This window comes from Bidens hawaiensis, unplaced genomic scaffold, assembly GCF_021521415.1.
Source record: "Bidens hawaiensis isolate Kalapana, Puna unplaced genomic scaffold, B.hawaiensis_p1.1 tig00038474_1, whole genome shotgun sequence".
NCBI classification, from domain to species: Eukaryota; Viridiplantae; Streptophyta; class Magnoliopsida; order Asterales; family Asteraceae; genus Bidens; species Bidens hawaiensis.
Window position 1 is genome coordinate 1 of NW_027496742.1, and position 127,177 is coordinate 127,177.

A 127,177-nucleotide genomic window follows, 5' to 3' on the forward strand; every position below is an offset into this window, starting at 1 on the left:
GAGCACTATATCATTACTCATCCTGTATGTGGATGATATACTGATCATTGGAAACAACATTCCTATGCTTAAGGAAGTTAAGCACTGGTTGGGATCCTGTTTCACAATGAAAGATCTTGGTGAAGCTGCTTATATTATGAGAATCAAGATCTACCGAGATAGGTCTAAGCGGCTGATGGTCGGGTATTTTGTATATATATTAGTGTATTAATTATGTAGTTTTGTTGAGTATATTGTTATAACTTTGGTACTTCATACATGCTTTTGTATTTCAGGTCATTGATCGTTAAAGATGCTAAATTTGAGACTTGTACGAGCATGGAATGATATCTCGGAAAGACCGGAGCATGATTTAATATCTTGGGAAGTGTTACAAGGATTCTGGAAGAGTATGGATGAGAAATCATAAGCCGATGCTAAAACTGAACAAGACGGGTTGACAAAACGCGACCAAGAAGTAAAACGGGCATATCCTGGGCTAGAAAATGAGTTATGGGAGCCATAATATATGAATTTTGGGTTTCTCGACGGGAGGAATCTGAATATGAGGTTTTATTAGGTCACGATACGCGATGGGCATAAAAACGGGAAAAAACGGGTTTTGACTTATATGTTCTATTTTACGAACCCTAATCAGGATATTCACTTCCAGCCGTATGGGGGACAACAAGGGGCGATTCCAGGAGCCCTGGGTCACCTTCAATCACCTCAGGGTTCATAGTTCATCATCCTAAATCAATAGCAGAAGACTAATCGAAGATCATGTGCGGCTGATTCGTCACGAGTCATTCCCGGGATGTAGAGTATTGTGACTTTTCAGTATTTTCTCATGTTTTAAAGAACAAACTAATTGTAATTGTTTATGATTAATCTATGAGTATTGATGTTTGGTATTGCTGTGCACTCAATCGGTTTAGGTTTATTTCGATCAGAACGATTAGTTTGTCAGTTGCTATGATAATTGATTATAGGGTTGTTTTGACTAGTTTGGATATGATGAAGCATACAATTGCCCTTAGTTGAGTCACACTGGTAGGGACTGTTTGATAACCAGTGCCGTGTGTTAGCGATTGTTGATGCCTAAGGTTTGCCTAGTTAGTCAATCTGATTTGATCTTTGACAATTAATCTGTTAAGTTAACATGAGATTACTGTTTTAGTTGCATGCTTGAACCCTAGGTGTGATTCTGTTCTCGTTAATTGTTAAACTCGTTTAAGTGTTTGTTGCTTCCAAACAAAACCTGCTAGTGTGATCAGCACTCGACAAAACTTCATAATTGTTTCTTTATAATTGTTTTGTAAATATATTTAGATAAACGAACACACGTATGATATTGACCACATGCTCCTCTGGATTCGATACCTGACTTGCCCTGTCTAAAGGTAAAATTATGTTTTTGCATGATCGGTACGACACGATCATCAGCGGCTTCTAGGGCTAAGTCAAAGTACATACACAGACATGGTTATGGCACGCTTCTTAATGGACAACTCCAAGAAAGGAGCTGTTCCCATTGCTAAAGGAACCGTGTTAAGCAAATCGCAATCTCCGACAACGGACATTGAGACAAAGCACATGCATGAAATTCCATATGCTTCAGCGATTCGCTCTATCATGTACGCTATGTTATGCACTAGACCTGATGTCTCGTATGCTTTAAGCATGAGTAGCAGTTTTCAGCAAAGTCTTGGCGTTGCCCATTGGACTGCAGTAAAGAACATTCTAAGGTACCTGAAAAGGGCCAAAGATATGTTCTTGGTGTTTGGAAAAGTGGAAGAGGAGCTCACTGTAAGGTGTTACACTGATGCTAGCTTCCAGACTGATCGAGATGATTCTTATTCACATTCAGGATTTGTATTCACTCTCAATGGAGGAACTATTTACTGGAAAAGCTCCAAGTAGAGTGTGGTGGCGGATTCCACCACTGAATCTGAATATATAGTTGCATCAGATGCTGCTAAGGAGGCTTCTTGGATGAAGAAGTTCATCTCTGACCTTGATGTGGTTCCGAGTATTCATATACCAATCGAAGTGTTTTGTGATAACACAGGTGCTATTGCTCAGGCCAAGGAGCCCAGATCTCATCACAGAGCCAAGCACATTCTAAGGAAGTTCCACCTCATACGGGAGATACTGGAACGAGGTGACATCATAATAAGCAAAGTAGACACAGATCAAAACCTAGCAGACCCGTTCACTAAGCCGATGGCTCACGACAAGCATGACCAACACATGAATGCTATCGGTCTTAGATTAGCAAGACATTTGTTTTGATTTAGTGTTTGGATGTATGAACAGTTAAACAGTTATACTTTTGAGGTCACTTTTGATTTAATGGTTAAATGCAAACATTGAATATTATAATTGTGTTCTTTTTAAATACGTTTAATCCATGAATATTGTATTCTAAATTATCCGTAGTCGGTCAGACTAGTGGGAACGATTCTGAATTAAGACTATTATGACTTTGGACTCAAGGAGTTGACTTTCAAAGTCACAGACCTCATTTTGAATGATGTCGGATGTAACTCGTATCAAATCATCTTCATGGATCTTAATCATAAGATGTTTTGATATTGGTATACTCATTTAGTATCCTTAGACCTGAGATACATATTAGAACTTTCGTTTACTAAGGCTATTCTTTGATCAGTGTCAACCGTTGTCGCGTAACTGCCAGTCATAAAGGCATTGGTTGGGAATATTCTGAAGTTCAGTGGGAGTTGTATGTAATCAAGATGGGATTCTGTACTCTGACATGATATGTAGCAGTTAGACATCTTGGCGACTTCGTTGATTCAAACTAGTAAAGAGTGAGGCCTCACCCAAACTTACCGTGTGTTTGATTGGACCACTTTGACTCGAGAACGAAAACGATAATTATTGAACGCCATATGAGATTGATCTTATCCATGTCTCTTTGTTCAATTGGTGTCTTATACGGAAATGATATATGACAACGATTACTATAGGTTCATTATCTTGCAATAGTGTATTCAAGATGTTTTTGGTTAATGAATTTAAAATGCCATAACCTGTTGGGGGGGGGGGGGCAGCCATGTGTAGCTAGAGCACCGCTGGCTGTTAGCGTTAAGCAACTTAACCAGGGACCGTACAAGTGGGAGACTGTTGGAATTATGGACCGGTTCGGTTAAGTCAACGCGGCCGACTAGGTTGTGACCCGTGAGAGTTACACCTTGGGCAACAAACTAAAATCCGCTTAAATGGTTTAATCGGTAATGACGAACAATAAACGAGATTAATTATTTACACTAAATAATTAATCACTTTATGGTTTAGTTAATTAAACGAGATTGCGACTTTTATGCAATATGGGCTTAGGGCATGTTTCACGTTTTAGGTTGTTTTTATTATTGTATAATGATTCGATTAATCATTATGAAGGCATAATAATAAATAAAAAACACTACGTGAAAGGCTTGGGGAATACTCCAAAGGAGCAGCCGCCGCCTCTTCTGTTGCAGAGCCATAACCGCTAAATGGCTGCTACCACTAACGGACGCCGCACCAGCCAACGCCGTCCTCCACTGCCGCTGTCGTAGTGCACCGCCACAGCTCCGCTTCGTTACAGTTCGTCACCTAGCATCGTTCATTGAACCTCGGAGTCTCAACCGGTTATTCATTAACCGAGGTAAACTTAAATATTGTCGGTTAATATTTATGTTTCTTTGGTTGTTTCGTATCGTACTCGTATTGTATGCAACCGGATCCTGTACTGTTCCGTTAAATGGTGATTACTCATTTTGTTTTCCGCTGCGTATTCTATTATTATTAATATGATTAATAATATGAAACCTATTTCATTAAACCGGGTTTAAAATTTATACCATTGACTGATCACCACTGGAACCCAACAACTAAAGCCCTAGCTTTAGGCCCCCAAAACTTGAGGCCCATTTTTGAAAAAAAAAACTATACATTTGAGATTCATATTAATATATAGTTTGCAGTTTTAAGGAGCAAATAATATGCACTGTAGCGCTAAGCTTGCTGCATTTTTTTCCATGGAGGCATGGGTTTGAATCTATCTTACTGGCCATCCATTTTATCTTATCTTCTTCGTAATCAATTTCCCTTGTATTTTTTATTTTCTTTGTTTTTAAATACCCTGTTATACATATTTCTAGCATGTGTTCCCTATTTGATTAGAATACTTAATTTGATTTAAGAGAAAGACTTTATCATGTTGGTTAGTTTGATTGTTTCTTTTTAAAAGTGTTTATTTTTTTTTATGATATACATCTTCAACCCTCACAACTCACAATCAACGGATATTCATGGGTCAAGGTTTCAAAAGTTTGATTGTTTACATCTGTCTTTTACGATTCAAGATTTCAATTTCATGATTCAAGATTTTTGCTTAGTTGATGTTACACCCCAACCTACGACGAAAATGTCGGGGCGCGAACAGATTGATCACAGCTTTTCAAAGGTTACTATCATGCATTATTAAAATGAAAATATTTATTAATTAAATTAAGTTTTCAAATAAATCAATTACAAACAAGCACATAATCCATAATCATACAACATTACAACTTATATCACAAATGATCTTGCTTAATTATTTTCTAACTTAAATTCTTCACTAAGTCTTCACCAACCTGCATTAAATTTCTACGATAACCTACGTATGCTTTTAAAATAGAATTTTGTCAAAAACACATGTTGAGTGAGCAACACACCAGTTTAAATGTACATATAGTATATATATAAAAAAAAGTATTGCAATAAGTCATATGAGAATAACAAATTAACCAAATGAGCAAGTATAACTGAGATGTCGAGAAGCACAAAGGCTAACGACTGGAGTATGATCATACTATTATGAGATTATGTTGGACCTCTTTGAATGCGGAAGCATATAAAGCAAGTAAGCACATAAACAAGTAAGGTATAAGTTGTTAACATAAGACAATAGTTACAGTTTTGAGTATAAGTATATATAAGAAATATAATTTACGCATATGTCCCCAAAACGTGGAAAACAAGTAAAAAATGGGAGTGTGGTACTCACCTCAATAGACGAGCAAAAGATAAACGAATACGGTAAGAACGGTAGTAAACAAGAGTCACGCTATTCGGAAGTTATCAACGAGAAATCGTAAGTAACAATAGTTGTGGAATAAATACAAATTGAATAACGAGTCTAAAACTAAATAGAGGTTCGGAATTTGATGATCGAGTGTAATCTTACAAAGGCTATTTATTTCATTATTTTATTATAAATTTCATCATCAAGTTTTATCGCAATAAACATGATTTAATTATACAAAATACATAAAGATACTTGAATAAATATTTATAAAATTGTTGGATAAATTATATAAAGAGATTCTTTTAAAATTTTTGTTTTAAACTCGAAATATGTCTAATGTGTTTATTATATATTTGTTATTAATAAAGATTTCTTTTAAGTTAAATAGTGTAAATAAAAATTATAGATGTTAAATAATTTATATAAAATAAAACTTTTTATAAATACTTGGCCAGAAGATTATGTAAAAATAATAAGGTATAATATATATTTTGATATATTAATTAACAAGATTATATATATATATAGGGTTAGTATCATTTAAGAACTCTAAAAAAGTTAAGACCTATTACGAACTCTATACAACCAAACATTTTTTTAATTTTTTTTATATATTAACATTATTTAAGAGTAGTTTTATCATATTTTATATAAAAAAATTTTGATTACATATATTAATCACAAGTTTACATATGTGTAAAATTTATGTACTAAGAAATTTACATAAGTGTAAAACAAAACATAGATATGTATAAAAACTAATTTTCAAAAATGAACTCGTAAGTATAGATATAAAAAATGATAAAGCTACACTCAAATAACACTAACATACAGAATATTTTATAAAAAAGTTAATTTTCAAGGGCTCTTTCAAGTTCTTAAATAATTTAGCTGTTCTGTAATTATACTCATCCTATATATATATATATATATATATATATATATATATATGTGGTGGGGTTAGAATAAGAAGTGAGTTATTTGTAAGAAGTGTGAGAAGTAATAGCGAGCGTTGGATGTGATCATCTGATGGTGGATATTGTTAGTGTGTTTTATTTTTTTAAGGGTAAAAAACACTTCTTACACTTTTTAGGATAGTTTTACTTCTTATTTTAACCTTAATCTATATATATGTGTGTGTGTGTGTGTGTGTGTGTGTGATTTTTAACCAAGGTTCGAAAAAATAGCTAGGTAACATGTCGGTTTTGTAAATATAACGATTTATTAAAGTATATACAATATTTATTATATAGTTTAAATAGTTAAATTTATAAACATAAAGATTATATTACTAATTAACAAAAATAACATAAAAATCGGGAGTGGAGGGGCTCGAACATGCGCCCTCCAGAACCCCCAACCCTTAACACCCTCACCCTAGCCAACTAGGCTAGGGTGTTGGATGTTTATAATCTGAAACAGATTGTTTATGAACAAACAGCCTTGACAATCCATTTGATCATAAACCCTAGAATCATAAATCAATCAATCTGTTAACTTTTAGTGTAATTAATCTTAGGGTTAACGAATAGTGATACACGACGATCGAAACCATATATATATAATTACATGCAATGATGATGCGTAGAGGGTTAGTTTGATGTGATAGGGCCGGCCATAGGATGATTAAGAACGAGGTCTTGCAGTTCAAAGTAATCCAATTCGTTATGAGGGTTTGATTCCCGGCTGGTTAAGGGTTGATCATGCATCTTTAATTGAATTATGATGATGAATATCGTGTATGATTATAAGCGGGTTTTAGACGGATGTTAAATAAGTTAATACACATCGCACTTGATCTTGTTTCCTAATTCATTGAGTCGGTTAGGCTGAATTAAGCAAGGGAGGCAAGAAACATAAATCAATTCCAAGTTTACGCGAGAATTGTGGCTCAAGAAAAACCAACGGTTCTTCGGGTATGGGTTCGGGTCATGAATATGGGTTTGGATAATGGGTCTGGGTATGGGTTAAAAAGATAAGGAATATTATTATAACATGATTTGCAAAAAGGCCCATGGAGATTAGAGATGGAGATACTAGGAGGTTAAAGTTTATTGGAAGGGGGGTGGAAATTGAATATTTTCAAAGTTAGTGGTTATATGTTAAATAAATAATAAACAAGTATTAATAAAAAATATTACCTCGAATATCAATGAAATTTTGCGAATATAAAACGATTCGGGTAATATAGATTTGGAAAACCCGAGTTGTTACAGTTGATAGCATATTTTTTCTCTTTCGTTAGATCTACTAAGTTCATATTAGTTAGCTTATGTTCTTTTAATTTATTTATAGTGGTCGAATTTGACGAAGTAGCAAAAATGTCCCATATAAAATCTCATTACTTGATTTTACCATATTTCAACGTGTTATAATCGTAAGCAAAAAAATTATATACTTTAAAAAAAGCCCTATATATTTTAATTCGCTTTAGGCCACCAAAAATGTTGGGCTGCCACTGATGTCTACACAAATAAATTATTTTGAATGGTTGATTTTGATGCATGCATGTGTGTGTGTACAGATACGTGTATATATGTATAAGCATGTGTTTTTTTCATCTGTTAAAGACTCGTTTAAGAGCTAATATGTTAACGGGGAAATCTGATGATATGAATATAAAATTATGCTATTACTTCGGGAAATATAACTCAATATGTCTTGCATGCCAATACTATGATTGTTCACTTATGCATGCTTAAATTTCGGTAAAAATTCGATTAAAGTTTTTTTTGAAACAGCATGAATGCGCTCGTAAAGAGATTAGACGTTTTCACCTTTGTTTATGATGATCGGTACAATTGATATATGCTTGTGATTTACCTCGAAAATATAGTACGAGAATAACTTTGTTCAAATATTTAGACTTTTCTTGTGAATCTAGTTTTCAACGGGTATGACCTTTTTGTATTGGTTCTAAACATTGTTAAAATATTTAAGTTTTATTAATAGGTTCAAAACATAATTTCCATTAAAATAATAATTTTTGGTTTGATACAGGTCGTATAATGATGAGGCGGTCCGTATGAATTAGGGCTTGGCCCTTTGACTGAACATTTATTGTGACGAGGTTTCAAACTGTTTATGTAACATCCCAAAAGTTTCAGGCTAATTTTGTCAATGACACTAAATCCAAAAACTAAATAAGTAAATGCCCAAAATGGTATCGGAATATGTACAACTTATTATCAAAGCTACATGAATTCAGTTAGTATCGATTCGGTTCGTACGTTATGTTAAAATCTTTCGGATAACTATAAACCTTCGCTTATCACGACGAGGCTTATCTCTATCCGTCGCGTAGTGTGATGGGAATAAAAAAAAATTGTTTTCTTGTACAGAGTGCGCCACATTGTGCCTATCGAACTTCGCCCGTGCGCGTGCACATCGGGTGCTTTGCACCCTTGCCATACAGATAATTTCTCAAGGTGTTTAGGGCAAAATTATTGTTCAAAATTCTAAGTCATGTGTTGTGTAGTTATATTCATAATTCTTCAGTTGTCTGGATGCATAAGCAATTAATTTTTCACGTTGCATTATACACATCTCAATCCTGATTTGGAAGCATCACAACGAATTGTGAAGTCCTCAGTTCCTTCTGGTAATGCAAGTATTGGGACATTTGTTAACTTTTGTTTCAAAGTTATAGAAGCTTCTTCTTGCTTGGGTCCCCATTCAACTTAACATATTTACAAGTTAACTTTGTTAACGTAAGTGCTATTTGGGAAAATTCTTGAATGAAGAGTCTATGATTTCCTGCTAATCCTAAGAAACTTCGAATTTCTATAGGAGTTTTAGTACTTTCCCATTTAATGATAGCTTCTATTTTGGCAGGATCCACATGAATACCTTCATACTTAATCAAGTGTCCTAAGAATCATACTTCTTGTAACCAAAACTCAAGTTTAAAGAATTTAACATAAAGCTTCTCTTTTCTCAATAGTGTTAAGAGCACAAGAAGATGTTTGACATGATCATCACTAATTTTGTAATAAATAAGTATATCATCTATAAAAATGATTACAAATATCCAGATACTGTTTACATATCCGATTCATCGTATCCATAAATGCAGTTGGTGCATTGATTAGACCAAATGGCATAACTGTAAACTCGTAGTGACCATATCTTGTCTTGAATGCAGTCATAGAAATGTCTGTTTCCTGCACTTTCAGTTGATGGTATCCTGAGCGTAAATCGAATTTAGAAAAATATCGAGCTCCTTGAAGTTAATCAAATATATCATCAATTCTCGGTAGTGGATATTGATTCTTAATTGTGACCTTATTCAATTCTCTATAATCGATACACATGCGCATCAACCCATCTTTCTTTTTGACAAACATCATTGGTGCTCCCCACGGTGATGAGCTTGGTCGTATGAATCATTTTTCTAGCAATTCGTCTAATTGCTTCTTCAACTCTTACAGTTTTTTTGGGCTAATCGATATGGTGTTTTAGCAATTCGCGTTGTTCCGGGTATTAGATGAATTCTAAATTCTCCTTCCCGGTCAAGTGGTTGTCCTCCTGAAAAGACGTCACGGTATTCTGATATTACCGGAATTTACTTTAGTTCCATTCATTTGACACTAATGATTATGGAAATCATATACACTACGCCATGCTTTCTTAAATAGTTTGCCGCTTTAATCACTAATATGAACTTTGTAGGTTTCAAATCTTTGTCTCCTTGAATTGTAATCATCTCTTCTGTTGGCGTACAAATCTCAACAGAACTCTTGTTACATAGTATTCGAGCATGATTGGTTGCTAACCAATCCATTCCTAATATGACATCGAATTCAACCGGATTCATTGGAAGTAAAATCGCCATAAACTTAAGACCTAATAAGTCTATGTTTCTCTCTTGAAGAATTTCACTAATATGATTTATTGTGTAGACTTGATTAAGTTTGGGTAGTGGTTGATTGATGGTTTGACGAAAAGTCATATTTATGAAACTATGATTTGCGCCGAAATCAAACAATACTTTAGCGTAAGCGTTATTAATAAAAAATGTATCCACAGTTACATCCGGAAATCATTGTTGCTTCTCGTGCAGTAAGCTGAAAGGCGTGTGCATTCTTATTAGATCTTTTGGCATTCCTTGCTTTGTTGTTTGGCGTTGTTGCCAAATTTGGGCATTCTGAACGAATGTGACCAGGGACTCTATAGTTGTAGCAAACACGGGTTTATTTTCTTTTACATTCTTCATCCGTATGACCAGCCTATTTTGCAAAATTTGCAATACCGAGTCTTATTAAAAGTACATCTCCATGAATGCCTCTTTTTGCAGATTTTATAGAAGTTGAACATGGGATTGACCTGCTCCTCTCTTTCTAGTATCCGAACAAAGTTTTTGGGTAATTTTTCGGGTGTTAGCGATCTCAACTATTTCCTCAATAGTCTAAGGTCTAGCCGACTTTGCCAGATCACGTATTTCACTTACTAGTTGATGTACATAAAATTATACATCTTTTTAGCATCAAATAATCTCTAAGAACTGCAACTTCTATCAAATAACATAGCACAGAAGGCTACTTATCATAATAAAATACAATTTCAGGTAAACCCAAGCCCCAAACGAAGAAACAAGCGAAAAGACGAAGAAAAACGAAAGAAAACACAAGAAAAGCAAGAAACACACCCCCATGTCTCAAGAAACACGCCCCCATGCTTCTGAACACAAGAAAAGACAAAAATCTACAAGAAAAGATAAATACTGAGAACAAAAGCACGGGGCCGTGCCTCTTGACCACGGAGCCATGGTCACCCTTAGCAAAAAGACAAAACAATTGTAGCACATGTCAATAAAAGCACGGGGGCGTTCCTACCTAAGCATAGGGTCATGCTTCATCCTCCAAACTGCCTATAAATAGTAGCTCATGTTCTATTTATCAAGTGTTCCTTGAAAAGAATTTTATACGGTTTTCACTTATAAAAACACCCACTAACACTCATATTGAAGATCTAGTTAAGAGTTTGAAGGCTTAGAGGTCACGTCATAAACCATCATCATCATCATCAAGAAGGAAGATTCATCCACATTTGGTTATATTGTTCTAGTTTAATCATGTGTTTGTTATCATCATCCATTCTAATATTCATAACCATGCTCACGATGAGCTAAACTCCATTTACCATCTAAAATCTATGAAGAAGCTTTGTTTTACTTGATGATTATAAAAAACATGTGATTTAGTTTAGTAAAGTACATGGTTATTTTGCATTATCTTTTGATGAGAAATGTTTCACTATCTTAATTCAACAATTCAAAGTTGGTGATTGACAATCATATTGACAATTCATGATCGATTCATGTTCTTGAAAGATAGAATACTTTGATAATTTATCGAAACATGGATCCTTAAATTGTACTTAGAAATGATGAGATATAAGTTATGATCTATTTTTCTAGTTTTGGTAATTCTGAAATAACATCGTTAACACAATTGCTTAGGTTATCATACTAGTTAAAGAAATCATATGTCAACGGAATGTGTAATTAATAACCTATTTAAATCAACCAAGGGGGGGTTGTGTGACTAAACTATAACCACCCAAAGTTGTTAGAATTGGTATTTGTGAAATTGAAGTCAATCCTAATCTTTCTACTTTACTAAACTACTTGCCAACTCAAATTGACATTCTCGTGGTAGAATGACATTAGGAAAGGGTTGACTTTAAAATGCGCATGCTACTTTCTTTTATGTCAAATGATATGCTCACTTAGAAATGAGGGGCTATTCTACCATATATTATTACGGCAAGTTTATAACATGTTTACTTTATAATCATCAATGATAAATGTGTAATTAATAACCTATTTAAATCAACCAAGGGGAGGTTGTGTGACTAAACTATAACCACCCAAAGTTGTTAGAATTGGTATTTGTGAAATCGAAGTCAATCCTAATCTTTCTACTTTACTAAACTACTTGCCAACTCAAATTGACATTCTCGTGGTAGAATGACATTAGGAAAGGGTTGACTTTAAAATGCGCATGCTACTTTCTTTTATGTCAAAGGATATGCTCACTTAGAAATGAGGGGCTATTCTACCATATATTATTACGACAAGTTTATAACATGTTTACTTTATAATCATCAATGATAAATGGAGTGGATTCTTGATATTAGATGGTAACCTTCATATAATTGAATTACTCTTTAGAATTTCTCGTCTTGGTCACCTATATATTATAAAAAAATTTAAAAATCAACCCCAAAATGATTAAAACTCTCAGATTAACCTAAAACAAGGATTCATTATTAGAAACATTTGTGTCCGCGGATCGATACTTGGTTCTTACCAATACTATTCAACATATACGATAGGTACACTTGCCTATTTTGTGTGTGTTTAGTCTTAGTAGAAATCACTTTTATAAATTTAAACCACGATCATGTGCAAAAGCTAAATATCCAATCGGTTACTATTTTACAAGCTACACCAAGCACGCATCAAGTTTTTGGCGTCGTTGCCGGGGATACGGTACGTTTCTAAGAACGATCTAATTTTTAATTTAATCATTGTCTATAATTGTACAAAATTTTTAACTTTTATTTTATTTTATTTTTACTAACTATTCAACTATATATTTTTAAGGCTAGCCTAAACTTTACTTTAGCTTAATTAACTTAGACTTTAGTTTAGTTTTAAAATAACTTAGCCTAACTCGTAGTTTAACTTTAACTAACTTTTACTTTAGTATAACTTTGATTTAGTCCCATGTATGTCCTCTACTTTCGAGCCTGAGCTTGTTTCTCCAATTATGAACCGGAACGACTCTTTCGTCGACAAGCACGTAAACGGACTACAGAAACCGCTGAAACAATCAAAGACGAATCAGTAGATTCCACCACATCGGGAGAAAGTCAAACAGAAGAAATGATGGCGGCCCAAAACAATGAGCCGAACATGATCCAGTATGCCAAGCCGACTCTCGAAGGCTACGGCAATGGAGTGGCTCCACCCTAAATCATCGAAAATTTCAAAATCAAATCAAGCACCATTCATATGGTGGAAAATTCAGTTCAATTTCATGGTCTCCTCGACAAAAACACTCTTTCTCATATATCTCGATTCTTACGAATCTGCGGAACCTTTAAAATATAAAACTGTTCAGAAGATCAAATCAAACTCAAACTCTTTACTTTCTCTCTAAGGGGACAACCCTGGAATGGATAGAATCTCTTTCCTCCGGCTCCATCACCACTTGGGACCAGATGGTTGAACAATTTCTCCTCAAATATTTTCCGCCTGATAAAACTGCCAAATACCGAGCCAGCATTACCGGATTCCGGACCGATGATGATGAGTCGTTACACGTAGCATGGGAAAGATACAAAAGACTCCTAAGAAGATGCCCACATCATGGATTGAGCACATGGCTGCAAGTACAAACTTTCTGTGACGCACAATCCAGTCAAAACAAACAAGCCATCGACCAAATCGCCAGCGGAGACCTGGGATCCAAATCACCTAATGAAGAATTTGAAGTCCTGGAAAAAGCAGCAAAGAAAAGTTTCGCTTACAACCCACCAAGATCTACACCAACCCATATAGGAATGCACAACGTCGATTCCAATACTCTTGTCACTGCACAGCTTGAAGCCATTTCTAAAAAATTCGAACAACTTCAAGCCGAGTTATCAAAAACAAGACTCACCTGCGACACGTGAGGAGGAAGTCATAAGACAAGTGACTGTAAACAAGTCATCATGGCTATGGAAGAGGTCGATTCATCGCTCGACATAACAATGCTTTCAACGATAACTACAATCCAAGATGGAGAAACCACCCGAATTTCAGCTGGAAAGACGTAGGTAACACTCAACCCTTACCCGGATTCGAAAAAAGACCGATAAATCAACCCTTCCAACCAAAACCCTAATTTCAAGATCAAAGTTTCAGTAGCCATCAAAACCCAAGCTACTCAAAAATCGAAGAGATGTTAATCCAAATCATAACCAAAACAAATGAAGCAGAAAAGAAGGACGACTCAATATCTGTTGATATCAGCGGAGTATTGTTAAAACATGAAGCCGACCTTAAAAGTCAACAAGCATCATTACAGAATCTAGAAACTCAGATCGAACAATTTGCCAGACAATTATCCGAAAGACCACCCGGCACTCTTTCAAGCAACACAATCACCAATCTGAATGCAACAGCTAACGCTGTTACACTAAGAAGCGATACAACCATTGTTGCCTCGCCAATTTCAAAACTAGTCATGGAGAAGGATGCCACTGATTCCAACAGGCACCATACAAACTAAGGAACCAGTCAAAACCTATACTCCGCCTATCCCATGCCCAGGAAGACTGAAACAGGAAAGATTGGAAACACAATACGAGAAGTTTTTAGAACTTTTCAAACAACCTCATATCAACATCCCTTTTATTGAGGCCATCGCTCAAATGCCAAAATATACCAAGTTCCTCAAAGAAGTGCTGACAAACAAAAGGAAACTTGAAGAATTATCACACGTCACTTTAAATGAAGAATGCTCTGCAGTCCTCCAGAACAAGCTACCAACAAAGATGACCGACCCAGGAAGTTTTACTATCCCTTGTCTCATAGGAAATTTGCCTGTAAGCAATGCCCTGGCTGACCTAGGAGCTAGTATTAACCTAACGCCATATGAGATTTTTGTAAAACTAGGGATAGGAGAACCAAAGCCCACCCGCATGAGCATTCAGTTAGCTAACCGATCCCTTAAATATCCTCGGGGCATTGTTGAAAACATGCTTGTCAAAATTGACAAGTTTGTTTTCCCAGTAGATTTTGTAATTCTAGACATGGAGGAAGACAATAGTGTACCTCTGATTTTAGGAAGACCCTTCTTAGCCACTGCAAAGGCTATTATTGATGTTTGCACCGGTAAACTCACTCTCAGGGTCAATGATGAGGCAATCACTTTTGACATAGGAAAATCTATGCAATATCCGCAACATCACGATGACACGTTATATTGTGTTGACATCATAGATTCGATCGTGAGTTGCTATGTGCGAGATTCCTCCATCACTAACCCACTAGAATCACAAGTCCTAACCGAAACCATCGCCATACCCAATTTAGAAAACGGAAATCTCAATGTTGACTATCACGAAGCATCAGAAGTAGTATGTGAGATCACCGAATGTAACGAAAAATCAAAACCTTCCATTGAAGAACCACCAACCTTAGAGTTAACAGGACTTCCAAACAACCTCGAATACGCATTTCTGGAAGAAGACTCTCAACTCCCAGTAATTATTTCATCTCACCTTTCTAAAGAAAAGAAAGATGAACTTATTCAGGTTCTTAAAAACCATAAGAAGGTTATCGCATGGAAGATCATGGATATCAAGGGCATCAGTCCTTCTTTATGCACTCACAAAGTCCTCATGGAGGAAGAGTACAAACCTGTGGTCCGACATCAAAGACGTCTCAATCCCAACATGCAAGATATGGTGAAGAAAGAAGTAATCAAACTCCTTAATGCCGGATTAATCTACCAAATCTCATATTCACCTTGGGTTAGTCCCGTTCAGGTAGTACCCAAGAAGGGAGGAATGACAGTTGTAATGAACGAAAAGGATGAGCTAATACCAATGAGAACCATCACAGGCTGGCGAGTTTGCATTGACTACCAGAAACTTTAAGACACCACAAGAAAATATCATTTCCACTTCCTTTCATCGATCAAATGCTTGAACGTTTATCTGGAAAAAATGTTCTACTGTTTTCTTGATGGATTTTCCGGATATTTCCAAATTCCCATTGCTCCTGAAGATCAGGAGAAAACCACTTTTACATGTCTGTACGGAACTTTTGCCTATCGAAGAATGCCGTTTGGACTATGAAATGCTGCAACCACTTTCCAACATTGCATGGTGGCCATCTTTCACGAAATAATCGAACACTCTATGGAAGTATTCATGGACGACTTCTCGGTCTTTGGAGACTATTTCAATCATTGCTAAAAAAACCTTGACAAAATGTTAGCCAGGTGTGAGGAAGTAAATCTAGTGCTTAACTGGGAGAAATGTCACTTTATGGTTAAAGAAGGCATCGTTCTCGGTCACAAGATTTCTCAAAAGGGATTAGAAGTTGATAAAGCAAAAATAGAAACTATCTCTAAGCTTCCGCACCCAACTTCAGTAAAGGCCATTAGAAGTTTTCTAGGTCACGCGGGATTTTATTGTCGTTTCATAAAAGACTTCTCCAAAATTTCTAGACCTATAACCAAACTTCTGGAGAAAGACGCACTCTTCATCTTCTCTGAAGAATGTGTTGAATCATTCAACATATTGAAAGACAAACTTCTCAACTCACTAATCATGACTACACCCGATTGGACCCTTCCATTCGAAATAATGTGTGATGTAGGTGACTTTGCAGTTGGAGCCGTACTCGGACAACGCAAAGAAAAACAATTCCACCCAATTTACTATGCCTATAAAACTCTTAAAGATGCGCAAGAAAATTACACCACAATAGAAAAAGAGTTACTAGCAGTAGTCTTTGCCTTTGAAAAATTTAGATCCTACCTAGTTCTTTCCAAAACCATAGTTTACACCGGCCATGCCGCCATACGTTGCCTCTTCAACAAGCAAGATGCCAAACCAGGACTCATCCGATTGATTCTCTTACTCCAGGAATTCGACATAGAGGTTAAGGACAAGAAAGGAGCAGAAAACGTAGCCGTTGACCACCTTCCACGCTTAGAATGCCCAGCCTCAGAAGAACATTTCACAGAAATTATCAATGATAATTTTCCACATGAAGTTCTCATGCATATCCAAGAAGTCATACAGGAGAAGGATGAAAGTCCTTGGTTTGCCGACTTCGCAAACTACTTAGCATGTAAAATCCTAAGAAAAGGGCTTACTCATCAACAGCGGAAGAAATTCTTCTCCGACCTTAAGTTCTACTTCTGGGAAGATCCATATTTGTTTAGAATAGGAGCCGATCTGGTGGTTCGTAGGTGTGTGTCTGGGAAAGAAGCTTTGGATATCCTTAAACACTGCCATGAAGGGCCAACTAGTGGACACCACAGTACCGCCACCATAGTCAGAAAAGTGTTTGAAGCAGGATTTTTCTGGCCACCATATATAAAGACACATATGCTTTGATCCAAGCATGCGATGCTTGTCAAAGAGCCGGAAACATCTCAGCCAAGAATGAGATGGTTCTAAAAGGCATTCAAATTTGTGAAGTCTTTGATGTATGGGGAATAGATTTTATGGGCCTATTTCCTAACTCCTTTGGAAACAAGTGCATCCTCGTTGCAGTCGACTACATGTCTAAATGGGTAGAAGCACAAACTTTTCCCACTAACGACGCTCGAGTAGTTGTACGATTCGGTACTCCAAAAGCCCTAATCAGCGACAGAGGTACTCACTTCTGCAATGTTTTAATGGACAAAGTCTTAGCGCGATATGGAATTCACCACAGACTGGCAACGCCATATCACCCTCAGACCAGTGGCAAGTAGAGGTCTCGAATCGAGGAATTAAAAGGATTTTAGAAAGAACCATAGGGATGAATCGCAAAAATTGGGCAGAAAAATTAGATGACGCTTTGTGGGCCCTCAGGACGGCCTACAAAACCCCCAAAGGAACAACACCATTCAAACTCGTTTATGGAAAAGCATGTCATCTACCCGTAGAACTTAAACATAAGGACTATTGGGCTTTAAGAGCCGTGAAATTTGATCTAATGTCCGCCGGCAAAAAACCGGGAAGATCAAATTCACGAACTCAAAGAACTAAGAACATTGGCCTATGAAAATTCCTGGTCTTACAAAGAAAAGACTAAACGTCTGCACGACGCCCATTTGAAAGGAATCAAAAAGTTTCAAGTTAGCGATCGAGTACTGTTATACAACACACGTTTATGTCTTTTCCCAGGGAAATTGAAATCACGATGGACATGTCCATACATAGTTGAATCAGTTTTCGACTATGGGACAGTCGAGATTTCAAATTCTAACGGCCACAAGTTCGAAGTTAATGGACATCGATTAAAAGCATATATCGATGGACCATTTAAAGAAATCTTGGAGGTAATAATCTTCCAACAAACTAAGTAGACATATAGAAAACAAGGTTTGGACAAGACCTTCATAAACTAGGTCTTGTAAATAAAAAAAATTAAAAAAAATAATTATAATAAAAACACGGGGCGTGCCTCAAAGAGCACGGTACCGTGCCACAATGTGCGGGCCGGAATCTCCGCTGCAAAAATCTCAGTCAGACTGGTTTGTAACAGAATTGTTAGAGCAAACACATGGGGTCGTGCTTCTAAAAGCACGGGTCATGCCTGGCATTGGTTGGCAATAAAAGACACCTCTTGCCAATTCATTCCTTGCACCAACCTAAAACCAAAACACTCTTATCTGAAAATTCGACATGCCTACTGAAATGAATTAAGCAATTCCCGTTCCTCGACAACCGAGAAACAATGCTCGACATGTTTCCAAAACCGAGATTCTCTTGAAACTTCAAGAACTCGTCAAGGAACTCACCGAAATGAATCTCCTTGCTGAAATGCGTCTCGTTCAACTCACTGAATCGGTGGAAAATATGAAAATGGAACTTCGAGATATTAACGAACAACTCCAGTTTCAAGTTCTCGGTTTCACGTACTATCCACCACCAGGACCATTCGGCGGCGGAGAAACCTTCGGAGAAATCTAGGAACCTTAATTTTCTGTTTTCATGTGTAAACAAGTGCACTAGGCAAATTGTGCTAGGATCTTCGGGCTTAACCCAAGTAATGTTTTAATTCTAGGAAAACTGGGCTTATCCCACACTTGTTTTAGGATTTTTAATTTTAATGAAAAGTAATTTTAGGATGATTAAATGCTTAAAATAACTTATTAAACATCATCCTAAAAATTCCAGTTCTCGCGTTTGGCTGAAAATTCAAAGAAACTTTCGGTAACCAAAAGCATGGTCACCTAAGAATCTTCAACATGATACGCGCTGACTCCGTACAATTCTCAGAGTCAGAAACATTTATTCCTATAGCAGCACGGGGCCGTGTTTCTAAAAACACGGGACCGTGGTCGACTTTCCAGTCTCTATATAATGCATGCAAAACTCACTATTCCATTCATACCAAAAACAAGTTTACTGAAATGGAAAGTAAGAAAATGGAATTAAAACCAGTGAGAAGGGGGAAGCATGGTGATTCTTCCTCAAACCATGAGGAAGAAATCATAAGGCTCCAATGCATTGTGAGAGACCAAGTCGAGAGTAACATCCAAACTAAGGCTCATCTAATCGAGCTGACCAACAAAGTCGAACTACTTCGGTTTGAGAATTTCCACATCATGGATAGCCACAACAAAGATGTGAATTTTAAACTCAACTATCTTAACTGAGAGATTGCAAAGCTTAACAAGAAGCTCTCCGAGCTCTTGGAAGCCAAACAAGCACCACCACACATTCAAGACCTGTTCGGGAATGGTGGATGTTAACAGTTCAACTTTGTCTTGTTAAGAAGTTACTCTTGCTAAGTGTTATGTTTTGTGATTCGAAATTGTTGTTGTGTTTTTCTTTCTACTATGTTTAACTATGTTTAATGTTTTAATGAAATTTAGGACTTTTAATTATTGTCTTAATTCTAACCCTCAAAGAAAAACAGTTAAAAATGAACCAGCTCGACAAATAAACAGCATAAACAAAAGAAACTGTCTGCCTCGTGCAGTACGGGCCGTGCTTTTGAGTCCACAGCATTTACGAGTTTAAACAAATAAAATAACTTTTCCACCCACTTAACCCTAGAAACAACTCCGTTCATCACCAGAAATCGCCGACCATTCATCAATTTCACTAATCTTTCCATTAATTCAAAGGTACGTTAAATTAACAAATCTATTGTTCGATTTCATCTTCTTATGTCTAGATTAACCCCCATTTCTCACCAATCGATTGAATCGGGTTTAAACCCGAAAAATTAGATGGGTTATTCATTTATATTTAAGATAATGAATTGATAGATAGGTTTTATACTAAGATTTGTTGGAAGAAATCATTCGGGTTTGGATCTTGGGTAAAATATATAACAAATGAAAACCCAATTGAAACAACCGGGTAGAAACGCAGGTTCGAGTCATGATGAGTTTGAAATTAGGATTAAAAACACGAACCGTGCTTTAAACAACACGAAACATGGTCACCTTTTGGTCAACAGAAAGTCAAAATTGGAAGAAACTGAAGAACAGCAGCAGCACGGGTCGTGCTTCTAAAAGCACGGCGCCGTGGTTTTCTCTTTGTTCCAGCATATTGATAATTTTCGATACATTTTGACTAATTTGAATACAAATTGCAGATGGCCGAGTATGGGGACGACGTTCATGCATTTCTGGTCTTTCCCGGGTGCGATGCAAGGAATAGAAGAGCCCAAACCAGATTAACCTACCTCAACCGACGGTTTCCAGAGGAAAACTTTTATGCCTGCGGGGACACATTAAGACGAGTCAATCAATGGAACCGGTACAAAACCCTTGTGAAAGGGCCGTGGAAGCGAGTTTTTGGTCAAACAGGTGAAGCACGGAACTAACAATGGAATTCTTAGCTTCTTTCTCTATAAAGACCAAAAACCCGGATGTGTAGAGATTTTGTGATGCTTATAACCAGGTTTGGGACCCTGAGGATCTGACATAGATGTTACTCCATGATGTGCCTGAGAGGAGAGGAGGATCACCGCCCAGACAGAGTCGTCATCATACCTACCATCAGCGATGAGGCACATTTTCATCAGGGGCCGGCCCCAGCTCGTCACCTGATAGCCGATTTCTTTCGAGGGCCTATACGGCCTAATTGATCAGTTCTCAGCAAGTACTACCACCTCGTTTGACAAGATCACAGAGAAGATGGCTGCCTCCGATGCACAGCGGGCAGCCGAGTATGCAAAAACAAGGCGAGAGATTGATCGTTTAGGATATCGCATGGACAGGCAGTGGGGACCGTTTGACCCGGACACGGGCAACTGAGGAGCAGCGGCAAAGGTAGGTCAGGGTATGGGCATGGATGGGTTGGTAGTATTTCATGACATTAATATGTTTGTTTGAACAATTTACTTTCTGTCTTTTGTTTGTTTGTTTGGTTGGTTGGATACTTTTTATGGCCATGGGAGCCAAGACATTCTACTAGTACTTATTTAGCCCGCTTGGGCAAGGGATGGATGATTCCATACCCAATTTTCAGAAATAATGCTCAGTTGCTTGTGGTTGTTTGCAGTTTTATATTATACAGGTACAAAATAGGAAAACGGACGATAAACAAGGGACGCTCTGTCGAAATTTCGTTAACCCGTAGGGAAGTACCTCTCCATTTTAACCCACCATACTTAATTAGAATTTTAATCTTTTCATGAATCTTTTCACATTGACGATAATGTGAGATTCAAGTGTGGGGAGGGAAATTACTTGACCAATTGCTTGCTCAAATAATTATAAAAATTCTCTAATAAACGAATTTTTTGTAGCAAACAAAGACTATTTTTATAACAAAACCAAAAGAAAAATCCAAGTAACTTTTTTGCAAATAACCAACTACTAATCTATTATAACCAAAAAAGTGAAAAAGTAAAAAGAAGTTTTTGTAATATTAAGAAGAAATTTATGTAGAAGATGGCGTGTATACCCAATTCCTCCGTTACCGTCAGATAAACCTAATGTCATATAAATATTTTTTCGAAAGAATTGAGTGATTCATATGTTTCGTGTGATTAGAACTTGTCGCAAATATTCATTTCAAGACCACACGAAGCGTTGTAAAAAGAAGAAGGTAATGTTGTCACTATTCCCTCAAACCATTCTCCAAATAAAAAAAACCAAAAACCTTATCCAAAAAAAATCTTACCACTTTATCCCTCTCACCGGTAAAATACAACATTAATCTTTTACCGGCAGACCCTAAAGAACTGGAAATGAATTTTTTTCGATTTCAATTTCCTTTGCTGCATACATTTAGCAAAACCTAGGTTGCCTCCAGAACTAAGGGAGAGAATTTTTTTTCTTTAGCAATGAGGTGAGGAAAAAGTGGCGCCAAGACGAACAAAGGCCACCATTTTGTGGAATTTCCAAAAACGCAATGAAGAGAAAGGCAAAAAGATACAAATGGTGCTTAGGTTGCAGAAACTGGTCCCACAAAGGAAGATGTAGAAAGGGTCAAACTCAGTCTCAGCATGAATATACCGAACTAATGAGGGTGGGGGCTATTAGGCTCAAAGCCGAACGATCCGCTAGAGTTGGAAGTTATGTTAAGAACAGGATTGAGGAAGAACTGATCCACATCCTCGACAAAACTGGTCTTGACAATCTGACCTTAAAAGAGTCACTAGGTTTATTTTAAAAAAAATTATATATATCGGGAGAAGAAAAGCTAACCGTTGAAGACATCTTAAGACTCCCGACAATTAGCAGAAGTTGTATTTACCGTCCTCATTAACCTAAACCCTTTAACCACCACAAAATACCCAATCCCGGTTCAGACAAAACCAACCCCAATTACCTTCTGATATATGCAACCCTTCACAAAGGTGTAGATTTGAACTTGTTACAAGCTTATTTATCACAGGTTACATATTGACTAAGAGTGTTCACATACATACATCACATGTATTATCAAATATATAAACCGAGCGTGAGTGAACATTTTGAGAACGTGACGTTTTGCATAAACAGAAGCTCATAAAAACAAAATTTCCTTTTTATTTATCACTACATATATTCCTATGATTTAAGGTTGGTTATTTTGTTCCCATTTTCTTGGAACTCTTTTGGGGATGTTTAATCTATGGTCCTAACTTGCTATTTTTAGAGAATATTTATAAGTAGATTGCTTGAGGACAAGCAATGCTCAAGTGTGGGGGTGTTTGATGTACATAAAATTATACATCTTTTTTGCATCAAATAATCTCTAAAAACTACAACTTCTATCAAATAACATAGCACAGAAGGCTACTTATCATAATAAAATACAATTTTAGGTAAACCCAAGCCCCAAACGAAGAAACAAGGGAAAAGACGAAGAAAAACGGAAGAAAACACAAGAAAAGAAAGAAACACACCCCCATGCCCCAAGAAACACACCCCCATGCTTCTTAATACAAGAAAAGACAAAAATCTATAAGAAAAGACAAATACTGAGAACAAAAGCACGTGGTCGTGCCTCTTGACCACGGGGCCGTGGTCACCCTCAGCAAAAAGACAAAAAAATTATAGCACATGTCAATAAAAACATGGGGGCGTGCCTACCTAAGAATGGGGTCGTGTTTCATCCTCCAGACTGCCTATAAATAGTAGCTAATGTTGCATTGATCAAGTGTGCCTTGAAGAGAATTCTATACGGTTTTAACTTATAAAATGTCACACCCCCATATTAGGCCTAGGAGTATGATCAATATTTGGTACCACATTTTTTTATAAATCAGAGTTATGGGTTATAGCGGAAGACTTTTATAAAACATAAGGATCAAACTTGTAAATATTTACATTACAAAAAGACGAGACGAAAGTTTCGTTTAGTATTTACTTGTTTATATGTTTTACAAAAACATCATATTTTAATATTCAAACAAAATTTTCCGAGCCATCGGATTATTGAGCCCTTCGTCCTTTAAGCTCTATTCTTGGTTACCTGCAAAATGTTATAAAATACGTCAGCAACGAATGCTGGTGAATATGCTGACGCTAAAAAAATTTTCTTTACTTAATCACCCCTCGAGACCACGTAAGTCTCGGCCCATCTTGGCATAGGAATAATTAAGTTAAAAAATCATTATAAACTCGAGTCTCTACACTAGGTCACCTCAGCAAAACACCGCAGCGTTTCGACATAACTTAGGTACCATAAATATACACATGGTCAGTCTCACTCGGACCTAACTTAGGTCCGGCCCATCATGGCTGGAGGTCGTGACCAAGCGTGGTGCGATATGTCCACCGCATTCCACATATGAAAGGATCCAGACTAACGTATACCACAGCCTGAGGGCTAGGCTTATACTCTTATTTACAATGTTTTAGAGACACTTAGTCTCATGTAAAGTTTTACACATAACACGTTTGATTGTTTGAAAACAAGTTTGTAAAAGTGGCGCGTATTCACCTTCTCAATGGGATCGGTTTCCAACTCCGTCCGTGAGTCTTTCCTTTGCTATCTCGCACCTATAGTACGAGTATAACCTTTGTTAGTCGGATATACAATCCGGCTTAAGCCCTTTAGTCTTATTTATCTCGATGAACTTTAGTTCAATTCCCTTTTACTTTAAAACCTTTAGTTAAAAAGTATTATTGTAAACCTTTAGTTTACTTATAAAAACCCTACGTTTCTTCTTCTTTAAGAAACGTATTCTTTTCTTTATTATTTAAGAATACTCATTAAACTTAAATAATATTTTATAACAAAGAATAATCATTCATATATATATATTCAAATATATATTTTACTTTTCTTTTCCTTCATTTTTTTTGTTATTTATTTCTTTGTTTATCGAGGCATCGAGTATAACCTCGACTTGCGGTATTAAGCCTTTATAATATTTTATTATTATTTTATTCGGGCATTATGCCTACCTTTGTCGGCTTATAAAACCCTATTTACTTGAGCAGCACTTCGACGCCTTTTTCTTTATCAACACACGCTTGGTCAATGCTTTGCATGAACACACGAATCGAACATCAACACGGCACGCACTTCTAGATGGTCGTCGGGACGTCACACCAATATTGTCTCCTTACTTATAACATCGTCGGAAGGTGGCACGATTATCAAGGTATTGAGTACGGAAAACGAGAAATCGGGGTATGGATTTCGAGGTGGATTGAGGGTACGCTTCCCAATGTGTAGAGAGAGTTTAGAGAGAGAGAGTAATGTGTATGAATTGAGGTGTGTTGGATCTGAACTCGTGGCCTTCTATTTATAGGCTGATTTTGGACCCCATCACGCTACGCGATGGGTTCCTTGGCAAGCCCATCGCGTAGCGCGATATAGGCTTGCTTAGTCACAGGGTAGACCTGCCACGTGGTGGCACGTGGCAGGCGTCGCGCCACGTGGCGGACGTGTTGCCACGTGGTGACACGTGGCGGCAGACGTTTCCACCGTGTGCCACGTGGCACACGTGTTACATGTGTCAGACAACCCTATCGCGGTACGCGACGGGTGTCCCCTCTGATCCATCGCGTATCGCGATAGTTCAGGAAAATCAGAATTTTCATATTAGCCCTTGCAGTTTGGAAATCAATAGTTTTGGTCCCTTGACTTTGATTCTTGACATTTTTGGCCCGATATTTTCCGTGATGTTACATCCTCCCACCTTGAATTAAATCTCGTCCTCGAGAATTCTTACGAGAACAAGTGGGGGTATTTCTTTCTCATTTCGGACTCGAGTTCCCATGTATACTCAGGTCCTCTTCGGGAATCCCATCTTACTTTCACAATTTTCAAAGTTCGTCTTTTAAGTTTCTTCGTTTTCGAATCTTCTATTTGTAATGGTCTTTCAATGAATTTTAAGTTTTCGTGAATTTCTACATCTTTTAATGGCATTGAAAGAGATTCGTCGACTAGACACTTACGCAGATTGGAAACATGGAATACGTCGTGTATCCCTTGCATTTCCTCAGGCAATCGCAAACGATATGCAACTTAACTTTCCTTTCTTGCTGAAGCGAACAATGCCTTTCCAAGGCGAGACTTTTAATAAAACTTTGTTACCAACATTAAATTCTAACGACTTACGACGGACATCAGCGTAACTCTTTTGGCGATCACGTGCCGTCTTAAGTTGTTCACGAATTTGAAGGACTTTGTTGGTGGTTTCTTGGACTATCTCGGGTCCAGACCATTGAATATCTCCAGTTTCAGACCAGCATACGGGCGTTCTACATTTTCGACCATATAACGCCTCGAATGGTGCGGCTTGAATACTCGTGTGATAAATATTATTATATGAAAATTCCATTAGAGGTAAGTGGTCATCCCAACTTCCACCTAAGTCTATCACACAAGCGTGGAGCATATCTTCCAACGTTTGAATTGTTCTTTCGCTTTGCCCATCGGTTTGTGGATGATAGGCAGTGCTAAAGTTTAGTTTCGTACCGAGTGCTTGTTGGAAGCTTTTCCAAAAGTGAGACATCAAGCGACTGTCTCGATCAGAGATTATAGATAGCGGTACTCCATGCAAAGCAACAATGTTGTTCACATATATACGCGCTAATTTATCCATTGAGTATGACTCATTGATTGGAATGAAGTGAGCGGATTTGGTTAATCTATCGACGATCACCTAAATAGCATTGTGTTGTCGAGTCGTCTTCGGGAGTTTGGTTATAAAATCCATGGTTATTAACTCCCATTTCCATACGGGAAGTTCGGGTTGCTGAAGCAGTCCTGAAGGCTTTTGGTGTTCAGCCTTGACTTTCAAACAAGTTAAGCATTTCGCCACATGCGAAGCGATGTCCCTTTTCATCCCATTCTACCAGTAGTTTGACTTGAGATTTTGATACATTTTGTCACTACCGGGGCGCATCATGTACTTGGACTTATGGGCTTCTTTCATAATCTTTTCACGCAAGTCCCCAATGATAGGTTCCCAAATTCGGTTTCCCATTCTAAGGATACCATCATCACGTTTGACTAACGAGTCAATGGTGTCGTTACGTTTTTCATCGGAGATCTTGTTTTCATTGATCGCTTGAGTTTGGGCAGATTTGATTTGGTCAATAAGATCGATTTGAAGTTCTAACCTTAATGCTCGGACTCTTTTTGGCTTTCCGTGCTCTTTACGACTCAAGGCATCAGCCACAAGGTTGGCTTTACCTTCGTGATAAACGATCTCACAGTCATAGTCGTTAAGAGTTTCCATCCAGCGTCGTTGGCGCATGTTAAGCTCTTTTTGATCGAAGATGTGTTTCAAGCTTTTATGATCAGTGTACACGATAAATCTTACTCCATAGAGATAATGCCTCCATATCTTCAATGCAAAGACTATGGCGCCTAACTCTAAATCGTGAGTTGTATAATTCTTTTCGTGCACTTTGAGTTGTCGAGAGGCGTAGGCGATTACTTTCTTTCGTTGCATTAGTACACATCCTAAGCCGGAATAAGATACATCACTAAAGACAACGAAATCTTCAGTACCTTCTGGCAAGGCCAGTATAGGTGCTTGGGTAAGCTTTTGTTTGAGTATATTGAATGCCTCTTGTTGTTTTGCTCCTCATTCATACTTGATGTTCTTGCGAGTTAAAGAAGTTAAGGGAACAGCAATTCGGGAAAAGTTTTCAATGAACCTACGATAGTAGCCGGCCAAACCTAAGAAACTTCGAATCTCGGTTGGCGACTTTGGGATCTCCCACTTAGAGATAGCTTCAATCTTAGCGGGGTCCACTTGAATACCATTGACGTTGATAATATGACCAAGAAATTGCACCTCGTGCAACCAGAACTCGCATTTCAAGACTTGGCGTACAACTTCTCGGTTCTAAGGATTTCAAGTAAGGTTTGAAGATGGACTTCATGATCGTCCTTAGACTTAGAATAAATGAGTATGTCGTCGATGAAGATGATAACAAATTTATCTAAGTAAGGCTTACAGATTCGGTTCATCATATCCATGAACGCGGCTGGCGCATTAGTAAGCCCAAATGGCATAATGGTGAACTCATAATGGCCATACCTTGTTCGAAAAGCTATTTTCGGGATATCTTCGGATTGAACTTTGAGTTGGTGATAGCCGGAAGGAAGATCGATTTTAGAAAAGAAGCTAGCACCTTGAAGTTGATCGAATAGGTCATCGATTCGAGGAAGTGGATAACGATTCTTGATTGTGACTTTCTTGAGAGCTCGATAGTCAATGCACATACGCATGGATCCATCCTTCTTCTTAACGAAAAGTATCGGCGCTCCCCATGGTGATGAACTTGGTCGTATGAAACCTTTCACGAGAAGCTCATCCAATTGTTTCTTCAGTTCTTTCATCTCAGTTGGCGCAAGACGATACGGAGCTTTGGCGATCGGAGCAGTACCGGGAATAAGATCAATTCTAAACTCTACTTCACGATCGGGAGGGATTCCAGGAAGTTCATCGGGAAATACTTCGGCATAATCGGAAACAACAGGAACGTCTTTGATTTCTATGGGCTTTGATTCTTCGGTGACGTAGGCCATGAATGCTAAGCATCCTTGATTTAAACATTTTTAGCCCTTATCATGGAGATTAGGCTAACTTGGCCAGCATCTTTATCCCCTTCAATTCGAATAGCTCGTATCAGGGGCTCGAAGTTCAACGGTCTTGCTATTGCAGAGGATACTAGCATGGTTTTTGGATAACCAATCCATACCCAATACAACATCAAAACCAGCAAGAGTCATAGGTAGCAATTGAATAGGCAAAACATAACCGGCTAATAAAATTTTTCCGTTTTCTAGGGCTTCGGAGATTTTAACGATTTCGTCATTAGCGGTCTCGACGCTTAGAGTTTAATTTAGTTTGATTAAAGGCTCGTTTAATAGACTACAGAATTTATAATCTATAAAACTTAAGTTGGCACCCGAATCAAACAAGACTCTAGCATAAGCATTGTTAACAAGGAACGTACCGGTAATGGTTTCCGGTGTGTCGGCCGCTTTCTTTGTATCAAGGACGAAGACTCTTGCATTTCCCTTATTGGGCTCATTCTTTTGACCGATACCACCCGCACCACCAGTCGCGGGTTGTTCTTTGGGCACTCAAAGCTCAATTGTCCCATCTCCTTACAGTTGTAGAAGGTCATATTTTTCTTCCAACAATCGGCCTTCGCATGGCCCGGTCTATTACACGACTCACATACTCGAGGAGCAAAGTTGCATCTGCCCCTATGATACTTTTTGCAAATTTTGCATTGTGGGATGCCGGGGTTGAAACCAGATCTTCGTTGGTCAATTCCCTTACCCTTGAAGCGGGTATCTCCTCCTTTCTTTGAGTCGTGTGTTGTTACGACCTTCTTATCCTCCTCCTTATTGCGGATCATTCCGCCGATCAAGTATCCAGCCAGCTCCATCGCTCAGCGGTTTGTGGCAAGTGTGACCTCACCATGTCACGAATCTCTCGTGGTAATCCCCAAATATAATGTGTGACTTTGCAGGATTCAGGGGTAACCAGCTGGGGAACCAAACGACAGTATTCATGGAATTTCGTGTTGTACTCACGAAGGCTCGTTCCAACAACCTTATGAGTCAAGAACTTGGTTTGAATTTGGTCTGTTTCATGCATCGGACAGAATTTCGACATTAACAACTCTTTGAACTCGTTCCAGGTTAAGTTATACATCACCTCCCTTCCTCTACTCATCATGAACGTGTTCCACCACTCTAGTTATTCGCCTTTGAACATCAAGGCAGAGTATTGAATCTTCTCTTCGTCTGAACACTTGCTTGTAATCACAATTGTCTCTATTTGTTCAAGCCACCTTACGGTTGTGATGGCTCCTTTGTCACCATGAAACTCTTTTGGCCCATAGTACTTAAAATCTTTAAATGAACATCCACCAATTTTTAGTTTCTTGAATTCTTGACGAACCCCACCATCGGCGTTCGATTCATACACACTTTCTTCCTTATTAGATGGTCTAGTACGGGGTTTGGAAATGGATTTTCGAGAAGGATTTTCATATTGTGAATGTTTTGTTTGTCTAGATTGGGATCTAAATTCAGATTCTTCCCTAACAGCCTTTTTTATTATTTATTGGATTTGATTCATATATTTATTGGGGATTGGTTCCTCTTGTTCTTTTTCAGGACCTTTCCCTTTTTCTTCACGTTTCTCGGCTTCTTTTCGTGAAATCTCTCGGTTATCACTTTGTCTAGACATTCTTTTATTCTTTATCTGAAATTTAACATATTTCTTTTCTTAATACTTAAATTTTATTTATTTCACATATATACATATCATAAAATGATATGTATATTATTTTACAACATACTTATATATCGTTTAAGCGATATATAAACTCCTATCCTTATTACATTGTATATTACACATAACATACAAACTATCTTAACATACAACTTCAACTCTTGAAAATATGCCATCAACACCATCATTCAATCCTTCACGAATTTCTTCACCACCTTGGTTAGCTTGTTGCACTTTCGAAGAAGCTTGTCTCCTATCTTCTTCTTTTTCTTCTCATCAAAAGCAATTTTCTTCCTAAGGTCATCAGTTTCGTGCAAGGCTCGGTCCAAATGCTCCTCTTGTGATTGCGGTATCTCATTCGGGTATCCATACTTTGGAGGTGGGTCACGGTAACCCATCATCACTATGTCATAATGATTCTTCGGGTTTGGATACGGAGACGTTGTCACATCGGAGGGATAATTGAAGAATGCATCGGCTGCTTCATTTTGCTCACGGATTTCATTGGCCTGTTCTTCAATGGATGGAATTTCACCTTGATATGGTGGAAAACTTGATGATGTCTTACCCTTGAGTTCATGGAGAAATTGCATATATGGATCGACAGAACCATAACTTGGAGTTGAGTGTTGTTCTTCATTTGATGTGGTTACTTCATTTGGATTGTCACGATATTCCTCTTCGGGGTCTGTTTTCTCTTCTGGTTCTTCTTCTGGTTCCTTCTCTGTCATTGCAGGCATGTGGATCTTCTCATATGGCATTGTCACTCTCATATTGGGCCTGTGAGATGGCCCTTCCTTGTTGATGCGGGAATTAGCAGAGTCCATAGTTGAAGTGCCGGTATGCCATCTTCGTTGATCAGAGTGGCATTGCATCCAGTCGGATGAAGAAGATTTTGGTTCCTCCATGATCGATATATTGGAGAGGAAAGCATACGAAGGATGAGGATTCGGTGGTAAGTGTGTTGATACTCCGGATGGGTAATACGGCGGAACTTCAGTTGGTTGATAAATCGGAATCTCGGAAGGATAATATGTTGGGACCTCGGACGGTTGATACATGGGTAGACTTGTTGGATGGTAGCTGGAATGCCTTTGTGCTTGGTACTCTTGATGTGGAGTGTTATCTAGGTGATAGATTGGACTTGGATTGGGGTTTTGGTTATATTTTTCGTTGGAATTGAAGAATGATTCAAAGTAATCCTTACTCATGATGTCTTTTGGATTTTTGTAATATTCCCTTGCCTTTCTTGCTTCATTATCATAATACTTCATTAATTTCTCGTAAGACATCTTGGATTAGGTGGTTTAGATTGAGGAAGACTTTTATAAAACATAAGGATCAAACTTGTAAATATTTACATTACAAAAAGACGAGACGAAAGTCTCATTTAGTATTTACTTGTTTATATGTTTTACAAAAACATCATATTTTAATATTCAAACAAAATTATCCGAGCCATCGGATTCTTGAGCCCTTCGTCCTTTAAGCTCTATTCTTGGTTACCTGCAAAATGTTATAAAATACGTCAGCAATGAATGCTGGTGAATATGCTGACGCTAAAAATATTTTCTTTACTTAATCACCCCTCGAGACCACGTAAGTCTCGGCCCATCTTGGCTTAGGAATAATTAAGTTAAACAATCATTATAAACTCAAGTCTCTACATTAGGTCACCTCAGCAAAACACCGCAGCGTTTCGACATAACTTAGGTACCATAAATATACACATGGTCAGTCTCACTCGGACGTAACTTAGGTCCGGCCCATCGTGGCTGGAGGTCGTGACCAAGCGTGGTGCGATGTGTCCACCGCATTCCACATATGTAAGGATCCAGACTAGCGTATACCACAGCCTGAGGGCTAGGCTTATACTCTTATTTACAATGTTTTTAGAGACACTTAGTCTCATGTAAAGTTTTACACATAACACGTTTGATTGTTTGAAAACAAGTTTGTAAAAGTGGGGCGTATTCACCTTCTCAATGGGATCGGTTTCCAACACCGTCCGTGAGTCTTTCCTTTGCTATCTCGCACCTATAGTACGAGTACAACCTTTGTTAGTAGGATATATAATCCGGCTTAAGCCCTTTAGTCTTATTTATCTCGATGAACCTTTAGTTCAATTCCCTTTTACTTTAAAACCTTTAGTTAAAAAGTATTATTGTAAACCTTTAGTTTACTTACAAAAACCCTACGTTTCTTTTTCTTTAAGAAACGTGTTCTTTTCTTTATTATTTAAAAATACTCATTAAACTTAAATAATATATTTTATAACAAAGAATAATCATTCATATATATATATTCAAATATATATTTTACTTTTCTTTTCCTTCATTTTCTTTGTTAATTATTTCTTTGTTTATCGAGGCATCGAGTATAACCTCGACTTGCGGTATTAAGCCTTTATAATATTTTATTATTATTTTATTCGGGCATTATGCCTACCTTTGTCGGCTTATAAAACCCTATTTACTTGAGCAGCACTTCGACGCCTTTTTCTTTATCAACACACGCTTGGTCAATCCTTTGCTTGAACACACGAATCGAACATCAACATGGCACGCACTTCGAGATGGTCGTCGGGACGTCACACCAATATTGTCTCCTTGCTTATATCATCGTCGTAAGGTGGCACTATTATCGAGGTATTGGGCACAGAAAACGAGGAATCGGGGTACGGATTTCGAGGTGGATTGAGGGTACGCTTCTCAATATGTAGAGAGAGTTTAGAGAGAGAGTAATTTGTGTGAATTGAGGTGTGATGGATCTGAACTCGTGGCCTTCTATTTATAGGCTGATTTTGGACACCATCGCGCTACGCGATGGGTTCCTTGGCAAGCCCATCGCGTAGCGCGATATAAGCTTGCTTAGTCTCAGGGTAGACCTGCCATGTGGTGACACGTGGCAGGCGCCGCGCCATGTGGCGACACGTGGCAGACGTGTTGCCACGTGGTGACACGTGGCGGCAGACGTTGCCACCGTGTGCCACGTAGCACACGTGTTACATGTGTCAGACAACCCTATCGCGGTACGCGATGGGTGTCCCCTCTGATACATCGCGTATCCCCATAGGTCAGGAAAATCAGAATTTTCATATTAGCCCTTGCAGTTTGGAAATCGATAGTTTTGGTCCCTTGACTTTGATTCTTGACATTTTTGGCCCGATATTTTCCGTGATTTTACATAAAAACACCCACTAACACTCATAGTGAAGATCTAGTGAAGAGTTTGAAGGCTTGGAGGTCATCGTCATCAACCATCATCATCATCATCAAGAAGGAAGATTCATCCACATTTGGTTAGATTGTTCTAGTTTAATCATGTCTTTGTTATCATCATCCATTCTAATGTTCATAACCATGATCACTATGAGCTAAACTCCATTTACCATCTAAAATCTATGAAGAAGCTTTGTTTTACTTGATGATTATAAAAAAACATGTGCTTTAGTTTAGTAAAGTACATGGTTATTTTGCATTATCTTTTGATGAGAAATGTTTCACTATCTTAATTCAACAATTCAAAGTTGGTGATTGACAATCATATTGACAATCATTCATGTTCTTGAAAGATAGAATACTTTGATAATTTATCGAAACATGGATCCTTATATTGTACTTAGAAATGATGAGATATAAGTTATGATATATTTTTCTAGTTTTGGTAATTCTGAAATAACATCGTTAACACGATTGCTTAGGTTATCATGCTAGTTAAAAAAATCATATGTTAATGGAATGTGTAATTATAACCTATTTAAATCAACCAAGTGGAGGTTGTGTGACTAAATTATAACAACCCAAAGTTGTTAGAATTGGTATTTGAGAAATCGAAGTCAATCCTAATCTTTCTACTTTACTAAACTACTTGTCAACTCAAATTGACATTCTCGTGGTAGCATGACATTAGGAAATGGTTGACTTTAAAATGCGCATGCTACTTTCTTTTATGTCATAGGATATGCTCACTTAGAAATGAGGGGCTATTCTACCATATATTATTACGGCAACTTTATAACATGTTTACTTTATAATCATCAAGGATAAATGGAGTGGATTCTTGATCTTAGATGGTAACCTTCATATAATGAATTACTCTTTAGAATTTCTCGTCTTGGTCACCTATATATTATAAAAAGTTAAAAATCAACCCCAAAATGATTAAAACTCTCAGATTAAGCTAAAACAAGGATTCATTATTAGAAACATTTGTGTCCACGGATCGACACTTGGTTCTTACCAATACTATTCTACATATACGATAGGTACACTTGCCTATTTTGTGTGTGTTTAGTCTTGGTAGAAATCACTTTTATAAATTTAAAACACGATCATGTGCAAAAGCTAAATATCCACTCGGTCACTATTTTACAAGCTACACCAAGCACGCATCACTAGTCCCCAAAGTGTGTCATCAAAGTGACACATTGCGCCCATCGCACTTCGATCGAGCCCAAGCCCATGCCTGTGCGCGTCAAATGTTTTTCACCCTCGCTAAGCCACTAAATGTGTCTTGTCATATAAGAATATTCTCATGTGAGCCCTCTTCCTTATGAGGAGCTTACAAGTTTTTCTTTCTAGCAATGTGTAGGGGTGTTCAAAGTCGGATATCCGAAGTTTCGGATACACAAACTTCGAATATCCAAACATTTCGGAGAATGGATTTTACTATCCGAATCCATATCCGAAATTTTTGATATCCGAAGTTTGGATAGTGAAACGAATATCTGAAATTTATAAAAAAACAAAAAAATATAATAAAACTAATTCATAAAAGTCCAAGAAATGTTTGTGTAGAGTATCATTTATACAACTGAGGCAAATAACCACCACTCATTCATAAAAGTACAAAACACAGCCGACCAAAGCTATGAACCACCGATCAGCTCGAACCAAAGTCGCTCATGAAGAACCTTTCCGCAACGAACCATCGCCAGCCACATATTACCGGAATCCACCAATCACCGTTGCTTTATCTCCATTTCAGATGGTCGAACATTAAATCTTCGTGTCGTCTTCCTATCTCTGGATCTGTTGTGGTGGATGGTTCTGGGCTTGGTGGTGATCAAATGTGGTGTCGTGGTGGTCGAAGAAGCATATGAGGACGATAATGACTGGATTTTTAACTTTAGGGTTTCTGAAACTATGGATGTAGTGGAGGAACGATGCTCAAAAGGGTTAAAAAAAGATTCTATTGTGAATTTCTTGTCGGATCCGCGTGAAAGAATGTCTACTCTCCAACCAACGGACATTCTTATGTTTGGATGGGCGGGGGTGAAGCATGCTTGTGTGGACCTTACTAGTGTGTTCCCTCTTGTGGGGCTTAGAGACACTGGGTTTGTTGCTAGACATGTTGTGTTAACAGCAAAATCAGGAAAATTACTAAGCACGAGAAGGCGTGTGTTGAGACTTGAGAATCAACACACCTTTATTCCTTTTGCTTTCGATACATTTGGGTCTCTTTCCTCCGATTATGTTACGTTTCTGATAAAAGTTCAGCGAATCGTGCACAATAACTCAACGAAGCCAAAGAACGATAACTTTCATTCAGATCGGTTTTTCCATTCAAAAGAGGGTGGCGGCGCAGCTTGTTGCCCGCTCACCTATCTTTCTATTGTAATTGGTCATTTTACTATAATATGAAGTGATATATTGAAGCCCAATAATAATAATAATAATAATGAAAATTAAAGCTTAGGATATCGGATATCTGAACTATCCAAAATAAACAATATTACTATCTGAATCCGAAGATTCGGATATCCGAGTCTTGGATATCCAAATTTTCGGATAATTCGGATTCGGATTTTTTTAACACCACTAGTGATGTGGGACAAGCCATTTTGCTATCTCTCCAATGTGGGATAACCCACTTTTTACATTGCATATTTGTGGATTGTTATAATTCATCATCTTGTTCATATTCAAAGTTTAGTCACAACCTTCATAATCTTCATCATCATTAATCGGTTCGATTCGGCTTCATAATCTTCAGTTTTTTTAAAGTAGAAAACTGAATCAAAACCAAAAGTTGGTTTAAAAAAATAACCGTCAGTTAATGCTTTGGTTAAGTTATTTTAATTAACTATGTTATTGACCCGAACAAAATGGATACCTTTTTATATTGACTCATTGACCATAACTTAACTGATAACCTTTTAAAATGACCCGTTGACCCGAGCCAAAAGAAATCGAAACATTTTTAAAATGACCCATTTTCATAAATGAAAAATTGAAATAACACACTTGAAGATTAAAAAGAAAAATAAAGGGTAACATATACGAAGTTCTTAGCTTTAGAAATCCTTTATACAAAATGCGAATTCATTATTACAGGTTGTGAGTATAAAAAAAATAAAGCTTCAATGACTTCTACTTACTTGAAAGTTGAAACTCGTGTGAACCTTTCACTTAATTTGTGAACCCTTAATATTTTTTCATCTTTCAGTAGATGCTAAAACCAAACACCAAACAAACTAAATAGAAATTGAAACGAAACTAAATTAGATACAACTAAAACAAAACCAAAACTGAAAACCTAAATAAAACCAAATACCAATAAAACTAAAACAGAAACCGAAATAAAACTAAAGCCTAAAACCAATAAATCTAAAACCGATCAAAACAAAAATTAAAAATATTGAACCGAAACAAAACAAATTTATAAAAGCTAAAACCGGAAAAAAACCAAAATAAAAAATAACTATCATGAAATTTCGAAAAGAAAATTCTAAAGTCACTAAGGAACACGTGTATTAACAGTATAGTACATAGAATATGTTGAATGTAATTATATTGAATTTAGGTTTATTTTAAATAATTGTATTAATTTTCTTTTACAAAAGTACATAATAACTATGAAAAGAGGTATTATTTTAATAGTATTGTTTAACCTAGTTAATTTGATGGGTAGAAAGGGTTACGTAATAATAAAAGTACTATGTAACCCTTGGGTGGTTCGAAACATGGAAATTGGAATACCGTCGTCCGTATATGAGACCACCAAAAGTCCAAAACACATTTGGTGGGTGCACGATTCAATGGCGTCCGCTGCTACGTATCATCCATCTGGTCTCAGTCCGAATACTAAGAGTCCAATTTCTCTCTCTCTCAGTCTGATTCTAACATTAATTCCAAATTCCAAACCATGCGTCAATGGGTCGTGGAGCACAAGCTTCGCGCTGTTGGTAATTGATTGTTCTTTCTCTATTTAATTTGTAATTGCAGATCTGATTATTATTATTATTATTATTATTAGGGTCTTTGTGGTTAAGTGGTATTGCTGGATCAATCGCTTACAACTGGTCTAAACCCGGCATGAAAACCAGTGTTCGGATCATTCACGCTAGGTATTATTTCTTTTTTTTTTTTGTCTTGATTGTTTTTCTACTTTGAAGATTTTACATCTCAAATTAATCAAAATATGTAAATACTAACCCTAAATCGATTTGGGGTTGAACGACAAAATAAAATTAGGCTTTTTTTTTAATTATTTTATATATTAACTTTTACAATTGATTGTATATATGTATTGAATCTTTAAATTACAATATAGTTATTTAACGAGTGTTTCTGATGAGAGGAAGCCAAATAGAGAATTGGAATTAGACAGTAAGTAAGGTCTCAACTTTGAATCCGATTCCAACCGGGTTTTATCACAATCTGCAGTTGCAGGTGTATGGGGTTGCCTTTTGTCATTCGGTTACCCCGGTAGCCGTTCTTTATTCGTTGGTTGTTCAAAAAGGGGGGGAAAACTAATGAATAATTTTACTTGGAAATTAAGAGGCAATAAAATTTCCTGACATAAAATTAAATTCATTTTATTGGATGGAAAACTAAGAATTAAATTATCAAACTTTTAAATTTTCAACAATGCTCTCTCTTAAATCTTAATGTGAACCTTGTAAAAAGTAAAAACCCTTGAGGCTTAAACATGTTGATAGGTAGACCGTAGAGGTGGCAAATGTGGGTTGGATTTGGGTGATGGGTTAGAATGGGTGTGGGTTAGGATCTATGTTGCACGAGAACTGGAACGGGAAACGGGCACGGCTACGGGAACGGGAAACGGCAAAACTCAAAAAATCAAGAAACGGGTACGGCAAGGGTACGGCAATAAATGCATATAAAAAATAAATATATATTATAAATTATGTACCACAAAGCCCAAAATATATTCATACGTTGATGTAAACTTCAAAATTCATACATCTTCTAATGATAATCAATCATAAGTCTTTCAAAATCAATCATAATCAATCATAGTAATAATAGAGAGGGTTAAATATTGAAATACACAAACTAATTTTTTACTTTTTATGTTAAAACTTATAAGTTTTGGGGACTAGATACAAACAATTGAAAGTTAAAGGGGTAAAATGTTAAAATATCTAAAGTTATTTAAACCTAAATAACCTAATTCGAAGTTATAGCCGCTATTCACAACCAGATACTCTTCTTCTTCCTTGTTTCCGGCAAATACTACAGCTCCAACGCCGGAATATGCCGCCGGAAACGTTTAAAAATCGTCCCCAAAGTTCTTGAAACGTATCGAAACACCATTTGAATTTTCGAAACGGTCAACGACCGTCCCCAACTTCAAGGAAACGGTCAAGAAACGTTTCCTGCCGTCCCCTTCGGCGTTTCCGTCCCCGGCGAGTTTCCGGGACGGGGTATGGCACCTTGGTCGCGTTTCCTTGCATCAGAGGTTAGGATGGATTTGGATTTTTAATATAGAGGGTTAGGATGGGTATGGCCCAAGTGAAGGTTAAAATACAAAGGGTTTCAAAAACCCCTCAAAAAAATTCAAAAAAAAATAAGAATAACTCAAAACATAAATAAAAAACGCAAAATGTAAAATAACTAAAATGTTTCCCTCGTCGTCCTCGTTCATTAAAAAATATGTTTGGTTTTACTTTTTTTCTTCTTTTAGTCGGTTTCGGTATATGTTCGGTTTCAATGATTTCTTGGCCGGTTTCGTGGGTTTTGTTTAAAATAAAATTGGATGAAGCTTGTTTTAGTTCATTCTAACCCATAACCAAAAGTCACTAGCATTTCCCCAACCCATCTTGACCTCCTTGGAAAATTCTTTTGATCCATCCTGACCCATTCCATTTATAAAAATTATCTGTATTTACCCCAAACAACCCATTTGGGTTTGTTTTGCCACCCCTATTGATAGGTTAACACATTTAGTAAACTGGTTGTGCTTTGGTAGACCTTTTTAATAAAAATGTTATATTAAGGCCGATTGTTGTGGGCGTTAAACCCACCTCAGCGTCGATGTGGCATCACTTTTGCAGGCAAAGAGGTTAAACACTGCACCAGAGGGGTTAACGGGGCGGTAAGGGGTGACCGACGTTGATGGTGGTGGGCCCCCAACGCTATTCCACAATGCTCGGCCTAACTGACCTAAAACCTGTTTATGTTCATATCGTATCACGGTGTGAAAGATGCATGAATTATACTTGTTCTTTTGCTTTTTACATATTGATATTAGTTGCATTCATTTTGTATTTCAAAATTTGGACCAGTTTTGGCTTATGATAACCTTCCAAGGCAACATGCAGGTTAATAGGGTTAAGTATGAAAGTTGGACCTTAGTGTGGTTTTAGGCTTACCCTAACTCGTGTTTACGTCCTATTTTATAGTGATCTTTTTATTTATCACAGATTTTGATAGTAACCATATGACATTGAATTTATGCTGTCATGTTGAATAATTTAGCATTGTTTTCTACAGTCTGTTTTACTACATTGATTTTGATTATAAAACACAAGTATAATGACAAGATGGCTTGTTTTGATGTAGGTTGCATGCGCAGGCGCTCACACTGGCTGCACTAGCAGGAGCTGCAGTTGTCGAGTACTATGATCACAATTCAGGTGCAAAGACCGAACGATATGCCAAGTTCCTTCCCCCGATTGATTCATACTCTCACAAAGACTGAAATGGAACCTAACGGGTGATCACATTTAATAAAAAAGTTGTAGATTTGTTTGCCATTTTGTTTCTTAGATGATGGTATATTCATTCTGGAGTTTTGATTTTACATCTTCATGATTCATATTGTGATCATGCTTGTTTATGATGTTCCAATTTGGCCTCCAATGTTCTTTTACAATGATTATATTGTATTTATTCAAAAAATAAAAGTTATGGGTTTTCATAATAATGTTGAGTTAAGTTCTAATCCAAGTAGGAAGCATTTTAAATCTATTACGAGAATGGTTTAATCCGTTTTCTAGACCCCTTAACGGTTTTTATGATGACTAAATTGTTTGTTTACCCGAATATTAAAACTAGTATTTTGATTTCACTATTAGGTTGTCTCGTCACGATCACTGTTATTTCGTTGACCCGCTCATTAGACAAAAAGGAATCACTGTTATTTCGTTGATCCACTCATTAGACAAACTGGGATCGTATTGCGGTTTTTATTGTTTAAACTAGTCAAAGCTTTCTAGACATGTAATGAAGATGCTTTATGTTTTCTTTTAGTAGGGTGACATTACAATAATCATGCTTCAAGTTGTACATGTGTGTAAGAATTGTCACGTATATAGTTCGAGCATGATAGATAAGAGAGCGATGGTTAAATGTTGAGAAGGAAAAGGCCTCTTTACCAATAGGGTGAAGTTACAATAATTTTATAGGGGAAATGTGGGCGACTCACCACTCGGTCGATTAGGTGTGGGCCGAAGCTTGAAACCCATTGGGTCATGGCCAAACTAAGGGTGCCGTCTACATACGCCTACAATAACTCGAAGAAAAGACAAACATTTCTTTTATAAATGGTATCGTCTCTAAACGCCTATACATCACATCCACTTCACGTGTACTATATGGTAACTTGTACTCTCATTGTACCCACTCGCTATCAAATCCTTACCAATGCCAACCAAGTTATACGACTCAGTCGACTAACATTTAACTAAGAGTTTGCCATGACCACACACTACAACTAATATTTTTGGGCGCGAACGGAAGGTGGGCGGCGAGGATCCGGTCTTTTGAACGGCCGGCGCGGTTGAACAAACTTGGTGGGCCCTCTCACTTTCCTCTCACACACACATACATATATATGTGTATATGTATATATATGTAAATATATGGGCGCCAATGGGCATTAAACCACAGCGGGGCATTATTGGTTGGGGGCTTCGAAGCCCCCGGTGATTACGTGGCGCTGAAGTGGCACTGTGGAGGGGCTTCGAAGCCCCTCACCATAGCGGATGGTCTTACAAACACTTACACTAATTACTTGTGTGTTGTAATATTATGCTATAGTTTAAAAGTGAAAGTTGTTATCGCAAGTGACATGATTGGTCCATTTGATGTCATGCATTTTTTTTTTTTAAATTTATCTTTTACATCTTTTTTTGTTTATTTTTATATGAAACAATTTTGTTACTTAAAACATTTTGTTTTTATTTAGTGCCAACACCATCGATTGTGGTCAAATTCTTGTTGGCTTGCCTTTTATGTGTTGAAGATTTTATTTTTGGTTTACCAACCAACTAAATGTTGTTTTAAGTATGTTATTTTAACATAACCTATACAAGTACAAATACTATCAGCCCTACACGACGCAAAGTAGGGGTGAGCAGAAAACCGAAAATACCGAACCGAAACCGAATTAACCGAAAAACCGAACAAAAAAAAACGAACCGAAGCATTAACCGACGGATTTTTTTTGTTTGTTTGAAAAACCGAAATTTCGGTTTCGGTTCGGTTACCCATTTCAAAAATACTGAAAAAACCGAACCGAACCGATTAACCGAACCGGCATATTAACCGAACTGATGTATAACCGAACCGTATTACTTCAGGACCAACTAGAATAATTTAATTGTTTCGTCCAACTTTGGGGTTCATAAGTCTTTGTTTTATATTACCAAGTGTGGCCCATTTAGCATACAATATTATTTGACTTAATCATTTTTAACTTAATAGTATTCAGTCGTCACTCTTAATTCTCATACCCTCACCCTCTCCAAATCTTCAAACCACTCAGCCACCAGCACCACCAGCCACTTACCTTGCCGCCTGCCGGAGAGGCGGAGAGAACCAACCCTGTACATCAGTTCCAGGTGAGTCACATGTATCACATGTGACCGAACCTCTTGCCCATGTTTTTAATGAAATTATTAGTACTCTAAACTTCTAAGTTTGTTAGGGTGTTAGCTGTAAGTTTGTAACGATTTCTAGGTAAGATCGCATATATATTCTGAAAGTGGTGTATGATTATTCTCAAAATCAGAAGTTAAGTACAAGTTTAATTTAACTTGGTATATTAAAATAAATAATTTAAATGATTGTTAAATGTCACACCCCGACCAAAGGCGGCGGAACATGCCGGGGTGCAACGATTGCTCATAAGCGCATGACACTATTTAAAACGACAATATTTAACAAACTCATTTCATTTCACAACATCGAAAATGTCACATAACCAAATATTCATACGTCAAATACAACAAAATATAACAAAATATAGCAAATCAAATATTGTTCATTTTTGCTAATATCCTAACGGTATTTGTGACGTTTTCTTCACCGAACTCCAAAATCAACCTAGATGCAAACCTGTAACATTTCATAAAATAAAGTTTATCAACACAAAGGTTGGTGAGCAATTCATAAGTTTGAACAATAGATATATAGTATGAAAAACCACAAAACTAGTATACAAAACCATAAATAATAGCTATAAACTTGGATAAATAGTTATCGCTAACAAGTTAGCGACACCCAACTATAAGGGGTTGCCAAATAGTTTGGGATTTTATGGTTATCGTTAATTGCATTACGTTAACGACACCTTGCCGTGAGGGGTTGCCAAATGGTCTAGGATTTATAGTTCCACCATCCAAAAGCGATAAACACATAGGCAAATAAGCATAGAACACCAAATCGAGCAATTATTCAAGTAAAGTATACAACAACATTTGTGGTTTAAGACCCAAGTATAAAACATTTAGTTTAGATAAGATGAAATGTCACCCCCCAAAATAAAAGATAGAAAACGGGGTATGAAATTACTCACGTTCAAGTATAAAACTTTGATCGGTAAAAGATGAATAACCGGATGGATGAAGTTTAAAGAGCAAGTCCTAAATGACAATAATATCTTGGATTTAAAATGGTTGTCTTGAAAATCTTTAAATAAAATAATTGTTGCAAAAAGTAAACAATTAAAGTTCAAGGTTTAAAATGTAACTATTTAAGAATTTATAATAACAATCCTTTAAAAATGTAAGTTTGCTCGAAACCGGGTTAAAGTATCTAACCTTAATATTTACTTAACTAATGTTAAGTAATAAGGTGGGAAAAATGCTAAAATGCAAGTTCCTTTGGGACAAAGATACTAAAACGGGTCTTTAACGAGTGTTCGGGTTGTCGGTTCGAGTCTTGACAAATGGTCAAACCCGAAGTCAACTTTCCAACATATTAATTGTTATGAGATAACTCATTAAAATATACTAACACTTAACCAAGTATGTAGATCTATTGTTTAGAACTAACAACGCACGTTAAGCGAGTGTTCGGTTTTGTCGGTCCAAACTATGTGATGAGATCACGTTGGATCCAACAATTCCAGGTACTTAAGAAAATAATTAAAATCAGTTTGTAAACTATTTTTAAAGAAATATACAAGTCTTGATAGCTAAAAACACACTTGTGTGTCTTAAGCGAGTAAAAGTCGGTATAGTTCGGTTTGGTTCGGTCTCCATCTCACAAATAGTTCATAGATGGTTTCTACATGCCCAAATATCATAGAACTTGTATATTGGTTTATAAATGAAGAAAACTTAAATTTTACAACTAAAAAGTTAACTACAAGTCTTTTAGGCAAAAGTTTCGGTTTAGTTTGGTTTCCATCTCCCAACGAGTTCATAGATGGATTCCATATGCTTAATATTAAAGAACTTGTAAAAATGATTTTTGAAACTCAAATCTAGCAATAAACATGTTTAAACAACTATTTTAACAAAACTAATAAACAAAAGTTCGGTTTCCGGTTTGGACTAGTTTCGGTTAAACCGAGGTTAGTCTTATACAAACCCACACCATGGAACTTGTAAATAAGATGAACAAACTAAAAAGGGTTAGAAGTTAGTAATAAGTTATATGTATAATAAGTTATGTGTTTGTAAATATATATCAAGAACACGAAGTCCTCCATGAAGCCTTGCCTTATGACATTCGAAACTTAACCAACCGGAGTCGGTGAAGTAACAAATAAAGGAAACAATGGGTGTGTATTATATATATGTTGTACCACCATATTCAAGTGTTAGTAATATTAGATGAACAAGTTAAAATGAAAGACTATAGTTAGTTGACCTTAAGAAATCAAAATAATAAAATGTTGAAGATGAATACTTGGATTTGAGAGAGATTTGGAGAAGATGAACAACCAAAATGGTGTATGGAGCCTTGCTTTTATAATGGTAAGAGTATGATTCATACAAATAGGGTAAAGATGCATGTGATGGTTGAAATGGTCAAACAAGTTTTTGGTAAATGGCAATAATAGTCCTCAAAGTTTGGTTTAAGTCATTTTTAAAGAGTTTTAAGACCAAAAAGAATGTTTTCAAGACCCAACAAGTGTAAAACAATATTGTAACATAAATTCCATCATTTTGGTTATATCATAAGCTTTGGTTTACAAAATGGGTCGGTTTACATTATAAACGAATACAAAAACGAATACAAACGAGACCCGAAATTGACGAATGTCACAGTATCTACTACTTTAGGAAATTTCGTGCCGAAATTAAGATGAAGATGATGATGATGCAAACAAATGTGGATACTTCTCTTTCATTGCGTCTTCTCGTTCCCAAGTAAACTCCGCGCCACGCCGTGATTCCCATCGAACTTTTACTAACCGAATATGACTACGCTTGGTTTTCTTCTCGTTGCGATCCAAAATCTCAACGGGTTGTTCAACCATAATCATAGACTTATCAACATGAACTTCGTCGAGAGGTATATGGAGATTACCCTCGGCTAGGCACTTTTTAAGATTCGAAACATGAAATGTCAGATGAACACCGGCAAGTTCTTGCGGTAGTTCAAGTCGATACGCTACTTTCCCAACAAGCTCAAGAATTTTGAAAGGACCAACGAAACGAGGAGCTAGTTTACCCTTCTTTCCAAAACGGACTACCCCCTTCCAAGGGGATACTTTTAGAAGGACAAGATCGTCAACATTAAATTCGATCGGTTTTCGTCGTTTGTCGGCGTAACTCTTCTGACGATCTCTAGCGGCTAGGAGATTCTTACGGATTTGATTAATGAAATCGGTGGCTTCTTGGACCATTTCGGGTCCCGTGATTTGAGCTTCACTGATTTCGTTCCAACAAATCGGGGAACGGCATTTATGACCGTAAATAGCTTGAAAAGGAGCCACATCAATGCTAGAGTGGTAGCTATTGTTGTAGGAGAACTCGATGAACGGAAGAAGAGAATACCAATTCCCACCGAAATCAAGAACACATGCTCGTAGCATATCCTCGAGTGTTTGGATTGTACGTTTGGATTGACCGTCCGTTTGAGGATGATAAGCAGTGCTAAGATCGAGACGTGTTCCCAAAGCTTCTTGAAGTGAACGCCAAAAATGAGATGTAAAACGGGCATCGCGATCGGAGATGATAGACAATGGCAAACCGTGTCAGCATAAGATTTCCCGAACATAGATTTGAGCAAGCTGGTCGACAGAATACTTCTCGCAGATCGGAATGAAATGAGCAGATTTGGTTAATCGATCGATGATCACCCAAATGCTATCGTTGCCTTTTTGGGTTTTGGGTAATTTGGTAATAAAGTCCATAGCAATGTCTTCCCATTTCCAAACGGGAATCGGTGGTTGCTCAAGTAGACCAAAAGGTCTTTGATACAAACAACGCTACGTCCTTTTTCATACCCGGCCACCAAAAGGTAGCACGAAGATCGAAATACATCTTATCCGCACCGGGATGAACGGAATAATGCGAATTATGAGCTTCGTCGAGAATACAAATACGAAGGTCATCGCGATCGAGAACCCACAAACGATTGAGAAAATACAAAAGGTCATCGGGTTTGGTTTCGAGTTGAAGTTCGGCTCCACATGAAATTTCGTCGTACATATTACCTTCTTCGACGGAGATGCGTTGAGCTTGAAAGATACGAATTTGAAGATCGGTTTGAACAATGACGCTTAGAAGTAGAACGGATTTAACATTAACCTTTCGACTTAGGGCGTCGGCGACAACATTCGCTTTACCGGGGTGGTAGAGAATCTCGCAATCGTAATCACTAAGTAATTCGGCCCATCGTCGTTGTCTCATGTTGAGATCTTTTTGGTTGAAAATGTGTTGAAGGCTTTTATGATCGGTAAAAACCACATATTTTGTACCATAAAGGTAATGTCTCCATATTTTGAGAGCGAAAACGATGGCACCAAGTTCGAGATCGTGAGTCGTATAGTTCTTCTCATTGACCTTAAGTTGCCTTGATGCGTATGCGATTACCTGACCTCGTTGCATGAGAACACAACCAAGGCCTTGATGGGAGGCATCGCAAAATACAACAAAATTGTCGTTTCAATCGGGAAGGGTTAGAACGGGAGCATTGCAAAGCATGTCCTTGAGAGTACAAAAGGCTTCCTCTTGCTTCGAACCCCAGTCGAAGGGTTGTCCCTTATGGGTGAGAGATGTAAGAGGCAAAGAGATTTTGGAAAATTTCCGAATGAAACGACGATAATATCCGGCCAAACCAAGGAAGGATCGAATTTCCGTGAGAGTCGTTGGAGTTTTCCAATCCTTAACGGCCTCAATTTTAGCGGGATCAACATGAATACCTTTGTCGTTTATGATGTCTTAAAAATTGAACTTCCTCGAGCCAAAATTCACATTTGGAGAATTTGGCATAGAGTTGTTCGTTTCTAAGGAGCTCGAGAATGGAACGTAAATGATGTTCATATTCGGCTTTGGATTTAGAAAAGATAAGGATGTCATCAATAAAGACAACAACGAATTTATCAAAGAATGGTTTGCAAACGCGGTTCATGAGGTCCATAAATACCGCAGGTGCATTTGTTAACCCGAAGGGCATAACCAAAAATTCGAAATGTCCATATCGAGTACGGAAAGCGGTTTTTGGAATGTCTTTTTCGCGAACACGCAATTGATGATAACCCGATCGAATATCAATTTTGGAGAAATAAGTTGCGCCTTGAAGTTGGTCGAATAAGTCGTCGATACGTGGCAATGGATAACGATTTTTAATAGTAAGCTTGTTAAGTTCACGATAATCAATGCACATACGAAACGAACCATCCTTCTTTTTCACGAAGAGAATGGGAGCGCCCCAAGGAGAAGAGCTTGGACGAATGAAGCCTTTATCGGAAAGTTCTTCGAGTTGGTTTGACAGTTCTTGCATTTCCGACGGGGCTAGACGATAAGGAGCCTTGGCCACGGGCATCGCGCCGGGCATAAGATAGATTTGGAATTCAATCGGACGAACGGGAGGAAGACCGGTAACATCATCGGGAAAGACATCAAGGAAATCACGAACAATAGAAATATCTTGAATCTTCCTTTCCTTTTTGTCTTTTGTCACCGAGAGAGCTAGAAACGAAACATACTTTTGGCGTAAGTACTTTTGCGATTGAGCACACGACATGAGATTTAGCCTTCGGGGCGTTGCGTTTCCAAAGACCTTAAGAATTTTACCGTTGACGAGCGGGATGCGAATGAATTTATCAAAACAAACGACTTCGGCACGGTGTAAAGATAACCAATCCATGCCTACTATGACATCGAAGCTACCCATTTTCATCGGGATGAGATCAATGGAGAATTTATGCTTAGAAAGAATAAGAGAACAATCGCGGACGACGGAACTGATGGTAATAGAATTTCCATTGGCGACTTCAACAGAGAACGGTCAGGAAAGTTTAGTTCGAGGCATCGCAAGTTTCGACTCAAATTTCAAAGAAATAAAACTTCTATCGGCACCGGTGTCAAATAAAATAGAAGCCAAATGATAGTTCACCAAAAACATACCGTTCACAACATCGTTTGCCACTTGAGCTTGACTTGCATTCATCATAAAAGCTCGCCCTTGATTACCATGGTTGACTTGAGGTGCTTGTTGTGGAGGTGGAGGTGGTGCTTGGATTGCTTGGATGGGTTGGATGAGTGATGCATTGAGTTGGGGAATTTGGGGTTGGTAGGTTTGAACTTGGTAAGCTTCGGTTTGGTAGTAAGGTACGGTCACGGTTTGGTTAGCAAAGGTGAGGCGAGGGCAATTGTTGCGGAAATGGTTTGGATCTCCACAATTGTAACAAGCTCGGGGTGGTTAGGGGTGGTTGGGGTTGGTTTGGTGGATAGGGTGCATATTGGTTTTGGGAATTTTGGGGAAAAGTTCTTGGTTGGTTTGGTTGGTTAGGTTGGTTGGGTTGGGTTCGTAGTGGGGATCGACATGTGGTGTTGAGATGGCCAAGTCGGTTACAAATGGTACATTGGCGACAAGGCGAGTTTGTTGGGTGGTGAAGTTGGCAAGTGTTACATAGCCGGGAGTTCCCAACATAAGGTTTTCGGTTTTGAGGGAGGGTTTGGGTTTGTTGTTGTGGTTGAGGTTGGGTGACGGCATAATTTCGGTAGTTGGTTTTGGGTTTCCTTTTGTTGTTGTTGTTGTGTCGGGAAAAGTTTAAGTAGTTAATGGCTTGTGGTGTGGGTTCAACCTTGGTTTGGGGAGCGGGCTCGGGCTTGTCTTTCTCACTTGCTTTCTTGAGGGTTAGGGTACCCGCCTTCACGTGATTTTCCGATAGCCAACCGGCTAATGTGATGGCTTCCTCAAGGTTCGCGGGTTTGCTACTCTTGACCGAGTCCCTGATTTTCATCGGTAAACCCCCAATATATTTATCAATTTCACGTTCGGTTGGGGTAAACAAATGGGGAACAAGGATGTTCAACTCATGGAAACGGAGTGAGTAAGCGGCGTTATCACCACTTTCTTGCTTTAGGTTCCAAAATTCTTTCTCAAGCTTTTGGAGCTCGTGTTTGGGACAGAATTTCTTCTTCATAAGCGCCTTGAGCTCGGCCCATGGAAGAGCCATGGCCACATCCGTTCCTTGGAGGTGCATAACACTACCCCACCATGTTAGGGCGGTTCCCCTAAACATGCTTGAAGCGAAGTTTGTCTTTTTCGCTTCGGGGCATTCGCTGTGTAAAAACACATTCTCCACAGATTCGAACCATTGAAACAAGGTAGTCGCACAGTTGGTTACAAAGAATTCGGCCGGGTTGGCACTAGTAAATTGTTTAAGCAGGTAGGATGCGGGGTTTGGGTTTAATAGGTGCAACAACGGGTGCGGGTTGGTTTGCTTGTATTTGGGTCATAAGTTCGGGAATCACAGCGGCCATTTGCTTGGAGACAAGAGCGGCCATACGTTGGGTGGAGTCCCATCACGGTTGGCGTCTTAGCGGAAGCATGCTAAAATTTATAAAGAAAATGGGATAAGTTTTGGGAAAAAGAAATGAATACCAAGGTGTATAAAATAAAATAAGATTTCAATTTTTTGATTTTTGTGAATCCTAGAGTTAGTATGGAGAAGATGTTAGTGTTAGATAAATTTAAAACTTTGTTTATAAATAACAAAACCGTAAACAAAACGTAAATGATTTTGAGATAGTTAAAGCTTGAAAATTTGAGATTTTTGAGATTTTATAGAGTCGGAAAAATCGCGCGTGAAATCACTACGACTTGATATTCCAACACTAAGTAAAAGGTTTTATAAAACACCACGTTGGAGTCTAAACATGTGCACGAGATCACCGCGACTTTTTCATGTTTTAGACTCAAATAACAATGATAACACAATAAATTGAGATACAACGTCATGTCAAAACACTAGCACACGAACCACCGTAGTACTATTGTTTTAACACTGAAAATTAGGATGGCGACCGGAACGCTCGCATTCGACTGCTTAAAGAATTGACATTTATAACACGGTTTATGGCCTAGAAAACGAGCATTATAACTCAACCATCCCAGGTAAGTAAATCGCCTTCGATCCTTGGAATCTTTTTATCAAATGGTCATTTTATAATGTCTCGTTTTCTATAATGGCTACAAACCCGATATAAACGCAACCTTTAAGTGATTTGAAACAACGGGATCCAAGTTAATCTTGTAATCCATAAAACACAATGAAAATCTACTTTTTGCGTTGTAAGGTAAGGATACCTTGGAAATACTATGAAAGTGTGTGTTTGTGAACATTTAGGATATTGGTGAATTTTAAACAAGTTTATAAATAAACATGTGATATGAACAATTAAATAGAGTAAACACGTATGAACACACGTATAGGACCCTAAGCATAACAATTCTAGGTCGTTACGTCTAACCACCTATCTTAATTGCCATGGCTCTGATACCAAACTGTCACACCCCGACTAAAGGCGGCGGAACATGCCGGGGTGCAACGATTGCTCATAAGCGCATGACACTATTTAAAGCAACAATATTTAACAAACTCATTTCATTTCACAACATCGAAAATGTCACATAACCAAATATTCATAAGTCAAATACAACAAAATATAACAAAATATAGCAAATCAAATATTGTTCATTTTTGCTAATATCCTAACGGTATTTGTGACGTTTCACCGAACTCCAAAATCAACCTAGATGTAAACCTGTAACATTTCATAAAATAAAGTTTATCAACACAAAGGTTGGTGAGCAATTCATAAGTTTGAACAATAGATATATAATATGAAAAGCCACAAAACTAGTATACAAAACCATAAATAATAGCTATAAACTTGGATAAATAGTTATCGCTAACAAGTTAGCGACACCCAACTATAAGGGGTTGCCAAATAGTTTAGGATTTTATAGTTATCGTTAATTGCATTACGTTAACGACACCTTGCCATGAGGGGTTGCCAAATGGTCTAGGATTTATAGTTCCACCATCCAAAAGCGATAAACACATAGGCAAATAAGCATAGAACACCAAATCGAGCAATTATTCAAGTAAAGTATACAACAACGTTTGTGGTTTAAGACCCAAGTATAAAACATTTAGTTTAGATAAGATGAAATGTCACCCCCAAAATAAAGATAGAAAACAGGGTATGAAGTTACTCACGTTCAAGTATAAAACTTGATCGGTAAAAGATGAATAACCGGATGGATGAAGTTTAACGAGCAAGGCCTAAATGACAATAAAATCTTGGATTTAGAATGGTTGTCTTGAAGATCTTTAAATAAAATAATTGTTGCAAAAAGTAAACAATTAAAGTTCAAGGTTTAAAATGTAACTATTTAAGAATTTATAATAACAATCCTTTAAAAATGTAGGTTTGCTCGAAACCGGGTTAAAGTATCTAACCTTAATATTTACTTAACCAATGTTAAGTAATAAGGTGGGAAAAATGCTAAAATGCAAGTTCCTTTGGGACAAAGATACTAAAACGGGTCTTTAACGAGTGTTCGGGTTGTCGGTTCGGGTCTTGACAAATGGTCAAACCCAAAGTCAACTTTCCAACATATTAATTGTTATGAGATAACTCATTAAAATATACTAACACTTAACCAAGTATGTAGATCTATTGTTTAGAACTAACAATGCACGTTAAGCGAGTGTTCGGTTTTGTCGGTCCAAACTATGTGATGAGATCACGTTGGATCCAACAATTCCAGGTACTTAAGAAAATAATTAAAATCAATTTGTAAACTATTTTTAAAGAAATATACAAGTCTTGATAGCTAAAAACACACTTGTGTGTCTTAAGCGAGTAAAAGTCGGTATAGTTCGGTTTGGTTCGGTCTCCATCTCACAAATAGTTCATAGATGGTTTCTACATGCCCAAATATCATAGAACTTGTATATTGGTTTATAAATGAAGAAAACTTAAATTTTACAACTAAAAAGTTAACTACAAGTCTTTTAGGCAAAAGTTTCGGTTTAGTTTGGTTTCCATCTCCCAACGAGTTCATAGATGGATTCCATATGCTTAATATTAAAGAACTTGTAAAAATGATTTTTGAAACTCAAATCTAGCAATAAACATGTTTAAACAACTATTTTAACAAAACTAATAAACAAAAGTTCGGTTTCCGGTTTGGACTAGTTTCGGTTAAACCGAGGTTAGTCTTATACAAACCCACACCATGGAACTTGTAAATAAGATGAACAAACTAAAAAGGGTTAGAAGTTAGTGATAAGTTATATGTATAATAAGTTATGTGTGTGTAAATATATATCAAGAACACGAAGTCCTCCATGAAGCCTTGCCTTATGACATTCGAAACTTAACCAACCGGAGTCGGTGAAGTAACAAATAAAGGAAACAATGGGTGTGTATTATATATATGTTGTACCACCATATTCAAGTGTTAGTAATATTAGATGAACAAGTTAAAATGAAAGACTATAGTTAGTTGACCTTAAGAATCAAAATAACAAAATGTTGAAGATGAATACTTGGATTTGAGAGAGATTTGGAGAAGATGAACAACCAAAATGGTGTATGGAGCCTTGCTTTTATAATGGTAAGAGTATGGTTCATACAAATAGGGTAAAGATGCATGTGATGGTTGAAATGGTCAAACAAGTTTTTGGTAAATGACAATAATAGTCCCCAAAGTTTGGTTTAAGTCATTTTTAAAGAGTTTTAAGGACCAAAAAGAATGTTTTCAAGACCCAACAAGTGTAAAACAATATTGTAACATAAAATCCATCATTTTGTTTATATCATAAGCTTTGGTTTACAAAATGGTTCGGTTTACATGATAAACGAATACAAACGAGACCCGAAATTGACGAATGTCACATTAAATATATTTATACTAAGCCATATGCGACAACAACCGAAACAAATTAGGAGTTTGTTGGTTCAGTAGATTTGTAAGAGAAATTAGAGTTTGTGAAAGGAATAGTAAATGTTAATATTTATTTTTGTACATAGGAACTAGTTGCATAAAACAATTAATAGAACAAAAAAAACAAGAAAAAAAAACCCGAATATAACCGAACCAAAAAACCGAAACCGATCGGTTTGTATATTTGAAAAACCGAAATTTCGGTTTCGGTTTCACCTAAAAACCGAACCAAACCGAACCGTGCTCGGCCCTAACACAAAGTGCCAAGTATGATTCCTATTTTGTTTATAAAACTAGAGTTTTACCCGGCGCATTGCGGCGGGCAGGTCGGTAAAACCGAGTGTTGGTAAAATCCAGCATTAAGGCGGTGAGTCAACACGAATTCAGTTGGCTCCGGTTACGTGCGTGATTGTACCGGAACAAAAATAAAAAAATAAGACAAAAAATAAGAATTGAGGTGGACCAATGAGGTAACGTTAGTTGGTAAAACTTGAGAGTTGGTAAAATTCGACTATTGTCGATCTCAAACGTTGTGGCGTTGAGTCTATGCAAATTCGACCGGTTTTCGTCACACTCATTACGGTACCGGAACTAAAAAATAAAACCAACATTCGATTGGTTAGTTACGTTCATTACGATATCAGAACTAAAACAAACGCGGTGAGACCATGCGAACTCGGTCAGTTTCCAACACATTTATTAAGGTACCGGAAATAAAACAAAGCAAAAAAAAAATACAGACAAAAACAAAATTAGCGTCTTTATTGGTTTTCTTTACATATGTTACATGTCAAAACTAAAACAAAACAAAAAATATTATGTTGCACCAATAAATTGTTGCGAAGAAGCCCAAAGACGTATTTGCGGCATCAAAAACTCTTATATATATCAACATATTTAAACAAAAAAAAACATATTGAATGTGACATTCGTCAAATTCGGGTCTCGAGTTGTATTAGTTTTGTAAACTTTTTATTTTGTAAAACCGACTTAACATTTTTAAAACCTTATTTAATTATTATAAAAAATTATTATAGACCTCAATCTTAAATAAATCGATGTTTGTCATAATATAGTGTTAAGAAAAACATAAGTTCAAACTGATTTTCGTAAACTCGTTATAAGCTTTGGAAACCTTTAAACTCGTATTAAACCATGATTGAAATTGGAGGGTTTTTATTGTAAATATGTGATATATATATAAACACAAATAAACCTAACCCTAACATCATCATCCCAGCCGCCATCCCCCCCCTCCCTTTGACGTTTTCCGGCGACCTCGGATTTCCGGCGAGACTCCGGCGACGCCGATTCCGGCCACTTCCCTCTCCCCCGTAACTCTGACACCACCACTCTCCTCCCCTATCTTGGTTCTCCGGTAACCCCGGCCCGCAGCCAAAACCCCCTTTTTCCCCACATTGGTTTCGTTTTTCCGCGCGACCGAAAAGCCGGCCGCCGTGCCACTTCATCGTGCCATCTCCGTGTCTCTCACTCAGCTCTCTCTATCTCTTCGTCTCTCTCTTTATCTCTATATCTCTCAGTCTCCCTCTTTATCTCTCTCACCTCTCTCTGCTCTCTCGGCTCTCTCACCTCTCTCGACTCTCTCTCTCTCTCTTTCTCTGATTTGATTTTCCGGCGCGCCTCCGGTGACAGGGTAGGAAGCCTAGTGGTGGTGACCCACCGCGTGTCCGGCAGCCTTCATCTCCGACGACCTCGTGAACAGCTAATAGTAAAATTAACATTTGCGGGTTTAATTATGAGTTTAATGAATAAATCGTTATCTTGGTTCGGTTGGTTTGTACGTTATTTTTCGAACTAGAGGTCTCGGGTTCGGGTCTCATCCTAGACCGGTTTTAATATTATTTTTATATTTAACAAATTTATTGTTACTATTAGTATTAATATCAATACATAAAGATTATTATTAGTATTATTACATATAACTTACTATTATATTTATTAATTGATAATATAATTATTATTATCATTATTATTATAAATATTAAAGTTATTAATATTATTAAAGATCATATCATAATTTATTAAAATCATATTTTTATCATTAATTATTAGCAATAATATTATTATAGTTATTTTGTGAACTCGTTTAGGAATCGAACCAACATCGAGTATGGTATCATTATTTACTATCAATAGTATCTATTATTGTTATTGTTTTTATCAACAACACTTTAATTAATACTAAGATCTTTATTCTTTAACTATTATTATTAGTATTATACTATATATTAATTATTAATAATAATTATTGTAATTTATTATTACCATCTTTTTCTTATATATCTATATATATATATATATAACATTTTTTTTGAATTATTATCACTACTATCATTATTAATTAATGATATTATTATAAGCTTTATTTTCAATTCATTTTTATAAAAACCGAACCCCTCGTTAAGGATTTCATTTACGATTTCAACTATAGTTTCATTATGGTTTCAAATTCATTAATATATATTACATTATTTATTTTAGCTAAGGTGTTTATCGATTCAAGTCGGATCTGTTCGTTTACCGTTCGAGCGTCATTTATTTATCAATTTATTTTCTCGGTCCATCAATCGAGGTGAGTACTTTCATACCCCATTTTCCATCTTTAGTTTTGGGGTGACATTTCATACTTATCAAACTAAATGCTTTATTTAATTGAATCTTAAATCCACATACGTGATTGTATACTTTACTTAAATAATTGCTCGATTTGGTGTTCTATGCTTATATGCCTATGTGTTTATCGCTTTCGGTTGGTGGAACCTATAAATTCGTGAAGTATCTGGTATTCTCCTATAGCACGGTGTCGTTAACGTAATGCAATTAACGATAACTACAAAATCCTAGACTACTTGGCAGCCCCTTGTAGCTAGGTGGCGCTAATGTGTTTAGCGATTGTCTGTTTATCCAAATCTAGTGCTTTTATCTATTGTTTTGTATACAAGTTTTGTGGCTTTTCTTACTATATACTATTGTTGCTCAAACTTATGAATTGCTCACCAACCTTTGTGTTGACAAACTTTATTTTATGAAATGTTACAGGTTTGACTTTTGTTGACTCGAGGACTTGACGAAAAACGTTACCAAGACCATTAGGATATTAGTAAAACGAACAATAAAAATGTTACTTGTATTCAATTTGTTCGTGTGAACGAGATGTGTTGATTATTGATTTATGAAATAAATGAGTTGATTAAATATTGTCACTTTAAATAGTGTCTTGTGTTTTTGGGCAATCCGTTGCACCCCGGCATGTTCCGCCTCCTTTGGTCGGGGTGTGACAGATTGGTATCAGAGTCACAAGACTATAGGATAGGTGGTTAGACGTAACGACCTAGTATAGTCTTTACTTTAGGGTCCTTATACGTGTTGCCTATACGTGTTTACTCTACTTGATTGTTCATTACACTTGTTTATTTATATACTTATTTATTTTATCAAATCATAAATATACACATACACACACTTTCATAGTACTCCAAGGTATCCTTACCTTAAAACGCAAAAACATTAGTTTTTATTGTTTTTTATGGATCACGAGCTTAACTTGGATACCGTTGTTTCAAATCTCCTTAAAGATTGTCTCACATGAGATGACCACTTTAAGTAGTCGAATGCGAGCGTTCCGCTCGCCATCCTAATTTTTCGGCGTTGAAACAATAGGACTGCGGTGGTTCGTGTACTAATGTTTTGACATGGCGTTGTATTCCGATTTATTATTTTTGTTACAATCGTTATTTGAGTTGAAAAAATGAAAAGACGTGGTGGTACGTGCACATGTTTAGACCCCAACACAGTAGTTTTGTAAAAAAGTTTATAGTGTCGGAATATCAAGTCATGGTGGTTCATGCGTGATTTTTCCACCTTTAAATCTTAAAACATTATTAATACGTTTCAAGAATTTAAACCATTTTTCCTTTATTTTGTTATAAATTCTTATCACAAGTCTTCATTTATAAATGTTATATTCTTCTTATTTTTAATAATTCTTTTATATCTCGATTTTATATGGTAAAGTTTTACACCAATTTTCTCATTTTGATTTCACAAGGATTTTTATTGCAAATTTCGTTCATTAAAATCTCTTCGTTATAAAAAAATAAATAAATAAATATATGTATATATAGAGTTTGATCTATTCATAATGATTTTTAATATGCCATTTATTTTCATTAAGACGATTTACAAACGAAAAAAATCTTATTATAAATTTCATCATATTGAGAAGGTTTTATGATAAATTTCACCTCAACTTTTCAAGTAAATTTCCTATTGTATAAACTTTAAATTGTCTTTAAAGTCCTCGTACAAAAATTTTTATAAAATTTTATTTTTATAACTATTCCGTTTATTTTGGACGATCACTTCAAAATTTTAATTATTTAAACTTCTTATGACAATTTTAATTATACTACATTATATAATACATGTGGTGGAATTTTCGTTACCCGAATTTATTTCCATAACAACTTTCATCATGCAATCTTTGGTCATTATAAATTTTCGCAAATAAAAATTTACATCGTACGATTTTCCGCGTTCTAAAATTCATTATGATAGTTTTGCCATGATTTTCAAGAAAGTCACAAACTTATATCTTGTAATCTTCTTGAAACCCTCATGCAAAACTTCATAAAATTTTACTTTAAAGACAAAATCGTTTGCTCGTGATATCTCGATTTACAATGCCGGTCATTTTAACTTACCATGATATTTTTGTCACACGATATTAAGTAACGAACTTGGTAAAAATAAAAAAGAATAAAAAAATTTTCATTACGCAACTTTGTATTCCCAAAAACGACACTCATCATTCAATGTTTGATACCTCCTAACAAATTTTAACATTCAATTTACTTATTTTAAATTCCTCATAATCAAAGTTTTAATTTGATCCTTAAAAAGAAATTATTTTACTTCCTCAAGGAAATCAACTTTTATTTTTACAATAAACCTTAAAATACAAACTTTATTATCTTAGTTTACCATGATGTCTCCCACTACTTAATTAATTTTAAGCATTTTCATGAACGATTTACGTTATGCGGGTTGATTTATTTCAGATTTTCTCGTAAATTATTTTACAACTTAAGCCGACCCGACGTATCTTAACAACTCTCATTTTAGTGGAAAACTTTTAGCAAAAAAAAATTTGTATGATTCACACGCTCGGATCTAAAAAAAAATTCTATTTATAAAATATATATATTAACATGTAATTTTAATTATCAAAATTTTCGTGAACATTCCAAACATTATTTATAAATTATGATATTTTCACTTAATACTTATTATAAGTCAAAAATCTCCCTAAACGCAACCACAAGTTTCCTGAACACCCGTATTCCCTCTCAAACTACCGTCCCAAATCAAATCATCCTTACACTACAAAAGTTTTCCCACACAATCAAATATTTCCCCAAGATGAACGAAACCTAACATACCAAAGTTATACCCTCACCAACTCCAACCCCACGTAAATCCAAGATGTACAAAATCAACCCAACAAAAAGCCATAAATACCGACACTTTTATGCCATAAAAACCTATCAAATTCATTATTCAAATACTTCAAATACACCGACAAACACACCCACAAAATGCCTTGAACATATAATAACCAAAGCTTACCCAACTATGACTCAAATCCTTCGACCCATGCTAGGTCAATTCACCAAACCATATCGTCACACCGTTTCCACCCAACCATAGAGTTTGATATCAAAATAGCAACCCAAACACTCCTTAAAAAATACATGTATAAACCAAATCACCACCCAAACTAGCCAAGATCAAATTATCCAACCCATCAACTTAACCCGAGCTCAAATAAGCCAAACCTCACCTATTAGCCCAACCACTACTCACAAAAATCAGCTAAGCCTAACCCATTCAAATGACCAAAACCCAACAAACCTCATCGATTCAACTCAAGAAAACTCAACTATCCAAGCCGACCTAAACACTCACACTTCCCACTAAACTTCCAAACCATTCACCGTACGAAGCCTAAAACCCCTCCATACACACACGAGCTTCACTTTTTCCAAAAAAATTTTAGGTATATATATATATACACACACACACAACTAGTGTACTTATAACAACCTCATGTGTTCAAATAATCACTTATAGGCTATAAACTCTTTCAAGATTAACGATTTACATATTATGTCCAAATCTTATAAATCATCTTTGAAAAATCTAAGATTGTCATGACAACAAAATTGTATTATGAGGATTTGTATTCAAGGACTATTAAACGATTATATGTATGATTTCAAGGCTTTAAATATTGTCACCTAAGGTGATAAATCTCTTAATAACTTTATAAATACGAGGTTTCATTCTGAATGTTGAATGTAAGTTTTATTCAATAACAAATTACAACTTTTATCATTTTGCATAAACTCAATGAATTTGGCTTTACGAAACTTTTTAGGACGCATTTATAAATACTTTATTCTTCATATTGTGACCTGAATTTTGTTCAATAACGATTTACGTGACTATTGCCTCTTATTATCGCAAGCATCATCACTTTATATAATTTATTTTCATCACAATAACTTTATGTATACAAACTCCTTTAACAATTTGGGTTACAAGAATTACATTCAATAATGATTTAAATATTTTCCCTAGCAATGCATTACCGCGATGCTTTGTTATTATGTACATTTCTTAGAAACAATAAAACGGCCTTACTTAAGACCTCATTTTCAGTTTTAGTCTATTATACGCTACGCGATTTACATATTTCGACATTAAATTCGAGTCTCACAATTATTTCGATTTTATTTTCATTTGATGAGATGTTTATATGACAATATTATGCACATGAGATTTCATATTTGTGTTTTGATTTTCGTGACCGAATGCAAACTATTCAATAACAATTTGTGTAATACTTTCAAAACCTTAACTTCGCCGAAATCTTGTTTATCTTTTAAACGATATTATCATGACTATGTTATTTATATTTGAGCATTTATGTAAACACGATTCTATACATTATTCTATATCATTTCATCTAATCTATTAACGGTCTATGTGTGGCTGTCTACAAGTTTTGGCGCTATTAGAAACCGTTATTATAATGACGATTATATAAATGGTTTCACAATAGTGGTTGTATTCATGTTTTATCACATTTCATTGATTGTTTTGGTTGTTAATCAAATACTATTTTATTTATATTGATACGCGTATGCATCACCCCAAAGAAACTCACCCCATTCTCGTGATTTCACGCGATCGTAATCCTAATTACTTATAACCTCAAGTTTGTTCATATATGAAACTCATCGTACGCTATTATTAATTGTAACGTTGTTTACCCCGACCTCATGTACTCGCCCTTGGGTTTCTCATTTACACCTATTGGATTTTTTTTTCATTTTTCACTCTTTGAATTCTCGTTTCCTTTATTGGATTTCTCATTTCCTTCTATCAGAATTCTCTTTATTAAAATTCAACAGATTTATGTACGTTTCAAATGTTTAAGATTTCAAAAAAAAATATATAAAGGGGTGTTTGGGATTCCTTATTTTCATTGACTTATAACTTATAAACTTTTTGAAAAGTTAATAAGGTGTATAAGGTGTTTGGCAAACCATAAGGCCTTATGGATTTTAACTTATGGTGAATGCAAAATAGAGGGGTTTTGAAAAGTTAGAAATATGTAACTTATTAACTTAATGAGTTTGATTTACCTATTACACCCCTCTCAGCCTTAAACCCCATTACATTTATTTTAAAAAAGAGTGTCCCTTTTGGTCATTTTGGTTTTCCCCAACACATAAGCTAATCCAAACATTTTTTTAAAAACTTCTTTTCAAAATTTCATAAGTTTATAAGTCCTTTTAACCAAAAGTCCCTTTTCACTTAAATAAGCAATCCCAAACATACCCTAAATATGTCTTTTTAAACCACACAATGGGACGAACCATGTGGACCATACGACGATCTAAATAATTATGGGTGCACACTTAATTATCGAAATCCCCGTATGAAAGCCATAGTAAGTACACATGTGTGCGATAACTCAGACACGAGGATGATGGCAGAAAAATGACGGAAATGTGAATCATGATAAAGGCATGGTGGATACGCCGCCGGTACATCCTATATATAAATGCATTTATTTTGTTTCTCATTTGTAGCGTTTTTCGAGTTATGCAAGGATTTGACGTTATTCTTTTACTAAAATTTTTCATGCAATTTTCTTACTAAAGACAATATTCGGGAATAATTATTTTTTTCTTTAAGTTTATTTTAATTTCGGGACGAAATATCTAAAAAGTTGGGGATACTGTGACATTCGTCAAATTCGGGCCTCGAGTTGTATTAGTTTTGTAAACTTTTATTTTGTAAAACCGACTTAACATTTTTAAAACCTTATTTAATTAGTATATAATATTATTATAGACCTCAATCTTAAATAAATCGATGTTTGTCATAATATAGTGTTAAGAAAAACATAAGGGATCAAACTGATTTTCGTAAACTCGTTATAAGCTTTGGAAACCTTTAAACTCGTATTAAACCATGATTGAAACTTGGAGGGTTTTTATTGTAAATATGTGATATATATATATAAACACAAAATAAACCTAACCCTAACATTATCATCCCAGCCGCCACACCCCCCCCCCCTTTTCCGTTTTCCGGCGACCTCGGATTTCCGGCGAGACTCCGGCGACACCGATTCTGGCAACTTCCCTCTCCCCCGTAACTCCAACACCACCACTCTCCTTCCCTCTCTTGGTTCTCAGGTAACCCCGGCCTGCACCCAAAACCCCTTTTTTCCCCTCATTGGTTTCGTTTTTCCGGCGACCGGAAACCCGGCCGCTGTGCCACTTCGCCGTGCCATCTCCGTCTCTCTCACCCAACTCTCTCTATCTCTCCGTCTCTCTCTTTATCTCTCTATATCTCCGTCTCCCTCTTTATCTCTCTCGGCTCTCTCACCTCTCTATGCTCTCTCACCTCTCTCTTTCTCTCTCTATTTCTCTGATTTGATTTTCCGGCGCGCCTCCGGCGGCCGGAATTGGCTCAGGCGACAGGGTAGGAAGCTTAGTGGTGGTGACCTACCGCGTCTCCGGCAGCCTTCATCTCCGACGACCTCGTGAACAACTAATAGGTAAAATTAACAGTTGCGGGTTTAATTATGAGTTTAATGAACAAATCGTTATCTTGGTTCGGTTGGTTTGTACGTTAGTTGTTGAACTAGAGGTCTCGGGTCCGGGTCTCATCCTAGACCGGTTTTAATATTATTTTTATATTTAACAAATTTATTGTTACTATTAGTATTAATATCAATACATAAAGATTATTATTAGTATTATTACATATAACTTACTATTATATTTATTAATTGATAATATAATTATTATTATCATTATTATTATAAATATTAAAGTTTTTATTAATATTATTAAAGATCATATCATAATTAATTAAAATCATATTTTTATCATAATTATTAGCAATAATATTATTATAGTTATTTTGTGAACTCGTTTAGGAATCGAACCAACATCGAGTATGGTATCATTATTTACTATCAATAGTATCTATTATTATTGTTTTTATCAACAACACTTTAATTAATACTAAGATTCTTTATTCTTTAACTATTATTATTATTAGTATTATACTATATATTAATTATTAATAATAATTATTGTTATTATTATTACCATCTTTATCTTATATATCTATATATATATATATATATAACATTTTTTTGAATTATTATTATTATTATCACTACTATCATTATTAATTAATAATATTATTATAAGCTTTATTTTCAATTCATTTTTATAAAAACCGAACCCCTCGTTAAGGATTTCATTTACGATTTCAACTATAGTTTCATTATGGTTCAAGTTCATTAATATATATTACATTATTTATTTTAGCTACGGTGTATATCGATTCAAGTCGGATCTGTTCGTTTACCGTTCAAGCTTCATTTATTTATCTATTTATTTTCTCGGTCCATCAATCGAGGTGAGTACTTTCATACCTCGTTTTCCATCTTTAGTTTTGGGGTGACATTTCATACTTATCAAACTAAATGATTTATTTACTTGAATCTTAAATCCACAAACGTGATTGTATACTTTACTTAAATAATTGCTCGATTTGGTGTTCTATATTTATATGCCTATGTGTTTATCGCTTTCGGTTGGTGGAATCTATAAATCCATGAACTATCTGGTATTCTCTTATAGCACGGTGTCGTTAATGTAATGCAATTAACGATAACTATAAAATCCTAGACTACTTGGAAACCCCTTGTAGCTAGGTGGCGCTAATGTGTTTTAGCGATTGTCTATTTATCCAAATCTAGTGCTTTTATCTGTGTTTTGTATACAAGTTTTGTGGCTTTTCTTACTATATACTATTGTTGCTCAAACTTATGAATTGCTAAACAACCTTTGTGTTGACAAACTTTATTTTATGAAATGTTACAGGTTTGACTTTTGTTGACTCGAGGACTTGACGAAAAATGTTACCAAGACCATTAATATATTAGTAAAACGAACAATATAAATGTTACTTGTATTCAATTTGTTCGTGTGAACGAGATGTGTTGATTATTGATTTATGAAATAAATGAGTTGATTAAATATTGTCACTTTAAATAGTGTCTTGTGTTTTTGGGCAATCCGTTGCACCCCGGCATGTTCCGCCGCCTTTAGTCGGGGTGTGACATTGAATAACTAAAAAAAACCAAAAAATATGAACGGAGAATGGAGTTTTCCACAACAAAAAAATAAATAAATACCAAGAAATTTGGCTTCTTGTGTGGCTTGAAATTGATTGGTTTTTCTAATTTTCAAAGTATTAAGAATCTTTTCAACAGCCAACACACCAAGGTATCATAATTGGTTAAGTGTTAAAATAATTTAAAAATAAAATAAAATAAAACAAATAAAATATTCTAAAAAAATCTTTTCTGACACCAAACTTGCTAATTATTATATAATATAATACAATTACAAAGTTTGGTGTCGCAAAATCCTGTCTGGGCAACTTTACGACACCTTATTGATCCTTTTTAATTTGTTTTAATTTTGGTCCGTAACAAACGTAACGAAAATTGATCGAACACTTATATCACACCCCCGACCAAAGGCGGTGGAACATGCCGGGGTGCAACGGATTGATCATGAACACAAGACACTATTAAAATGACAATATTTAATCAACTCATTAATTTCATTCAATCACAAAAGTAGCACATCTCGTTCATACAAATAAACCAAATACAATAAATAAATATTGTTCATTCTTCTAATAACCTAGCGGTATCAAATAGATTGGCGCATGTCAAATAATAATCAAACCTGTAACAATGCATAAAATAGTATTTGTCAACACGTATGTTGGTGAGCAATTTCATAGTTTTGAGTATATATATAATATGAGTGAAATCCACAAACGTATATGAGACTATAAATAAAAGCATCAATCGTGGTATATAAAACATATGTAAATGATGATCATTTCTAATCGGTAACAACCGACATACTTGGATAATGAAGCCCTATTCTACTAGCACAAAGCTAAAGTAGTTAGGGGAGCGTATGGTCATAGTTATTGAGGCTCAACAACAACATAAAAATAAACACTCGTGCACGTAAAGCATATGACACATATAACACACAATAGAGCAAGTATTCTAAGTATCATACACCCTAAAGTTTATGGTTTGAGGATCGAGTATATTAAATCATTCTTGTTTTGAATAAGTATGCATGTTACCACCAAAGTATAAAAGGGAAAACGGGGGATGAAATGTACTCATGTTAACTAAGTAACTTGAAAGACTGATTCGTGAATAATTGGAGATCGGTTTAACGAGCAAGACCTAGATTAAACGGGTCTTAAGTTAGTAGATGGTTTTGAAAGCTTTTAAAGTAAAATAACTTGAAAAGTAACATAAATAATTAAAGCTTGAAGGCTAAATGTAAACACATAAGGAATTAAAGTAATTATTTTGAAAAGTAAGTTTACTTAAAGTCGGGTCTTGGTATTCTATTTATTAGCTTTTACTTAACCTTTGTTAAGTGAATATTTGGGTAATATTTCAATATTGCAAAGTTAAGTAGATACCAAAACGAGACTTTACGAGTGTTCGGATTTGTCGGTTCGAGTCTTGATAATTTGTCAAGCTCGAAGCCGAGGTTCCAAAATGTTATGAGATAACTCAATGCAATGAAAATAAGCTTAGCCAAGTGTGTAGTTCTATTAAGAAGAACCTCGACGTCCGTTAAGCGAGTGTTTGGTTTTATCGGTCCAAACTTGTTATAAGATCAAGTTAGATTTAACATACCAAGTGTTTTGAGAAAACAATTTAAAATTAGTTTATAAAATAGTTTTAGAGAACATATGAGATTCGGTGGCTCAAAACACACTAGTGTATCTTAAGCGAGTGAACTCGGTTTAGCTTGGTCTTGGTTCGGTCCTTGACTCGGAATAAAACCGAGGATAGTTGTCACATACCCAATACCATAGAAGTTATTAAAATGAACGTAGAAATTATAATACACAATTCATACTTGTAACATATTAATAAACCCTTTTAAATATAAAGTATTAAACAAGAGTTCGGTTTGGGTTCGGCTCTTGACTCAGAATGAAACCGAAAATGGTGGCCACATATCCAATACCATAGAACTCATTAAAATAAACTTAAAAATAATAATACTCAAATCTTTCATACAATATGTTAATAATAAAGTATTTAAACAAAAGTTCAGTTTTTGTTAGACTCTTGACTCGGGATGAAACCGAAATTGGTGGCCACATACCCAATACCATTGAACTATTAGAAATGATTTGGAAACTAAAAGTAAGCAAGAACTAAACAATATTGATAAGCATAAACAAAATTAAAGTATAAACTAAAGCATAAGTTAAGTATATATCAAGGACTATAATAGTCCTCCATGTAGCCTTGCCTTGTAGCACAACACTTCAACCGACCGTGACCGGAGAAGTGAAAGCCGAAGGAAACAAGGGGTGTATATTATATATATGTTGCAACATCAAGCTTCAAGTAATAAGAACTAGTTAGAACAAGGTTAGCTTTAGTTTTACCTTAAGAGGTTGAAGATGAATACTTGGATTTGAGAGAGAGTTTGAAAGATGAACAACCAAAGTGGTGTATGGAACCTTGCTTTTATAATGGTAAGAGTATGGTTCATTCAAATAGGGTAAAAATGCATGTGATTGTTAAAATGGTTAAACAAGCTTTTGATAATTGACAATAACAGTCCCTAAAGTTTGTTTTAAGTATTTTTCATCATAAAGAGGTGTTTTAACGTACCGAAAATGATGTTTTCTTGACCCGACATTTGTGAAACATAAACGAACATAAAATCTAACATTTTATTAATAACGACGAATCCGAAAGATCAAAACGGGTCAGGTTTTTGATACAACTGCAAATGCAAGTTTAACCGAAAAATGAAAAATGTTAACTTATTGGTCCCTTTTGGTGTACACATGTAATAAAATAATAATAATAATAATAATAATAATAATTTGCATATAAAAATGTTGAAAAGTTGAAGGGATTAAATTGAAAAATTAAGTTAGGGCACCCAATAGTAATTCCAGGAACTAATAAAATCACCGTCTCGGCGTTTGATCTGCAAATTTAATTGATTTCAATTTCAAAACAATCATCGTTCATAGATCTGTATCTTCTTCATCTTTGTCTCTCGTTAACCCTCTGCTCTGCGTATTATTAAAAACAAAATGGTTACTTTCTTCTTCTTCTAGTGTTATTTAATAAATGGGTGGTTTTTGATGGATTAATTTTAGGGTTTTGGTTTTGACCCAATTGCATTGCATGTTGGTTTTTGTTTTTGATTTCAGCTTCCGCTATCTCTTCTCAAGACCTCTCAAGGCCATCCTATGGTAATTTATTGTTATTGTTAATGTGGTTATTATTATTATTGTTTTTAGATTTAATATCAATTTAAACAGCACTGCTTTTCGTTAGTTAGTAATTGAAAGAACTAGGAACAAGGAACTATTGGGTTTAGATTTTTTATTTTTATTGTCGGTTTTCGAAATTGAAAGTTGCACAAAAGGGGGTCATGAACCAACAATCTACGTGCTCAAGTTAGCAGTCTCGCAGAACTCGCTAGTCTGGCATTGGAGACAGACTAATTGTGTATATGTAATTTTTCAAAATATGTATAATGTTTTAAACATTTCGAAAATTTTGAACAATTTTATCTGATTTTTCTTTTATTATGACTGGTTCCGATTAGCGGCACCTAATCATGATTCTTGCAACACTGCAAATCAGCATAATTATGCTGACAACCAAGGTTTAAAAGTACGGAATCGCGCCTCGAGGCGTTTTCCCATAGCCTCACGAGGCGTAAGCCTCGAGGCGAACGAGGCGTAAGCTCGAGGCGGGATTTAAAAATAAATATTAAAATTATATATCTTATTAAAAAAATAGTTAACATCAAACAAAGAACTTTCCAAAATAATTTCATCATCAGATTCACTAGTCATGAAAAACACACAAAAGTCTAAACCATAATAAAAGACAAGTTTGAAACCCGACACAAAAGTTTAAAACATCAAAACACAAAAAGTTTTTAATGAAATTCAAACAGCATGAAACTGGTCATCCTCAATATCATCTTCCTCAACTGAAATTACTTCAATATCGTCCTCCTCATCAATCAAACTTTTTACCGCCAAAAAAAATAGGTTTTCCCGCCTCTTACGCCTCAGCCGTACTTTCCTCCTCGACTGTTTTTTTCCGCCTCAGCTATGAAGAGGCGTACGCTTATTTTTATCCCCTGAGGCGCCGCTTCAAATTCGTTTTGTTACCGCCTCGAGGCGCCGCCTCACGGCGTTTTTTAAAACCATGCTGACAACCATATGAATTGATTATAGTACATGTGATAATCTAAATATGATATTTGTGCTTCTGAATGAAGGAAACCTAGCTCGCAATTTTGGTCATTTGATTAAGTGTCATATAAATTATATACAATATATACTATGCATCGGATTAATCTCATATACACTGCTTTCATGATTTTCAATATGAAAGTTAGTACTTGCAGAAGGCATGATTATTATCTATTTTAAGTCTTTTTACAATTACAGTACTTGTAGTGTTCATCTTTGCAGAAAATGCCGTACGTTTTGTTTTGGATTTTTGCTTATTTTAAACAACTGTTTCTACCATTTTTAGATTAAAGGACACTTAATTTGTTAAAACACATTTTATCTTTATGTATTTTTTATATGTTTATTTTCCTTAAACTTGAGTGATACATTTTTTATGAACACCAAATATAGTTTTTTGATGACAAAAAGCCAAACGGGACAATATAATATGTTGACATTTTTAATATTTTTGGAGATTTTTATGTTTTGATCTTCTATCAATTTGCTTGTTTTGTTGTTACAGCTGGTGGAGCTTAAAAATGGTGAAACTTACAATGGGCATTTAGTGAACTGTGATACCTGGATGAACATCCATCTCCGTGAAGTGATTTGCACCTCAAAAGTAATTTTAATTATTACTATATATATATTTTTTTTCAAATTTAAACTTTATATAGTTCATATGCATCCTTATTGATGGAGTGCGAACTTTTTTGACAGGATGGCGACAAGTTCTGGAGAATGCCCGAATGTTACATCCGTGGAAACACAATAAAGTATCTTCGTGTACCAGATGAGGTATTTTTTTAATATTTTATGTTGGACAAAGGTCAAGTGTTTTGAGTTTTGACCCGTCGCACAAAAATTTGTATATGGCTCCGTCTGGTATGATGCAAATTAGCCAAATCAGACATTGCTGTGCTCCAAAAGTGGGTGTTTTTTGGTAACTTGTGCCTGCTTTCGTGTGGATGAATTATCTTTTAATCTTCTTCACGTATGTATGATTGTGCAAGTTACAATTAACAATCATTTCTTTTGTTGAAGCGCATCATCTTTCTGATGATAAAACAGAGATAGGTTTCTAGCTGACCAGATTTAGTCAGCCATATATGTTATTATATTTTTGTGACTGGATTTTCTTTCGTTGGTGATTATCAGTGTGTCTTTTGGTTATTAGGCCTTTAAACAAGCCGGGCATTCACAACTGTTCACCAGGAAGTTTAACATCGTTTCTTAATTTAGTTAAACGAACGAACATGACCACATGTCACTTTTGTTTGTCTATGTTTGTTCGTTTGTGCTCGTTTATGTTTGTTAGTTTACGTTCGTTTATATTTTTGCTCAAACTTTTAGTTCCGTTGCATTATAGTCTAGTTTTATAAAATTTATACATCATTGAGTTTTAATAACTTTTAGGCCTAACAGATTGATGCGCGTGTTAACTCTTAAATGGTTTTCGCCTGGTTATACTCGTCTGATTACGTGTGTGAACCATTCTTATATACTGTTAATGAATGGACATAAGCAAACCCGAACACATTCATTTTCTTCACGAACGAACACAAACAAGAAAACTCGTCTTGTTTAGTTGTTCGTGTTTGATCGTTTGTTTGGGTTAAATCAAATGAATGAACTTAAACACACCACGTTCGTGTTCTGTTTGGTTTGTTTACAGGCCTACTGGTTGTGTTTTTTTCTAGCTGACGAGACTTACTCAACCATCTCTACCTGTTTGATACATTTTTTTTTAATTATTTTTAATGATTCTATATTTGAAAAAGTAGAACTTTGTATACAATGTTTTTTAAGTTTTATTTGTCATGGTTCTGCTTTTTGTAGGTGATTGACAAGGTTCAAGAAGAAACCAAGAACCGCATGGGTATGATCTTTTGTTCCGAGTTTTTTATAATATTTTTATTCATTTTATTTTAAGTTTGTGAATCAATTTTTTCTTGATGATAGTCAAATACAAGTCTGCATAGATTTTTAACCTTTTAGGGGTTTTGCACGAAACCAAAATAACAGACGACTGAACATAATGAAAAATCGATTGTTTGGTTTTTATGCTTTTTAAAACCATTTTTTTTGTTTGGTTTATTTTTTTGCATCAACCAAAACTGAAAACATTGAGCTGATTGGAACCGAATCAAACCAAAAATCAATTTTAAGTAATTTATAAGAAATTAATATATTGCGCAGTCCAAAAGTTTTAGGTTCAAATGTGTAATATAGTCAGTTATCCATTAATTAGATAGCTCCACAGTTTTAGGCACAAACTCATTACAGTTGGGCTGTTATTTTGGCCCACAATTTGAAGTCCAAGCGGCAAAACCAAGAAAACCGAGACTTAAAAACTCATTGTGGAAACTGAAAAAATTGAAGTTTTAAAAGCCCAAAGCCAAAAAAGAAGTATTAAAAAGACGGGTCAAAAGTTGGGTAAAAGCGTATTTCTGATTTATACCAGCTGCTAAATCACTTTACTAAGAAATTAGATTAATAATATGACTAGTGTGTTTCATAGTCAAAATTCAGTAGAAATGCGCTTTTAACTTTTCTTTTACCTTGCAGATAGAAAGCCACCTGGTGTAGGACGTGGAAGGGGACGAGGCGGTAATGATGTTGGTGGCGGCAGAAGGCAAGGTAAAGGCGGTGGCATGGGAGGTCGTGGCGGCATGGATGATGGTGGTAGAGGCAGGGGCCAAGCTGTAGGAGGTTATCCTGGTGGTAACAGAGGTGGGTATCAAATAGGATTTGTTATTCAATTTAAATGTTCGTGATTATAGTTTAAGTAACTAATAAACGAATTGGTTTTTTATCGGATTTAGGTGGAGGCCGTGGTGGTCGTGGATGATGTCTCCGAGTCCTGTTTCTGTTTCGTTAAATTTAATTTTTGTTAGGGTGTATAATCTGAATGGATTGTGGATGATGAAGCCATTGGTGTAGTGTAAATTGGAGTTTAGTTGTGGTATTTGCTCTAACTATTAAATGTTTGGTGATGAACTAATCAACATTTGGTTCAAGGAACTTGTTAGGTACTTGTATCTAATTCTCCTTTAGAGGACAAATGCAGCTTAAGTTTTCATTTTGAGCATGTTTGCTTATTATATAAAGTTCTTCAAAAATTGTAATCATGTAGTATTATTCTATTCTCGATTTCATTTTTCATTTTTTCATAGCTAAATCATTTACCAGAGTATAAATATCTATCTTTAATAAAGATGACTCCATCCACGTCAACACACATAGATCCAACTTTGCATAAATAATACATCTTTTTGTATTCTTTTTTTTTTATTATTATTATTATTATTATTATTATTATTATTATTATTTAAACTAGCTTTAAAACCCAATACTTGAGATACTTAAAACAAATATCGTTAAGATTAATAAGTTAAATGATTAAATTATAAAAAAAAAATTATATTTTATTAATTAAATGGTTTTAAACATCAAATTATAATTTTTAATGTAATGGAATATTGATACAAATGTATAGTGTATTCTTAAGAAATTTCATCACAATCACGAAAAAGATACACAAAGTGGTTTTGTAAGATGTAACTATATATATATCGAATTCTAACGAAAAATGATATTTAGTTATAAATGACATAAAAAAGTAACAACATATTATAAAATATAAAACACGCTTTTGTATTATTGTTTTGAAAGAGATGGATAAAAACTCTATACATCCATAAAGGTTCAATGAATATATGAGAATAAAATTGCTATTCATTCAATTTTTAAAAGTTTTTATCATCTTAGAACTATAAATAGCATTCATTAAATTTACCACATTTATCTTTTATACTCAAAAGTGTTTCTAAATTGATTTAACAAAAAAGATAGATTTGATTAAATTAAAAGTATAAATATTTTGATTATATTAACATAAATACCTGCATATTTTTAGTTATTTGATTAAAAGATAGATTACAATATTTTGGTTACATTGATATAATATAAATATGTTTTCATTAAAAATAAAAGCATGATTTAAGCGAAAAATTTAAGCTAGGAATGTATCTCCAAGTAGGGATGAGATTGAGACCGTACCGGTACCGACTGGTCCCGGTCTTGAAAATCCCGGTCCCGAAAATCGCGGATTCTTGGTACTGGTACCGAAATATTCGGTTCGGTACCGGTACCGAAATATTCGGTACGGGACCGGGACGGTACCGGTATTTAAGGTAAAATTTTGGGAAATACCGGTCCCGTACCGTACCGTACCGGTACCAACCGGTACCAGTCCCGAATTTGCCCATCCCTATCTCCAAGTGAGATGTGTCCCTGTTATTTTTTATTAGAATATATATGTAGATATTATTTAATTGAATAGAAATAAACATGAAGAATCAGATTGTCAAATATCTTTTAAGATACATATTTTTTTTTTCTTTTGTTAAATTATAGAGTATTTAAACTCAAACCAGTAACACAAAATACTGGTTTGACACAAACTGATTCCAAACTCAACAGTTTGGATAGTGATTCCTCTCTCATGGCCCAAACCAGGTCGTAACATGGCCGGATAACATAAAAACAAGTTTCAAACCAATCAAATTACCCGTTTGTATACACGCATTAACTGGTTTCTAACTACCCAAATTTGATTTGTATGGGTTCACATATTCTCTAACCAAGACAGTTTTATGACCTGAACCGACTTTGACGAAATTTTACCAAACAGATTCGGTTTACAACTCAAACTGGTTTGTTCATAACCCAATTTACAGGGGTGCAAACAAGCTGAGCTATTTGCAAGCTACTCGAGACGTGAAAAAAACCCGATTGTCTGAGCTTAAACGAGTCTGTCATTATATAATTGTTTATCAAAAGTTGAGCTTGAGTTTTAGAAATAGAGATCGAATTAAGTCAAACTCGGCTCAGCTTGTTTCGTACTTTGTACATGTACCGTTTTGTACACCTCTCTCTTTGAAGTTTGAAGTATGAATCTAATTTGCCATGTTAGGCCCAGCCAAGAACACATGCCCACGATAACCATATATTAAGCAGAGGAAAAAAAAGAACGAAAACCAAGAAACCTTAATCTTCTGTTTTCATGTCCCGTCTCCTTGGCTTCACATCTGTATCTACCGCCACCGCACTCTCTGTCTCTGTTCTGCCTACCGACGGACGGTGGTAGAGACAGATTTGAAGCGAAAGAGGTGTCAGATGGATGGTTAGTTTTTATCACAAGCAAATTATTAAAAAAGTTTACTAAATGTCATGTCCAATGCTGAAACCAGCTTTACAAAACTCATGTAATGGATCTTAGTTTCATCATTTTTGAAAGTCACAAAGTCATAATATTGAGCTTATAGGTGCTATAACTTTATAAGCTAAATATTATGACTTTATAAAACTCTTATTTATGTTTGCTTCTAACATATCAACCAATTTTTGGTTAATTTCTGCAAAATAATTCTAGTTCGCTAAAGATGTATATATCGTCAATGGGTATTTTCAAAACTTTTTAGCTTGTGATGAATGAAGGGAAGGGAAAGAGTAGTATGAGATCAAGATTTGGATATAAAGTCTGCCATATAATCGTCCTCGTCATATCTCATTTATGCTATAGATGCTTTTTTACTTGTTATCTAAATGTGAAGGTAACCTATGTGTATTGTGTAATGGTTATAAATGTTTACGATCTTGTATGGTAAAAGTTCTTGTTTAGATGTGTAATACACGGAATCTGATTTTCAAGTCCTAAAGTATCAGCTTTAATGATCATGATCAAATACATAATTATGCTTGAAGTGCAGCACGTTTTGGGGTCTAGAAAAGCGGTTAGAAATTCCTAGGTTTGCTGGTGATTATGTTGGTGGCGATGCGGAGAATTCAAGGTCAAAGATGGTGGTGTTGGTGGTGGATATGCTGCAAGCAATGCAGAGATGACATGGTCGGTGGTGATTTTTAAAAACTAGTTATAACATCATTTGATTCTTAAAGCTGGTCCAATCAGTGAACTGTTAGAGTCTCCTATTTGATTTTAAAAACATTGGTTGTGTTACTCGACATTCAAAGATAGTTAAACTCAAATATATTACTTTTATTTTCTTAGGTGTATATTTTATATTTAGAAATTCTGATTCTAAAACTTGAAACAAATGTTTCAAATTTACACTAACTTAAAGTAGGGGCTTTACATATTGTGTTCGTCGGTTCATAAATCAGACTCGACTATTAGACACAAACACGTCCTTTATGTCAAAATCTTAACCCAATATTAACAAACCCAATACAATATAACATAAAACCATAATAAAAAAACAAGTGAAAGTGATAATATTAACAAGTGAATGATAACTCTTTGAAATCAATGGTCCAAAAACAATATATCAACATCAATATAAATTCTCATACAATCATATATATATATACTATAAAAAATGGGCTTTAATATATAGATGTATCACTACACTCCCAAAGAAAAAAACAACCATATAATAAAAATAAAAAATAAAAATGAGAATATTGAATAATAATAATATATCATCAAATCCAGTATCCATCTTGTTCTTCACCATAATAACCCCCAGACCTAATTCTTCTTCAATTCTTTCTCCTGCTTCCGTCTTTAACATCCAGCCGCCGGTCAAATCCATCACCGCCGCCGTCCGACGCCGGAGATCACCGCCGGAAAACGACATGTCAGTCACCGTTCCGATTCCGTATGAGGATGAGCAGCCGTTTGTTAGCTCTAAAGCTCGTAAGAACTAATTCCTTTGCTGTTATGTGGTTTAATTCTGTATTTGATGAGTTTGAAGTGAGTAGGATTTGGTTAAATTATGTAATTTAGAATCAGTTAGGTTTAGGATTAATCTGTTCCTGTAGTTTTGATTTGTTACCTTTTGATCTAGACTCGATATTAGGTTTATTTTTTATAATCTTTAGTAAAATTTACAACTGTAAGCACCTTTGGATATTGGTTTCATCTGTTTTGGAATCAAACATTCATTTAATTATCTACCTGATATTGATACACAGAAAGTAAGAGTGATATCGTAAGCAAATTTGCTATGGCAGTCTTAGGTTTTTTTTTGAACGGCCAATGAATCCTCCAAATAGGCTACTGGCTAAATTCTCCACATTGGGATACACTCGTCTTTGATCTGGGAAAAACCCTCACCTAAGGCCAGCGCCCGTGAACACTTGGTGAGATAAAAACTCGTTCGGTTCAAGGATCCAACTAGTGAAAGCCACCTACTCGCCTAGTCTCCCATCATCACCTTGGTGCCTCTGAAACTAAATGCTGGGGGCAGGAATCGAACTAGGGACACATGGAATGCCAGGGCTCTCCCTTACCACTCCACCACTAGCTCATTGGCTGGGAGTCTGTAGTAACTAAGCATTCTTTAATTGGCATGTAGGTGTTGACAGTTTCCTAGACGTGTGGTCTGACCTGTTTATTGTAGAAACAAATCAACAATATGCATGTTGTTGAGTCGTTCAAGTGTGTTTGAACTTTGAACCAGTCACGTTAGGGTTAAGTTTGGTGCCACCTGTGCTGAATATGGGTTGTTGTTCACTGTTTCTCTTATTTTGTATGTGCGTATCTTTGTCTCTCACAGTATTTATTATTACAGGTAACGGGGCAAGTAAAAGTGCGCCCCAAAAGAATAGATACTCAATGAGCTCTATTAGTTGTTTTGGTGTGGATCTCACACCAGATAATATTGCAATTTCTATGGTATATTTTGTTCAAGGAGTATTAGGGCTTGCTAGACTTGCTGTCAGCTTTTATTTTAAGGATGATTTGCATCTTGATCCAGCAGAGGTATATTATATTGTTACTAATGTTTAAAATTAGAAACTTGGAAAGATCGAGTAATAAAGTTATAATAAGGTTTCCAGTTTAGTATTATATAGGCTTGAATCAGTATGATAAAACTAACTAGTTTTACATGGTGGACTAGACAGCTGTGATAACCGGTTTCTCTGCATTGCCTTGGCTTATTAAGCCGCTGTATGGTTTTATCAGGTGTGTTAATAACTTAATATGTATAATCTATCACATGTGCATAACGTGTAGCATTGATTAATCCACAAATATTCTTACTTGAATATCATGTTTTTTTGTAGTGACTCAGTTCCACTTTTTGGGTACCGAAGAAGGTCGTATCTTGTTTTATCTGGACTTCTTGGAGCTCTTTCATGGAGTTTAATGGCCACTTTTGTTGATGACAAGTATGGTGCGGCTTTTTGCATACTTCTTGGATCGCTTTCGGTTGCGTTTTCTGATGTTGTAAGTATCTACTACAGTTTTTATATTACCTTGTCGTTTTATGTGTTGTCTTAATGAGTAAAAACCAATGTTCTTAAACAATATCATTTGGAAGTGTTTTAATACGTTAAAGTTTTAGTTTTCACCCTCTTACTATTTCAACCAAGGTATAGCTTGCTAAATCTGATGATATACATATTGATAACTTACAAATAGCCTGATTTAGTCAAGTGTAAATTTTTTTAAAAGATTTAGATTCTTTCTGGATCAAAAGTGAACGTTATGTTGGGTAGGAGAGCAAATATTATAGAAGAAAGCATTGCTAGGTATAATAGACTAATAGTTTGCTACGAGTACCAATCTACCTATTCTAATAAAGTAAACGTTATGTTAGTGTAATCAAAACATATTAATCCATCATTTAATCTAATAAATAATTACCTAAATTATAGAGATTAAAAATATGCAGGTATTTATCTCAGTATAATAAAAATATCTATATATTTAATGAAATCATATTTACCTTTTCTTTATTAAATCAATTTATAAACACCTTTCAGTGTAGGATATGAATGTGGTAAAAATTATTGAACGATATTTATAGATCTAAGAAGATAAAAACAAGAAGAAATTATGTATGAATAGCAATTTTATTCTCACGTATTCATTCAACCTCCATGGAACCATGGAGTTCTCATCCATCTCTTTCAAATATGTAATGCAACAACGTGTTTTAGTCATGCTAATTTGATATATGATGCCTCTTTTTACGTCATTTATAATGAAACATCTTATCATCTTTTGTTATAATTCGTTTATTCATTAAAAAATATAATTACAACTTATAAATCATTGTGTGCATCTTTTTCATGATTATGAAGAAATTGCGTGAGAATGCACCACGTATTCATATGAATATTTCATTAGAAAATATAATTTGAACTTATTAAACTATATAATTTGACAAAATATAGGTTTTTTAAATTTAATCATTTAATTTTTATAGCTTGATTGTATTTCTTTTGAACTTCCCGTGTATTACACAGGCTCTAAAGCTAGTATATTATATATATGCGTTAATAATTATATATATAGAAGTATAGCATTATTACGTACAGTTAGATATTGATTCTTAAGAATAAAAAAATGAAGGTTTGAAAACTGTATGCATTATAATTGCATATTCATTACTTAATATATGTGACTTCACTGCGACTAAACTGCCCATTTATATATTTAGTATTGTTATTAATGCTATAGATTTTATGTAGTAGACTAGTAGTTATAAACTTTCATTATATTCTATATATTTGATAGGCAGAAGATATTCTTGTCATACTTTTTACGTATGTTTTGAAATGCATTGTATTCAATTTCAGTTAGTTATGAGTCTTATGTTTTGGACTGCAAACACTCGCATTGTTTTTTGCGTCGCTTCTGACCTCTTATTGTACTATTGTGACATTTAAATGGTTACTTTGTTGAAAATATGGTGTAGAAGTAATTTTAAATATTCTTGTCATACTTTTAACATTTGCACCCCTTCGCCTCACACTTTTTTAAAGCACACACATACATTCACAACGCCACAATGAGTGACGTATGTAATAGTGTAGGTTGTAGATTCAATGGTGGTAGAACGAGCGCGTGGTGAATCACAAAGCGTATCTGGATCTCTTCAATCTCTATGTTGGGGATCCTCTGCGTTTGGGGGAATTGTAAGCTCTTACTTTAGTGGGTCCCTCGTGGACGCTTATGGTGTAAGGTACATGAATGGTCCTTGTGATTTGCCCATATTGTATATTTAGACGTTTAGTCCCCACTTTTTCAAACATTCCACCTTTTCTTACAAAAGCGGTGTTACATTTGCAGGTTTGTTTTTGGTCTTTCAGCATTGCTTCCTTTGCTGACATCAGCAGTTGCTGTTCTTGTGAAAGAGCAACGCACTCGTGGGCCCTTATCTTCTACCTCAATAGATACTGCTACTAATGGTATTCTTGAGTTGTGGGAAGCTATTAAACAACCAAACGTGTTTCTTCCTACTTTGTTTATTTTTCTTTGGCAAGCAACACCCCATTCAGAATCTGCCATGTTTTATTTCACGTAAGTTCTCTCCTTCCCTTATTTAACATGCCCGGTTTGGTTATTGTGTTTAATTGAACTGTAACCTAACGTTTCGGTTATCAAGAAAGCGTAACTGGTCAGTGTTGATTAAATCGGTTACCTGTTTTCAAAGGGTGTATCTGTTAAATCGGTTGAAAGAAAATTGGTTTGTTTGGTACAGAACCAATAAGATGTTGAGAACCGCAATAACTACATAGTTTATTTGCGTATATTGCTTTTAATGTGATACGTAAGACGGTTATGTAACTGCCTCTGTTTCTCTCTACCACTAGTTCTGATTATATTTATGCGTTATGTACAACTGCTTTGTGCCGTTCTCAATATATTATTGCTTCTGAATAGGGGTGTAAATGAGCCAAGCTCGAGCTCTAGTAAGTTAAACGAGCTCGAGCCAAGTCATGTCGGGCTCGGATCATTTCGAGCTTTATTTCGAAAGATCGAGTTTGGCTTGTAAGTAGTTTTTCAAACATGGATCAGACTCATTTATTGAAAAAGCTTATTTTTAGGGTCAAGCTTGTTTAAGCTCTTCTTGATTCGAGCTTTTAGCGAGCTGATCTCAAGTAGCTCATGAGCGGCTTGGCTTGTTTACACCCGTTCTGAAACGAACGTCTTTACTCTGTGTGTACATGATAGTTTGGTTTGTTTTTTACTATTAGCAAAACCGAACCACTATAACCGGTTACTAAAAGAAACATAATCGAGCCTTACTGTTTTTATTTGGTTCAGTACTTTAGTTAATTCGGGTTGGTTTTTTTGTTAAGTTGGTAATGGTTCAGTTGTTCAGTTTTGTGCTCACCCCTACAACATACATTTGTAACACACTTGTACAATTTGTGTGTTTAACTTGTTATTATATCCAGAACAAATAAACTCGGTTTTACACCAGAGTTTCTGGGCCGCGTTAAGCTCGTGACATCAATTGCTTCACTTGTTGGTGTTGGACTTTATAACGGATTTCTTAAAAGTGTTCCCCTGCGCAAGATTTTTCTTGGTACGACTGTAATCGGTACTGCCCTTGGGTTGACTCAGGTATGACTTTTGTTTACATAATTGTTGGATTCTGAAACTTAATTTGATTATTCCAAATGCTCGTTAATAAGCTTTCTGCGTGTTGCAGGTTATCCTTGTCACTGGGTTGAATCGCAAGTTTGGTATAAGTGATGAGTGGTTTGCCATTGGAGATTCTTTAATTATAACAGTTCTTGGTCAGGTAATTCACTTTTGTCTAAATTGTTTATTGAAATAACTAGTCTTTTAAATCTTATTAGAAGTTTATTTAATAATCTAGTTTTAATGGGTAGTTTTTGACCAAAAATTTTTAGAAGCAATCAGTGTCAAATAATAAATATATTCTTTTAATTTTCGAATAAAATGATTTAGGAGGTTTTATGCTTTGATGCACACTTCATTTCAGAACTAGTGGTGTGAAACTGTGAATGAGCAAAGTCGCCCGTGAGCTACTTGAGATTGGCTCGCTAAAAGCTCAAACTGAGACAAGCTTAATCAAGGTTGAGCCCGAGCCTGATCTCAATCTCAAGCCTAAAATTAAACTCGTGTAATAAATGAGCCGAGCCTAAAACTAAACTAGTTTAATAAATGTGTCTGAGACTGAGCTTTGCTTATCGAGCTTTAGCTCAAGCTGGGTTGCGACCCTAAAAGAGCATAAATTTTTCTTTAGTATAAGAAATATATTTATATAATAATCTTTATGACACATAAAATAATAAAAGTAAGTAAATAGTATTTCATATATTATCTTATGTATAAAAATATTAATAAAACATATCGTCATCATCATCATCATCATCATCGTACTCGGTATATTCCACCAATAGCAAAGCTATGGTAAGGTCTGAGGAGGGTAAGATGTAGACAGCCTTACCTCTACCCTATAGCGATAGAAAGGCTGCTTCCGGTGAGACCCCCGTCTCGATAGTAGTTTTGCATCAAGCCTTGGACATAAGGCACATCGCACTCAATCATCGGGACACACCGGCTGATCGGTGCATGCACCCTTGTCTTTCGGCTATCAACGCCACCACATGATGCCTGATTAACCTTCCGCCACTTTTAACGTTATTTTCACGAGATTAGTAAAATAACGTCAAAATTAGTGCAAATTCACTTTTGCCCACCCGAGTGTTCACACATATATACATTATATGCGCGCACCGCAAGCAGGGCGTGATAAAACATTTATAAAAGATAATTATAAATATATATAAATTAATTAGTAAATGATAAACAAGTCGGGCACGAGCCATGATTGAGGCTGAAAAATTACTTTTGACTCGATCCTGAACGTTAGAAATAGAGCTCAAAATGAGCCAGGCTTGGCTCGTTTACACTCCTACTTTAAACCTGTTTATTGTATAAGCTATATATATTTTTATATGAGCGTTAAGATTGGCAACATATCTTGAATTGGACAGTTGAGAAATTTGTTTTGTGACAGGCGTCTTTCATGCCGGTTCTAGTTCTGGCAGCAAGACTGTGTCCGGAGGATATGGAAGCGACTCTTTTTGCAACCCTGATGTCTGTGTCAAACGGAGGGAGTGTTCTCGGGGGTCTTTTTGGGGCGGGTTTGACCCAGGTTTTGGGTATCACTAAGGACACATTTGACAACCTCGCCCTTCTTATTGTTATATGTAACCTTAGCTCGTTGCTGCCGTTGCCTTTGTTGCATCTACTTCCTAAAGATGATCCCGACAATGATAGACCGAAACAAGATATTGAGGTTGAGTTGAAGTCTAGTTAGTTCGTTAGTGACGCGCATGTATGTGTAAGACTGATAGCTGTATTTAGCGGAGAGGTGTAAATATAATTTCATATCGATAATTTAACATCCTTGTTTTGATATTAAGGTGATAAGTATATCGTTGTTATAGCTAGTTATTGGTTGTTTTTGAGGTTTGATGTTTTGCTTGTAATGACTGGGGACGAGATACTTGTAACTAGTTCTAAAATTGAGTAGATATGTGCCATTTTTAAGATGATATGGGTAGATATGGGCGAGTGTTTCTCATAGAATGGGTTAGAGTTGATTGAGCGGGACAACCTATGACGCATGGGGACGGCTTGGATGGTAGGGTACCTGTCCCCAAGACAGTTGGAGACGGAAACGCGACGTGGGACGGTTGGAGACGGAAAGCGATGGAGACGTTTTCTAAACGAGGGCACATGCGAAGAATTCCGGTGCCGGTGACGCAGTTTCTGCCGGAAAACCCATGAAGAAGGAAGGACATAGGCTGCGGCTAAAACATGTGTTTTAGTTTTTTATGGTTAAATACGCCTAGCTTTAACATTTAACCTTTTGATATTTTAGTTGTTTGCGTCGAGTCCTTAAAACTTGTTAACTCTTACATTAAAATTTAAAAAGTGTTACATCTTAAATTAGGTTATGCATTTTAACTCTCTTTATCTAGACTAGTTTACATTTGATTCCTCAACTTATAATTATATACATAAAATGTTTAAAATTGACATTTTATATAGATAGAACTTATATGTATATTTATTTTTATTTTTTGTTAATAATTAATTACATGTGGCTTATGTAGTGTAATTGCAGTATTTGTATTTTGGATTTTTGAGTTTTGTCGTTCCTCGTACCCGTTCCCGTGCTATATAGGGGACAACCCTTTCTAATAAAACTTGCAAAATGAGTTGATGTTATTTTTCAAACAGATCGAAATGGATTGGTGTTTTCTAATAAATGGCATCGTAGTTTAGCTTATTCACATTTCATCTAAGGTAGTTTAGCTTATTTACATTTCATCTAAGGGTTGAAAATCATCTTTTATGCCTTGCTCTTGGTTGTACATCCAATCTTAGTTAACTTAATAAATTAATAATCAACATTAACCTTAATAAAAATGACTTAGGATCTTAGGTCAGTTTCTGGGCAGCGAGTTAGATCTTGCGAGAGGTTTCTTGCAATGAACCAAATCCTTCCGTGAGCTTCTAAAACAACAAACCAAATCTGGTAATAGATCAGATTAGTGAAAAGCCTCTAGGCTTTAGCCAGATCCTTAGGGGGGCGTTTTGGCATCTAGCTGATCGAGTGGAGATTAAGGATTAGCTTATTAAAATAAACAAATTTGAAAAATTAAATGACTCACTAAATAGCATAACTACTTCGGTAACATCGCTAGATTACGTTTCTCGCAATAAGTAAATTCAGGAAATGGTTTTGATGTGTTGAGAAATACAATTCGGATGTGTTATATAAGGATAAATAAGGAAAGATGGACTAAACTAGTTTCACCGATACAATGCAGTTAGCTAAATAAAATGACGTATTCCAATCTAATCGTCTCGGCACATTAAGTAAAACTGAGGAATGAGAAGCATCCTTATCAAGTGCTCCCTTCCATTTTACTCTAAAAAGATAAATACGAAAACTCGTGCTTAAACAAACGATTCCGTGATGGTTTGGGATTTATTTGCAGCAATACTCCATTTTTCCCAATCAACTGTACAACTCTAACTTTGGTCCTGGAATAGGGCCAAATTGATTAGGAGAATATTGGCAATCAGTCCGAAGACACCCGGATGGGAACTATATAACATTTGCTACAACACAACCGCTTATACTTTTCTTTTCCTATCTCGCGATTCTAAAGGGGACATTCATCAAAGTTTTCCATATTTTTTTAGCATATTAATGACTAATTATAAAATATTAATATTAATATTAAATGAATGCATTCAATCTAAGGGTAACCTTTATTTGTAATTTTGCTAAACTACTATTATATATACATATATATACATATATATATATATATATATATATATATATTCTCATTTTTTATCTTTTTAAACCAAACACTCCATTTTATAAACTAAAACCGGTTAGATAATAACAAAAGTTGTGTATGGGAAGTTGTGTCCTTTGGATGATACTTGTTACCTACACAAGACATGCTATGTATGACAGGTTCTCTGCCCGTTGTGTGTGTTTAACCATACATAATTAGTTTATCAAAAGTGTGATAAACACAACATATCAGTTTTGTTTTCACGTTGCTATTTAATTTGACTGGTTAGTATTTCTAGCGTTTGTACTTTGTTGATCGTCTTTTCACTCGCTCCGACCTCCACAATGTTATCCAGTGATTATCTCGCTTTGAGCTCCGCATTTTTGTCCGATGATTTATCTCTTGCTTTTGGTAAAGTAGATGTTGATTTATTGTTGGTGTTTTGGTATTTGCGCGGTTTGATTATGTTTTTACGAAGCATTTTTACTTAATATATAAAGTAATTGTTGGTACATTGCTAACAAAGTAGCGCAATGCACAACAACAGTGAAATGCGCCATGAAAAACACCTAGTTTATACCAAATATAATGCACGCCTTTAACCTATTAATTTTGAAACTAATTTTATTTCTCAAATAACTCGTATTCATTAGCTCTTTTATAAATGAATAAACAATCTTGTTTAATTATCTTGAAATTCCAGTATGAATTTATTGAAACGAAGTTGTATTAGAATTAGAGTATTTTTTGGGTATCATAAACTATTTTGTGTGTCAGTTCATAGCGGTACCATGACAAACGCAACCCATGCCGACTGAACAACATATGTACCGCCGTATCGGTATCGGTATTATCCAAACCGGTAGGTATCACTGTTTTTCATGGTTTCAATCAATGTAAAACTCACTTTAGTTTTTGTGTTACATCAAACAACTTTTGTGTAATGAGACCATTGCAATTATTTTTTTTATCGTAACATATACCGTGTGCCAGTACTGCGAGGAACAAAGATGTGTTCGGAATAACGTATTTTTTGTGTCAAAAACTATACCAATTTCTGGTAACATATCAGTATTGGAAGGAGCCAAACCAACTCGCTACCGGTAGAGGTATTATTGATGTTTGATTTTATGGTTTTCAATTGATAAAAAGTATTTACACAGTAAAACGTGTCAGGTGCTAAACGTATCGACGAACAAGTCTAAGTGGTTAGAAAGGTTAAGAATAATATCATATAGAACCAAAAAATAAACGTATCGGATGACCGAAGAAATAAAGGTTCATGGAAAGTACTAAAGAAGAGTTCAAGATTTAATATGTAAAAATAATGCAAACAAATATGTACAAATCTAAGTTTTCCCTAACTTCACTCCCACTTTGACTTGACCGCCGATTTCACTGTCATTGAACCACTTAAACATAGGAAGATTTTTAAAATGTACTTGTTTTAGAAAAAAAATTATATTTTTGTCCATCATACTTTAGGATTATAAAAATGTCCCATCATTCTAACACGTAGTATTATTGTTCCAAGTCTTACGCCCCTTTAATCAACTAAGCTAAACGGCGGAGACCATCAACAATGTATCAGACTTTATAAAACATGGTCGAAGACATATATAGCCTCTTGTCTGTTTCTTTTGATGTTATATTATTATAAATAATTTTTCTTATATTTTGGTTTTCTTTTATAACCTTTAATATATAAAGGTTTATATAATTTCAAATATATAGCTGAAACGTGTTATTTTATCTACATGCCGACATGAATGTTATTTATAACCGTGGAGAGTCAAATTTTGTTGAACATTTTGATATTAATTTGACACGGCTCGGGTTTAAGTAAAGTTTATATCGGTCCGTAGATAAAAATAAACATGTTTCAATGTTATATTTGAAATTATATAAAACTTTATATATAAAAAGTTATAAAAAAAAAAACCAAAATATAAGTAAAATCAGTTATAATAATATAACATTAAAAGAGACAGACAAGATGCTATACATGTCTTCGACTATATGTTAAGAAGTTTAACACGACATTTTTGAAAGGGAAAATTCCTGAAATGTCCCCTCTTTAGAAAGAGATCCAAAATTCCAAATACGCCCCCCCCCCCCCCCCCCCCGCCACACACACAAAATCCAAATTCCCTCATTATCGCCTTACGAACTTATCGTCGCCGCTACGTTAGGAGTTCGAGACGACATTTTTATAAACTTCGTCGCCTCCCTGCTATGTTAGTTTAAAACTCGTCGTCCCCCCCGCTATGTTGGCTAAAAACTTGTTGCCACCCCCATAGTAGCTCAGAACTTGTCGCCTCTCCGCCATGTTAACTAAATAAAGCTTTATCTTTTCAAAAAATAGTGAACCTAAACTAATTTAAAAAATAATTGAATATTTCTAATTTTATTGTTTTTAAGTTCTTGTATATAGGATTCTGGATAATAATATGATTAAGAAAAATCATGCATACCATCAAAATCATTTTATGTGCACTTTGTTTAAATACAATTTTTTAAATAACAAGATTTATTAGATTTACTTTTTAAGCTAACATAGCGGGGAGGAGACGGGTTTTCAGCTAACTTGACGGAAAGGCGGCGAATTTTGAACTAACATGGTGGGGAGGCGGCAAGTTTTGAACTAACATGGCGGGAAGGCGGTGAGTTTTAAACTAACAAAATTGGGAAATGATGAATTTAAAAACATGTCATCCTAAACTCCTAACATAAAGGCAACAAGGGATTAGTAAGGGGACAAAGAGGAAATTTAAACTAGAGGGACATAATTAGAATCTTTTTTAATGAAGAGACATTTAAGGAAAATTTCGATTTTAAAATCCTAAAATTTGATAGACAAAATGAAATCTATTTTTAAAACAGGTCCATCTTAAAAATTTTCACTTAAACATTCTTTGAATCACAAAATTTGAACATAACCATATTAATTTTATTTCTTCCATATGTGTATACCCTCTAAAATAAAAAAAAATTAAAAATATACTTCGAACAAACATTTGTACATTAGGAAAAGACGCGATGACTGATGCTTTATAAATTTAGGTTAAACTATTTTACAAAAATGAGAAGATTGAGAAGAATTTATAACAAAAAAAAAAGAAAAGAAAAGGAAACACTTTAAAAATAATAAAAAAAATATAACTCAAAATTGAATAAAAAAAAGTAAAAACACAAAAACGTTTTCACCGTCTTCCTCGTTCTCAAAACAGAAAAAAAGGACACATGTTGAGGAAAAAAAGGTCATTGTTTTTAATTTATTATTGTGTTTTATTTTTGTCATTGATTATGTTTTTTTACTTGAATTGTGTCTTTTTTTCTTGATATTGTGTTATATTATTCAACATTGTGTTTTATTTTTTTCGGCATTGCATTATATTTTGCGATATATTGTGTCTTTTTTATTTATCATTGTATTTTTGTTTATTTTCGTCATTGTGTATTTTTTTTCTCGGCATTATGTCCTTTCGTCATTTTTTGAATGAGAATGAAGGGGAAACATTTTAGTTTTTTAATTTTTTTGTTTTGTATTTATATTTTGAGTTATGGTTTTTAGTTATTTCTTTTGAATTTTATTTAGAGTTTTTTTTTGTGACTTTTCTCTTTTAAATTTATATTCAAACTATAAATTTACTAACTATATTTTTTTAGTTTTGTATCAAATTTTTGTAATTTTATTTAACGTTTATTAACTATTTTTTTAGCGGACTATAAAAAAAGTAAACATTTTGCATAAAAGTACAAGAGTTGTTTTATACGTTGGTGGGAAGTAGAGCACGTAATCCTGATTGGTATCGAGATGCTGGTTCGAAATTTGCAAATTTGCCGGACTTTTTACGAATCTATATAACAGAAACAGTCGTCGAATGTGACCGTGTAGGAGTGATTGTCACAGCTAGGGATGAGATTGGTACCGTACACGTATCTGTACCCGTACATATACCTGAATGTACCCTTACAAAAAATCAATAACAACATGTACCAATACCCGTACCAAATTTTTCGGTATGGTACATGTATGAGTATTTTAGTATGTTACACGTTTTTATACCACTTTGCTTTTTCTATTTCCAAATCTTCGACAATCTTGAAATTGGTACCAATATGAGTAACAAACAACTTGAATTAGTCCGCGTACCTATACTCGTACAAGTACATGACGGGTACCAATATAGTACAAGAAAAAAATTGGTCGTCGTTTAATGATTAGAAAATATTGAAGAACCCTAATCCGGTTGCCTTTTAAATGATTTGTTTGTTTGTTCAAGTATTGGATGATATTATTTAATATTGAAGAAGAAGTTGGTACTTGTTCAATAATAACATGGTTGAAGAATTTATTTTATATATCAAATACGAAGAATCCCAATTAAACCTCTACATATTCCAAGTAGGTACAAAATACCAAACTTACCTGTACCATACCAATGCATGTATATGATTATACCTTTACCTAAATTCAACAAAAATGAGTATCGATACTCATACCGAATAGGCTAAATCGGTACGGGTACATGTATGTGTACGATACAGGTATGAGTATGGGTATTTAGGACAAAATGATCATTCCTAGTCACAGCCCCCGTCCATATACCCCGGGAGGGGAGCCGTAAACACAGGCGGGGTTATTGGTGTTTATTAACATATTTGGCAGCGAAAAAATTTATCAGGATTGAAGTTAGGAAAAATCATCATAGTGTAAAAACACCATGATTCTTATTTCATAAACTCGGGATAAAACTCATATTTATACAAACATAATTATTATATGGATAAACCCTAATTTACAAAACATATTTTTTTTATTTTGGTGACAAGCCACTTATTTAAGCTGAAAGCCCGTATGCACCATTCATGTGTCATTAACAAGTCACCTGGAACATGTTTAAAAATATTTTATCAACAAGAAATACTGGTGAGTACATTCATTTATAAATGACATATTTTTCCAATTACAACATTAAGATGTTTTTACACCTGCCTGCTTACAAATTACAGAATGGTACTTGTCACTCGATTATATCTGTGACTACGGTTATATTACTTATTGGCTAACACTATTCCAATAAGGACGTGTAATGGCCAATTAGGCGAGCTTGTATACAAAACCCCACAATACCAGTAGTAACCATCCTGTAAGTCTACATAGACTTAATCACTATAATGTAATTAAAACCTTTGAAAGCATTTGGATTATCTATCATGAGTTTAGTAAATTTAAAAATCATTATGACAGTATTGAAAAATAAATTGTCACACAAAAATGTGAGTTGTACACAAACTCGAGTGTCTCACCATGCAATTTTAGAATTTACAAGCCTCCTGGTAACTAAGTACCTAGATTAACACAATGTAGTGTGTGTGTGTATTAGTTTAAAAAGATAACCATAACGATAATAATGAGATTAGAAAGTTTACACGATGACACAAGTCTCACCTTGTTCAGGTATGAATGGATTCATGTACGAAAGCCTCTCTCGATAAGATTGGGTATCGTTACTCGAGGTATTATACCAATATATATGAAAGTGAGAGAGAGAAGCTAGTGAACTAAACGAAGAGTGAAGGCCTTGTTCACTCCCTTTTATAGTTGATCCAGGAACTTATCGCATATCGCGAGGAACTCAGAAGAAAGGCATCGCGTAGCGTGATGACCCTATAGCTTTGCCGAGTTAGCCCTAGCTATGCCACGTGGCGTGCCACATGACAAACATGTGTTATGTCTGCATAGTCTCCACATCGCGTATCGGGATGTATCGCTTATGTATTCGTTGCGTAATGCGATAACCACAAAATTTTTCCGGATAATTATAAGCCTTCGCGTATCGCGATGAGGCTTATCTTCACCCGTCGCATAGCGCGATAACTATAAAAATTTTGTTTTTCACCAAAGCGGCTCGCGGCGATGCGAATCTACGCCATCAAAGCGCCACATTGCGCCCATCGTATTTCGCCCGAACCCGTGCTTGTGCGCATTGGGTGCTTCGCACCCTCGCTAAGATGACTTAGTGTGCCTTGTCCTACAAGAATATTATCATGAGCTCTTTTCCTTATAAGTAGCTTACAAGTTTTTCTTTGTAACATCCGAACTCTGTGAAATAATAATAAAGTCGAAATTATTATGGTTGCTTATAAGTGTCTGTTATTTCATTTTAAAATAATAAATATGGATGATGGGTTAAACTGAGTACGTACCTACTAGTTAACTAAGGTTGGGTTCGGATATGATAATTGGGCGATGGCTAATGGGCATGAGGTATAAATATACACACCCCTCCATCTCTCCATTTCTTTCACCCAAATCCCGTTTTTGAGTGAGCAACCCATAAAGACTCGATGATTTTTGGAGATCTAACCGTCAGATCGGTTTAAAATTTTAACAAAGTGTTTTAGCATATAAATGAAGATTTCCACAAGTCGGATCTTCAATTAGAGGTCAGTATGTTCGGGTTTTATCAAGGAAACCATAACAGTGAAAAAAGTGAATTTTTCGGAAACTGTTTGGTTTTTTCGGCGACTGTAGCGGCGTATTCCAGTGGCGGAAGTGGGCGGGGCTGGTAGAGCTCGGCGACCCAGTCGCGTGGCCGCTTGAATCACTCAATTCCGAGTTTTTTTGATATGGTTTTGGGATATTCGAGTATAAAATTCAAAGATACATTTTTGTTAAAAAGGTTTAGTTTTCGTGGAAGGATTTGCATTAAACTTGGTAGAATAGTAGATCGGGCCAAAGGGGTTCATAAAGTATGAACCTTGGCTTCGGATCAACTAAAGGATCTAGGCTTTAGTCGGCTTAAAAGACGGTTAAAAAGGTGGTTTAAACGAACCCGGGTTGGTCTAAAATTTGGTAGAACCTTAGATCGGGTTACAAGGATGGATACAATTCCAAACTTGGCTCTAGATCTAAGCTAGAAAAGGAAACCTTGAAAATGAGATTAGTTTGAAAATGAGATTAGACTCGTTTGAAAATTATATTTGATTCTTGAAAAATGAGATTAGATTTGTTTGAAAATGATATTAGAATCGTTTGATATCATGCGATGCGATTCGTTCCTGGCCATGCGATGTGATTCGTTCATGACCATGGGATGCAATTGGTGGGCATGCGAATGCGACCCGATTCTAAACAGTAAACCCGTTATCTAAGTTAAACTAGTTGACTAACTAGGGTAATATTGTTTAAATAGAACGATATGTAATTTATACTTATACTTGATATATAGTTAGTCGTGCCCAACTGAGGAAAGGTATTGTAACATTTGTCATATTTCGGTTTAACTTGCATTTGTATGTATCAAAAACCGACCCGTTTTGATCTTTCGGATTCGTCGTTATTAATAAAATGTTGGATTTTATGTTGGTTTATGTTTCACAAATGTCAGGTCAAGAAAACATCCTTTTCGATACGTTAAAACACCTCTTTATGATGAAAAACGACTTAAAACAAACTTTAGGGACTATTTTGTCAATTATCAAAAGCTTGTTTGACCATTTTAACCAATCACATACAATTTTACCCCATATGAATAAACCATACTTCTACCACTATAAAAGCAATGTCCCATGCTCCATTTGGTTGCTCTTTCTTCTCCAAATTCTCTCTTAATCTAAGATCCAAGTATTCTTTCTTCAAGTTCTTAATAGTTTGACTTCTCAAGATCAAGCCAATACTAATATTTATTTCTAACTAATTCTTGTTACTAAAGCTTGAGGTTGAAACATATATATAATATATACCCCTTGTTTCCTTCGGCTTTCACTTCTCCAGTTACGGTCGGTTGAAGTGTTGTGCTACAAGGCAAGACTACATGGAGGACTATTATAGTCCTTGATATATACTTAAATTATGCTTAGTTTATGCTTTAATTTTGTTTATGATTATCAATATTGTTTAGTCCTTACTTACTTTTAGTTTCCAAATCATTTTTAATAGTTCAATGGTGTTGGGTATGCGGCCACCATTTTCGGTTCCATCCCGAGTCAAGAGCCAAACCAAAACCGAACTTTTGTTTAATACTTTATTGTTAACATATTGTATGAAAGATTTGAGTATTATTATTTTTAAGTTTATCTTAATGAGTTCTATGGTATTGGATATGTGACAACAATCCTCGGTTTTATTCCTAGTCAAGGACCGAACCAAAACCAAACTCTTGTTTAATTGCTTTATATTTAAAATGATTTATTAATATGTTACAAGCAAGATTTGTGCATTATAATTTCTAAGTTCATTTTAATAAGTTCTATGGTATTGAGTATGTGGCAACCATCCTCGGTTTTATTCCGAGTCAAGGACCGAACCAATACCGAACTAAACCGAGTTCACTCGCTTAAGATACACTAGTGTGTTTTGAGCCACCGAATCTCATATTTTTTCTAAAACTATTTTATAAACAAATTTAAATTGTTTTCTCAAAACACTTGGTATGTTAAATCTAACTTGATCTTATAATAAGTTTGGATCGACAAAACCAAACACTCTCTTAACGAACGTCGAGGTTCTTCTTAATAGAACTACACACTTGGTTAAGCTTCTTTTGATTTCATTGAGTTATCTCATAACATTTTGGAATCTCGGCGTCGAGCTTGATCAATTATCAAGACTCGAACCGACAAATCCGAACACTCGTAAAGTCTCGTTTTGGTATCTACTTAACTTTGCAATATTGCAATTATACCCAAATAATTACTTAACAAAGATTAAGTAGAATTAATAAATAGAATACCGAGACCCGACTTTGAGTAAACTTACTTTTTGAAAATCATTACTTTAATTTCTTATGTATTTACATTTTAGCCTTCAAACTTTAATTATTTATGTTACTTGTCAAGTTATTTTACTTTAAAGCTTTTAAAAATCAGTTACTAACTCAAGACCCTTTTTAATCTAGATCTTGCCTGTTTAACTTACCCTTCCCCCGTTTTATTGCAAACTATCATTCAAGTTACTTATTTCACGTGAGTACATTTCATCCCCCGTTTTCACTTTTATACTTTGGGGGTAACATGCATACTTATCCAAAACAAGAACGATTTATAATACTTTATCTTCAAACCACAAACTCTAAGGTGTATGATACTTAGAATACTTGATCTATTGTGTGTTATATGTTTCATATGTTTTACGTGCATGAGTGTTTATTTTTATGTTGTTGTGGAACACAATAAGTATGATCATACGCAACCCTAACTACTTAGCCTTGTGCAAGTAGTATAGGGCATCATTATCCGAGTATGTCGGTTGTTATCGATTAGAAAGGATCCTCATTTACATATGTTTTATATACCACGATTGATGCTTTTATTTATAGTCTCATATACGTTTGTGGATTTCGCTCATATTATATATACTCAAACTATGAAATTGCTCATCAATATACGTGTTAACAAATATTATTATATGCATTGTTACAGGTTTGATTATTACTTTATTTGGAGTTTGAAGATGCTATTCTATTTGATACCGCTAAGTTATTAGAAGAATGAACAATTTATTTCTTATGTTGATGTTATTTTGTATGAACAAGTTGTGTTGTTTGGTTGATTGAATGAAACGAATGAGTTGTTTAAATATGGTCAGTTTAAAAGTGTCTTGTGTTCATGAGCAATCTGTTGCACCCCGGCATGTTCAGCCCCTTTGGTCGGGGTGTGACAGGTATTACGAATAATTCAGAAAGAAAGAGGACCCATGTGAGTTTCTAACTGTTTTCTCTGTTATGTTTTCGGGGCTGTATGCGTACTCCTATGTGTTTAGTTAATACACTTACCTTAAGTGGTAAGTTTATGATATATGAATGTTTATAAATGATATTTGAATGATACAGAAAGAGTTAAGAGTATGTACATAGATGTATATGAAATATATAACTAAATGTATGTATGGATGTATGGCAAAGAATGTATGATTGCATGGTATTAAAATAAAAGACTGAGCTCTAATAATATCCGAGGAAGTAGGGACTAGACCCTGATACTATCCGAGGAAGAAGGGACCAGACCCTTATAATATCCAAGGAAGAAGGGACCAGACCCTTATAATATCCGAGGAATAAGGGACCATACCCTAATAATATCTGATGGAGTAAGGACCGGTCCCTAATAATATCCGAGGAAGTAGGGACCAGACCCTAGTAATATCTTAGGAAGGAGGGACTGAACCCTAATAATATCTGAGGAAGTAGGGCGAAATGTTCTTTAAAAAGTCGAGATAATGCATGTATTAGTAAGTTAAAACAAGAAAATATGAAAGTATGGGAACAAGAAAATATGAAAGTATAAAAGTATGAATGTATGTATGTCACACCCCAACCTATGGCAGAACATACGGGGGCGCGACAATATTGTATCATAGCTCAGAAGACACTAAGTAATATACACGTGTCAATATTTAAATTATTCATTCATATATCAAATTTCAAAAGCACAAACATTGTCTCAAAAGAAATACCGTTACAAATAAATATTCAAAACATAAACAACTTATAATAAATGTGTTCTTCATTCATCATAGCAACCTAAGGTGTCATCTAAACTTCAATACTTGATTCATCAAATAAAGCTACCTGCGTGATGCGTGAAAATATATATATTTGTCAACATAAAGTCAAGCAAGTAAATCGCAGTTTTGTGTATATATAATATTTAAAAAGACAATTCCATGCAATAATTGTAAACACTACAACTAGTATAACAATAAGTAAAAGTTATCTTTTCACCCGAATCATATTGATAATGAGTTATTTCGACGGCGTATGATCATACTATTGAGGATGAGGATGAGGATGAGGATAAGGATGAGATACCAACCACCACAATAATAGAAAACACATAGTCACATTCACACGTATCAACTAATCGAGCAATTTCAATTGACGCATATATTGGAATCGTAGTGAAAATCTAAAATAAGTTTGATTGTGAACGCATAACGCCTCCAAAATTTAAAATGGTAAAATGGGGGATGTGAATTACTTACCTTTACGAGTGGATAAGATAATGAAAAAAAAAATTGATAACACGGTTACGCTCCTCGGGATTCGCCGACAAGGATACCTAGTTGTTAGATAATATGTTAAGTAATGAAGGACGAAAAATTAACAAGACCTGCAACAAAGTTTTTGATTCGATCAAGTTTTAAATATTAAGATATTATAGGTCTTATTATGAATTTTTTTTATTATTATTGTTACTATTATTATTATTATGTTTATTATTCTTATTATTATTACTATTATTACATTTTATGTTTGTTAAACTAAATAAATAACTTGTGTATAATATTTGCATTTACTTTTGAATAAAAAGAAGAAAAAAACTAATTGTTGATAACTAAATAAGCGTATTATATATATATATACTAGTTTGAGGCCCGTGTATTACACGGGTAATTGTTGAAAATTTTAAATTTTGACCATTAAGTGAAATACAGTCAACAAATTGATCATATATTGTTAATACAATTACAATCAAATTAAAATTACAAAAATTACATAACTAAAATTACACAAATAAGTTACAAATAAGTAAGCTTCCTTATACACTACATTTATGATTGTATTAGCGGGTATATATTTATCAAAAATCAAAATCTTTAGTCCGTGTTTGCTTGTAACTTTTAATAAAGTAACATATAGGCCTGCTTATAACTCTTGACATAGCCATATATAGTTGTCTGTGTGACAAAAAAAGGTTATCCAAGTACATACAAACTCTAGATAAATGATAATATATATCCATGATACTAATAAAAAAATATTCATACACATTAAATATAATAGCTTTTAATCAATTAATATGACGTCATTTGAGAACATCTGCTCATGTTTATCCAAAAAAAAAAAACATGATTATCCCAAAAACCATATACCTAAACTTTGATTATATAATCAACCTTAGAATCTTTACAATTTGAAATTGATTGATTATGATAAATTTGTTGTCATTAATATTTTGTGTATGACAAATTTTTAATTGACTTTATATTTTACAATTAAAAATTTAAATATAACAAAATGATTTGTTTATTTCATATGAATTAATTGTTAAGAAAATAAAAAATACATACTAACATTAAAACCATGTTCAAATAACAGCGATTATTCTGAGTTAGAAGAATATTAGAAAAATTAAAGTTGCATAAAGTGAATGTAGTGATTCTTATTTATATTCGTTGAAAGTAATGCTGTCACTTTTACCCATAACATGAAACCCAACCCAAGAAAACCCGTACCTGAACCCAAACTAACCCAACCCGAGAAATCGAACCCTAGAAATTACTAACCCGAACCTCAACCGAAGTAATTCGGGTTGGTTCTTGGGTCCGAATTCTAGGTTTCGGGTAAATCCGAATACTTTTAGTTTTAAAACCATATGTATTTTTAGGTATAAAAGACTAAGCCTTAGCCACTGACGTTATCAGGATTTAGTCCAAGTCAATTATTCTCATTCCACATATTATGAATCGAATGTTTATTATTTATTATTTTGAATATAAACCATAATAAACACTTTAATTAACACTTCAAAATTTTGTCAATATATATGGAGATACTTATTATATGTAGTAATGGATTTAGTTGGAATAAATCTATAACTTTAATGTCATATATTGAAATGACTTAAAAAATAAGAACCATACATGAAAATTGGTTGAAAAAGGTGAGGAGGGTTATGGTGTTAACAAGTGGCAAAAATGGTAGGCTTTTATTAGAATAGATAGATGTATATAGACGGGAAAGTTAAACGAAAAATTTACTTGAATATCTAATATTTTTCGGTTCATTAGGCGAGTGGTGAAGGATATCATTATTTTATTTATTATACCCTTCGTATGTGAATTAATAAAAAAAAATTCAAAATTTAAACAAAAGGAATAAATAAAAATAAAAAAATAGAACAAACCTGGTCAGGGAGGGTTCGAACCCGCGCCCTGACCGGCTTTGTGGGTTTTGCACATAACGCACCATCCATCGGGTTGGTGCTTACACATGTTAATGAGACCGAGTTTAAAAACTTATGTATGAAGAGACAAAAAGTTTCCAATTTCAACATAAACCCTAGTGATGTGGGACAAGTTTTTTTTTCTTATAAGTATGTAATATGTGTCTTCGGATACGTGTGTATATATATATACATATATATAGACACATGGCATAATCTGAAGAGGCTGGAATCTGAAGAAGAAGTGTTATGATGTTTTAATATGATGTTATATGTTATGTTTAAAGCCATAGTTTGAATGTTTTGTATAAAATGGTTGATGTTTTTGTATACTGTGAAAAGTTTAATTCACTATGATATTTGCAACTGAGTTTATGAGTAAATCCAACGTTCAAAGTAGAGTACTCCGGACCGGCGCCATACATTCTTCCTAGTGATGTGGGACAAGTTCTTTTTTCTTATTTATATTTATGTGGGATAACTTCACTTTCTACTTTCACCAATGTGGGACAAACCCACTTTCTTATTTCTTCTAAGTGGGATAATCCACTTTCTCTTTTGCTTATATTTTAGTTTGTTATAATGATGACCTTCAAGTTTGCCAATTCACTTGCGAATATTGGACCGAGTTGTTAAGTAAGTATGGGATGGTAAAAATGTTTGACGAGGAATATTCTAAAAAAAATACTCAATCCGTGCTCAAAATGGCTCGAATTAATTGGACCGGAGATCGCAACAGGGCCACATCGTACGAAAACGAGTTTGTTCGACACATGCGTCTCCTCCGATATCTCAGACATGAAGCGGAAGAAGAGGCACCACAAGTCCTACGTCGACCAGCCTGAAGGGACTGAGAAAAAGAACAACTAATGATGCTGATGTTGGTAAAAATATCAAGTAGTTTCGCATCGGCGACACATGTGAAGATTGCTAAACAAAGGAAATTGCACTTAGACTTTCTTACCTAGTACTTTAGCAACCTATCGGAGACGAATCGAGCAATATTTGAAAAAAGATCATGAGCTTGTTCGAACGGTAATGGAACATAATCAAAGGCTAGGGAAAATATTGTTTTTTGTTATTTTCTATGTATTTATTTTTTAGGGATATTGACTTTTAATACTCTTAACTTTTACTCGTTGGCTGATAACACTCCTAACTTTTGATTTGTTACTCATCGTTCCCAACTTTCGTTCTATTTATTTTTATCACTCTATCAGCCAACGAGTGAAAGTTGGGAGTATTAAATCGAAAGTTGGGGTTTAAATTAACTCTTTTAGATTTTATTAGAAATTTTTTCCTATTTAATTCGTATTCTTATTTAAATTTTCAAAACAAAAAAAATATAAAAATAAAAAGAAACTTCCTGAAGCCCCCGATCATTTGAACCACAACAGGCTCAGGTGACTTTAGCAAGGATTTATCAAGTGCCCAGTCAACAAACAGTAAGCGCCAGGTGAAGTAAGATTGTATGATGAATCCGGGTGCTAGATTGAGCCACAACACACAGACTTATATTTTAAACGCATATGCACTAAATTTAATAATATTTTTTTAAATCTCGTTTTCACCGTTTATACCAAATATAATGTTTAACCTATTAATTTAATAACTAATTGTATTTTTCTCAAATAACTCTTATTAGTTAGTTTTTCTTAAAATAAAATAAAATAAAATAAACAAATAGTTTTGCTTTATTTATTTTTCTTGACATTTTGGTACGAATTTGTTGAACACGAAATTGTATCAGAAGTAGAGTATTTTTATGTATCATAAGTTATTTCGAGTGTCTGTTCGTGCTGACACAATGATGTAAGGAACCCATACCAAGGGAAGAACATACGCTTCGTTGTACCGATATTGATATTATCAGAACTTCTAGCTATGTCTACTTGTGTTTATGGTTTCGATTTATGTAAAACTCAAATTTTCTTTTTTGAGTTACATCAAACAACTTTTGTGTAAAGAAACGAACGTAATTAGTTTTGTTTTTCTTTCTTTTTCTGTCGTAACAAGGTCTGGTTTTTGAGCCGTGCACTATGTGAAGTGGCACGAGGCCCAAAAGCTAAATGGGGCCTAAAGGATTTTTTTTAACTTGTATACACACACACACACTAGTTTTAAAGCCTGTGTGAAACACGAAATGACCTAAATAATTAAGTTATAAATAAAATAATACATAATGTATATAAAAAATGTATTTCATCTATACTTGTATCATTATACATAAATTGATTTTATTTATGGCATGGGTTATTCCTACACCATATAAGTTATTTGGACACCATATGCTTCTATACGGCTCGTATAGGGGCTCTAAGAGCTGTATATGTGCAAAATTTTATCTTTTTGTGATGGAGAGTAACAGGTGTTTAAATCCTATACGGCTCGTATAGGGACTATACGACCCGTATAGACTGAAAAGCTAACATCCGTACATTAGTTAGTCATGTGAGGGCTATACCACTTGTATAGCCCCTATACGAACCTATATAATTGTTAACACACCATGGGTTGGTGTTTGAATATAACGGCCCTTTATTTATATCACAAAATGATTTTATCCAACTATAAATAAACTTAAATAAAAAAAAATAATGCACGTGCAAAAACATACCCAAGAACACTTTATCTATCGAAAATTTATTCTGAGAATCATATATGTATAATTAAAAGAAATTTAGTTGTGAACCAATTTTGGAAAATACTTCTCATATAATAATAGTTGTGAGCTACACCATGAAAAATATTTTGATAAGTTTAAGGGCTTCTTGACTTTGCCATTTACAAAAAAAATAGCAGGTTAACCCGTTCAATTTGTGAATGTTTTGCTTCACTTGAACATAATTTTGTTAATTTGTACCAAACGATCTATTTACCAACTTTTAGCCCGTAACAATCAAATATAAGTTCCACAAAAAAACCAAAGCAATCATTGATACAAAAAACCCAACAAACTAAATATGATAAACTTTATTATATTTGAAAGTGATTTGTATATACTATTATTACAATTTAACATATATATGTATAGTTTACTAAATTAACCGAAAAAATAAATAGATAATTTATTTTATATATTTATAATTTATAAATTTATAAGACAATGTAAAAAAAACCAATAGATAAATGGATTTATTTTTAAAAAAATGGATCAACTTTTAAGCATATATTTATAATTTAATAATTAAAACAATTACTTCGTAAATTGAAAACATATTAAAGTTTTTTATATTTACAATCTTCAACAATATACATAGTATAATAAGTTAATGATAATATTTAAAATTATATTCATTTCAATATTTAACAAACACGATTTATTGTTGATTTTTGGATTTCACCAAGTATGTTGTGAAATATATTCTAACAATATATAGAAGTATCATATGTAAATATTTATTTTTATAAAAGTGAATAGATATAATATAAATAGAGTTTAAAGAAAAGTGAATAATTTAATTATGTTATAGATATAATATAAATGGAGTGTAAAAGAAAAATGAATAATTATTGATCTATGACATATATTAGTTTTAGAGGGAAAATTGTAAGTATTAACCACAAACTGACACGTGCCTACAATTATTTTACTTATTAGAATATGCATATATATGACCATATAAGGCCCAAACTCAAATTGACTAAATGCAAAGGAAAAAAGACCGAAGACTCAATTAAATCTAGTTTCAAGTTTCAACACAATTAAAACTCTATTAAATTCATTTTCAACGCAAACAAAAGTTAATTGAAAATTTATTTTGGAAAATAGAAGCAGAGTTGAATTATTTAATGAGAAAATGTAATTGATTTAAACAAACTATTAAATGTATTAAATTAAGATATAGTTGTATGAATCTTAACATTTTTAGTCATTTAGTAAACCGAATACAATAATGTATATTATAATTTTTATATATATATATATATATATATATATATATATAACATATATAAAATAGATTATAATATTATGATGGGCTACAATCAGGTATATAACCGAATAAATGAGACTATGTCATTGGGTCGGGTAATTAGATATATTACAAATCACATTACCTATCCTAAACTCGTTAAAAATTTCAAAGGTAATTGCACAAATCCAAAGGTAATCCCCAAACCCATCCCATACCTTAAGTGGACAGTGTTACTTTAAGGAGGAGGCCTAAATTTTATCTCGCACGAGGCCTTACTTTTTTTTTATCATTCTTGGAGACGGGCCTGATCGTAACCTAAATCGAGTATCAATACTCTAAGAAACCGAGATGTGTACAGAATAATGTATTTTTTGTGTCATAAACTATACCATTTGCGTATACCGTACACGTAACGTATAAGTATTTAGACAATAAAACTTGTTAGGTGCTAAGCTTAGTAACGAGAAGTCCAAGGGGCTATTTGATAGCCTTTTAATGTCCATTAAGAAGCTAATGGTTCAAAACATTTTAATGGTAGGTAACTTTAAGTCTGAATGGTTAAGAGACTATCACTAGTGGTTAACTCTTAACTATTCAGACTTAAAGATACCTTTTAACTATTAAGAGGTCATGTACCGTTATAAGATAGTATTTTAAATGGTAATTAAGAGACTACCAAACAACCTTAAATAATTAAAAAGCGTCAAGAATTTGACTATCATATGGAACCAAAAAGTAAACGTAAAGGTTCATGAGAATTGAGAAGAAGAGTTCAAGATAGATATGTAAAATAATGCAGACAAATAAGTTTTCCTCACCCTAACTCCACTCACACTCTTGACTTGAACGCTTAATTCACTGTCATCTAACCACTTAAATAGTCTTTGTGTCATGATATTTTAACATAATTATACTAATTTTCTTTACTTAATTAACTTCATTTCCTCCATAAGTGTATACCCTCTAAAATAAAAATAAAATTTAAAAATATAAACAAACATTATTACATTACGAAAAGACGCCATAATTGACGCTTTGTGAATTTATATTCAAAATAATAATAATAATATCTTTGAAACACGGACAACAACTAAAACGATTTTTTCTTATAATTACAAAGAAATTGTACCTTTATGCTTGATGAACGTGATTCAGTTGCTACTGACACGATCTAAATGACCATACAATTTAAATTAAATAAACGATGATTCAAAAAAGAAATGAAAATTTGCTTTACGTAAAATGATCAAAGACAAAAAAAAACGTGTATTAGCAAATTACAACCAACATGTATTTATACAATTTGATTTTGATTCTTTAACATTTTATGTCTGAAACTGTAAAGCTACTTAATCGAGTTTAACCAGGGCAAACTATGAAGGGGGTGGGGAGGTCGACCGTCCCAGACCCGATCAACCCAGTAGACATTAAATTTTTTTAATTAAAAAGTTATAAATATATTTTTGAAAAAAAAATCTTAATGTTTAAATCTAACTACTCAACTCATTTAAGCTCATTTTTACATTTTTTGGCATAACCAAAATCATAACAAAATAAGCTTATTTAAAAATTTAATTATTTAAACCCAATAATAAACCTCTTTACTTAACCCCAAGATATACGAATGTAGTCTTTAATAAACTTAACGGTTTTCTAGTTATTTTATTTATTTATTTTTTTAAGTTTTTTATCTTATATTGTTGTCGGTTAAAAAAGCGGAAAATTTATTTTTGATTTCCTAAAAAGGCTAGCACTACAATTTGCTATGAGTTTGTCTTTTATTTCGAAGCAAAAAAAATCTTAGATATAATAAAAGTCATCCAATTATAACCTGTCGCACAACAAATAAGACGTCTTATAGGTTCACTTATCCAATTAGCTAAGCATGATAGATCAAATTTAATAACTTTCTTTTGAATAATGATGACGATTTGAACTCATTGATTTGACTTCACATAAGAGTCTTATCCGCCTCAGCTGCTGCTAGTTTATCAAATGGTCACCAACGATTTAATAACCAAATAACCTCATTACTCATTAAATAAAAATATTTATTATTTGATGTAACATTTGCATTTTGCATATGTTTTAATTCATATTCATAATTTCTATAACTTTTCCCAAAATAATATTAACAGCAGTTTCGATCACACAATAAATACAAATTAATAACGTAATCTTTTCAATTTATTAAACTACCCAAATAAATAAATAAAAAATAAAACCTTTTAAGACAATAGTATAAACGTGTGGGCCCATGACAACCCAAAATCTAATTAGCATTTGCACATGTCTTTCTTTGTAATAATATATAATTGTGACAACCGCCAAAAAAATTAGACTAATCTGGTAATTATATTAACCGTAATCGCGTATTAATTAGTAAAATAAATACATAGGAATAATATTTTTAGTCAAAGTTTTTGACTTTAGTTGAATTTTGAAATATGGAACCCGAAAAAGTTCAATTTTGTCGTGTAGCTGACACTGTGTAAATTGACACCGGGTAATATCTCAAAACGGATAAATTCATAAACGTGTCAAGATGACCTCGAAAAATAAAATTTTATGTTAGGATATTAGAGATAGTGTATAAACTTAATTTTAGAAGGTTCGAATCGCGAAAATTAGAAAATAAGTAACCGAAAGCCAGTAGAGGACACCTTAAGAGCCCGACATTAAGTTTATCAGAAAATTATGTTTTTAGGCAGACATTGACTGTAATCTAATTTCGCTCAAAGTCTGATAAAAATTATTAGAAACGGAAGTCGTTTGGCTAGATAAATTACGAGATACGTTAAACGTTAATACCTAGTTATTAGCACATGCCATAATTCAAATCACCTCTCCCTCTCCCTCTCCCATCTCTCTCGGCCGCCTACACACACACAACCCAACCCCACATCCCAAACCCACCAATAAGAAGCTCACATGTATGTAGCTCATGATTACCTAGGTTACTTGTAAACCCAACAAGCCATCCAACACACCTATCCTAGAATCCAACTCACCACTCTACTCCTCTCTTCCTCCCTTCATATAACCGGCCACCCCACCACCACCATACCATCTCACATTTTCAAATTTTTACACACACAACACTTGATTAGGAAATCTTTGGGTGGAAGTTTAAGCAAATTACAAGAAGTAGGAAGCCAAAGGAAGGATTATAGCCAACCCAAGGTCACATTATCACCTCCATAGGCACCAAATCCGAAACCCAAGGTAACCCACTTCTAAGATTTGTGTTGTTAGTTGATGTTTAAAGCTTGATTCTAGTATGTTTGGTAGTGTACATGCAAGTATAATATGGATATATGCATGTATGTATGTGACCGTGAGTTTGCATAGGAATGTGTAAGATGGGTTTTGTTGATTATAGGATTTGTTATGGTTGCATTTTAGCTTGTATAGATTGTCCATATTGAGGTTACTTGAGTTTGTTTAACAAATGGGTTTAGGTATTGTTTTAATAATGGAAGTAAATGTGTAAATGGCCAAAAGATTGGAAATGGATTATGGGTAAAAACACCCATTAGAACCATAGGTTTTGATTTTGATAATGGATTGAAGTTGTAAGCTTGTTAAATGGTAAAATGGTTAAAGAAGAATGATAATTTTGAAAACCCACATACTTGATTACTTGAAAAAGTTGTAAGTAATAATAATAATGGTGTTGAAAGAATCTTGGAAAAGGGTTGACAAAAGTGTAGGGATTTGACTTTGTTGGAAAGTCACTTAAACATGCAAGTATTACAAAATTTGACTTTTGATCATAAAGCTCATACTTGACTTGTATTGATTTTATATGGATTGATAATGACAAACTAAGTGTTTAAATGGGACATATGGAAATGAATGAAATCTACTAGAAGTACTAGGATGCATGAAACATAATAAACAAGAGTTTGTGTTAAACTTACTAATAAAGGAAACTTTGTAAATTGTACAAGATGTTTTGCAAAATGATTTGATAAGTGAACATAATCTTGTGTGGATGATTAAAGACTTGTGGTTAGGATTACTTTAGTAAACTCTATTGTAAAGATGGTTAGTATGATAATGAGGTTATTAAAAATTACTACTTACTACTAATAGAAACTTTGTTGTTAAAGAAATCAAGATTGTGTTGGTTAAAAGATAATAATGGGATGAAATAAGATGTTAATATGGGTTATTAAGATCTGGAAATTTTGGTACATAAACACCTTGTAGAGATTATAGAAATGACATGTTTATTGTGTAGTTAAAAACTTAAGCTAAGGCTTGAGCATGTGTAGTTAAATATTTGTTTTGTGTGCATACTTGGTGCAAGATGATCAAACATGGACGTGATGATATATTACTTGTTTTTATATATATATTTGCTGTACCAAATGGTTTGGTTTTGACATTGTGACTTAAATAGCTTGTCGGTGACTTTAACGGTCGGAAAGTTCGACTTTTAAGGTGAACCGACATGAGTTTTTGGAACTGAATTAAAACAGCTCCTAAAGTCATAATATTCTTATATTTAACATAAGTTAAAGTATAAGAAAAGTCAAGAATAGCAAAACTTAAACCAACACGGTTCGTGTCGCGAAAACCGACACGAAAACGTTAAAAATTGGCATTTTTAAGAAATTAGTAACAATATAAAAACCAAAGCATTTTTATTGAAAAACCAATAAAACTTGACTAAAAACTATATAAAAAGTGTTTTAGATAATTTAAAACTAAAAGTTTCATAAAAATGACAACCGGTTCGTTTTAAGCTCAAAACCAACGAAACCGGCAAAACCGACAAAACCGATTATAATAGAGTCAAAATTTTAAATAAAATAATAACTTAAACTTTTCCAAAACACTCCAGCAACTAAAGGTAATAATTTTATAAATTTTAATAATTAAATTAAATTATTAAATAAAACAATTATTAGTTGATTATTACTTGTGTATATTTTTAAGTATAGAATTATAAGTTTATAAGTAGTAAACTTTATGTGTTATATGCTTGTGTGGATTTTTAGAATAATAATATGTATATTTTAGTCAAATTTAAGATTAACGAACGTGTACTAATATAGGAGCGAGCGTTTATTCGAAACCCCGAAATCAAAGGTGAGTTCTTCCTCCGAAAAGCATATTGTATATCTATGTTCGTATTTATATATATGTTTTGAAAACGCATTATACTACAAATTGTCGTTATTGTGGGATGAATCAATTTGGTTAAATAACTGTTAACCGAGTGAGGGCACAGAAATGTTGGTAGATCTATCGGGGTGACGCCCCCCACTTCCATTCGCGTTGGGTTAAAAGTGGGAATATTTCGAGTATGGTACGTTTCGAGTTATCAAATTGGTAGTCATACACGCGTTGTATTCGTAGCTAGTTTACAACTAACGCTTTTTGTGCTTGAATGTAAAATGCGGGTTTCGTTATTGTGTTATACCGTGTATGATCGGTCTTTAATTGGGAGTATAATGGCCGTACACCATTATATTCATGTGTTGTTTATATATATAAATTGTTTATATTTATATAATAAGTTTTTCTTCTCAGGAATAACTCACCAACATTCGTGTTGACCCAAATATTATTTAAATATGCTTTGCAGGAAAGTGAAGGTTTCGAGGTGGCATGGAAACGAGAGCGTGGGGTGTTTGAACAAAAGCGATGTGTTGTAAACCGTGCATCAGCACGTGTAATAAACTCTGATGTTGTAAAATATTTCTTATAATAAAAGATGATGCTTTTATTATTAAATGGTTATTATTGATTGACTATTGGAGTCTGTCATAACCCGACGAATTAAAGTTAAGACTTCCGCTGTGTTAAGTTAAGGTTTTCGGGGTGTGACAGAAGTTGGTACCAGAGCCAACAGATATAGAGAATTAGAAAATACAAAGTTTTCTAAACTATAACGGTATATTCAAACACGCGCTTCTTTCCCGCCTCTCGAAACGAAAAGGTAACAAAGATATATATATAATTGATTATTACTAACTTGAATTGATATGTTTATTCAGATGACGAACTCTGTGGCGGTCGTATCTGATTCCGACCCTAGTAGCAGTGGTACTCCACTATCACCGGTGGAGTGGCGTCCGGTAGTTGCATCAGGAGATGCCGGGTCTACTTCGAAAGCTACACCCTTGAAGGTGTACACTCGAAGAAGGACCAGGGCAAACCGTGATGCATCGGCCCCTGTCATTGCACTCCCATTAGCTGTGATCCCATCCTCTCCACCACCGCCTCCCGCACCGGAGCCTGTGGTCGAGGAACCTTCTGATCGACTTATGGTTCTTCTTGCCAAGTTCTCAGCCTACGAGAACATCGTTCATAACATGGTGAACCGTGTGCTTGCTATCGAGCATAAACAGGGTCTTGATGACTAAACTCGTGATGTGATGCACCAGTTTGTGAACGAACTGAAGAACCAGGGACTGATGACAAAAGCCAGGGTAGGAGTTCTTGAGATGAAGAATGAGATGATAGAGCCATGCGTAGGCTATTTGATGAGCCTTCACTAGATGTAGTAGGGCGTTTTGGGTAATATGTTTGTATGGTAGTGGTGATGTAACTTAACTTTGGAACATGTTGTTATTTTTGTGTGGTTGTGGTAAGAACTAGAATTAAGGTGGGTGATCAAGGTGTAGGTAAGTATACCTAATTTTTGGTATTTTGGTACATTATAAAATCCCACTATTTGATGATTACATTTATGTTTGTATTATTAATGATGCTATTTGATTCTGTACAACTTAGAAAAATATCATTTTTCCAAAACTAACCAAAATTACATTTTTTCTAAAAAGAACATGGCGACAAAAACAAGACGATCCGCTAATAATCAAGCAACCGGATTACCTTCCTCTCAAGACGAGTTAGCTCAGCTAATCGCTCAACATGTAAATACAGCACTCGAGCAACATGAGGCTAATCGCAACGCAAGCCAAAACCCCCTAAATACAACTAATACTTCAAATGGAGAAGCACCTAGAACCGAAAATCTAAACGAAAACCCCTCAGGTAGCACGGTACGCGGGTGCTCATACAAAATTTTCCAAGGTTGCGGACCGAAAGAATTTACCGGTGCCGAAGGACCTTTGGAAATTATCCGGTGGATCGAGAAAATGGAATCTGTAATGAAAATCAGTGATTGCACCCCTCTCGAACGGATAAAATACGGAGTGTGCTCATTCCGTGATGAGGCACTCGAGTGGTGGAACTCCATAATTCAAAATCTTGGAGAAGATACCGCTTACCGTCTAACCTGGGAAGAACTAAAAGAAATGTTGTTAAAGGAGTATTGTCCCCGAAACGAACTTCAGAAAATCGAATACGAATTCTGGCAGTTAAAGATGGAAGGTGCTGACATTGGAGGATATACTTCCCGATTCAACGCTTTGGCACGGCTAGTACCCCGACTGGTTACGCCTGAATATGCAAGAATCGAGAGGTACATTTGGGGCTTAGCTCCCGAGATCCGAGGATTGGTTACCTCCTCCAAACCAACCACTATCCAGTCAGCCCGAGAGCTGGCAAAATCTTTAACTGATAATGCAATTCGTATGGGAACTCTGAAAGACTTCGGTAAGAAAGCGACTACCGCCGAACCTGAACGAAAAACAGTTACCGAAAATCAGAAAGCCGGAGAACTCAAACGAAAGTGGAATGGTAACTCAGGAGGACAGTTCAAACGAAACCAAGGAGCACGAAGAATGTTTGCAGCAAACGCAAGAGGATCAGGACAAGGATCCATTTGTAACAGGTGTGGAAAGAGTCATTATGGGGAATGTTGGAGATGTCAGAAGTGTAATCGATTTGGACACCAGGCTCAGTACTGTTTCAGTAAGGAATTTCAGTCCGGTTCAGGAAGCCGAACTTTCGAATGTTTCGAATGCGGTGTCATCGGGCATTTCAGAAATGATTGCCCCAAACTCAAAGTACAAAATGCTAAGAGCAAGGCATTCGAGATGAACGCGAAAAAGGCCTGGAAAGACTCATCCGTAGTCACCGGTACGTTTCTCGTTAATAATCATTATGCTTATGTACTATTTGATACTGGAGCAGATTTAAGCTTTGTTTCTGACCAATTTGAACCCCTTCTCGGTATTGAACCAAGCAAGTTAGACAATAATTACTCAATAGAATTAGCCAACGGGAAGCTAATTGAAACCAGTAAAATTGTCCGAAACTGCAATATTCTGTTAGAAAACCTTAGGTTTTCAATCGATCTTTTACCCGTAGAGTTAGGCAGTTTTGATATAGTAGTAGGAATGGATTGGTTATCCAAAAATGGTGCTGAAATCATATGCTCCGAAAAGCTAGTTCGTTTACCAACTCCAACCGGTCAATTTCTGAGCATTCAAGGTGACCAGAGTAACACCGAGTTAAAACTCTCTAGTATCACAAAAACTCGCAAAATGTTAAGGAAAGGATGTTCTGCTTTTCTTGTCAATGTAGTCGACACAAAGGCTAAAGAGCGAAAGATAGAGGATATTCCTGTAGTACGGGATTTTCCAGAAGTTTTCCCTGAAGACTTGCCTGGATTACCTCCTCAGCGTCAAGTCGAATTCAGAATCGATCTGGTTCAAGATGCCGCTCCGATAGCTCGATCTCCGTACAGATTAGCACCATCGGAAATGCAGGAGTTATCTAATCAGCTTTAGGAATTACTAGACAAAGGATTCATAAGACCAAGTTTCTCACCTTGGGGAGCTTCAGTCTTATTTGTGAAAAAGAAGGACGGTTCTTTTCGAATGTGTATCGATTACAGAGAACTGAACAAACTTACTATTAAGAATCGGTACCCACTACTGAGAATTGATGATTTGTTTGATCAGTTGCAAGGATCAAGCTATTACTTAAAAATCGACTTGCGGTCCGGGTATCATCAGTTACGTGTTGCAGAAGAGGATGTTCCTAAAACCGCTTTCAGAACTCGTTATGGCCATTATGAATACCTGGTCATGCCTTTTGGCCTAACGAATTCACCGGCTGTGTTCATGGATCTTATGAACAGAGTTTGTAAGCCATACTTGGATAAATTCGTGATAGTATTCATCGATGACATACTTGTCTACTCACGAACCAAGAAAGAACATGAACAACACTTAAAACTGATTCTAGAATTGCTAAAAGAAGAGAAGTTATATGCCAAATTTTCCAAGTGCGATTTCTGGCTTCGAGAAGTTCACTTTTTAGGGCATGTAATCAATGAGAATGGTATCCTAGTTGATCCAACAAAAATTGAAGCAATTAAGAATTGGGAGACACCAAGATCGCCCACTGGAGTGCGACAATTTTTAGGATTAGCTGGCTACTATCGTAGATTCATTGAAAATTTTTCTTCTATAGCTCAACCCTTAACCCAATTAACCCAAAAAGACAAGAAATATGAGTGGACAGAAAAACAAGAAGGAGCCTTCCAATTGCTTAAACAAAAATTGTGCAGTGCACCAATCTTGTCCTTACCAGAAGGTACCAATGGATTTGTAGTATATTGTGATGCGTCTCGCTTAGGTCTTGGCTGTGTGCTTATGCAACAAGACAAGGTGATACCATACGCGTCCAGACAACTCAAGGTGCATGAAAAGAACTACGCGACGCATGATTTGGAATTGGGAGCTGTTGTGTTTGCTCTTAAGATTTGGAGGCATTATCTGTATGGAACCAAATGTACAATATTTACTGATCACAAGAGTCTCCAACATATCTTTGATCAGAAGGAGCTAAATATGAGGCAACGTCGATGGGTAGAATTACTCAATGATTACGACTGTGAGATTCGTTACCACAAGGGTAAAGCGAATGTTGTGGCTGATGCGTTGAGTCGAAAGGAAAGAGAAAAGCCTCTGCGTGTTCGTGCATTAGGATTGACGATTCAAACGAGTCTTACTACTCGAATTCGTGATGCACAGCGTGAAGCCTTAAAACCGTAAAATGTAAGGTTTGAGAAATTGCGAGGACTTGAAAATGAATTTATCTCAAAGTCTGATGGAACACTATACCTACTTGATCGAGTTTGGGTACCACTCTATGGAAATCTGCGTAATCTTGTTCTAGACGAAGCGCATAAGTCTGGATATTCGATCCACCCAGGATCAACCAAGATGTATAAAGATCTCCAAGAACATTATTGGTGGCCTAACTTGAAAAGAAACATAGCTGTTTATGTCAGCAAGTGCCTGACATGTTCCAAAGTGAAAGCTGAACATAGAAAACCGCCTGGACTACTGCAACAACCAGAGATCCCTCAGTGGAAATGGGATAATATTACCATGGACTTCATAACCAAACTGCCAGTTACGCCGCGAAGTTATAATGCGATTTGGGTAATTGTGGATAGATTAACTAAATCCGCTCATTTTATACCCATTAGAGAAAAAGACAGAATGGAGAAGTTAACTCAGCTGTATCTGAAAGAGATCGTAGCCAAAAATGGAATACCGGTCTCAATCATTTCTGACAGAGATGGTCTATTTGTTTCTCGTTTTTGGCAATCTCTTCACGAATCCCTAGGAACTCGCTTAGATATGAGCACCGCCTATCACCCCCAGACAGACGGTCAAAGCGAGAGAACTATCCAAACATTGGAAGACATGCTGCGAGCCTGTATTATTGATTTCGGAAGTAGTTGGGATACTTATCTGCATTTAGCTGAATTCTCCTATAATAACAGCTACCACTCCAGTATTAAGGCTGCACCGTTTGAAGCTTTGTACGGAAGAAAATGTCGATCTCCCCTTTGTTAGCCCACGATACGTTGGACCATTCAAAATTACCGAACGAGTAGGGTCGGTAGCCTATCGACTCGACCTACCTTCAGAACTCAGTGGAATACACGACGTGTTTCACATATCCAATCTGAAGAAATGTCTATCTGACGAATCGCTGATTGTTCCTATTGAAGACATAAGGGTTGATGATAAGCTTCAATTTATAGAAGAACCTGTTGAAGTCATGGACTGGAAAATCCAGAAACTAAGGCGTAACAGGATTAAGCTTATCAAGGTTCGCTGGAATTCAAGACTTGGTCCCGAGTTCACGTGGGAACGTCAGGATCAAATGAAGGCGAAATATCCTCACCTCTTCCCAGAAGAAACCGAAACCAGCACTACATCCTAAATTTCGGGACGAAATTTCTAAAAGGATGGGTGAATGTGACAACCGCCAAAAAAATTAGACTAATCTGGTAATATATTAACCGTAATCGCGTATTAATTAGTAAAATAAATACATAGGAATAATATTTTTAGTCAAAGTTTTTGACTTTAGTTGAATTTTGAAATATGGAACCCGAAAAAGTTCAATTTTGTCGTGTAGCTGACACTGTGTAAATTGACACCGGGTAATATCTCAAAACGGATAAATTCATAAACGTGTCAAGATGACCTCGAAAAATAAAATTTTATGTTAGGATATTAGAGATAGTGTATAAACTTAATTTTAGAAGGTTCGAATCGCGAAAATTAGAAAATAAGTAACCGAAAGCCAGTAGAGGACACCGTAAGAGCCCGACATTAAGTTTATCAGAAAATTATGTTTTTAGGCAGACATTGACTGTAATCTAATTTCGCTCAAAGTCTGATAAAAATTATTTGAAACGGAAGTCGTTTGGCTAGATAAATTACGAGATACGTTAAACGTTAATACCTAGTTATTAGCACATGCCATAATTCAAATCACCTCTCCCTCTCCCTCTCCCATCTCTCTCGGCCGCCCACACACACACAACCCAACCCCACATCCCAAACCCACCAATAAGAAGCTCACATGTATGTAGCTCATGATTACCTAGGTTACTTGTAAACCCAACAAGCCATCCAACACACCTATCCTAGAATCCAACTCACCACTCTACTCCTCTCTTCCTCCCTTCATATAACCGGCCACCCCACCACCACCATACCATCTCACATTTTCAAATTTTTACATACACAACACTTGATTAGGAAATCTTTGGGTGGAAGTTTAAGCAAATTACAAGAAGTAGGAAGCCAAAGGAAGGATTATAGCCAACCCAAGGTCACATTATCACCTCCATAGGCACCAAATCCGAAACCCAAGGTAACCCACTTCTAAGATTTGTGTTGCTAGTTGATGTTTAAAGCTTGATTCTAGTATGTTTGGTAGTGTACATGCAAGTATAATATGGATATATGCATGTATGTATGTGGCCGTGAGTTTGCATAGGAATGTGTAAGATGGGTTTTGTTGATTATAGGATTTGTTATGGTTGCATTTTAGCTTGTATAGATTGTCCATATTGAGGTTACTTGAGTTTGTTTAACAAATGGGTTTAGGTATTGTTTTAATAATGGAAGTAAATGTGTAAATGGCCAAAAGATTGGAAATGGATTATGGGTAAAAACACCCATTAGAACCATAGGTTTTGATTTTGATATTGGATTGAAGTTGTAAGCTTGTTAAATGGTAAAATGGTTAAAGAAGAATGATAATTTTGAAAACCCACATACTTGATTACTTGAAAAAGTTGTAAGTAATAATAATAATGGTGTTGAAAGAATCTTGGAAAAGGGTTGACAAAAGTGTAGGGATTTGACTTTGTTGGAAAGTCACTTACACATGCAAGTATTACAAAATTTGACTTTTGATCATAAAGCTCATACTTGACTTGTATTGATTTTATATGGATTGATAATGACAAACTAAGTGATTGAATGGGACATATGGAAATGAATGAAATCTACTAGAAGTACTAGGATGCATGAAACATAATAAACAAGAGTTTGTGTTAAACTTACTAATAAAGGAAACTTTGTAAATTGTACAAGATGTTTTGCAAAATGATTTGATAAGTGAACATAATCTTGTGTGGATGATTAAAGACTTGTGGTTAGGATTACTTTAGTAAACTCTATTGTAAAGATGGTTAGTATGATAATGAGGTTATTAAAAATTACTACTTACTAGTAATAGAAACTTTGTTGTTAAAGAAATCAAGAATGTGTTGGTTAAAAGATAATAATGGGATGAAATAAGATGTTAATATGGGTTATTAAGATCTGGAAATTTTGGTACATAAACACCTTGTAGAGATTATAGAAATAACATGTTTATTGTGTAGTTAAAAACTTAAGCTAAGGATTGAGCATGTGTAGTTAAAAATTTGTTTTGTGTGCATACTTGGTGCAAGATGATCAAACATGGACGTGATGATATATTACTTGTTATTATATATATATTTGATGTACCAAATGGTTTGATTTTGACATTGTGACTTAAATAGCTTGTCGGTGACTTTAACGGTCGGAAAGTTCGACTTTTAAGGTGAACCGACATGAGTTTTTGGAACTGAATTAAAACAGCTCCTAAAGTCATAATATTCTTATATTTAACATAAGTTAATGTATAAGAAAAGTCAAGAATAGCAAAACTTAAACCAACACGGTTCGTGTCGCGAAAACCGACACGAAAACGTTAAAAATTGGCATTTTTAAGAAATTAGTAACAAAATAAAAACCAAAGCATTTTTGTTGAAAAACCAATAAAACTTGACTAAAAACTATATAAAAAGTGTTTTAGATAATTTAAAACTAAAAGTTTCATAAAAATGACAACCGGTTCGTTTTAAGCTCAAAACCAACGAAACCGGCAAAACCGACAAAACCGATTATAATAGAGTCAAAATTTTAAATAAAATAATAACTTAAACTTTTCCAAAACACTCCAGCAACTAAAGGTAATATTTTTATAAATTTTAATAATTAAATTAAATTATTAAATAAAACAATTATTAGTTGATTATTACTTGTGTATATTTTTAAGTATAGAATTATAAGTTTATAAGTAGTAAACTTTATGTGTTATATGCTTGTGTGGATTTTTAGAATAAGAATATGTATATTTTAGTCAAATTTAAGATTAACGAACGTGTACTAATATAGGAGCGAGCGTTTATTCGAAACCCCGAAATCAAAGGTGAGTTCTTCCTCCGAAAAGCATATTGTATATCTATGTTCGTATTTATATGTATGTTTTGAAAACGCATTATACTACAAATTGTTGTTATTGTGGGATGAATCAATTTGGTTAAATAACTGTTAACCGAGTGAGGGCACAGAAATGTTGGTAGATCTATCGGGGTGACGCCCCCCACTTCCATTCGCGTTGGGTTAAAAGTGAGAATATTTCGAGTATGGTACGTTTCGAGTTATCAAATTGGTAGTCATACACGCGTTGTATTCGTAGCTAGTTTACAACTAACGCTTTTTGTGCTTGAAGGTAAAATGCGGGTTTCGTTATTGTGTTATACCGTGTATGATCGGTCTTTAATTGGGAGTATAATGGCCGTACACCATTATATTTATGTGTTGTTTATATATATAAATTGTTTATATTTGTATAATAAGTTTTTCTTCTCAGGAATAACTCACCAACATTCGTGTTGACCCAAATATTATTTAAATATGCTTTGCAGGAAAGTGAAGGTTTCGAGGTGGCATGGAAACAAGAGCGTGGGGTGTTTGAACAAAAGCGATGTGTTGTAAACCGTGCATCAGCACGTGTAATAAACTCTGATGTTGTAAAATATTTCTTATAATAAAAGATGATGCTTTTAATATTAAATAGTTATTATTGATAGACTATCGGCGTCTGTCATAACCCGACGAATTAAAGTTAAGACTTCCGCTGTGTTAAGTTAAGGTTTTCGGGGTGTGACAATAATCACACCTCGAACCACTTAAATCATGAGGCAAATTCATTCATTCATTAAACAACACTAAATCACGCACATTCTGCCTCTGAATTTATTACGGTACTACATTACAGCAGATCTTTGCTTAATACCACCCACAAATGTTATAAAACAAAACAAACCCATTTCACTAATTCTCTATCTGTACAATGAAGATCACAGCTTTCGTCTCGTTGTTGATCGGATTCAATGTGTTGGCAAAATGGGCAAATGGGTTTGAATTTATTCATCCAAATTCATCGCAAATGCTGTCGTTTGTGGAGAGTTATTCGGTTAATCAGTCGGCTGTTTATAACCCGCTTTATGTGGGTCTCACTCTGATTCAAGGAGCTGCTGCTAAAGGGGCAGGTAATTTTTTTTTAATAGGATGTTTAGGTGGTTTTGGAAGTGGGTTTTGAATGGTTTGATCTGAATTTGTGTTTTGGGTTTGATTGGATTTTTTTTATTTTTATTTATTACTTTTAATTTTTTTTATAGGATGTTTAGGTCATTTTGGAAGTGGGTTTTGAATGGTTTGATCTGAATTCGTGTTTTGGGCTTGATTGGATTTATTTTTATTTTTTTATAGGATGTTTAGTGGGTTTTAAATGGTTTGATCTAAATTTGTGTTTTGGGGTTGATTGGATCTAAATCTTGGTTAAAGTTGGTGTTTTATTTGTAGTTGATTAGTAGATGGATTTGGGTTTATAATATTCATTAAAGTTGGCGTTTTGTTTGAGTGTGTTTTAAGCATTTGATTTAAAAAATTCAAATTGGGACTGTTTGAGATGTGAATTTGACTTATGTTTTATGATTATATAATGGTTTTGGGGATTTCAATATGTGTGCAAGTTGCTGTAAATTCTATGTTAATCATTCTAAAGGTGACATTTTGACTTTTTGAAGAGTTTTTTAGCTGGCAGACATGGCCCATTATCATGACTTGAAACGAATACAGGCGGGTTTGGGTTAAAGGGGTTCGGGTTGACACGTTAATGTTATGATTAAATCGTGTTTAAATGGTTTCAACCCTTCTTACCTGTTTATGTCCTGATAAACTTTTTTTACCAGTCGTGTTAAATGGGTTAATGGGTACACGAACGTTTATAACCCATTTATCAAAACTATTTAATTTTTTTAGATAATTAATATATGAATAGGATATTATGGATGCTCGTGTTTGGTACCCGTGTTAATCGTGTTGTGTGTATTTGACATGTTTAACATGACAAGTTTTGCCAAGCCTACTTTTGTACACCTTTATTGACTTTTATAGCAATTGTATACTTTTACAGTTTGTTTGGATGGAACATTACATCGCGGATTCGGTTCGGGTGCAAACAGTTGGATCGTTCATTTGGAGGTTTGTGACAGCTGTACAAAATTATTAACATTTAAAACTCTTTTTGTAATGATCTTGATCTTAATTATATAAATATATTTGGAATATTGTTTACGTTACAGGGTGGAGGATGGTGTAACAGCATTAGAACGTGTGTATACCGAAAGACAACAAGACGCGGATCATCAAAGTATTTTGAAAAACAGTTAGCTTTTACAGGGATTTTGAGTAATAAAGCTCAAGAAAATCCAGGTTTTGTTTAAAACCATTGATATATTATTATATTGTTGAAAATTGTTTTAACACTAGTATAATTTGCTTTATATATTGAATAGCATTCATGTAGATCTCAATATATATAAAATATAGTGGTATTAATAATCTTTTGTGTGAATGCACATGTGCATGTACACTATGTGCACATGTATGTGCATGTGTGCACATTGTTTATACTCTTTCTATACAAAAATTCAGAGAGAGAAATAAGCTATTTTTCTTAATAGAAACATGAATAATGTATATGAATATTGATGCTATATTGGTATCCTAGGCTCATAACCTGCAATTTAGAGGACAAAAAATATGGTTGGCGGTGATGGAAGAGTTGATGTCGAAAGGAATGCGGTATGCTAAGCAGGTACTCATTTAGTCAGTTGTTTGTTTCCAACTATTATATGCAATTATCCAAGATAATATTGTAACTTAAGTCAAACACTTGTACTAAACGTCTACATATATTCAGGCCCTTCTTTCCGGGTGCTCGGCAGGTGGCCTTGCGTCTATTTTACACTGTGACGAGTTTCACGGTTTATTTTCAAGAAGAACTAAAGTTAAATGCTTTGCTGATGCTGGAATGTTTTTGGATGCATAAGTTCCATTACTTTGACTTTTAAATGGTCAAACATGTGGGTCAAACAGTTTTATACAATGATATAGATCACTATTGTGATACTATTATTGTTTCTAGGCTTGTAAACGAATTGAACGAACGCAAACGGAACATCTTTGTATTTGTTTGTTTGATTAACTTTAACCAAACAAACGATTATATACGAACAACTAAGCAAATGGAGTTTTGTTGTTCGTGTTCGTTCATTAAGAAAGTAAACATGTTCATTTTCGTTTTATGTTCGTTTTTTAACAATATTAACAGACGGCTACAAGCATAAATGAACGAACATAACTGAATATAGATGAACGAACGTAACAGAATGTTTACTGAACGTTTTGTTCGTGTACAGGCTTAATTATTTTTTTTATTATTATACTTAACACATTTACTTTTCGTAAAATTGTGACCTAACCTACCCATCTTGGTGATTTTAGGCGATATGTAGCTGGCGGACACACACTTAGAAACATGTATCATGGTGTTGTTACATTACAGGTAATTATTATCTTGATATAAATGCATTAGGACATGGCTCAGGATTCGAATTTAAATTTATGTTAAATAATAATTTGAACAGGGTGCTGCTAAAAACTTGCCAAGAGCATGCACCAACCACCTTGATCCAACATCTGTAAGTTTTCGTTCTCGTTTTGAGTTAATTTTTTATAAAAAGTTATCATCTTGATGATGTTTTTTTATTCTAAAGCTTTCTTTTCTTATGTTTTTAGTGCTTTTTCCCGCAAAACATTATCTCGAATCTCAGAACGCCTATGTTTCTCCTCAACACAGCCTATGATTCTTGGCAGGTAATACTTCTATCTTTTTGAATTTCATATATAATTAATGTGTTCAAAATATGATTTCATGAACTATTATTACAATAATATTCTAATTGTTTTGATTTATACGAATATGAATATTGAAAGCGTCTTAATACGGTTTGTAATCTCTCAGATCCTTGCAAGTTTAGCTCCACCATCAGCTGATCATCAGGGGACTTGGAAGGCGTGTCAAAAGAACCCTGCAAATTGTTCACCTTCACAAATAAATTTCCTACAAGGTAATGTCATTATTATTATTATTATTATTTTTATTATTATTATTGTTATTGTTATTGTTACTGTTATTGTTGTTATTATTTTTACCGTCATCATCATTATTAGCATTAAGGCTCCAAAATGGGTAGGTCGGATAACGAGTGATAACATATAAATTTTTGGTGCCTTCAACAGGCTGATTGATCGAAAACACTTATTGTTCAATTTTTTAAAATTACACACACACACACACATATATAGGATAAAGTTAACGTACAAATGAAATTAACATGCTAAACATGAGAATCAAGTAGAGCAAATTTATATACAAGTAGAGTAATTATGTAATAGGGTAATTACATAATTACTTTACTTGTATATAAATTTATTCTACTTGATTCTCACGTTTAGCATGTTAATTTCATTTGTATTTGATCCAAACCCTATATATATAATCAAATATGACCACAAAATTTATATTGTTTCAACAGTAATAAAAGACTGCTTGGACTACTTTTGACCCGCTGACCCATTTTCTTTTTATCTAACGTTTTTACGTGTTTAACTTGTTGGATACTAGTTAAATACATAAAACCAAAATTTAATCATTTTACTACTACACTTTGAGCAGGATTTAGAAACCAGATGCTGAATACAATCAAAAGATTTTCAATGTCGAAACAAAACGGATTGTTCATAAATTCATGTTTCGCTCATTGCCAATCGGAAAGACAAGATACATGGTTTGCTGATAATTCTCCTCTTCTTGGAAACAAGGTATCATAAAATATTATTTATTTATATATTTTATTCAACATGATGTTTATCATTACGATAACGTTTAATTATGTTTTGTATAGGCGATTGCATTGGCGGTTGGAGACTGGTTTTTCGATCGTGCACCGGTCAAACAAATCGACTGCCCGTACCCTTGTGACAAAACGTGTCACAACCTCATATTCAGATCATAAAACATTGGTCAGGCGCGCAAGCTAGTTACAACATTTTTAATAGATTATATGAATGAATAATTATCATTTTGTATTTCAGTTATTGATTTATTGAATATCTTTGAAATCAGAGAAGAATATGAATGATGGAGAATTATTCATTGAGGTTGTAACTCTTCACATTCTCTCAAAACCAGAGTGAGTGTGACTCATTATAATTATTATAGAGAAATGACATGTTTGTTATAGATCATTATCAGAGTTGTTTAACTTAGATTGATTTGGCAAAGATTCAAATCATGTTTCAATTTCTTGCTTTACTGACAACTTGTTCAAGTTAAAATTAACTCCAATTAATTGATCATAGATTAAGTTTGTTGCAGCCCGGTTAATCTCTCAATGATTTGTTACAATTACGGTTTCGATTACTGGAATTTACATTAATCTATACGTATGTATACTTATAGTGATTACACAGAGATAAACATAAGTTAAGATAATGTTCAATTTTTTTTACTTGATCTTGTACTTATAATGCACGCGTATTTCTCTAACGCCTAACGGCAACAATTTTCTCATTAGTAGGAAGTCTTTTCATCGGCATCAAGTTTCTCAACCTTAAAAAAGTAAACGAAGATAAACATACGAGATTTACGTGGTTTGGTCTAGACTGACCTACATCCACGAGCTGCAACTAGGGTAATTTATAATTGTTAATAGCCTCACTCGTGAGGAATTACAAATACAAGTATTACAATATTATAGAAATATATAAAGACTAGTCTAGGGTATCTAATTACGGAACATGAAAACATAAACGTGTAATAATAAAGAGATTTAGCGCGGGCCCAAGAACTTCACATGCCTAATAATTAGTCAAGTCAACCGGCCCCAAACCAAACCAACAACAATTTGTTCTTAATGGTAGCAACTTACAATTGTTTTCATCATTTGTAACTTGTAAGTATAAGTTGCTCTTAGTTGAAACTTACCTACTAACCTTCTCAACATTAGCCTTTCACAAAAAAAAAAAAAAAAAAAAAAAAAAAAAAAAAAAAAAATCGAGTACCAATTTGTCTTTTATCAATCTCAGTACCAAGCCATTGTCAGCGTTAAGTTTACCCTTAGGGGGTGTTTGGTAGAGGGATTTGATTGGGAAGAAATGGAATTAGAAATATTTCTTTTGTTTGTTTTCCACTTTTCATTTCTATTTCTCTTTCTATTTCTCTAAAACTAGAGAATTCCATTTCTCTTTAAAACAAAGAGAAATCCATTTCTCAGCAGCCTCCTCATAGCATGTCACCACCTCGTCTCCGGCCACCACCTCGTCTCCGGCCGCCACCTCGTCTCCAAGTCTGCAACCGCCACCTCGTCTCCAAGTCTGCAACCACCACCCCGTCTCCGTCGTTCGCAGTGGTGAACACAGAGATGGTAACCGGTTGTAGGTTGCAGGTGGTACGGGTGAACGGAGATTAGGGTTTCAAGTGGTGGTTCGTGGTAGGTTAGGGTTTTCAGATGGTCGGGTGATTGTGGTCGCAGGTGGGTGACAGTGGTGGTGGAAATCGGCGGTGGTTGCAGGTGGCTTCTGATTATCATCATCATCATCGCCACCACAACCACCACCACAAAATCTCCAAAGAGGCAGTGATGACAGATCTGAGCCTCCTTTTTCTATATCTTATGTTCCAAAAATTTGAATCTTTTTAATTTCTTGTGTACTGTGGTTGAAGAAGGGGGTTTGGTGGCGACAGCCGGTGGTGGTGGGCTGTGGTTGAAGAAAGGGTTGTGGTGGTGTGGGGTTGTGGTGGTGGTGGGGCTGTGGTGGTGGTGCTGTGGTGGTGGTGCTGGTGGTGGTGGGGCTGCGGTGGTGAGTGGTGTCAGGTTGGGTGGAGGTGGGGTTGGGTATGGTAGAGTTCTCTGTTTATTTTCTCGTGTACCAAACAAGAGAAATGATTCTCATTCTCCATACCAATTCTCTTTCTCTACAATTCCATTTCCATTTCTATTTTCTCTCCATTTCCATTCTCTGTACCAAACACCCCTTAATGCAACTAACTCCAATCAATAGTATTATAGTAACATGTTCAACAGTCAACACTTTGTATCATCACCGATAGCAACTTCTTTCTTGTTATCATTAATTAGCAACACTGTTGAGGAATAGCTTGTTTTAGTATCAACCAGTTCCAAATATTCTTGGCTCAACAATTTGTGTTTTAAATATGATGACACTTCACAACTTGAGAGCCCATCGATTTTCCTTTTGTACCCATATCTCTTTTGATGTAAAATTTCTATTTTTATAGTTTGATACTATATTAAATGGTGGCCTATTTAGTTTAGATATTATTACGAAATAGTATATTAAGTTGTGGGCATACACGTGCATTATACATTTATTGTGTTGGTTTTACGTCAACTTCTTGACGAGTTACACATTTACAAAGGTTCATGTCGATTAAGAAAGTCTCATCTTTGAAACAAAAGTGATCTGAAACATGTTTATGGCATTCAAGAAACACTTATCCACCCCTCAAGGTCTAACACGTTAGTCCGAGGGTTATGGTCAAGTATTCTATACGTTGGGTTATAAAACCTTCTTGGCGCAGACAAGTGTAACCTGCAAAACAGAACACCGTGAGCTCGTTACGAGGAATGGGGGGGGGGGATTCTCTCGTAACCACCCTCCGGCGTGAGAATCAGTACTTCGTAGTACAAGATAGTTTAATTTGATAGTGATAATCAAAGAAAGTATATCCTTTACTATTTGGAGGTTCATTGGTATTTATAGCCGGAGGAGAGAGAGTGTGTCCAACCACCCTGTCAGGTTTTCCACCAATAATATTCTCCACCCATGCGGTCGTGGTGGTTGGTGGGCATCATGGCCTTTTGACAAGAACGTGGTTGTACTGTTTGTACCGTCCTTTATGTGTTGTCCAATCCCCATTGGTTTGGTGTTTATCCCTATGTGGGTTACCATCTTTTTGTTCCATGCTGGTGGGACCTTTGTATTGCCCTTCCCGAGGTGTCAGGAAAAGTTTTATATTTGGACTGCACTCTTTGCGCCATGCACTACGCTTGACGTTAGTGATATCCTGGCGCCTAGTGTTCCGCCCAACGTATGAAGTTAGTGTTATACTTTGTCAAATGGTGGGTTTCATACCCTATCTCTACAAGTCCCCCTAGTCCATAGTCGCCCTTCTTTAAGAAAGTGGGGGCTGTGGACTTATCATGGGCTTTTGGTTACGCATCTTTTTTGCCTTTCACCGATTTACCTCGTTGGTTTGGTTTGTTTTTGTGAATAATTCCGCGTATTTGGCGGGTGATTTATGATGGTCATCCCTTGCCAAGCCTTGGGCGTGCGATTTTTGGTAGATGATTTGTGCTAAATCATTTTCCTGGCAGAGCCTATTTTGCTGGGTGATTTCATTAACCGTCCCTTGGGTAGCCTTTTTTGGCGGGTGATTTTATTGATCATCCCTTTGGTTGCCGTTTTTTGGCGGCTGATTTTATTAATCATCCATTTTTTGGCGGGTGATTTTATTAATCATCCCTTTGGTAGCCGTTTTTATGGCGGGTGATTATATTAATCATCCCTTTGTTAGCCATTTTTTGGCGGGTGATTTAAGTTAAATCATCCCATGGCCGAGCCTATTTTGGCGGGTGATTTAAGTTAAATCATCCCATGGCGGAGCCTATTTTGGCGGGTGATTTAAGTTAAATCATCCCATGGCTGAGCCTATTTTGGCGGGTGATTTATCTTAAATCATCCCATGGCAGAGCCTATTTTGGTGGGTGATTTGAGTTAAATCATCCCATGGCTGAGCCTATTTTGGCGGGTGATTTATCTTAAATCATCCCATGACGGAGCCTATTTCGGCGGGTGATTTATCTTAAATCATCCCATGGCGGAGCCTAATTTGGCGGGTGATTTATCTTAAATCATCCCATGACGGAGCCTAATTTGGCGGGTGATTTATCTTAAATCATCCCATGGTGGAGCCTATTTTGCCCGATACTTATCATCTTTGCTTCCTTTTACATGGATGACGTGTAATTTGGCATGGATGGGTGAATTAAATGCAAGTCAGTGAAACGACTGCTGGACGTGACAGTTTGACGACGGCTGCTCTGCACTGCAGACTTTCTGCCTGTGTCAGGCGAGTGGGCGAGAATCCCGGTGACGCACTCAGCTGTAACACACATCCCCTGCCATTTTATTATCATGGTGTTTTCTGATTGGGCCACACGTTAATTATCCTTTTTGAATCCCCTGGCCTTCATTAACTGCGATTAGTATAAATAGGGGGAGGTTACACCATTTTAAGCACCATTTCTCACCGTTTACCTTTTCTCCCATTTTCTTTCCTCTAAGCCTTCTGCATTTTATGGCTGAGTCATCTCAAACCTCGAAGACTAAGAAGAATAATACCATGGAGTTCGTCGGTTGTCGCATGTCTGTCGACGACTTCAACAATGTGGTCAGGGTCTATAACCTTGGCCCTGAGTATGAGCCTGAGTTGCCTGCTTCTGGCAAGACGGCTCGGGATGCTCCCGTCGGCAAGGTTGCTGTGTACCGGGAGTATTTCTTTTTGGGCAATTTCCGATTGCCCCTTACCCGGTTTTTGGTGGACGTTCTGGGTGTGTTTGGGCTGCATCTCAGCCAGATTCATCCATTCGGGATGGCTCGTCTTCGCCATTTCGAATATACCTGTCATTGCGTCGGTATTACACCGATGGCTGACAGGTTATCTGCTTTCTACTGGTGGCGTTTCTCCCAGGGGTGGTACAACTTGAATACCCGCCCTGGTGCCAAGGCTATTGCCTTAGATGCGCCACCTAGTTTGCATGAGTGGAAGAGTGTTTTCTTCTACGTCTCCGCGCACGTGGTTCCACATCCTATGTTTTTTACGGATGTGAAAGAGCTTCCTGAGACGAAATTGGCTCCTTATACTGGTTCGGACTGGTTCACCACTTTGCAGGCTAGCCTTTCTCCACTCCGTCACTATCCGGAGCGCGCGTTGGTGTTATTCGGTATGAGTCTCATCTGGGATGATGCGGTGTTGGTACCGGTTATTCTTAATGGTGGTCAAGGTTAGTGTCTTTTTTATTTTTGCTCTGATGTGTATTTTGTTTGGTAATATCCTAACTTATTTTTTCTTCAGAGGTGGACGATCGCATGCTCCTCCTGCAGCCTGCACCTGAGGGCGTTAAAATGCTGGGGCGGAGGGAGTTAGGTCCCCGCGAGGAGCCGATCCTCACTCGGACTGCTCGAAACTTTGTGTTTCCTCTTCCTATGGGGCGATCATCTGCTTCGCGACCGCTGCCACCTCCTAGCTCTGTTACCCTTCAGAGTGGTAAGTTCAACTGCTTTTATCATTTTTCTTTGTTTGCTTATTTTGCTAACGTTTCATTTTCTTTTTCAGGTAGACGATCTAACGTTGTGCTCCTTCCTAAGTGCAGTGGTAGGGGCGTGCAACGCAGTGTTGGGGAGACGGTTTCGTTTCCGATAGACGCCGCCGCAAGAGACGCCGTGGATGATGATGACGATGTCGTCATGATCTCCAATGTTCCTTGTAACATCCTGAAATTTCCAAGAATAATATTTAATGTATTATTCGTTAACGATAGAAAAGTTTACTAGAATTGGTAGAGAAATGATGGCGTGATAATAAGATGGTTCAAGTAGGCTAAGTAGATGGAATTAACTATGGACCAAAAAGGAAAGATGGCCTTAGGCTCATGGGCGTAAGGGAGTATAAATACCCCTTAAACCCTATCCTTTCCATTATTATCTATCATTACACCATAGCCTACACCTTGAGAAACACACACACCATCCTTTAACCTGAGCCTAGATTCAAAGTTGAAAACCCGAGCTTGTTGGTGCTAGATCGTCGTGTCAAACCTAAACAACATCGAAGACCAGCTTGTGTTTGTAAAACGACTCATTTAAGGTACGTTTATATTTAGAAATCGTTCATATAGGTTCGGTTTGGGTTGGGAAATCATAGATATGTGTTAGTATTGTAAAAACGAATCCAACAAAGCTAAACTTACTGAAATCGATTACAGTTTGATAGGTTAGTTGTTAGAATGAAAAACCCGTAGGTATATACATAAATCGCACCATGTAAACTCAGATATTTAGATGATTGGACCCTTGGGGTTTGTAGGCGCTGCATAGACGATTCCAATGATACCAAAATCATGATATTTCGTTAAGAATTGAAGGTTTAATTACAGATCTAAGATATGTTGACTGTCATTGTTCTTGACGATTTTGACTTTGACCCTTGAGTCAAAGTCTGGATAAGAACTAGATGATTCGTTATAATTAAGATAACGAATCAGGTAGTTCTTTACTCGCCCATCCGTTCTGTCAAGATAACGAATTAGCTACCCAGTTCGTTATGATTCAAATAACGAATCAAGCGATTCGTTACTCACCGTTCGTCATAATTCAGATAACGAATTATGTTGTGTCTGGGTAACGAATCAGATGAAGATAAGGTAACGAATCAATTAGCGAATCAGACTCAATTCGTTATAATTGAGATAACGAACTAGGCCATTCGTTATAGCGGATGAAGGAGGATTTTGTAACGAATTAGACTATGAATTGATAACGAATTAGCCAACGAATTAGGCTTAATAACGAATTAGGTTTAATTCATTATAGAAAATGAGTTAAGTAGTTAGATAGTAATTAAAAATCCTAATGGAAAATGTGTTAAGACAGTTAATGCAAATAAATAATAAATTAGAATTTCTAATGAAAAATGTGTTACGACAGCTCGACCCCAGCCAGGGGCTCTGCCCCTTGGACCCTGCTAGGGGCTGCCGCCCCTAGACCTCGCTGCCAGGGGCGCTGCCCCTGGAGCCCCCGTTCGTTAAGGGTAATAATTTAACTAGAAATGCGATATGAAAAGTGATAGTAATCGATACGCATAATTGTTATACAGCTAGCCGTGCACAGCCAAAGAAAGGAGTAATCATTAACGGAAGAAGTAACCGAGTTCAGGTGAGTTTCTAGCCCCACTTCCTTGTTCTGTTTTCGGGGCTGTGTGCATACTTGATGTGACAGTTAATACACTTAACTTAAATGGTAAGTGTATGCCATGTATGATATATGTGTTTTATACGATTGATTGCTTGTCGGTACGTGAACGATCTTCGGATATTGCATGTACCGTTAGGTTATAAATAAAGATATGGATATTGTATGTAATGCAGGGATGACTACTTGTCGATACATGAACGATCTTCGGATATTGCATGTATTGCCAAGAATAGCGATGATTGTCTCCTTATATGGATATTAAATGATAACTTATATATAGAGTTCCTTCTACAGATAATAAGCATAGTGTTCCTTTGCTGGAAAGCATAGTGTTCCTTTAATGGAAAGCCCTGTGTTCCTTTGATGGAAAGCATAGTGTTCCTTTAATGGAAAGCGTAGTGTTCCTTCTATGGACGTATATAGGATGTTCCTTCTATGGAGAATATATATATAGAGTGTCCTTCTATGGGGAATATAAATAGTAGGATAATAGAAATAGTTCTTTTAATATATATTATGTGACGTCCTCTTATGGATATTTATACAAGGTTAAGATATGTATGTATGCAAGATATGTGTATGTATTGTATGTCGCCTGATTAACTAGAACTCACTCAGCGTAGCTGACTTTTAGTATGCATGCAGGTGAACATGAATAAAGAGCTAGCATGAGGTTGGCACATGGCATGGATCGAACGGCTGGCAATTTAAGATGGAAGAAATGATGTTTTAATATGATGATTTATGTTATGGATTTAAAGAAAAGGTTAAATGTTTTGTAATAAACGGTTAAGTTTTATATTCCGCAAAAGTTTTAATCAACTCTGATTTGTAGAACTGCGTTTATGAGTAAATCCGACGATAAAGTGAGTCACCGAGAACGGGGCCTTACATTCCTTTTGCGGATCCGGTGTCTTCTTCCGCATCATTTCTTGAAGCACTCGGTTTGAGTGCCAGCATGGCGTCTTCCCCAACCACCTCCGCACAGGTTTCTGTTGGCTTCTCCTCGCCAACAGCTTCACAGCCTGTGGTTGCTGTGTCTGCGCTGGATACAACGGTTGCCACTCCAATTTGGTGGCGACTGATGTTGTTTCTTCAGTCGCAGCTTCTGGAACCGTTGTCGAATAATTTTGGTGGCGAATTTCGTATCTACCGGTACATCTTCCTCTTCTTCTTCTTCAGTGGGGGGCGTTCACTGTTCCACACAATTCGGGTTCCACCCCTGTGATTAATGAAGATGATGAAGAGATGTCCCGCGTCTTCAAGAAACCTTGTCTTGGCGGGTTTGTCAAGCGTAGTCTTGTTAATTCGTTAGGTATAATGTTTGCTACTCTTTCTTTTTGATTCGACTTGATCTTTTCTAAATTTGTCTGTTTAATTAAGGCATGCTG

At 35.3% G+C, this 127,177-nt stretch overlaps 4 protein-coding genes and 1 non-coding gene across 5 annotated transcripts; all 5 read left to right on the plus strand.

The window, feature by feature from the left end:
* The first annotated feature begins 37,076 nt into the window (after positions 1-37,076).
* Positions 37,077-68,617, plus strand: LOC143590316 (uncharacterized). Its single transcript, XM_077070832.1, has 5 exons — positions 37,077-37,149; positions 37,221-37,311; positions 66,776-66,817; positions 68,343-68,441; positions 68,540-68,617. Exons 1-4 carry the CDS (start codon positions 37,110-37,112, stop codon positions 68,383-68,385), a joined length of 216 nt encoding a protein of 71 aa, XP_076926947.1. The 5' UTR covers positions 37,077-37,109; the 3' UTR covers positions 68,386-68,441; positions 68,540-68,617.
* Positions 66,780-70,845, plus strand: LOC143590315 (sm-like protein LSM4). The gene is made up of 6 exons (XM_077070831.1): positions 66,780-66,817; positions 68,343-68,441; positions 68,540-68,617; positions 69,659-69,698; positions 70,388-70,552; positions 70,645-70,845. Exons 1-6 carry the CDS (start codon positions 66,815-66,817, stop codon positions 70,668-70,670), a joined length of 411 nt encoding a protein of 136 aa, XP_076926946.1. The 5' UTR covers positions 66,780-66,814; the 3' UTR covers positions 70,671-70,845.
* Positions 68,702-68,777, plus strand: LOC143590318 (small nucleolar RNA snoR127). The gene has a single exon (XR_013145455.1). It is a non-coding gene; the product is annotated as a small nucleolar RNA snoR127 (small nucleolar RNA).
* Positions 70,846-74,201: 3,356 nt separating the features above from the next.
* LOC143590314 (folate-biopterin transporter 1, chloroplastic-like) lies at positions 74,202-81,057 on the plus strand. The gene is made up of 9 exons (XM_077070830.1): positions 74,202-74,540; positions 75,418-75,608; positions 75,748-75,812; positions 75,914-76,076; positions 77,672-77,820; positions 77,928-78,158; positions 79,040-79,208; positions 79,297-79,389; positions 80,635-81,057. Exons 1-9 carry the CDS (start codon positions 74,297-74,299, stop codon positions 80,935-80,937), a joined length of 1,608 nt encoding a protein of 535 aa, XP_076926945.1. The 5' UTR covers positions 74,202-74,296; the 3' UTR covers positions 80,938-81,057.
* A 36,096-nt stretch (positions 81,058-117,153) lies between these two features.
* LOC143590317 (pectin acetylesterase 10-like) lies at positions 117,154-118,956 on the plus strand (the record flags this gene model as incomplete). The annotated part of the gene is made up of 6 exons (XM_077070833.1): positions 117,154-117,231; positions 117,314-117,367; positions 117,465-117,542; positions 117,691-117,796; positions 118,405-118,550; positions 118,634-118,956. Coding segments are annotated over 6 exons (573 nt in total), but the record flags the coding sequence as incomplete, so codon positions are not given.
* Between the last annotated feature and the right edge of the window lie 8,221 nt (positions 118,957-127,177).

Coding starts and splice junctions, on each gene's coding strand:
- LOC143590316 (XM_077070832.1), top strand. CDS start 37,110: ATGCGTCAATGGGTCGTGGAGCACAAGCTTCGCGCTGTTG. Junction 37,312..66,775: donor GTTCGGATCATTCACGCTAG/GTATTATTTCTT, acceptor TTTTGATTTCAG/CTTCCGCTATCTCTTCTCAA. Junction 66,818..68,342: donor CCTCTCAAGGCCATCCTATG/GTAATTTATTGT, acceptor TTGTTGTTACAG/CTGGTGGAGCTTAAAAATGG.
- LOC143590315 (XM_077070831.1), top strand. Junction 69,699..70,387: donor AGAAACCAAGAACCGCATGG/GTATGATCTTTT, acceptor TTTACCTTGCAG/ATAGAAAGCCACCTGGTGTA. Junction 70,553..70,644: donor TTATCCTGGTGGTAACAGAG/GTGGGTATCAAA, acceptor TATCGGATTTAG/GTGGAGGCCGTGGTGGTCGT.
- LOC143590314 (XM_077070830.1), top strand. CDS start 74,297: ATGAGAATATTGAATAATAATAATATATCATCAAATCCAGTATCCATC. Junction 74,541..75,417: donor GTTTGTTAGCTCTAAAGCTC/GTAAGAACTAAT, acceptor TTATTATTACAG/GTAACGGGGCAAGTAAAAGT. Junction 75,609..75,747: donor TGCATCTTGATCCAGCAGAG/GTATATTATATT, acceptor ATGGTGGACTAG/ACAGCTGTGATAACCGGTTT.